Consider the following 117,886-nt stretch of genomic DNA (forward strand, 5'->3'; position numbering starts at 1 on the left):
AATGGGGTTGAGCATCTCTTTAATGCCTGCTTGCCATCCTGGCTTTTCCTTCTGTGAATTGCCTATTCTTAGACTTTTCTCATTTTTATATTGGCTTTTAAAAATATTTTATATTGACTTATTTTTGATTTGCAAAAATCTCCTCTTGCATTTCAGATATTAATCCCTAGTTGCTTTTGAACATATGACATGTCTTCTCCCAATTTGTCAGCCATCTCTTAACTTTTTCTATGGTATTCTTAACAGAACCCTTAATTATGATGCAGTCAAATCCTACAATTTTTTTGCTTCAAGGTTTGTGCTTTTGCAGTCTTGTTTGATGAAGTAAGTTCCTAACCCACATTCTAGAGACAATCTCCTGCATTTTCTTTTATATCATATGTAGGTCTTCCATTTACCTGGAATTCATCTTTGTATATGGTGGAACATGGGGCTCCCAACTTTATTTTTTCTTGATAAAGTAAAACCAGTTTCCCCAATGCTGTCTTCTAAATAATTTATATTTTTCTCATTGATCTGTAGTACCATCTTTGTGTAAATGGAAATCCTATTTATACACAGGTCTGCTCCCGGGTTCTTTCCATTCCCTATTTGCTCTATGTATTCCTACACCAGTTCCGTAATATTTTTATTACAATGTGGTAATGACATAATATTTGGCATGGCAGGTCTCCTCTGGTTTTTCCAAAATGGACTTAACTGTTTAAAATTTTGTTTCTCCTTATATAAGTTTCTTGAGTTTCCTAAAAGTTTAGTTTCTGCTGGAATTTTGCTTGTGATAACATTTATTTTGGAGACTAAATGGCTATTTTTACAATGTAAAGTATCCTATCCATGCTATACCTCTTTACTTATTCAATCTTTTTATGTCCTGAAGTAGAGTTTTGAAATTGTCTCCATAAAGTTCTTGCAAGTTGTTAGGTTAATTCCTGGATATTATGCTTTAGTTTGTTAAACTTTATTGTTACTGTGAATGGTTTCTTATCGTCTGTTGCGTTTCCCAGTTGTTTACTGCTGATGTAGACAAAACTATTGATTAACCGATCTTGTATTTGGCAACCTTGCCGAGCTAACATTACTTCTAATACTTTGTTGATTCTGTTGGGCTTTTGGTGCTAATGATCGTATCTGTAAACACTGCAGACAGGAAGATTTTAGGGGCTCTGCCCAGTGCTCTGATCTTCTACATTCAAGCACTTCTGCTAGTTGAACTCCAATCTGGTGCCCCAGTTCTGACAGTTGGGTGTCTCTCACAGTCCTAAGGGCCTCGGCCCCCTATATACTCACAATGTGGAATCCGATGATATTGTGCCCCATATCCAGTCCATGTAAAAGCAGTGACCTTGTCTTCTTTTGCTATTTCTTCTAACCCTTTTATCATGGTCAGGGGCCTGAGAGCTACTGACAGATCTTCCCGCTGCTGACTGTCTGAACTTCTGAATGCTGCTCTATGCAGGAACTCTGGGTCTTTAATACCCACAAAGACAGCCTGTGTAGGTTAGCAAAGTGGAGAATTAACATAGGCCTCAGATCAGACAGACTCAGGTTTGAATCTTATTTCTGCCCCAGGCTATACGGAGCAATTCAGGCAGCCTCCCAGAGTCTGTTTCTTCATTTGCAAAGTGAATGAATACAAGTAAGATCCCCACAGGTCCAGTGCCTTACAGTGGTCAGTGAGTAATGCCCCTTCTCCACACCGTGATGCTGACCACTAAAGCTCATCACCTCCTGACACTGTGGGTTATTGCTACACTTTTCAGGAACTTTGTGCCTCCAGATAGAATTGAATCTCAGCAGCTACAGTTGGTTCACATCCACATGTGCCTTCCCACCCCAATGAAGAGATCAAGTTCCAAGTTCTGGCTACATATCATTGTCCAGTCTCGCTCTTGTTAACTGGGCAATATCTGGGGCTAAAGCCTGTATGTCATGTGGTATCTAGGAAGTATGACTCTAATGAGTACTTGCATTCTGGATGATGGTGTAAAGGAGTAACATCACATTTTTGAAGAAAGGCAACTAAGTGAGTAGGAGACTTTGGTGGCTTGGTATCCTGGGAATTTGCCTATGTATCATACAGTGTTTGGGTGTAGCAGATAAAGTCAGTGGCCTGGCAGGTTCTAACAGAGATCTTTATTATAGCTAAGAACAACTCAGCTAGCCATGCCTTGTCACCTACTAATAGTGGTATTTCAGAGGGATAATTTAAATCAGCAATAAAAGTGAACTGTGCACTTTTGGAAACTTCACCAATAGCTCCTCTGTTACACACAGATCTTTATGACTTTCTGTGGTTCAGTGACAATCAGCCTCATTTTTAGGTGCTTGAAGCCAACCAAGGGCAGATTGCCTTCCTTCTTTTAACGAGCTAAAGAGATGGGTGGGTCAGACAAGAAGAGGGTGTGATGAAAGCAGGGAAAGGAAGATGGAATCGTCAGAGGGAGGAGGAAGTAAGTATCCCTGTTACATTATCTCTGAGAGCACAGGCAGATGCTGAGCCTGCAGAGACAGAGAATCTGGCAGCTGACCAGGGACGGGGAGGTCATGTATTTAAATATTGTGGGTTTTAGTCGACGGTGTGCTCCACCCAATTCAACAATGCGACGTGACTGCTACTAGGAACTATTTTGATGTGTTGAATTTTGTTAACACAAGTATAGGTCCTAAGAAGAGGTGGCAGTCTCTTTCCTCTCTGCCCTTGACAGGCCGCCCATTCATTCCTGATTATTACATTTAGGAGAGCTCTGGACAAGCGGGGACCCACCCAAGAGAATCCCCCAACATGCTGGTGAGTGGGATTGCGACCATGTCATATCAGGAGTAGCCTAAGGGACAGGTAACGTGTGTCTTGGATGAACTGGAGGCATACTTGAGTTCCTAGGGCAAAAACAAAATCCAATGAGGGGGAGATGCAAGGAGCTGGATTTTAGCTCCTAAGGTAGAAGGAAATTTTCCAAAAGGCTGATCAAAATTAAACGGCTGCCTTAAAAGGTAATGCGTTCCCTGTTACTGGAAGTGTTCAACCACTGCTTGGTGGGAAGACACTGTGAGGACGATTCAGGCAATTGGAAAGGGGGCTTTTCTCAGTTTCTGGATTCACTCATTCTCACAGGAAACGATGCTCTGGCGCGCGGTGAGCCAGACGTTCATTCACACCTGCTCCTGCCAGGCACTGTGGTGCGGAACACAGACGCCTCTGTGAAGCAGTCGCTGGAGGCCTCAGAGGCAGCTGACACGACGAATGACTGTTGACTCTATGTTTCAAACCTCGGTCCTGGTCTTACTGGGTCTCCTCATTAAGGGGACTCACTGTGTTCAGTAAGGCTTTCTTGCCACCAGATGACAGAGAGCCAGGCTGTCAGCGTTCAGGACTTTAGGTGCACAATTTCGCCCTGTGGGGTCCTTGGGAGACGGAGAAGTGGGCAGGAGGGAAGGTGGGTGAGGAGGCAGCAAAGCAGCAGGAGCCATCAACTAATTGCTGAAACGTGGGTGTAGTAAGGATCAGGCGTTTTACAGCAAGCCCTGCCAGCTGGTGGATCTACTCTTGGCCCGGCTCGGCCAGACTCTGGGGAGCCCAAGACGGGTAAGATGCGGTCCCTGGCTTGAGCAAGGTGGGAGCGCCGCGGGCTGGAGACGTGAGACGGCGAGGCAGAGGGCTGTAACAGCGGTGGGCTGCACGGCGTGGCGGGGCCGCCTGGCCTTGCGGCGGGGGAGGTAGCACCGTGACACCCCGCAGACCCTGCTAGCCCGGGTCGCGACCCTGCTAGCCCGGGTCGCGGCCCCGCGTGCGCCCGATCTTCCGCCTTTCTGGGGGTGCGCCAGATCTTCCGCGGGGCGCGGGCGTGATACCAGCCAGCGCAGGCGCGCGCTCCCTCCTCGGTCCCCCCGCCACCCCGAGTCCCCGGCGCGTGCGCGGGGCCGAGGCCGAGGCCTGCACTGCGCTCGCGCCCCCACCCCGCGTGGGGCCCGGCTCGAGCGCGCGCGGCGCAGAGGCTGCAGCGGGAGGGGCCCGGCTAGGTCCGGAGCGGCGCGGCGGGAGGCTCCGTGGGCGGCCACGGGAGACAGCGCCGGGGGGAGCGCGCCTCTCGGCCTTTCCTCCGCGCCCCCGCGAGCCCGCGTACCCAGCCGGCCGCTCCGAGAGGACCCGGAGGAGGCAGGTGGGCCGGGGGCGCGCGGGGCCCCCAGGGCCGCGGGCTGGCCGGCGGCTGGGTAGGGGCCGGGGTGGGCGGCTCTGGGGGGCCCGCGGGGGAGGTAGGCGGCCCCGGGAGGGCGGTGCAGAGGCGCTGGGGGCCTTGGAAGCCCCGCGGCCGCCTCCCGTGGGCGCCGGTGTCGCCGGCCGCGGGGAGGCCTTCTCGGGGCGGCGCGGCCCACCGGGCTGGGATGGGGGCTCCTCGTGGCGGTCGCCGACGGACGGCTCAACTTTAGGTTGAAGGGCGCGAGGTGTACGGAGCTGCGCTCTGGTCCACGACTGCCCCGGCCGCCCTGGGAGCCCCCGCACGCGCCGTGGCTTTCCAGCGCGGCCTCTTCCCATTTCTTACTTGTCCCCCCTTGCGCATTAAATTGTCGAGAAACCTTTGATCAGTGGGTATTCAGAGCTAAACCAAATGGCTGTCCTTGCAGTCCTTGGCCACCTGAGATCCCTTAATTCTGAACCATCCGCCCTGGGAGGGGAAGGTGGAAGGAGCGCTGGAGCTGAGCCCGCATCCTTACGGATTCCATTCACGGCTTATGACGGTAGCGCTTTGAATGAGCTGTCAGGCTGCTGTCGTCATCCAGACGCTGGTTTTCAGCTCTGTTCGGAGACAGTGTTTTGATATGTATCAGAGGATGTTGTTCCTAGGGGACAGTAACTTGCTGTATGTTCCGAGATCCTAGACTGTGTTCATATTGTAGCACCATCAACGTGTAAAACGGCGCCTTTGAAAGATATCAGTAAACACCTTCCTCCATAGGAACATCCGCCAGCACTTAAATCGTACTTCAGTTTCACTTTGACGTTTGTTGTTTGTGAATCTTTTGCACAATTTAAAGTGAGTCTTAACAGCAGAGGATCGGGTGGTGCGGAGCATGGAGCAACTAGGGAGGAAAGCAGAGCCTTGAACCGGCTAGAGTCTAGTTGGTCTGCGTTTTCATGTAGCAGAACCATCCTGCTTCCAGCTTATTTTGCTAACGTGCATATGATGCATTTTTTAAGGGCTTTCATTTGATACAGACTATCTGGACTGTAAGATTGAGTCTTGCCATGCATGGAAGGTGTTTACTTCTGCTTTGTAGAAGATTTACCCCATGGTATACTATTTGTAGGATTCATTTCAGACATCTTGTGTTGACCCGATACAGTCCCACCAGCAAGGCCTTTTAAAAAAGGGATCTGTGTTGTCTTTGATTGCTTATGACAACTCCAATTTTGACGCATGTGTTTGAAACGAGTGATCTTTAGATTATAAAATCAACTTCACTCTTCTCTGTTCAAATCTACAAACTGGTTACTTTTAGGCTTACTGCTCCATTGTTAATTATTTATAATGAGCTGTGGAGCTATAGGCTTGTTTTAGTGTGTTAACCTTTATTTGTGTCTTGTCTCAGGCGTCTGTATATGGTTTTCTCATCTGGAGAGTGAGCTGCACTGTTTTCCTTCAGTGCCGTTTAGTAGTTTTCCGAGACCAGGAACATGTTCTTTTGGATTCCCCAATAAGTTGGCACTAGCCACATACAGCTTTTGAGCACTCGAATGGGGCTAGAGCAGTAGAAGAACTGAAATTTTAATTTTTCTTTTCATTTTCCCTTTTTTTTTTTTTATTTGGAGTTTCGCTCTGTTGCCCAGGCTGGAATGCGGTGGCCTGATCTTGGCTCACTACAACCTGTGCCTCCCAGGTTCAAGTGATTCTCCTGCCTCAGCCTCCCGAGCAGCTGGGATTACAGGCACCTGCTACCACACCCTCTTAATTTTTGCAGTGCAGTTTCACTGTGTTGGCCGGGCTGGTCTCCAACTCCTGACCTGAAGTGATCTGCCCATCTCAGCCTCCTAAACTGTTGGGATTGCAGGTGTGAGCCACTGTACCCGGCCAGTTTTTAATTTAGTTTAAATAGTCACATGTGTCTAGCAGCTACCTGGTCAGACACCACAGCTTAAATTATTAGTCCCCAGGAAGCCTTCATTGGTCCTCTTGAATCCTTGCTCTAATAGGCCCCAGCTCTCTTCGGTTGTAACACTTATGACTTTCAGCTGGTAGGAGTCAACACCAGGCTGTAATCTACTTGAGGACAAGGGCATATCTGGTTTCTTTACCTTTGCACAGCTTAGAACTTAGTAAGAAAAACGGAATAAATATTTGTTGAATGCATAAATGAGCTTTTTCGGGGCAGGTATTTCAACTTTGAATTCTCTCTAGGGCCAACTAAGTGTCCAATACTGTAAATACCTGTTTAGTGATTGAACAGGTATATGATGTACAGATTTACCTACAGATGTAGGCAGCAAATGAAAGGATCATTGGAGTTATGCTTTAAATATATGGTAAGGTTGTTGGAATCTCAGGAAAATGATGACTCATAACAAAGTATTATAGGTAATTGAATGAAAAGGCCTCATCATTCCAGCTAATGTAGACACAGCTTGGGTCTCCTATTAGTTGAACAACTCAAGGATGCTCTTGAACCATATCTCAAATCTGAAGTCTCCTGGCCTCAGTGAGGCTCTTTTGTGGGGTCCAGACAGTCCAGAACCAGCCTGAAGGTGCTAGTGAACATCTCCATTGATCACTGCTCTGTGTTAAGGCATGGGCCAAGGAGTCTTGCAAAAAAAAATCGCAAGATATTTGAGCGATGTTATACAAGATGCTTTTGCTAAGAGCTAACTTGGAGTGATGAATAGGATGGAATTCCTATAGAAATCACAGTTTGGGGAATTTGATTCTAGCTATTGTTAAGTATTGGAGGCACCTGTTCTGTAGACAGTTATTAGGGCCAACATTTTTTTATTTTGTCTTGTTACAAAGTTTTGGTCTTTTTGCCCAGGCTGGAGAGCAGTGGTGCCATCTTGGCTCACTGCAACTTCTGCCTCTTGAGTTCAAGCGATTCTCCTGCCTCAGCCTTCTGAGTAACTGGGATTACAGGCACCTGCCACCATGCCCAGCTAATTTTTTGTATTTTTAGTAGAGACAGGGTTTGCCATGTTGGTCAGGCTGGTCTCAAACTCCTGACCTCAGTGATCCACCTACCTTGGTTTCCCAAAGTGCTGGGGTTACAGGTGTGAGCCACCTTGCCTGCAGGGCCAACTTTTTACCTTAGGCTTACTTTATAATTAGTTATCACCAGTTTACCCTAGTTGGAGTTGTAATGAAAGTACATACTCAATCCAAATCAGTGTAACTTAGACATTTGACCAAGGGTCCAGGTGTCATAGGTCTTCAGATCCAGGAATTGCTTTTAGGAAATGAATCTGAGACTATATGGAATTTTATAGGAGTATATAGTTTTCTTTGGTAGGACAAAAGGGGGAATGTTAGGTTTTTCATGAAGATAAGGAAATGTAGGGAAAAATGCAACGAAGACAAAATACAAAGAATGTTCACTGCATTGGTCAGGTAATACTGTAGCTTCTCTGGACTCGAAGTATTTAACATATAAAAGAATGAAACTGGTTACATCTGATTGCATAAATCCTTTTTCCACTTTGAATCTAAGCTTTGAATATTAAATATGTATAACACACTAGCTCCTGTGATAACCAATAGTTGTGTAAAATACAGTTCAAATCTTTGAGGATCTCAACAGTTTACAAGGAAATGAAAGGTGCTCTGGGGATCACTTAAATTTTTTTTTGAGTAAGAAACTCCACCCTTTGAAAGGGATGTCATTTGGTGACTCCTCTTAACTGACTCAGGCAGATATCCACTGAATCATTTTGCTGAATGATTAAGGGTATAAAAACATAGGTCTGAGTCCCAAACCCTGGTTATAGTCAGATCAATTTTCCTAAAACAGCTTTAATCATGCTACCCTTTTTCAAAAAATCAGTAGTTTCCCTGTGCTCATGAAAGTAAGTGGTTTGGTCTTTGATCAGGTATTTACTCCTCAAGATAGCCCTAAAAAGCCTTTACAGCCTCACCTCTGACTGTTTTCCTAGCCACATCCCAAGTTCCAGCCTAGTGTTTCTTTAGTGGGATCCCCTTTTACATTTATACCTATTCATCATTCAAGACTCTTCTCAGATGATACCTTCTTCACTGTTTATGATTCTTAGAAGCTCCCACTGTAAATGTTCCTGGTACTTATGTGATGGAACAGATTCCATTCTGCCTCATAATCTTAGTTATTAGTGGTACTTTATTCACGTTAATAGATTGTAAGCTACCTAACAAGCATGGACCATCTGTTAACTCATTTTTGTATTTGCTAAAACATCTAGAATAATGCCTTATATGTAGTGATTCCTTAATAAATACTACTGTTTGGAATTGGTAGTGTTTGAGGAAGATCACTGCCGTATAACAGTAATTCCGTGACCTTGTCATTTTCCTATTTATGTGGCAAGGTTAATGTCAAAATGATTCAAAGTATTTAGTGGTAAGTAATTTCAGCATCCAAGAAAATTTAAATACCTTAAAATAGTAACAACTGGATTAGGTTACCTAACATATAACATCTATGTCCATATAAGCATACGATTTTTGAGGAAAAAGAAAGCATCCTACTTTTTACCAATTCCTGCCTGTATTAAGAAAACATGACTCAAGTTGGGAAGACAACAGTGAGTTCAATGAAATGACTGTTTTCTTGCAGTGGGGCCTGATGGTAAGAAGAATTAAGTTAGATATAGGGTTGGTTAACTAAGTAGAACAGAGCACATGTTAGTAATATCTAGTATGTTACCTACTGTCAGATTAAGCTGTTACCTATTTTTATTCAGTGCTTTCTACTGAAATAAACTAAACTCAATTTAGTTTTATCATAATTTTTTGCTTACATTTAAAAACAGGGACTCATGATGCTTCAGATTGTAAAGATCTGTTACAAAAGAAACTGGGGAAGGCTTTTAGCTTCGCAAGTTTGGTTTCATTAGCAGTTTCTCTGCTTTCTACATTGTTTCTGAGATGTAGGCAAGGGTATAGCACAAAGCCGAATTTAGAGCAAATTTATTCTAAGCACTCATGTTTTCTGGGAAAAAGAGGTAATATAAACCACGTGCTTTAAAAGGCATGGCTTCCATCTTTGGCTAGGACAGAACTCACAGACCCTTGGACCTTGTTAAGTCAAACCATCTCAGTAAACTTTTAGATTTGTAGGAATGACATGATTAATTTTCAGTAAAGTTTTCTGGGATAGAAAATAATGGAAACATTTTAAGGTAGATTATTTTCATGTGATAAGCACATGAAATGAGCTATTGGATGACAAATGATGTAACTCGTGCCAGCATTATGGGAAATTAAAGATCCATCTACCAGGGTTAATATGCCCTTGTTTGTTACATGAGTAAGAGGCTGTCATCCATTTAGATTAGCTCAGCATTAAAAAAGTGTTTTCACCTATTATGGTTTATTCCTCTTGAGCTTTGTCTAGAAAGATTACTTGTGCTGCTGACTATATAAGAGGCAAGTGTGAAGCAATGTATGCCTTTTAACAACAGTTTGCCAACAGGAATTTTTTCCCTTTCCTAAAGATTCTTGAAGGTTGAAACTGAAAATGTCAGCAGACTTGATGTCAAAGACTTTTAGGCTTTTTGCAATTGAAGGCAGTCATTCTAAGTTGCATACAAATAAAGCAGAAACACCTTTTTTTGTCTTTCTTATTATAGGTGGCTTTCTAGAAGATGACCATAGAGGACCTTCCAGATTTTCCATTAGAAGGAAATCCTTTGTTTGGAAGATACCCATTTATATTTTCTGCTTCTGACACCCCAGTTATCTTTTCCATTTCTGCAGCACCAATGCCTTCAGACTGTGGTATGTGAAGTAGCTGTGCTTATTTCCTGTGAACTGGTAGCTTGACTACTCTGTTATGCCTTTTTTTGCACTCATAGTTTTTCTTAAAACCATTTTTATGGTTTTCATAAAATTGCTAAAGTCTTCCTTTTTCAAAAATACAATTGCTTATTGCTTTTTCTGCTTCTTAAGCTAAATGCTTTATTTCTGCTGTCAGCATTTATATTATGTTAAAATGTTCATTTTAAGCACCATGATGGATTTAGAGGGCTTTATTTTTAGAATGCAGTGGTGCTTAGGCATCTAGCATTCTTTTGCTATTGATGTACTTATTTTGGTTAAATATACTGACTTGCTAAAAAAGCCATGTACTTAGGCAAAGATGGTAAGAGACCCTTCCCTGGAATGTGGAATGAGATTGGTTAATGTTTAAATTGGTCCATTTGCATCTTCTCTGTAAAATGTTAATTTAGAAGCATTCCACTTTTCATCTATTTAGGCTTATTTCTCCAGAACCATAATAAAAGGGAACCAGGAGATACATTTGATAGAATTGTTAAATTTCCAATTTAGAGTTTTTCAAGTAAAATGTTGGTTCACCATTTCAAATTGTCATTGGAGGTAGAGATAATACAATTTTAAAATATTAGTAGACATAAAGTTATTGGATTGAGAATTTGTCTTTTTAGTCATATTCATTGTAGTGTAGTAATTCCTCATCTCTCTCTCTTTTTTTTTAATATTCAGATTCTATAGCAGCTTACCTAGACCAGTCATCAGAATTATTATAGAAAACGTATGCCTTGATCTTGGGAGTTATACCTAGACCAGTCATCAGAATTATTATAGAAAACTTGCGCCTTGATCTTGGGAGTTATTTCCAATTATTTGCAATAATTGACTGGGTTTATTTTCAGATATAGCACAATCAGTTATGCAGGGGAAACCTTGAACCTTGTACATTGTACCTTATGTTTGACACTTGTCTCACTCCGTCTTGACTTTTCATTATCTTATTTTCTTTCCTGTATTATAGCACTTTGGGATGGATAGCAGTCTTTTTTTTTTTTAATATCAAAAGGCTAATATAGTCATTTGTTACTAGTTGCTCAGTGTTTGTTGAATAAATACATTAAATGAAAGGTGATAATGGTTATTGACCTCTTGGTATAACTGAAATTAAACGTTGAAACCCCATCTCTACTAAAAATACAAAAATTAGCCAGGCATGATGGTACACACCTATAATTTCAGCTACTCAGGAGGCTGAGGCAGCAGAATCACTCGAACCAGGAGGCAGTGGTTGCAGTGAGCCGAGATCGCACCACTATACTCCAGCCTGAGCCAGAGAGTGAGACTTTGTCTCAAAAACAAACAAACCAGAAAAAAAAAACACATTGTAGTCTTAGAATTATAGGTTTGCAGGCTCCTAGGAACCTTTCCCTACTCACCTCCCAGTGTAGAAATCATATTTTCGGGATTTCTGTCAGATAACCATTTAACCTCTTGCATGTCTTCAATAGTGGGAAACTAACAAAATAGTCAGTTTTATTTTTAAAAACCTTAACTTGTAATAAAATTGTTTTTGTGTATTAACTCAAAGTTGTTCTCCCTGAAACTTTGGCCAACTGATTCTAGTTTGATACATGGCACTAATTCCTTTATAGGATAGCCTTCAAGTATTTGCGGTAGTTTGAACATTTTAACTTAGTCTAAACTTCCTTAAGCAACACACTTCTGGTCCCTTCACCAGTTTCTCATTGTCAGGATTTCTAGACTTTTTTCATCCTAGTTGCTTTCTTGGTACACTGTGGTCAATGTCCCCTTAAAATGTGGCACACACAATTGTGTTTACTGAGCCAGTATTTATTGAGTGCTAGGGACTGTCCTGGATGCTGGGGGTATCAGTGACCAAGACTGATCTGGTAGGGAAGACAGTAAACCAACAAATGAATAGACAAAACAAACATAGGTTATAATGAATTCTGTGGAAGAAAGAAACAGGGTGCTGTGATAGAGAAAGGGGGAAGGGCGGCTGCATTATATGGGGTGGTCATTCAGAGAATCAGAAAGGGCTGGCTGTGAGAAGAGCCTGGGAAGAAGTGTTCCAGGACGAAACACAGAAAACCAAAGGTACAGTGTTGGGGGAAGGCCTTGGCATTTCCTAAGGAGTAATTGAAGCTCTTTGTGGCTGAGAAGCAGTGATTGAGTGGCAGAGTGGGAGGAGATGGAATTGGAGAGTAAGGCACTGACCAGGTCATGGGGAGTGGGTCACGTAGGCCGACATAAGGAATTTGCATGTGATACCAACAAATGAGCTTAAAACCAAGAAACAAAGAAACCGGTCCACAGAAACCAGAGTTGAGGCGTGTGACTCAGTGTTAACTCAATGTGGTTACCCTGTAAAAGTATATACTGTTCTTGCATAACAATTTTTGAAATCTTTTGCTTTGAAATGCCTTCACAATCAGTTCATGCAGAACACATTGCATACATTATAAATACCACAATACCTTACTATATATTTTGCTTGAAAAGTGAGTTATCTGTTAAATAATAATTTAAAAAGTCTTTACTAGAAGTTACTCTTTCTAGTGCTCTTCATTCCTTTGTGTAGGTCCAGATTTCCATCTGATACCATTTCCTTCTGCCTGAAGCACTTCCTTTAATGTTTCTTACCATGCTGGTCTGCCAGTGATGAATCCTTTCAGCTATTTTATGTCTGAAAACATCTTAGTTTACTTTCTTTTTTAAAAAATGTGTTTGCTGGGTTTAGAATTATAGGTTGGTAGTTTTCTTTCAGTACATTAAAGATTTTGCTCTCCCATTTGCATTGTTTCTGCTGTCATTTTTGTTTCTCTAGATACAACGTGTCTTTATTGGCTGCTTTAAAGAGTTTCTCTTTATTTCGAGCAATTTTACTATTATGTGCTTAGGGATTATTTTCTGTATGTTCTTGTACTTGGGGCTGGTTGAACTGCTTGGATCTGTGGATTTCAGTTTTCATTAAGCTTGGGAAATCGTTATTTAAATTTTTTTTTTTTTTTCGGCTGGGTGCAGTGGCTCATGCCTGTAATCCGAGCACTTTGGGAGGCTGAGGCGGGTGGATCATGAGGTCAGGAGATTGAGACTATCCTGGCCAACATGGTGAAACCTTGTCTCTACTGAAAATACAAAAAACTTTAGCTGGACATGGTGGCATGTGCTGTAGTCCCAGCTATTCACGAGGCTGAGGCAGAAGAATCACTTGAACCTGGGAGGTGGAGGTTATAGTGAGCCCAGATTGTGCCACTGCACTCCTGCCTAGGTGACAAAGCGAGACTCTGTCTCAAAAATTTTTTTTTCTGCTTCTCCGCTTTTCAGATATTGTAATTGCATGCATATTGTAGACTGCTTGAAGTTGTCCCACAACTCACTGATTTTTTTATATATTTAAACGTTTTTTTATTTTGATTTTCGATAGTGTCTATTACTGCATTTTCAAGTTCATTAGTCTTTCCTTCTGCAGTGTCTAGTTAATTAGCTGTTGATTTTATCCAGTGTAGTTTTCATTTCAGATGGAGTTTTCATCTCTAAAGTTTGCTACGGCTTTTTTATGCCCAGATTGTACATTTGTAATAGAGTTTGAACATTTGTAATAGAGTTACAATGACTGTTTTAATGTTCTTCTCTATTTGTTATAGTATCCATGTCAACTCTCGGTCTGTTTTATTATTCCCCTGATTATGGGTCATATTATTTTTCTCTTTCTTTGCATGCCTGATAATCTTTAATTAGATGCCAGACATTGTGAATTTTACCTTGTTGGATGCTGGGTATTTTTGTATTCCTGTAAGTATTCTTGAACTTCGTTCCAGGATGCAGTTTAGTTACTTGGAAATAGTTGGATCCTTTGAGGTCTTGCTTTTCTGATTTGTTAGGTGGGTCTAGAGCCATGCTTGGCCTGTGGCTAGTTATTCCCTGCTACTGAGAATTCTACTCTGGGGTTTCCCAGCCCCCTGGCTACAGACTGGTACAAGTCTCCTTACCCTGGTCCCTGGTGCCACAAAGGTTGGGGACTGTTGTTGTATTCAATGCTGTGTGAATTATGAGGATTCTTTTTCAGTCTTCCTGGTGAGAACAGGCACTAATCTCTGTAATCCTTATGGATGCTTTTTTTCCCCTTACCTCACAAACATATGCCGAATAGTTGGGAGGACCCTCTGTAGGCGTCTGGTGTTCTCTTGCAGTGCATGCATCCATGTCTGCTGTATTCTACCCTGTGACTTCTGGGAGTCTCCTGGGCTTTCTCTTGGTCCCCTGGCCCCACCCCTGAACTATGCTCCTGGAGAGACTCTCAAGGCAGTTACCTGGGGCACGTGTAGGACTTTTCTTGTTTGTATTCCATTCCTCAGGGGTCACTGGCTTTCACTGTCTTAATGTCCAGTGTCTTGAAAACCATTGTTCCTTCTCTCTGGTGTTTTGGTTGTTTCAGATGGAAGGGCAAATTTGGCCCCCATTTTTCCATCTTGACTTAAAGCAGACATCACCTCCATTTTCTCCCCTCACCTGAGTTTCTTTTGATTAAAAACTGTTTTTTAGGCTGGCACAGTGGCTCACACCTGTAATCCTAGCGCTTTGGGAGGCGGAGGCAGATGGATCACCTGAGGTTAGGAGTTCAAGACCAGCCTGACCAACATGGTGAATCCCCATATCTACTAAAAATACAAAAATTAGCTTCATGTGGTGGTGCGTGCCTGTAATCCCAGCTACTTGGGAGGCTGAGACAGGAGACTGCTTGAACCTGAGAGGTGTATTTTGCAGTGAGCCGAGATCAATGAGACTGGCCACTGAATTCCAGCCTGGGTGACAGAGTGAGACTCTGTGCCCCCCAAAAAAATAAAAATAAAAACTTTTTTTAGCTCTCAAAAGCTTGTAACAATATAAAAAATGTTTTCCTGTATGAAGTTGAAAATGGAAATGTCGTTAGATATATTACTATATTGCATTGTATCTTAGAGGTCATTCTGGGCTATTCTGGCTTTAATCCTGACTCAGTAACTTTCCAGTTGTGTGATTTTGGACAAATTGCTTATTTTCTCTATCCCTTTGTTTCTTCTTCTATAAAATGAGAATAACAAAAGTGCCTACCTCATATGGTAGTTATGAGGATTAAATAAATTAATAATCACAAAGTTCATAGAATAGTCCCTGGTATCTACAAGGCACTTAATAAATCCAACTTGTTATTATTTAAATGAGCCATCTGGAGAGCAGCACATTCCGAAAATTTCCAGATTTGCTCTCAGAGCATCTTGAGATACTGAGATGAGGATGGCAGTTTCTAGCTGATGGACTTTCCTGGTTGCACTTTGAATGTCTTGGTTGATGTTATCAGATGTTTCTGTGAATTCTCTGAATGGCCCCCATAGAAACAGGCACAAAGGTTCCTTATGTGAGCCGTGGTGGTGATTTGTCTAAAGTTTACATAAAATCATCTAGTAGGGCTTGGGGGAAAAGGACAGTTTTTTTTTGAGATGGAATCTCGCTCTGTCACCCAGGCTGGAGTACAGTGGCGTGATCTCGGCTCACTGCAACTTCTGCCTCCTGGGTTCAAGCAATTCTTCTGCCTCAGCCTCCTGAGTAGCTGGGATTATAGGCATGCACCACCACATGAGGCTAATTTTTGTATTTTTAGTAGAAACGGGGTTTCACCGTATTGGCCAGGCTGATCTTGAACTCCTGACCTTGTGAACCACCTGCCTCCCAAAGTGCTGGGATTACAGCCGTGAGCCACCACACTCAGCCAAGGATAGTTTTAAGAAATTGGAATCATTAGTTTGGAGATATTGTAACCAGATATTGGAGGAAACAAGGAATTCAGGATCCACTCCAGTTTACAGGTGGATAACAACACCACAAAGACAATCAACAGGACTAGAATCCAATAATGGATATACTTAGAGTATATCCACAGTTTTTCTCTCTACAGTTCCCCATGTCTAGCAAAGATAATCACAGGCTGATTTGTTTGCAAAATAAGTTTAGTCTCATTAAGTTGACCTGATTATATACGTAAGTGAAACAAGAATAGTAAATATGTGCTCATTCTCAAGTATGCCATTCCAGTCAGGGGTTCGATAATATCTTAGGGAAACTGTTTTATTGGTTTTGTAAAGTTAACCTGAGTTCCTTAAAACTGTCTGGTAGGTAATAAGGAATCTGAAATTAGAGTTTTAAAAGCCTTTTCAGTTTAAGAAGCCAAGCAGAGGACTTGCCCAGTTGTGTCCTGTTACATGGAAAACAAATTCTTATTGAACTTATGTAAATACTTATATTGCCATGAAAATGAAGAACACTCAGTTTCTGAATTATGGAGGCGTTGGGATAGGGGAAAAAGTGTATGTGTTTCATTTTTGTTTACAAAAGTGTACTTCACCAAATTAAGTTGTAGGTCTTAGGGAAAAGAGAAAAGGAATTCTTTAAATCTGGAAAACAACCATTAAAGAACCTGCAATATTTCAAAGACATAAAAATTGTAATCACCTTCATCAGTTCATTCAGTCCCCTGTAATTCTTGATTTTGGGTTAACAGCCTCATGAATCCATTGGTTTTCCATTAGAGTTCTGGAAATTCTTACCCAGTCCAATGCTGTTATCTTAAAGTTATCAGAAGCCTGTACTTGTCAGAGTCTTTTCCATAAATCTTCCTGCAATTTTGTATCATAGATGCTTGCAAAAGCTTTCAGGAAAATATCAGAGTAAAAAATTACTGTTTGTAGATGACAAAAGATTTAAAATGCCCGTAGCTACAGATTTGATGAGAGTTTGTTATAATGAAATTGACAAGGAAATTTAGTTACTTATTTTATAACATATGAAGATAACTGGAATTATGACTGATAAAATTATATCAGAACATATCCAGTTTCTAGGAATTTCATACAGTTTCTAGAACACTTAATGATATATTAATACAAAAATAACATAAGGAAGGTTAAGCAGCACCTTTGACAATGCTTCTCATGCATTGTAACATTGAATAAGCCTAGTTTCACATTTATTTGACAATGCTTCCCATGCAAAGATGTGAAATTAGTTTAATGTCTTTTTTTTTTTTTTTTTTTTTTTGAGAAATAGAACAAGATTTTCTATTTCTATTCAAGGGCCTCTGAAGAATCACAGAGTTAGTCTAAGGTCAGAAAGACATCATTCAGAATGTGATTTTTGGGAAGTTTATATTAAAAAGCCCAAAAGATTCAAAACACTTGAATAAATAGGATTACATGTATTTAGTTATCCATTTAACCAGAGTGACAAGGATTTCAAAGGCAAATACAGAAAGCCATGTAGTTGTTTAAAAAAACAAACAAACAAACAAACAAACAAAAAAACCCAAAAACCCAAGTTGACTCTTTGAGAGAGAAGCTTAAATAATCAAGGACAACGTGAAGCACAGGAAATTATCCTTGCAAAACACAGAATCCTTGTTTTCTAGGCAGACCATTCAAAAGTGAAATGATTTTGAAAAACCTTTCACAAACTTCCGTCAAGAGCAGGCCTATACTCCAAGAAAGTTTAGTCATTTTAACAGGAGCTCAAATGCTAGTTATGCACTATTTTGATATGAATAATAATAGATTCATTCAATTTTAGCCAGCTTGATCTCACGAGATTCTCTCTCTCCCTCTTCTCAACTTCCTATAGCCATTTTGTTTTTTCCTTCATTTTCTTTTTCAACAAAAAACATATCTTCATACCTCATATCTTTTCTTGACTGTCACACTAGCATTCTGTAGATTGGGAAGTCTGTGAATACACCATAATTTCTAGAAGCACATGTTTCCTTATAATTTTTCAATGTAGCACAAGACGTGTTTACTAACAGACCCAAGTATCTTTAGTTTCTCTGTCCAAAAGTAGATAAACTTACATTCAGCAATTAATGTTTCAGTATTTATCTTACGTGGACTTACATTGATTTAATTCACTTGTTTTTAACGATTATGCTTGGATTACAAAAATGTCATGAGACATTAAATAGCTAAGCCTCATGTTTTCTTGCTGAGAAATTTTGTAACATAGAGATAGCAGAAGCTTATTTGTAATTCACTTGTTTTTACCATGAGCTTATTTGACTAGTTAACCTATGTAAAATGAAAGCTGAAGGTCTGCCTTATGTGTAACGCTTACAACTCTGAAAGCATATTGGCTTTTTAAACTAAACCAACAATGTTTTTGTTTATTGAAGATTACCCAAGTCACATGAACTTGAAAAGCATTTGGATTAGTTCCTATTCTGAGAGTTTTCAGGAATACTTAGTTTATATAAGCACTTGGTTTACTTATATCTATTGAATAGACGTAGCTATAAGATCTGTGTCTGTATGTTTATGTATACAGACAGACACAGAGATCTTATAACTTTCATTTCCCAATTTTAGCCACATGTCGATTAAAATAATACAAAGCTGACTGGTTTATAAAAGAAGCTGGATCCAAACTGGACAGATGGAACAAGTCAAGGTTAACTGCTCAGAAGGCTACAGCTTCTTACTGAAGATTTTTTAATTTGAATACTGTAGGGATTCTTTTAGAGAAGCTATTTTTGAGTTATTTTGTGTTCATAAGCTTCTGCATACAAATCAAAGAATGTATTCCATTGTCTCTGAAAGGTTTAGGATACTCTTTTTTCAAAGGCACTCACAAAGACAGACTGACTATCTTACCTAAATTAAAGGTTCTCCAAAGTGGTCACTGAAATTCCAAATTATTCTTTGTAAAGTTCACCCATTTTTCCAAAAAGGCACAAGATTCTGATCCACCTTTGTGTTTGGACCCCATCTTTACATTAGTGTCTCTGACAGGTCTTAACTATTAGAGATTTTTTTTTCAGCAACTGTTCCAGAACACAGGGAATTATGTTTCACCCTTCTCCCTTTTGAGCAGAATAGGGTGACGTCCTGAGAAATTTCAGCAAAGGTTGCTGAGCATAATTGGAGAGTTCAGATCCAAGAGAGACTTACTTTAGAACTCCATGGCTGGGTGAGAAAGCAATGAGTGCCGTGACCCTGGGTACCACTGCCTAGTTACTCAATGGCCTTGGGCTTGTTGGGGGTCTTCTGATCCTGCTTCTGACACCAAAAACTGTCGAAAGAAAATTCAGGATGCTTTTCTTAATATAAATATTAAGCGAGTAATAAACTGCGAACAGGGAGACTTCCAAACCAAAAATGCTAAGAAGCTTGTCTCACGAAGGTCATAGTAAGGCTTATAAAGCCTAGAAGAAGAAATTCATATAGCTTAATTCTCATTAGTTAGAATGAGTGGGTTAGTTTGGTCGTTACTGATTTGCTACAACGTGCTGAGTCATGCTGACCGAGAAATGAAACTCAAGCTTCAAGTACAGTTTAGGTATTTTGGAAAATAGGTCTTTAAGAGTTTTTCCTGAGCTGGGTGTGGGACATTGGCTCAGAGGCCAAGGCTTGTCTTGGCATCTATTTTGATTTTTGCCTAACAGGACCGTTTTGTTGTCTAAGAGTATCATTCCAGTTTTAGTCTTTCTGATTCTCTCCTGATGGACTGCTGCTCTGCTATGTACATGTCTTTAGATTGGTGCCTCTCCTTTCATCTTTTAGTTATCCTGACTCTAAAAGTAAGAACTATGCGTACGTAGTATAATTTTGGAAAAGATGTAAATGCAAAGAAGAAAGCAAAAACAAACCCCATGAGTCCCACTACTTACGCATGCTGTTACAATCTGAGCTCAGTGGTGAGTTACCTCAGCAAGTACAGTTATAGAGGAAAGAGGATAGACTTTCGAGACAGACCTGGCTTTCTACCCCAGATTTGCTGCTTGCCAGCTGTGTGACATCAAGCTGGTATTATTTGGTCCGAGCTTTGCTTTCCTCACGCGCAACATGAGAATAATACCTGCCAGGTAAGGTGTTGGTGAGAACTTTTAAAGTGTTTAGTAAGTGCTCAGCAAATGTGCGTTAATATTTTCCTCATTTAGATACTTCTTTTTTTTTTTTCTTAGCATCTAAAAATATTTGTATCATTTGAACCTTGGTCTGTTTATTATTTTCAGTATATTTATTTGAAACTTCTAGTAAGGTTAATTTATTATACCTTTTTAAATTTCAGAGTTTTCTTTCTTTGATCCTAATGATGCATCATGCCAGGAAATTCTTTTTGATCCCAAAACTTCAGTCTCAGAATTATTTGCCATTTTAAGACAGTGGGTTCCTCAGGTCCAACAAAACATTGACATTATTGGAAATGAGGTAAGGAATTCTTACATTTTAAGTTTTGCGTTGTTAGTATTTTAGTGGTATAGATTTTTTCCCCATCTGAAAGGAAGATGGTGATAAAGGAGAACCTTTAAAGGTTCTGATATTTATTTGTATTTCCAGGATTTTCATGAGGCAGTGAGTTAATACTATGTGTACATAGTATAACTGATTATTTCTTCATGCTCTGTACTTCTGACATTTATAGACTTGGTGGGTGCAGGGAGGGCCATTTTTCCTATTTCCTTCATTTAAAAATTAATTTTGCAAACCTTTATACATTTCATGAAGAGATTTGATTACCATCATGTTCTATGTACACTTTTGGGTGGTTTGGCAAAGATACAGGCTTGAATGTAGCCTTTAAAAATACTAGGTTTTTTGAGAGAGGGTTCCTTGACCAGCATGTTGCTATGTTGGAGGAGGAGAGTGCTTATACTTTTTTCAAGCATCATTACATTCATAGAAATAAAATTTTGCTCATTTTTGAGAGGAACATATTTGGGGTGCCAGATTACTCTTGGAATAATCTTCAAGAATTTCCTTCAGCCTGGTGACAAGTTCAGTTTTCATTATTGTTGAGTGCACATTTAAAATTTACTCTTAAGCAATGTCAATACTGTCTATACATTTTACTGAGAAGTAATTCAGATACGATAGACTAACTTGGTTCCTCAGCATTGGTTTGAAAGCAATAGGTACCTCAGTAGTTAAGCTGTAACCATATTTTCTTTGACTGCTTCAGATTCTTAAGAGAGGTTGCAATGTGAACGATAGAGATGGATTGACAGATATGACTCTTTTACATTATACCTGCAAATCTGGAGCTCATGGTATTGGTAAGTATATGGAAAATTTATTAATTGCTTATATCATCTACATTTGTGCTAATATAACCTATATTTATGCTCATATATTTGTGTCCATATATTGTCCCTGGGAAGGCACCCAGCTGATAATGATATTACTCGCAGAGTTGAGGACTCAGTTAGGTCCTTCCAAAAACTGTATTCCCTTTTCTCAAGGAGGTCTTTATACCCTCCTGATACCTCTCAGCTTTTCTGGAATGGGCCTCATGCCTGATTGCCTATTAGATGAGAGTAACTGCTAACACCCTACAATCTTTCCGAGGGTTTATAACAAGGTTTGACAGTCCAAGGTCAGTCTTTGCCTATGCATCCTTGATCTCAAGACCCCAGTCTTGAGACCTAAGGTCTATTCTTATGTATGTAACATGTGCATATTTTCCAAAATTGTTATTGTCTTGGGCTTTGTCATTTTATAAACCTTGTCTTACTTAGCTGTATGTTGTGATAGTCTCTGCTTGTTTCGATAGTCTGATGTGGTGGTGCTGAAACCACTTGTGGTGAAGGACTCCTTTTTTTCCCTCATGACCCGTCATGGGCTGATACTTTTACAAAATAAAATAAAAATGAATTTATAATACAAAATAAAAAAGCCATAAACTGTAAGCCCAAATATTTTTCAAAAGGCCTACAACTGGCCAGGCATTGATGATTTACACTCATAATCCCAACACCTTGGGAGGCCAAGGCAGGAGGATTTCTTGAGACCAAGAGTTTGAGACAAGCCTAGGCAACCTAGTGACACCTTGTTGGTACTGAAAGTCAAAAAATTAGCCAACCGTGTTGGTACGCTCCCAGAGTTTCAGCTACTTGCAAGGCTGAGGCGGGAGGACCGTGTAAGCCTGGTAGTTCACAGTTGGCATGAGCTGTGATTGCATCATTACATGCCAATCTGGGTGACAGAACAAGACTCTGTCTCTAAAAAAGAAGAAGGAAGAAAAGGCGTAAGACTACATTTGAGTTAACATAATGAGAAGAAATATTAGACGGGGAAAAGCTATAAAAAGTACACACAGATTGCGATTTGGGACTGCCAGTGGTCCACAGTCCCACTGAGTAATCAAATCCCTTGTTACGTTTTGAGTAGCACTGATCCACTGTGTTGCGGTTGATGGCTTCATAGTATTCTATGTGTGTCTCAATTTAACCAATTTCTTATTACACTTTTTGGATTTCTCAGAATTATATTAACAGTGCAGTGATGAGCATCTTTATAGCCAAGTGTTTATCCGCATCCCTGAGAATACATTTTTGAAAGTGAAATTTTTGAGGTGTGCCTATACAGTGTTGTTTTCTTTGGCTTTTTAAATGAGGTAATAGATAGCCATCCGTTGGAACTTAAAATTTGTACTAAAGGAAAATAATTTAGAAAATCTTCTTTAGGTGATGTGGAAACAGCTGTCAAATTTGCAACTCAACTTATTGACCTGGGAGCAGACATTAGTTTGCGGAGTCGCTGGACAAACATGAATGCTTTGCATTATGCTGCTTATTTTGATGTCCCAGAACTTATAGGAGTGATTTTGAAAACATCGAAACCAAAAGGCAAGTTTTGTAAGATCACCTTTAGATGTTACTAACTGAACACTTTAATGGTGGCATAAAAATTATAATTCAAGGAGATTTTTACTTTGAATCCATCTTGTTTCATATGCCTTTCTACTCCATTTTATTTCTGAGATAGTTTAAAATTTCTTTACTGAGTATTAACTACTATATTTTCTATGAAAGGATTAGTACAGAGCAATACAAAATGAAAGAGTGTTCTCTGGGTTTTTATATCTCTAAGTTCTCCAGTATAACACAGATGTTTTATATAATTGATTTTACATGCTTTATGATTCTTTTGCCTTGCTTGGGTAGCCAGAAATAGAACATTAAGGTCTTCAGAGATTGGCATTGGGATAATACATGTTATTTATTTTAGGTGGTATTTGGTCCTGAAATTACATAATTCAACTTAAGGGATATTTCAGTTTTTTTCCCCTGTCTTGATGGTGATATCCTGAAATCGAAGATCTAAATGTCTGAGTCACAGTCCTGGTATTTTGATTTTCTCTCTGGTTCTCCCCTTGGGGGCCAATTTTCTTTTCTTTGTTTTTTTAGAAAAATATGAGAGCAAGCAAATTGTATTAACTTCAAGTTAAAGAAAGTGTACAACATTTTCCCCATTGTAGGAACATGCTTTAGAGCTTCAACAGATGACTTTCCCAGAATGTTCATTTCTAACCTCTAATCTGTATAGTTGTCCATTTTCTCTTTAAAATTCTACCTTTTCACTTTCTGAATAATGTTGGGAATAAAGCCTCTGTCAACACTACTGTGTCTTTAATAATTCAAGAGAGTTTGTCCTTAGCATATCTGGGTTGTTTGCAGTTGTAGGAAGGGTGTGTGGGTGTGGTGTCATTTAGTTGAGGGTAGGATTTGCAGAACCAGAGGTATATTTAAACCCCTGTTATCAAAAATATTCAAGATGGGATTCCCAAACCTGGAGGATTTGCTGTATTTAAGTATAACATATGATACTATATTAGAAGTTATTAAAATGTCCTTAGAGTTGCAAAATTACTCATTATGAAAATCAAATTCATTTATTCAGTAGAGTTTTATGAATTTATGAATTTATCGATAAGCATTTCTGTGCTTAGACTTTGAAAATTCTGCTTTGTGTTACCTACCAGGTGTTGGCCATTTTTTTCTGTAAGGGGCCAGCTGGTAAATATTTTAAACTGGGACCACCCAGTCTCTGATGAAACTACTCAGTTTCATAATTGTGGCATGGAAGTAGCCACAGAGGATATGTAAATGAATGACAGTGCCTGTGTTCCAATAAAACTTTATAAAAACAGGTGGGTTGGATTTGCCTTGTGGGTCATAGGCTGCTGACCCCTGAACTAAACTCTGCTACTCTACCTCACTGTAGTCGTCATGGCTAATATACAACAGGCTTAATGGGAGATTGTGATAAGCTGTTACTTTTACAAATGCAGATTATTGCCATTAATTGTTTTAAAGTATGTTTTAGTTCATTCTAGTTTGAAAACCCAAGATATCACCCCATCTTATAATGAATTTTTTTTACTAAGAAAATAATCAACTGCTTATTTTAACTAGATTGTAATATAAAGACTTTGTTCTATTGTGAAATCGTGCTTCTAGTGGGTTGATTTAAGTCTCATAAATAATAAAAGCCCCTCCTCCAAAACCCTGTCCTCTTTTAAATTATAATAGCTAAGTTTAAAATTTTAGCTAATGCACTTGTGATGTTTAATTGCAGATGTGGATGCCACTTGCAGTGATTTTAATTTTGGAACAGCTTTGCATATTGCAGCGTACAACTTGTGTGCAGGTGCTGTGAAGTGCCTCTTGGAGCAAGGAGCAAATCCTGCATTTAGGGTAAGAGGTTAAATTAAAAGTGAAATATTTTAAAAGAATTAAGAAGTCTTATCCTGCTTTCTGGTAAAGTGTTGAATCTGAATGTTGTTATTAATAGAAGAACTCTTATATGAGCAAGTAATTTATATCTTTGTGCTACATGTTGAGAGTGATGATGATCTTTATTGTAAATAAATTTAAGGTATAATGATAAATTTTCTTTTATATTGGTAACTTCCATTCAGGAAACTAAAATCTTCCTTAAACTGTCATAATCTTTGAGTTTAAGTATCTTTCATTTAGGATTTTGATGTATTTGTGAAAAGTTAGCTGTACAAATACATATATTAAAGTTTTTCTGTTAAATCATATTTCAAATTTTTTGGAAAGGAAAAGTGTATTTTTTTAAATAGTGAAATTTCACCAATTTACAGAGTTACACAGGACTGAATTTCATCATCTTCAGATCCTTTTTTTTTTTTTTTTTTTTTTGAGAAAGTGGTTCTCAGTTTTCACATTCTTTATATTAATAACAATAACTTGCTCTGGCAGGTGTTCTTAATTATGTCATACTTTCCCTTGAAGGGGGTGGGTGTAGGCGGTGGATAGTGTGCAGTATTTGAAAACACTTGTCTTCTTTTCCCTTTCCTATTTTTCCCATTTTCCCTACTTCTTTGCCAGTTTTCTTTCATTTAACCCCCTTGATTACCCCCCAACTTTTAATTTCTTCTCTTCCTCCCTCCCTTCCTTGTGACTCTATTGTTTATTGGGCACTGGGAGAATACTACAATAATGTAGATAAAGCTCTTGCCCTCAAAAAGAATGTATTGCAGAGGGGAGGTGGGACAAGGAAGCAGTCAGTTTTACTGTAGTGTGCTAATTCAGTGTGACACAATGGGGTGGGGGTTGGCAGAGGGCCATAGAGTCATCTTCCCAAGGCTTCATCAGGGGTGACATTGAAAGCGAGTGCTTACATAGGGGAGTATTAACCAGGTACTGGAGGGAGGTGAGGAAAGCAGAGAGACTAGCATGCAAGAAGCCTAGGAGATGATCGTTCAGTCCAGCTGGAAGGCGAAAGGGATGTGTTTGCTTTTGCTGGTGCAGCTGCTGACAAAGCCCCATTAGTGGGGACAATTCAGTGTCATTAGTGTCAATCAGCCCCATTAGTGTTGTTTGAATTTATTAGGATGCCATGAGATCTGTTATTGAGCTAAATTACCAATTTAGGCCAGAAATAGATTAATAGGTTGCCATATTTTGAAAATAACTACTTTAAAAAAAAGCAATAACATGTGAGTCAGCAGTAGTCTTGAGACCATACTTTGATAAGCCGCCATCTTATTTTTTAATTTTAAATTTTAGATTCAGGGAGTATATGTACAGGTTTGTGAAACAGGTATATTGCCTGGTGCTGAGGTTTGAACTCCTGTTGATGCCTCACCCAGACAGTGAACCCAGTAGGTACTTTTTCAGCCCTTGGCCCAGCCCTTCTCCACCTCCTTCCCTCACACTCTTCCTCCCATCTTTTGGAGTCCCCAGTGCCTGTTGTTCCCATCTTTATGTCTGTGTGTACCCAATGTTCAGCCCCCACTTATTAGTGAGAACATGCAGTATTTGGTTTTCTGTTTCTGCATTAATGTGCTTAGGATAATGGCCTCTAGCTGCATCCATTCCATTGCAGAGGGCATGATTTCATTTTTTAAATGACTATGTAGTATGGTGTATATGTACCACATTTTCTTTATCCGGTCCACCATTGATGAACACCTAGGTTGATTCCATGTCTTTGCTATTATGCGTCATGCTGTGAAAAACATATGGGTGCAATGTCTTTTTGGTAAAATGATTTATTTTCCTTTGGGTGTGTACCTAGTAATGGGATTGCTAGGTCAAATGGTAATTCTGTTTTTACTTTTTTGAGAAACTTCCACATTGCTTTCCACAGGGGCTGAACCAATTTACATTCCTACTAACAGTGTATAAATGTTCCTTTTCTCCACAACTTCACCAACATGTTATTTTTTTAACTTTTTAATAATGGCCATTCTGACTGGTGTGAGATAGAATCTCATTGCGGTTTTGATTAGCATTTCTCTGATGATTAGTGATGTAGAACATTTTTTATATTTGTTGATTGCTTATATGTCCTCTTTTGAGAAATGTCTGTTCATGTTCTTTGCCACTTTATAATGGGGTTGTTTTTTTCTTGTTGGTTTGTTTACCTTTCTTATAGATTCTGGATATTAGTCCTTTGTTGGATACATAGTTTGTATTTTCACCCATTCTGTAGGTTGTCTCTTTACTCTGTTGGTAGTTTCTTTTGCTCTGCAGAAGCTCTTTAGTTTTAGGTCCCATTTGTCAATTTTTGTTTTTGTTGCCTTTGCTTTTGAGGACTTAGTCATATATTCTTTGCCTAGGCCAATGTCTAGAAGAGTATTTCCCAGATTTTCTTCTAGGATTTTTGTACTTTGAGGTCTCACATTTAAGTTTTAAATCTATCTTGAGTTAATTTTTGTATATAGTGAGTAGTGGGGGTCCAGTTTCATTGTTCTACATATGGTTAGCCAGTTTTACCAGCACCATTTATGAGTAGGGTGGCCTTTCCCTACAGTTTATTTTTGTCAGTCTTGTCAAATATCAGTTGGTAGTGTGTGGCTTTATTTCAGTGATCTCTAGTCTGTCTCATTGGCGTATATATCTAATTTGTAGCAATATCATTACTGTTTTGATTATTGTAGCCTTGTAGTATAATTTGAAGTCAGGTAATGGGATGCCTCTGGCTTTTGTTCTTTCTGCTTAGGATTGCTTTGGCTATTTGGGCTCTCTTTGTTTCGGCTCCATATGAATTTTAGAACAGTTTTTTCTAATCTTGTGAAAAACAATGTTGGAAGTTTGTTAGGAATTACTTTAGGCAATGTGGATACTTTAAGGCTATGATTCTTCCAGTCCGTGAACATGGAGTGTTTTCACATTTGCTTGTGTTGTCTCTGATTTCTCTCAGCAGTGTTTAATAGATATTATAGAGATCTTCCATCTCCTTGGTTAGATATATCCCTCTGTATTTTTATTATCATTTTGTGGCTATTGTAAATGGAATTGTGTTCTTGATTTTGCTCTCATCTTGAGTGTTACTGGTGTATAGAAATGCTACTGATTTTTGTGTATTGATTTTTTTTGTCCTGAAGCTTTACTGAAGTTGTTCATTGGGTCTAGGAGTTTTTTGGCAGAGCCTTCAGAATTTTTTACATATAGAATCATCTTGTTGGTGAAGAGAGATCATTTGACTTCCTCTTTACCTATTTGGACGCCTTTTATTTCTTTCTCTTGACTGATTGCTCTGGCTAGGACTTCCAGTACCATGTTGAATAGGCATAGTGAGAGTGGACGTTCTTGTCTTGTTCCGGTTCTTAGAAGGAATGTTTCCAACTTGCCCATTCAGTATGACGTTACCTGTGGGTTTGTCATAGATGGCTCTTACTATTTTGAGATATATTCCTTCAATGCCTTATTTGTTGAAGGTTTTTTTTTTTTTTATCATGAAGGGGTGTTGGAATTTATTGATTGTTTTTCTGTGTCTATTGTGATGATCAGACAGTTTTTAATTTTATGTGGTGAATCATGTTTATTGATTTGCATATGTTGAACCTCCTTGCACAACTTGTCATGGTGAATTATCTTTCTGTTATGCTGCTGAATTTGGTTTGCTAGTAACTTGAGGATTTCTGTGTCTGTGTTTATCGGGGCTATTGGCCTGTAGTATTCTTTCCTGTTGTGTCTCTGCCAGATTTTGGTATCAGGATGATACTGCTTTCATAGAATGAATTAGGGAGGTATCACTCCTCCTTGGTTTTTTTTGAATCATTTTGGTAGGATTGTTACCAGCTCCTCCTTGTACGTTTGGTAGAATTTGGCTGTGGATCCCTTTGGTACAGGGCTTTTTCTGGATAGTAGGTTTTTTATTACTGATTCAATTTTGTAACTCATTGTTGGTATGGTCAGGGTTTCACTCTCTTCCAGGTTCTTGGAAGGTTGTGTGTTTCTGGGAATTTATCCATTTCCTCTAGATTTTCTAGTTTGTGTGAATAGACGTATTCACAGTAGTCCCTGAGAATATTTTACATTTCTGTGGGATTGGTTGTAATGCCACATTTAATATTTCCGATCGTGCTTATTTGGATCTTCTCTTTCTTTTTCTTTGTTAATCTAGCTAGCAGTCTCTCAATCCTGTGGTTTCCAAGAACCACCTTTTCATTTTGCTTATCCTTTGAATGCTTTTCTTGGTTTCAGTTTCACTTAGTTGTACTCCAATTGTAGTTACTTCTGCAATTAGCTTTGAGTTTAGTTTTTATTTTTCTAGTTGCCTTAGGCGCAGTGTTACGTTGTTAATTTGAGATCTCTCTTGATACAGGCATTTTGATACTTTCCTCTTAACACTACTTTTGCTATCCCAGAGGTTTTGGTATACTTTGTCTCTGTTTTCATTTGTTTCAAAGGATTTTTTGAATTCTGCCTTAATTTCATTGTTTATCCAAAAGTCATTCTGGAGCAAGTTTTCTAGTTTGCATGTATTTGTTTAATTTTGAGAGTTCTTCTTCGTATTGATTTCTGTTTTCATTCCACTGTGGTTCAAGAGACGCTTGGTATGATTTTGATGTTTTTGAATTTGTTGAGACTTGCTTTATGACCTGGTCAGTCTTTGAGTATGTTCCATGTGCAAATGAGAACAGAATTTATATTCTGTGGCTGTTGGGTGGAGTATTCTTTAGATGCCTATTATGTCTAATTGATCAAGTGCTGTATTTAAGTCTAAAATTTCTTTGTTTTCTGCCTTGATGACCTGTCTAATGCTTTCAGTGGGGTGTTGAAGTCACCTGCTGTTATTATGTGACAGTCTTAAGTCTTTTTGCAAGTCTATTACTAATTGTTTTATAAATTTCGGTGCTCCATTGTTGGGTGTGTGTATATGTAGGTTAGTTAAGTCTTCTTGTAGAATTGAACCCTTTATCATTATGTAATTCCCTACTTTGTCCCTCTTGATTGTTACTGGCTTGATGTTTTATCTGATAAAAGAATAGTGACACCCTGCTCCTTTTTGTTTTCCATTTGCATGATAGATCTTTCTCCAGCCTTTTACTTTGAGCTTATGGGTGTCATTACATGTGCAATAGGTATCTTGAGGACAGCAGAAGGACAGGTCTTTTTTTTTTTTTTTTTTTTTTTTTAAATCCAATTTGCCACTTTGTGTCTTTTGAGTGGTGTGTTTAGGCTGTTTATGTTCAGGGTTAATAGTGATGTGTGAGGTTGTGTTCCTGTTGTTGTGTTTTTAGCTACTTTCTAGTCTTGATTTGTGGAGTCTATAGACTACATGCTTTTTGTGACAGCAAGTATTATTGTTTCCATGTTTAGAGTTCCCTTGATCATCTTTTATTAATCTTTTTAGGGTTAATATTGATATGTGAAGTTTTGTTCCTGTTGTTGTGTTGTTAGCTAGTTGCTTTGTAGTCTCAATTGTGTAGTTGCTTTATGGAGACCATAGACTGTGCTTATGTGCTTTTTTGACAGCAAGTAGTAGTATTTTATTTCCATGTGTAGAACTCCCTTAATCATCATTTGTATGGCCAGTCTGGTGGTATGCCACCACTTGAGAAGAAAATAGAATTCTGCAATAGATCATGAATTAACCTTCTTATGTTAGGAAGATACCGTTTTAATTTTATTCTCACTATTAAGATTTTAACAGAAGTTTTGATTGCTGAATTATATGGGAATTGTATGTAAGCATAACTTACAACTTATCAGCCTGAGTGTGTTTTTAGAGAGTATACATTAGTATAACACATATCTTTATTATATTTTGTATGTTTTCTTGGAATCTGGGATTAAAAGAGTCCATTACTATCCTAGAAATCTGATAACATATCTTCTTGCCATATTTTTACTAAGGACCAACCTGACTTGAATTTTAAAACAAAAAAAAAATGTGAAGCAATTGCAAACTAAGTGTATTCTAAGAGCCTCATTCATTTTTCCACATGGATCGTTTGAAGAAGATTATCATCAGTGAAGAAAAGGAAAAAAGTTTCTCAGTTAACGAAAGTATCTTCATTCTTTATATTAAAAGAAGATTACAATCTAGATTATTTCTCATGAAGTCTAAGGTTTGTGGTTAGGGAATGTAAGATGACAGATAATTTACGTGATAGGGCTTCGATGATACAGATACCATTGCAAATGACAGTGAGGTGGTCGCTGGCCATTTTATTTTGTCACAGGATAAATCCCAGGATACAGTCTTTCCGTTGTAGTGAAAACAGAGTTTTTTTTTTCTTGATTATAGCCCAGGTTTTAGAAGTATCAAAACCATAGTTTCTAGTTTTGAAATCTGAATTACCCCATGAGTAGCCAGGGGGCTGAGGTCGCAGAGCCAGGAGCACAGCAGCTCTGGAACCGTGGACTGGGGCTGGGAAGCCGGTCAGTCCTGTGGCTTCTGTTTCCAAGCTCGCCTTCTCATGCCTGTGCTGGCAGGGTGCTCTCCGCTTAGGACCTGAGCACTGCTCCTCCCCATGGATGCGGATGCAGTGGTTTTTCCTGCCAGAGAACCTGCTCGGCTCCTCCCTGGCCTGCTTTGGATCTCTGTGGAGATGCATTTCATCAGTGCGGCCTTCCTCACCACTTAGCCTAAAGAGTTTCCTCTACAAATTAACCTAAAGAGTTTCCCCTAGAACCATCTCTGTCTCTACATTTCCTATTCCCCTTGCCTGCTTTCTTTTATTTTTCCTCCTAGCCACTTATGACTGTTTATTTTCTCACATATAATTTACTTGTTTAATGTTGTGTGACGTGTCTCTCCTACCAGAATGTAACATTCCTTAAGGGCAGGGCTTGTGTTTTCTTCGCTGTGGGATCTTTATTTAGCACCTAGAATGGTGCCTGCATATTGTAGGTATTCAGGAAATATTTTTGAATAAAGAAATAATGAATGAATTTAATGTAAAATTCCTCCAACAGAAATTTTATATGACTTTCTAGTGATCTAAGTAAATAAGAGTTGAACATTTTCTCTCACCTTTATTTGTAGAATGACAAAGGACAGATCCCTGCTGATGTTGTTCCGGACCCAGTAGATATGCCGTTGGAGATGGCTGATGCTGCCGCCACTGCTAAGGAAATCAAGCAGATGCTCCTAGATGCGGTGCCTCTGTCGTGTAACATCTCAAAGGCCATGCTTCCAAATTATGATCACGTCACTGGCAAGGCAATGCTTACGTCACTTGGCCTGAAGTTGGGGGACCGTGTTGTTATTGCAGGACAGAAGGTACAGTAAGTAACTGCAGTCTCTAAAGCCAAGGTCACTGTGTCCATGACCTGTGTTCAAGGGTGCATACAGTATGGTCAGTGTTTTAAGTTTTTTAAAAAAGGTTCAACATGTAGGTAGAAAGATGCTTAATGGAAAATGTAAAACTTAGATACAAATTTACTCTTAAGTTATGCTTTAAGAATATAAACTACCAGAACTTAATAATGAAGACATGTTTATTTGAATAGAATGGAGTGGAGTAGAACTCTGGAGCGCATTTACAGGCAGGAGCTGAGGGATGGTCTAGGGTGGAGGATTTTCTTTGCAGTCCCCATCTTCCCCCAGTGCTGCTTCTCTGACTGCTGCTACTCCATAGAAATTGAACACAAGGCACCTTTGCTGTTTGTGGGTATTTGTCTTTGAGTTCTCCACAAATAGGGCAATCTGAGATACTATATAACCTGGTGAGAAGGATTTATGTGGAGAAGAGGATGAATCCTGCTCCCATCATCCACACCCCTTTTTCCTCCCAAGCTTTCGTTTCCATATTGCATCATTTATTGCCAGTTTCTTTTTAAAAATACCTCATATGGGAGGTTTTCTTGGTTTTTCTTAGTATAGAGGTTAATAGGGAGCTTGGTATGGAGAATGGAACAGGGACTTCCTGCCTGGATGTTGAATTTCCCAACATGGTTATGCCCCAATTTTTTTTTTTTTTTTTTTTTAAAGATGGAGTCTCACTCTGTAGCCCAGGCTGGAGTGCAGTGGCACAGTCATAGCTCACTGTTGTCCCGAACTCCTGGGCTCAAGCGACCCTCTTGCCTCAGTCCCTGGAGTAGCTGGAACTACTGGCGTGTGCTACTATCCAGCTAATTAGGATTCTTATGTCTTCTTGGAAATTGTCTCCTTTATTATTTAATGTTCCTTTTTATTTTTGGTAATGTTCCTTGCTCTGAAGTGAGCTCTCTGACCACTTAAGTGAGCTCTCACTTGAGAGCAAGGAATGTTACCAAGGATAATGTTGAGAGAGCAAATTCTTTAAATTCACTTTGAGAGAGTGAATTTTTAAACACTTTCATGGTGAAGTGAAGTTGCAAGAGTAGGACACTTGGAATTACTAATAATTCCCCAAAGTTATTCTGATTTATATTTTCTTTAGGTTGGTACATTAAGATTTTGTGGAACCACTGAATTTGCAAGTGGGCAGTGGGCTGGCATTGAATTGGATGAACCGGAAGGAAAAAATAATGGAAGTGTTGGAAAAGTGCAGTACTTTAAATGTGCCCCCAAATATGGTAAGGTTGACATTATTTAACTCAGTAAGAATTAATTAAAAATAATCAAGTTTTACTCTTTTACAGTTGTTAAGTCAAACTTTTCTCCTGATTACTTACGTGATAAATGAGGGGCATGTGGATGTAGGGACGGCCTTTTAGAGATGGGAGATAGGTTATGTGAGAGGGAGAAATGGACGTTGCAGGAGAGAAAGGGGGCAATTATAGGAGGAAAGTCCTGAAAAATTTGAAAGGGAAACAGAATTCAGTATAAGACCCTTGCATTAGATCAGGCACAGCTTTTCACTTTTTATTTATTTTGTTTTATTTCATTTATTTATTTTTTTTGAGATGGAGTCTCACTCTGTCACCCAGGCTGGAGTGCAGTACCTCGATCTTGGCTCACTGCAACCTCTGCCTCGCAGGTTCAAGTGATTCTCCTGCCTCAGCCTCCCAAGGAGCTGAGACTACAGGCACTTTTCACCATGCCTGGCTAATTGTTGCATTTTCAGTAGAGATGGGATTTTACCATGTTGACCAGGCTGCTCTCGACCTCCTGACCTCAGGTGATCTGCCCACCTTAGCCTCCCAAAGTGCTGGGATTTTAGGCATGAGCCACTGTGCCCAGCCAACCATGAGTTTCAGAGGCCATGATGGAAAGGTTTAGGAGGTTGTCTGGTAGTGATTGGTGAAAAAGGGGGCATCTGATGGGATTGCCTTGGTGATGTTTCTGAGAAAGTGTCTTTCTTGGGACTGGTCTCTTGGGTGGCTTTTAGAGGGGAGATAGTGATGAGAGCGGTGTTTTCATCAGTAGGCTGTGAGCTGTGGGACTGCCCTATATTCTTGCTGCCAGCAGCATAGTGATTGGGAGAGAACCTCTGACCAGGGGCATGCTCAACTCTGCAGACCTCCCTTAAATCCTGCTCCTGGTGGTGTCATGGCCGAGGGAGGGACTTGGTTATCAAGGAAGTACAGAGCTTTGGAGGACATGAAGAACTTGGAAAATTGGAAAAATCAAGCAAGGCCAACTTGATGACCGCACTCTTGAGGTTTCTTTGAAACCCTGCGAGGTTTCTTTATATTTATTTATTTATTTAATTTTTTTTTTGAGACAGAGTCTCCCTCTGTTGCCCAGGCTGGAGTGCAATGGCACCATCTTGGCTCACTGCAACTTCCGCCTCCTGGGTTCAAGCAATTCTCCTGCTTCAACCTCCTGAATAGCTGGGATTACGGGCATGTGCCATCACGCTTGGCTAAGTTTTGTATTTTTAGTAGACACAGGGGTTTCACTACGTTGGTCAGGCTGGTCTCGAACTCCTGACCTTGTGATCCACGTGCCTTGGCCTCCCAAAGTGCTGGGATTACAGGCATGAGCCACTGTGCCCATCCATGAGGTTTCTTTCTCTTTCTGACAAAGGCAAATGTTTAAGTAAATTCTGACAAATGTTTAAGTAAATTATTTCTGACATGTTTATGTAAATTCTTTCTCACACGCACCTATCCTGCCTATTGATTTCAATTTAATTTTGTAGTCACTTACTATGTTGTGAATTTTTTTCCTGGAAATGAAATATTCTTCTATAACATAATTTTCCATGATTGTGTAGTATTCATCTTGTGGCCTAACGGCGAGGTGGTGTGGTACGATGATGATGAAGGGTATGGACTTTGGAGTCTGACTGCCTGTGTGTGAATCGATTTCTCTACTTATCAGCTATGTGACTTTCTTTCTCTTCTTGTGCCTCAGTTTGTCTTCTGTGAAATAGGGATGACACTATCATGAGGACTTGTGCAAGGATTAAATATGTTGGTAAATGTATAAAGTGCCTAGAACAGTGCTTGATTCCTTGCAAGCACTCAGATGAGAGCTACCGGCTATTACGAATTTATCAAAATTACCAGTTTCCTTTCATCACATACTTAGGATGGAATTTTACTTTTCTGATCAATTAAAACTTTTTTGTTTGTTTGTAAAAATGCTCATTGTATAAGATTTGAAAAAAAAAAAAAACATTCTGCATTTTTTGATATCCTAGTATAGTATCCCCAAATCTTTACGTACTGTTTGAAAATGTGATTTTGAATAGCTGCATTTCCTTTCACTTTTCCAATTTGATGCATGAAAATTTTATATTTAAATTTGTATTTCTCTTATTGTGGTGAAATTAAAGATTTATTAAAGTGTTTTGTTGTAGTATAGATTTTTTTTTAAATTGTGTTTTAGGTTTTGGGGTACATGTGCAGAACATGCAGAATTGTTGCATAGGTACATACATGGCAATGTGGTTTGCTGCCTCCACCCCCATCACCTATATCTGCCATTTCTCCCCATGTTATCCCTCCCCAACTCCGTGCCCCCAGCTGTCCCTCCTTAGTTCCCCCTCCACAGACCTCAATGTGTGGTGCTCCCCTCCCTGTGTCCACATGTTCTCATTGTTCAACACTCACCTGTGACTGAGAACATGCAGTGTTTGATTTTCTGTTCTTGTGTCAGTTTGTTGAGAATGATGGTTTCCAGTTTCATCTATGTCCCTACAAAGGACACGAACTCATTGTTTTTTTATGGCTGCATAGTATTCCATGGTGTATATGTGCCACATTTTCCCTGTCCAGTCTATCATCGATGGGCTTCTGGGTTGGTTTCAAGTCTTTGCTGTTGTAAACAGTGCTGAAATGAACATTCGTGTGCACGTGTCCTTATAATAGAATGATTTATAATCCTATGGATATATACCCAGTAATGGGATTGCTGGGTCAAATGGAATTTCTATTTCTAGGTCCTTGAGGAATCGCCACACTGTCTTCCACAATGGTTGAACTAATTTACACTCCCACCAACAGTGTAAAAGTATTCCTATTCGCCACATCCTCTCCAGCATCTGTTGTCTCCAGATTTTTTAATGATCGCCATTCTAACTGGCGTGAGATGGTATCTCAATGTGGTTTTGATTTGCGTTTGTCTAATAACCAGTGATGATGAGCATTATTTCATATGTTTGTTGGCCTGATATATGTCTTCTTTTGTCAAATGTCTGTTCATATCCTTCACCCAGTTTTGAATGGGCTTGTTTTTTTCTTGTAAATCTGTTTTAGTTCTTTGTAGATTCTGGATATTGGCCCTTTGTCAGATGGGTAGATTGCAAAAATTTTTTCCCATTCTGTTGGTTGCCGATTCACTCTAATGATTGTTTCCTTTGCTGAGCAGAAGCTGTGAAGTTTGATTAGGTCCCATTTGTCTATTTTGGCTTTTGTGGCCAATGCTTTTGGTGTTTTGGTCATGAAGTCCTTGCCTACGCCTATGTCCTGAATGGTTTTGACTAGATTTTCTTCTAGGGTTTCTATGGTGTTAGGTCTTATGTTTAAGTCTTTAATACATCTGGAGTTAATTTTAGTGTAAGGTGTCGGAAAGGGGCCCAGTTTCTGCTTTCTGCACATGGCTAGCCAGTTTTCCCAATACCCTTTATTAAACAGGGGATGCTTTCCCCATTGCCTGTTTTTGTCAGGTTTGTCAAAGATCAGATGGTTGTAGATGTGTGGCGTTGCCTCCGAGGCCTCTGTTCTATTCCACTGGTCTATCTCTCTGTTTTGGTACCAGTACCATGCTGTTTTGATTACTGTAGCCTTGCAGTATAGATATTTTTTATGTTTCTTGGCAGTTGCCTGTTCGTATTATTTTCCCAGTAAAAATTAGGATATTAGAGTGTTTTTTAAAAGAGGGATTAGCTTTAAAAATACATACTTATGATATTAAGCTTTTATATTTATTATAATATTTCACTCAGTTTGTCATTTGTTTTTGAACCTCATTTGCAGTGTTTTGTGGACATGTAGTTTTATGGCTTAAAGACTTTGCTTTTATAATTTCTTATATTGTTTTATGCTTTGATAATTCTTCCTAATTTAAGGATTAATTCTACATTTTATATTTCTTTAAATATTTTAATTTTTTCCTTTAATTTTGACACATAATTGTACCTGTTTATGGGGTGCAGTGTGATATTTCTGTGTAATATAATGTGTAATGATCAAATCAGGGTAATTAGGATATCCATCACCTCAAACATTGATCATTTCTTTGTGCTGAGAACATTCAAAATCCTCTTTTAGCTTGTTGAACATATACAATAAATTGTTAATTATCTTCACCCTGCAGTGCTGTAGAACACTAGAACTTATTCCTCCTGTCTAGCTGTAATTTACATGTTTTAATTTTTTTATACTTAATTACGTAATCCATTTGGAATTTATTTGGTCAGTAGTGTGAAGTTAAGAATTTAATTTTAATTTTCCTCCGATGGATAACTTTGCCACCTGTCAAGCAGACCAAGGGCAAGATCAGAAGCCTTTAGCATGGGGCAGAGGTAAATCAGAATTACAGGAAACATTTAGACTGCCAGCAGATGGAGTGGGGACTCCCAACCTTTCATTGTCCCCAGGGGAGACACGCTTGATTAGCACAAAGCTGCATACCCCCAGGATGCTGCTTCAGTCCTCTTATATGTACCTGAAGGCAAGATGCGGGGCTGGGGTCTTGTGAAATTGTGTGAAAATGGGCGTAGCCCTTGACAACACTGGGAGCCCCAGGTCATTGCTAAACTACTTAAGGTGGAGCGGAGGGGAGTTGGGGAATCTCCTGGCTAATCAGAAACCAAAGAATTTCTCAGCAACCGTTTTCTGTCTTTCTAAATCTATCCTCTTTTTCCCTTTGACTTGTGCTGCTGCTTTTGTTATAGATTAAGTTCTTATTAATGCTATGATATGTTTCAGGATTGTTTTGTTCTATTGATCTGTTAATTCTGGCACATACTAGATTTTTTAACTGTAGAAAATGATGTTTGGTAATGTGTTGGTAAACGTATAAAGCACCTAGAACACTGCTTCATTCCTTGTAAGCACTGAAGAGATGAGAGCTACTGGCTATTATGAATTTATCAAATTACTAGTTTCCTTTCATCACACTCTTACGATGGAATTTCATTTTTTTGGGTCTATTAAAACTTTTTTAAATAGACCCCGAGATCTATATAATTCCACTGCTACCCCGAGACCTATGTAATTCCACCCAGCGCTGCCACGCCAATATCTGTGTAATTCCTCCCTGCACTGCCGCCCCTAGATCTACGTAACTCCACCCTGCACTGCCGCCCCCAGATCGATGTAACTCCTCCCTGCACTGCCGCCGCCAGATCTACGGAATTCCACCCAGCACTGCCGCCCCCAGATCTGTGTAATTCCACCCAGCACTGCCGCCCCCACAACTACGTAATTCCTCCCAGCACTGCTATCCCGAGATCTATGTAATTCCACCCAGCGTTTAATTTTACCCAGCAATTTTACCCAGCACTGCTGCCCCCAGATCTATGTTTTCTGGCTCCCTCCTCGACCCACTCCAATTAATTTAGCCCTCTACCCCATCCCACTTTGTTTGGGGGGAAGTTCACCAAATGATGAGGCTTGCTGAGAAGGGAAACATTTTATGGTCAGTGGAAGTTGAATAGAAAGTGGAAAGGTAGATAGGGCTGCCCTTCTCTTTCAATCCTCATAAGAGGGTTTACTAATACAGAAGAGTGGCCTTTCATGACTGATCCCTCATCTAGGCTTTGGCCCTTCAACTTGCTGCTGTTCAAAAAACCATGTGTTCCCTGAGATGAAGAAAAACATAATTTATTGAACATTATTATGACATTAATGACACAAATTAAATTAGAAAAATACTCCATAGCCTGACTTCTCTTATAAATGTTTTAGTTTTTCTCAAATCCTACTTGCTGTCAGTATTCATACAGTTTTTCGCAAATGTTATAAAGTAATCAAATATATGACTTAATTTTTTGACTTACTTTTTTTTTTTTTTTTTTTTGAGACAGTCTTGCTCTGTCACCTAGGCTGGTGTGCAGTGGCATTGTATTGGCCTCCCAGGTTTAAGCGATTCTCCTGCCTCAGCCTCCCTAGTGGGATTACAGGCATGTACCACTGCGCTTGGCTAACTTTTTATTTTTAGTAGAGATGGAGTTTTGCCATGCTGGCGGGCTGGTCTTGAACTCCTGATCTCAGGTGATCTACCTGCCTCAGCCTCCCAAAGTGCTGGTATTACAGGTGTGAGCCACAGTGCCTGGCCTGATTTGTTTTTCATATTTTTCTATATTACTACATAATCTTTATTGTCTTATAATATTATAATGATATGTGGTTTATATAGTTAGATTCATATTGGCAGACGATTATGTTTTCTGCTACTTATGAATAATATTACAGTGATGACATATTCAGATATACAACCTTTTCCTCCTGTTTAGATTATTTTCTACTGATTCATTTCCAGAAGTGTGATTGGGTCATTGCAGTAGACTAGAAACTATGCCAGCACTTGAAATGTATCTTTTTCTTATACAGATGAAACCTTGTAACCTTTGTCTGTACCATTAAATATAATATTTCTTTAAAATTAATTCTATAAAGTGGATTAGGTCAAGATTTTTGTTTTCTGAAAAGATCATATATTCCAAGAGTATAAAATAATTTATTTCATGAAACCCTTGCCAACACTGGGTGTAATCATCATCGTCATCACCAGGCTTGAGAGAGAGAAGAGAGTGTGAGTGAGTGTGTATGTGTGTGTGTGTTAGGGAAGGAAAATAATTTAGAGAAAGAATAGAAATTTGGGGAAAATCTCATAGGTAGGAGACAGAAGAGAGAACATTGTGAATAAGTTTAAAAAAAAAGGAAAATCAGGATAAAGTAGTATGGTCTCTGAGGTGGGAGAGAATTTTAAGATTAGCAGAAAAGTAGTGCAGTTGCTACTTTTTGGTTATTAACAAAGCACTCAGGTTTTGTAGAGTCTTGAGCATTTCTACCCTGCTTTAAAACAAGCTGTCTTTAATACGTTCCATTTTAGTTATAATGTATACTTGCTAGATTGTAAACACTCAATGAAAGAGTGTAATATACATATTGTGGCTTTATTTTCACTTTTTAAATATCTTAGCCAGATTATCTTGGTATTTAGAGTCTGTATTCACTATCTCTAATGTCGGTTCATACTTCTTAGGCTGGTTACTTTATTGTGTGGATAAACACCTTTTTGATGGAATTTTGTACTCCCAGCTGCTGCAGATGGGCAACTCCCCTGCCCCTGCTGCCACCACTCCCCAGCACACACTGTATTGTTTCTGATTGTCAGGACCTGAGGGCCAGGCCTTTTAGGAAGATTATATTTTATAGTCAGAAAGATTTATTATATCCCTGCTGTGTATAACACGCTGTAATTAGGTATGGTGGAGGAATGCAGACTTAGGTAACATTTGAATTTTGCCTTTAAAAGGTGTTCGTCTGGAAGAGAGATAAGACATGGATGTAAAATGCTATAATGTGGGATAAATTTAAGTTCCAAAAGAGATACAAGTTGGTATGGAAGAATAGGTTTTTATGCTGTTTAGCTCACTATCATTTGCCAATTGCTTAGAAATAATAGAAAGCTATTAATAATACCTTTACTCATTTCTCTTTCTCCTGAATTTCACTTAACACCTGAAATGTGGCTCTTAAATTATTGATGTGTTATTAGTCTTAAAAACTAGATTGTAAGCTCTTTGAGGGTAAGTACTGTGTCTTAGATTTTTTTCCGGCTCATGATAGGACATATGGTGAGCACTAAATGTTTATATTAAAGATTTATGTTACTAATTAATTGTACTTGTTCCTTTATTTGAAATGTTTTAATTGTTTGACACCAAAATTCTGCATTCTCCATTAGGTATTTTTGCACCTCTTTCAAAGATAAGTAAAGCAAAAGATCGAAGGAAGAATATGGCACACACTCCTTCTGCAAAAGCTGCCGTGCCTCTCATTAGGTCCCAGAAAATTGACGTAGCTCATGTAACGTCAAAAGTAAATACTGGTAGGTCCAACCAGAAAGTTAACCGTCTGCTTCAGTATTTTATTTGTAAAATTTCTAATATTTAGATTGCTTCACTTTTTTTTGTTAGCCAACTATGAAACCTGAATGTAATAAAACCTGCATCTTATGTGTTTTGAAACCTCAATTTTAGTGACTTCCGTTCCTAGCACATGTATTTCACATTTGTTCCTTCCTTTTTTCCCCTTACTGTTGCCATACGTTTATCACACGTAATCTATCCTCAAAGCTAGATTTCACACTTTCATGAATTTCTTATGGAACACAACTAGCTTTAGGTTCCTGACCTACTGAAGGATGTCTAGTGACTTCTTTTTTTTTTTTTACCAGGAAAAAGTCCTGACTCCTGAAACTAGCAGTCACAGCTCCCTCTCTTTATTGATAGAGCCTCACACAACTTCCGTAGTTGGACTATGGTTTCTCGTATCTCTTCCCTGTCTTTAACCTACAGTTTCTCACTCCTCCCTTCGTACTTTGTCTCATGCTGTTTATCTGGGTGCAGTAATTTGACTTCTGCCTTTTGAGGTCCTCACCATATTTTCAACTTCCTTATTCAGATCCTGTTTCTCCATGAACACTTTCTTGGTAACTCCAGTTCACTTTAATCTCCTCATTCCCTAACGTTGTGTGTGCTTTTATCCATACCACTCAACCGTTATTTGTTATCCTGGGTTTTGTCCTCTGACTGCTTTATTTGTGCAAAGGTCCTATTCTCTCAGCAAAAATTTAAACTTTAACAGAACCGTGACAGTATATTGTAGTGTTGTTTTCACTGTGGCAATGCACAAAATAGGTGCTCAATAAATACTTGCTAATTTGTAAATAATTGAGGTAAAAAGCTCTCTACCAGGATGAAAGGAATTTGTCCAAGTTTGGCTGGCCTTTATATTCTATTCCACTGGGCTGTTTGAATATTCTGTGTCAATACTGCACTCCATAATAAGTATAGTTTTAAAAAATAAATCTTGATGTCCAGTAGTGGAAAGCCTCTTATCTCATTCTTGATAATTGTCTTGCCTACTTTGGGCTTTTATAAATCATACTTCCATATATATTTTAGAATAAACTCCGAAGTTTCTTTTTAAAAATTCTGTTCAGGTTTTAACTGATGTTTTAGTTAAACCTTAAATCAATTTGGAAAGAACTGACATCTTTACGATAGTCTTTTGTGTTTAGACTATCTTTCTATTTATATTAGGCCCTTTGAAAATATGCCAACAAAGTTATGTCATTTTTTTTCTTTAGGGATTTTATGTATGTTTTGTTTAGTCTGTTGGTAGGTACGTCATACGTTTTGATGCTATTATAAGTGGCATCCTTTTAACTTGAAACCCAGAAGTGTACAGTGAATATAGACAGCTCCAAGAGACGCCCCCTCTGTTTCTGGTATGAGGAGCGGAAAAGGGGTCTCCTATTAGATAGAATGTGGAGGAAATCACCTGTTCTCTTTCTTGCTTGCCTTTTGCTTCCCTTGTTTCTCCCCATCCAGTCCCTAGGCTATCCTGCACAGTGTGGATGGGCAGGCACCCGAAACCCCAAGGAAGGGAAATCCATGTCTCTGACCAGAGAAACTTTGGTCCAAGGACATAGATGGAATCCCCGTTGGTTTTTCTTCTGTTTTCTCACTGCTTGGCCCCACAGGCAGAGTTAGTCTCAAGATTGTAGGACAGAGCAAGGAAACTAAAGCCTAGGCATTCTACTCAAAATACCAGGAAGGGATGCCCAGGAGCAGGAAGTGTCAGGGAAATCATGGAGAGGAGGGGGCTCAAGAAAGAGGCCTCAGAATTTTGCCTGTGAACCCCTAGGTCTTCTTACAAGTTGTGTATGCCTGGATCTGCCCAAAGCCTTCAGTCTCCTTGGTAGACAACTGCTTGGGTCCCAGACTGACTACTGGGCTGCATGCACACCATGTGAGACAAATTCAAACAGCCCCACAAAGGCTGTGGAAACTGAATGGAGATCGGAACCGCAGGCTGTCAGGAGAGTATTATATAGCTAGACTCCGTTCATGTCAGTGTTCCTTTTCAAAGCCCAGCAGAGGCTCCTTCTTTACAGAAGAGTTTCCAGTTCTTAGCTGGGCACTGTCACCTCCCTCTGAGGTGTTACTGTGACCTGTCTGTCTAATCTTGATTCTCCTACATTCCAAAAGTATTCTGTTCCAGCCAAGCTCCTCACCATTTTGTGTCTTTTAAGATTGTCTTTTTGTCCATCCGGAATGCCTGCCCTCAGCTCTTCCTGACCATATGGCCAGTATTCTCAGGAAGAAATCTGACCCGTCCCTCACAACCCATCTTGAATGTGATTTTCTTGATGGGCTTTAATTTATCTTTGTAGCCACTATTGTTGTGTGCTAAGCTGGTGCTTTTACCAAAACGTGTCGTCATACATCTGTGTAGTTATTATCCAACATGTTTTCAGAAGTAAGATTTCAATGAGGGATGCATGTACTTAAAAAAATACATTTTATGTTTAATGTTAAAATTCTTGCTGAAAGTATTTTATTTTTGTGTCCAAGGATTAATGACATCAAAAAAAAATAGTGCTTCTGAATCAACACTTTCATTGCCTCCCGGTGAAGAACTGAAAACTGTGACAGAGAAAGATGGTAATATAACTTTTAACCTCTGTTTCTCAAAATTTAACTTTTGATGGGACTTTAAAGTAATAGTAGGAAAGCAGTTTATATGGAGGCTAAGTTTTAAAATTGGTAAGGGAAAAATTATAGTAAAATTTAACCTTGGAAATCATGCAGCTCACAACAAGCTATATACATGATTTTTTTTGTGTGTATGTAAAATACTGTACTGTGATTCTTTTGTCTGACTTAAATTAGATAACTACTGGACTAGATATATTTTTAAAAACAGGAAATTCCATAATATAGATGGCTCTACACAAATTTTTCACTTGCTTTTAGCTATCAAATTGTTAGATGAATTGAGCATGAGTATTCCTGCTTGCCTTCAGGTTTAACTCAGAACATCTCAATATTAAACCTTTGTTGTCTTAAAACATCTTAATATCATGTTTAATTTTGTGTAAACAAGACGGGACTCTTCTGTGTCATCTAAGGTGAGAGGTGAGTGACGGTCATTAGATTAGGTAGTTTACATGGTTCATGTGGACACCTCTTACGTAAGATTGTGATCTGACAGTGCGAATCCTCAAAATACTATTGTTTGTGTTATAAAATCTTTTATATATAAACTACAGATGCTATTTGGATGAAATCGGGCATTGAATTTGACACTAGATAATCCATAATTGAAGAAGTTCAATGGAGAGTTTCAGAAAGATTTGCCTCGACTAGCTGCTTCTTGGTCCATGTCCTATTTTCCACAGCTTGACACGTTCTTTATCTGTTTTAGTTACCCTGCTTGGATCTGTCAGCAGCTGCTCCTCTACATCTTCTTTGGAACACAGACAGAGCTACCCCAAGAAACAGAATGCAAGCAGCAGTAACAAGAAGACAATGAGCAAAAGCCCTTCCGTTTCACCCAGAGCCAGTGCTGGTATCTATGGCTTTTTCAACCAGGCTTTCTTGGTGTTTTTTATCTTGGTTTGTTTGTAAGTAGATTTGCTCTTTTTAAATGTGTAGAAGGAACCCTTTACTTCAATCAGATTGAACTACTTGCACTCTTCCCGCCTCCCCCTGAGCCTTAAGCCTTCAGGTCTCTTGGTTTTGCTGTCAGATTTAAGACTTGGCATTTATTTTCATCTAATTCATTCTTCGTAGTTTCATCTAATCTGAATTTAGTTTCTTACATCTTGCATATTAGCTTCTTCACAGGACTTTGTGTCATCTTCGTATTTAAAAACATGCTTTCTCTGTTTTTATTCAAGTGATTGTTTTAAAACCGTGTTTGTTTAGAACCTAGGTGAAGGTCAGTGTCCCCTCCCAGGATGACAATACCAGCAGTTCTGATACGGCTTTTTAACTAGCTGTGAACCTGCATAATCTCACTCAGTCCACATTTCTTCAGTTATTTGTAAAGATACCTAAAACACTTTATCAGACTTCTTTTTGAACTGACATAGATTTTCTGTTGCAGTTCACTTATTTGCCTATATAGTGAACTTGTCCAGAAATGCAAAAGCCGTCTTGGCAAAACTTGTTCTTAATGAACCTCTTTATTACCAGATTCTTTTTAAATACTTGTATTAATGGTACTTGTACTGAACCAACATCTTTTTTTTTTTTTTTTTAGATGGAATTTCGCTCTTGTCCCCCAGGCTGGAGTACAATGGGGCAATCTTGGCTCACTGCAACCTCCGCCTCCTGGGTTAAAGTGATTCTCCTGCCTGAGTAGCTGGGATTACAGGCGCCCACCACGATGCCCAGCTAATGTTTGTATTTTTAGTGGAGACAGGGTTTCACCATGTTGGCCAGGCTAGTCTGGAACTCCTGACCTCAGGTGATCTGCCCACCTTGGCCTCCCAAAATGCTGGGATTACAGGTGTTAGCCACTGCACCTGGCCAGAATCAAAATTTTATTATGGAAAATGTTCACGACAGATTTTTTTTTCTTTTTAAAATTATTGAATGTGGGAAAAAAAACCTCCAAAACTCTCGACAATAATATTGACATAATAAAACTAAAAATTGGGACCCTAAAAGCAGAGAACCTGGAAGTTTTGCCTGGAATTGTTTACTTGGGATATTTATTCTCTGAATGACTTCCTCTCTCCGTACCCCAACCAGTTTTTCTTTATGTTGTGAGGAGCAGACGTGAGAAGGTCCCATGATGACGCAGCCGTCCTGTTTGTCCTCATTTCATTTACATCTTAAGGCCCCCTGAATTTGGCATTTGCACTTTGGACATTTACGTGATTTTACAATTTATATATGGGTATGGAATTACTTCAGAAAAAAAATATTTTAAAGTAGTCTAGCATGCCTATATATTTTCCTTTTTTAAAAAAAGAATTTACGGGTTATGTAGACTGAAACAATAGTGAAGATGAAGAGTTATCAGAGTGAGAAAGAGGACCTTTCACAGAGGGAAATGGGGCAGAGAACGGGAGATACAGGAAAGTCCGTGTTGGGAACCCCAGAGACATTTACCTAAAACATTTTTCTTGAGTGAGTAGATATTCTACTTCTTCCTATAGATTTGCATTTGAGGGAGATGTAGACTGCAGAGAATTAACAATAATGAAAGGTTAGGTTAGAGTGGAAATAAAGGATTTGGGGAGTGGGAAAGGTAGGGACCTCAGCCTCATATCCCATTGATTATATATATATAATATATATATGGTAATATAACTTTTAACCTCTGTTTCTCAATTTAATTTTTGATGGGACTTTAAAATAATAGTAGGAAAGCAGTTTATGAGAGAGAGAGATATATATATGAGATATATATATATATGAGATTTATATAGATATGAGATTTATATAGATATGAGATTTATATAGATATGAGATTTATATATATATATGAAATATATATATATATCATATATATATATATGATATATATATGTATGAGGGATAAGGTCTTGCTCTGTCACCCACGCTGGAGTGCAGTGTTGTAATCATAGCTACTGCGGCCTTCAACTCCTGGGCCCAAGTGCTGGGATTTACAGGCATGAGCCCATGCCCAGCCTGTGTCCCAATGTTGAACTTGCCATCTTTGGTTCATTGTCTACAGGCAACAAGGGGACAGGACTGAGGATTTCTTGCCACAGAGTCTTGGTTTTAATCTAGGTGTACCACTTACTGGCTGTTAACAGTGTGTCTTAGTTAATTCCTGAGTTTGTATCTTTTTTTTCAGTATAATTTTTATGAAAAGCACTTTGTAACTATGAAGTGCTGTAGAATATTTGTTACGGTGAGGGTCTAGGACTTTTTGGTGTAATCCAGACCTTCTCCATGGGCTTATGTTCCTTGGTTAGTTGCTTTGTTTTTGGTTTCTTCTTTTTTCACAATATGACTTATTCTCCATCCCATGCCCTCCTCCAGAGTTGTCTAGTTCCTCTCAGATGGCAGCTCTTCAAATCTCTGTTTCTGTACTGACAGGACCAGGCTCAAGCACCCACCTCTTCTCTTTCAGCTGTTATATTTGAACAGCTTTCTAGATCATATTTCTCTAGGACTTCTATGTTTAATAGTGGACATTGCAAAGTTTAATTTTGAGTGAATCAAATTGAATGAATTAAGTTGTTCTTAATAACAAAATCAGTTTAGGATAATTAGAGCCATATCGTAATTTAACCTGCAAATCACGTTGCTTTTGGCTGGTCACAGTGGCTTGTGCCTGTTTTTCTAGCACTGTGGGAAGCTGAGGTGGGAGGATGACTTGAGCCCAGGAATTTGAGACTAGCTTGGTAAACACAGTAAAAGACCCTGTTTCTTTAAATTAAAAAAAAAAAAAGTAAAATCACATTACTTTTTATATAATTTATACTGAGTCTGAGTGAACTATTTACAATTCTAGTGTTTAGTAGAATAGAAATTAGCAAACTATGGCCCATGGGACGCATCTGACCTAGCATTTGTTTTTGTAAATAAAGTTCTTTGGAATGCAGCCATGCACGTTAAAAAAATGTATTGTGTATATCTGCTTTATATCTGCTTTCATGCTGCAATGGCAGAGTTCAATAGTTGTGACAAAGATGGTATGGCTAGCAAATCCTAACATATTTACTGTCAGGCTCTTTGCAGAAACAGTTTACTGTGACTCCTCTTCTAGTAGAGATGCTGCAGGCAATCTGGGCAGAGTTGGTGCTTTACCAGGGATCAGGTTTTGTGAATTTTCCATGGCAATAATTTTCCCAGGAAACCCTTCACATTTCCTTTCAAGTAACTTGACCTCTCATGTGAGAAACACGACTGTAGATGACTTACGTGATGAAAAGCATCAGATTTCAAAACTAACTAGACTAGTTAGAATACCTGGTGTGATTTTTCTGGCTAATGTGCTTTTTGAGTCTTTCTCCTTTTTTTTTTTCTCCTCTTTTCCTGCCCTCCCCCACCCCGCCCCTCCCCTACTTAAACAGGTTTGAATTCCTCAGCAACATCTACAGCAAATAATAGCCGTTGTGAGGGGGACCTCCGCCTCGGGGAGAGAGTGCTAGTGGTAGGACAGAGACTGGGCACCATTAGGTTCTTTGGGACAACAAACTTTGCTCCAGGTAACTCATCTGCATGTTAGCTTAACTTGATCTTCGGAATACAAAAGGTTTAAAATGTTACATGTAAATAGAATTTAATTGTAGAGAAATCCTGATGAACAGTTTTTGTGGCTGGCACCGTAGCCCTGAAAATGTCAAACGATGATGAAAACTCAGACCGTTTTTGCAGGTGGATGGTTACCCATACATTTTTTTCTTGCCAATTGTATTTTAAATGGTCAGAGTTAAAAATTAGTGATCATTCTTCAGTTTTACTCCTACTGATTGCTGGGTGTGCTAAGTGACAGGCAAACATTTTAGGATTAGATTTTTGCTAAGGATAGCCTTTAACATAAGTAATAAATAATGAGTTAACTACCTTTTTATCAGAGTGGCTTGGAGAGGAAAGCACACAAAAGGGCCCAAAGGAATAAGAAAAAGCTTTTGCATCTCCCGGGCCCTAAAAAAATACATGTTTGTGTATTTATATATTCATTCCCATCTATACGTAACGTTGTGTTTCCAAAAGTAAAGGTTACTTTCTTTAGTATTGTCAGTGATTATAATTTTAAATAAAAGTTGGTTGATCGAAACCAAGTTTGTATGTTTTAAATAGCAATATGCTATTTTAACACATGGTGGCATTGCAGCATTTTAGGAAAAGGTTACCTAGAACATTGATTAAAAAAAAAAAAAGTTTGCAACATTTGGCCAAGAACTATGAGGGAAGGATCTGAGATTTTACCCTATTGACAAGCTCACAAATTCGCCTGCCACAGTTTCCTATATGTTGGTGGAAGATGTTGTGAGTCCTAGAGTGCTTTGTCTCCAGTGAGTCATCACAGGTTTGAGACAAAGCACTCTAGTACTCACAGTAATTGCAGTAGCCAGAGTGTCAGCATTTTCTTGAACTATTGCCTTAGTGCCAGTGCCCGCAGGGTGAGAGAGAGAGAGCACGCGCAAGAGAGAGCACACGAGTGTGAGCACCAGGTGTCACCTGCACGGTCAGTGTTTTGTTCCACGAAAGAAGCCCAGAGCTTAGGGAATCTGAATCTTTAAACTGAACTAATTGTACACATGCCTGCCATTTGCTCTGGTGGGAGATGCTATCTCTATCCTCCAAGGCTGTCTCCTATACAGACATTTACGAAAAGATAGTCTAGAACAAAGGTAGTCACTGCCCCTACCCATAAGACATGTGGAAACATGACAGGACCCTAGGCGACTGTCTCCCAATACATTCTTGTTCCACTAATAACACTTTTAATTAATTGCAAGCCAACTGCTTGACTTGAGTTAGGTGTTTCATAATTCATGACTTTCTTAGGTCTCCATGTAGTAACTGAGATTAGTTAAGATATACTTAATATAGGTATCAAATAAAAACTTAAGAATCCCACAGGTAGGTTATTTTTTATGATTACCATGTGTCTTTTGAGTTCCCTTTCTCTGATTATGTTAAACCAAGATAGAATGGTTTGATTCTTTGGAGACATATATCTATATATCTATCTTTGGTTCCACAAATGTATGTATGTATCTATCTATCTATATATAATATATATCTTTGGAGATACATATATATCTTTGGAGATATATAATTCTTCATTTAGGTTGATTTTAATTTTTAAATTCCTAATGAAAGCATTTAGAAATTTGGGAAGTAATAAGCAAATATAATAAAGTTGGAAACATTTTTGTTAAAAACGTTCTGTTCTGTAAGGAAATAGTAGCATCAAAAAATCAATCATTGCTGCAGAACAGTGGTAATATCTGAAGTGTTTGGGGGTTATGAGATCTAGAATTGAGAGAGGTTGTATTTAGTCTTGTCAGCATTTTTTATGTGCCACCTTGGAAAGAAAATTAACATTTAATTGGGAAGCTGTCCATACCACGACACTGCCAATGTGTAGTCTTTATTGTTAACACTTGCCATATGTATTTCTGCTGTTATGTTACACGCTTCCAAGAATTATATGTTAACATTAGCAATTATATGCTAAATTAAAATCGGAAAATGCAAAAATTATGTAGGAAAGCATAAAAGGCAGAAGCAAGTAAAACTTGAAAAATTGTAACACTGAGAAATAACAGTGGTGACCAGACTAACCTGGTTTAGGACATTGGGAAACGTGCTGACCTCTTTTCAGAGCATTAGTATGGCTTAACAATAGTTTTGTAGACATTACTTGTATGACATAGGAAATGGATTCAAGTATCGTCTTTTTAAACATAGAGGAAAAAAATTATGAAATTGTGAGTTGGTTTTTTAGAAGGCATATAATTCTTTGAACTAGTACTCTGAAAGAAACACTATGTTTGGATTTTGTAATTTGCAATAAGTTTCTTGATATCTATTTTTACTTGATACTAAGAGACCAAATACAATTACTACTATATCCTCCCTTTAAATCACAAAGAAATGGACTATGAGGTACTTTTAATTGGTCTTGAGGCACCCTCAATTTGAAAATCCTTATTTTAGGAGTACGTGTCCATTTACCTTATTCTGGGTAAAACCACAGTTAAAGCAACCTTGCTACTTTAATTTTAGGCTATCTAGAAAAGGAAATCCTGTTATTTCCTTCAGAGTAGGCCCTTTTAAGTACAAAAAGTCTTAAAAATAATTCTCCCTATTAGCCAACCTAAACCTTTTAATTTAGGTAAAAAAAAAAAAAAAGATTTTTCTTTTTTACCTTGGGGGGAAAAAAGAAAAGAAAAAGCACTCACCATGATGTCTAGTGGTATTTTGTATATTATTTTTGTCCTTCTTTAATTATTTGAGAACTGTGTGTGGTGTTCTAATGTTAGGTAAAGATTAGAACCTAATGATTAGGTAAAAATCATAAAATGAAAAGATTGCATGTTCATTTTATGATTTTAAAATCTCAATAGTATGTTTCACTTCTTTCACCGAAACACACTATATGACCGAGTCAAGAACAGTTTTTCATTGTAGCTTTTAGATCTATTTTGGTCATACACTGTTTGCGCAATAGCTAATTCTTGCCAAATTTGTGTTTGTGCATTTTATTTCCCTCCTTTAATGTACTGCTCTGCAATGATACTTGTAAAATGTTTTTCCTGTTTACTTTTCAAATTTTCAAATTTTATAATTTTATCATTTGAAATCTTAATGAGTATAATAACTTTCCCTCATTTTGGTCATTTACGGAAACGTTAAACCATCTAGACTTTGGTTCTGTATAGCAGCATAACAGTTTTGGATAAAGTACAGATGCTTTTAAAATGCAATATTCATGTTCTAGGATATTGGTATGGTATAGAGCTTGAAAAACCGCATGGCAAGAATGATGGTTCAGTTGGAGGTGTGCAGTATTTTAGTTGTTCTCCAAGATATGGAATATTTGCTCCCCCATCCAGGGTGCAAAGGTAAGAGAATGAAATTTATGTTTATTCACAGACACTTTTTATAGTTGGCAGTGGTTAATGGAGACACTAATTTTATATTAAAGACATGCCTTGAATGTAGCTCATGTCTTCTTTCAAGGGGTTAACCAACCACCTTCTTCAGAGAGAAGGCTCATGGAAAGCTAAATTTGCTTTGCTGGGGATTTGCAATTTCAAAAACCTCCTTTATTCCTCATTTGCAAATCCTGTGAGTATGTGTAGGCTATTAGAAGTGGCATTTGCAGCTAAGAACAGTGAGAGCAGCAAGCTTAATCTGTCATGCAAACAAAAGTAAAAATGCTCTCTGATTGCTTCAGTCACATCCTAACTACATTAAATTTCCTGCCAGCAGGCACCCCATTCATTCTCCTACAAACCTAATGGAACCAAAATGGCTTTTTCCTCTGATTTCTTTAGTTTTCAAAAATAGATAGGCAGTAGATCTTTGGGGGAAGTGAAGCCTCAAGGATTTTTATATAATATACCTCCTTGATGTTTCTTGTTAAGGTAGTATCTTTCATACCACCTCATCTGGTTTTAAAAAATAAGTTGAGCAGAAACAAAGTCCTCATAAAATTCCAGGTATTATTATGTGAAATGGCTTCTCTTATGGGCTGGAAGAAGTTGCTTGCTATGCCTTTCAGTGGATAGGAAATGGGATACTAATCTTTAAATGAGAGATAACATACATGGCGTAATTACATTCATGAGACTAGAACTACGATCGCAATCTGGGAGTCTTGTCTGGCTTTCCCTTGCAACTAGACTGTTGAGACTATCTCTCGGGGAATTGAAGATTTTACATCTATTTCTCCCTCAGTTTGTTTTCCTTAGTGAATCATTTCATATTTTTTGTATTAATTTCCTTCTATGATATACTTGATATAATTTTCTTCTTATTTATGGTAATATAGAATTTAACATACAATGCTTTGTAGTTCATAAAGTATCTTCACTTAAATGTTGTTTCATTTATCCTAATAAATATTGGTTAGGTAAGCTGGAAAATAATAACTTTAACAAACATGTATTGAGCATTTAGTAAGTGGGTAGGCTCTGCACAGTGTGTTTTAGATGTATACCTCATAAATCCCCCCAGATCTCGTGAGCTGTAAGTTATTAGGATTATTTCCATTTTGCAGATGAAGAAACAGGTTTCAAAGAGCTAAGTGATTTAGCTAAAGTCAAACGCTAATTAGCCGTGGGGCTGGACTCAGCCCAGGTGTGTTATTTTGTAATTGTCTTTTTGTAAGCCCTTGCTTTTAGATGGTTTGTTCTTTTTTATTATTATTATTTTTATTTTATAAATGAAGAAAAGGAGGTAGTAACTACGAATACTGTTTATATGTGCTGGGATCCGTTTGCAGGACTCTTCATGTATTAGCCTGTTTACTGCTCTCCTGTAGCTCTGTGGTGCAGGCACCATGTTCCATGGATGAGGAAAGTAAGGCACAAGGGGTGACGTGTGCTGTGCTCCAAAGTGGGGATCTGAACCCAGGTTGTCTAGTTTCAGCATGTGTGTCCTTAACCGTAGCACTATAGTGATTAGAAGAGCTTCAGGGACCTTCTTCGGGATGTACATCTTGTAAATGATTGGTTTGGGAGTAAAATCGATGCTGAGTCACCAGCCAGCCTTCTGTGTTCTCATGTTACTTTGGGCATATTTTCATCAACACATTGCAGCAGTCTCTTAGAAGTTGTGTTTGTCTCCTAGTCATGAGGACTGGGATTCTGCTTTTTCATGTTTGATTACCCAGAGTACATAATTTGGCATATTTTAGGCACATTAAATATTGATCCCATCTGATTCCTAGTTCAGTGCATTTTATGCTCTAACAGCTTTTTCCACCGCCTCTATGTCGTAAAGCCGCTTTTTCATGGTTTCATCTTTTCTTTCTTGCTTTGTTTCTGGAGCACACTTTTTTTTTTTACGTTGTTTGGTTTTTTTTTTTTTTTTTTTTGATTGCCTTCTATTTGGTTTTCTTTAAGGTGGTGTATTTAAAAGCAGCCCCCTCTTAAAAAAATAGGCCTGTTTCTAAATGAACTGCTATCTCAATCCAGCTGTCTTCCTGTCATCTTCTGATTGTCTCATTCATCATCATCAAATACTATTAAGTGTCTTTTAGCACTTGTGCTGCGCTAGGCATTCTATAAGCAAATAAAACAGACATGGTCCCTGATTTTGAGGAGTTTCTCATCTGAACCAGCTTTGGAGCTCTTGAAAGATACCACTGCTCTTCAAGATGGAAGAATTTTAAACTAGGGACTGTTTGAGGACAGTCCTAATAAGGTAGTGGCCAGTCACAGTCACATCTTGCATCTTCGTCCTCCCCAGGACTATAGCTGACCTTTACCCCCAAACCCCTTTCTGTTTGTAAAATGTGCTTCCTACCCCAGAATCTTTGCACATGTTATTTCTTTCTGCTTGGATGGCTTTCTACACCCACCTACTATTGCCCAGCATTCACTAAGTGAACACCTTTTCTTCTGTTAATATATTAATCAGTCAAAATTTCTTTAGAGATACTCTAAGAAAATTGACTAGGCTAAATCTAATCTCTCTCACACACACACACTTTGCTCAAATGATCTTCATTAGCATAATATTCACTTTCTTAGTTCTTGCTATTATTAGACACTTACTATTAATGAACTGATTACTTTCAGAATTCACTTTCTCTCAGCTGTTACTGCTTCATTCAAATATCCGTCCTCTTGATAAAATCACCTTCTTTGTGTCCATCAGTCTCTCATTGCGGTATGTTGTATATCATGTAAAAATGATGCATATGAATTGTTAGGTGACATGGCAAATATTGCAAGAGTTGCAGGATTTCTTGATGGCAATAAGATATGCTGGAGGAAACGATTGACAGATGAAGGCTTTCCAGATTTAGGTCATTAACAGTTGAAAGAAAATGAGGCTGTCAGGATTGACTTTTCAAAAATAAAGAATGATTTGAATATCAAAAAATGAAGGAAACTCCATCGGGAAAGTGACCTTTTATGATCGTGGCTTAGAGTCAAATATAAAGTAAAAGATGTTGAGCTGTATTAGCCTTATAGTTTTACCAGAAAAATCACTCACACAAACTCAGCCAATGCCTTTTCCTTTCAATTTAAGAATTCCTGCCTTTTTCACAATATTAATCTAACATTTGTTAAGTTTAATATCAAATAAACTTAATTTTCATAGTTTTTAGTTTCACCTTTGAAGATGACGTTTCAAAGAAATAAATTCAAGTTCATATTTTAGTGAATTCACTTTAATTTTTTTCTATACTAATTAGATAGTGAGAACCTCTTCTATTTTAATTATTGTTTTTCTTTCATGCCAGATCGAAGCTCCTGGCTTATAATGGATATTCAATAAATCTTTGTCTAATGAATGACTACATTTGGTATGAAAAACTTAGTTGATAACCATTCTTAAATCTGAAGACCAACTACTTCTAATGAGGTGTATTTTGCTTTATTCACAGAGTGACAGATTCCCTGGATACCCTTTCAGAAATTTCAAATAAACAGAAACATTCTTATCCTGGTAAGATTACACAGTTTTGTGTTCCTAATAATTATTTCTTTGCTTTCATTTCTTGAAAAATTTCTATTGTGAGATATATATGTATACAAAAGGGTCTATAAAATGTATTTATATAGTTTGTGTAATCACAGAGCAAACATCTGTTACCTATCCCCTGGCTGAAGAAGAGGATGAGCTGACCTGTAGAAACCCCTGAGTACCCCATCCCATCTCGTCTGCCTCCCTCTTTGTATACTCCATCCTTCATATACTCCATCCTCTCCATATACTCCTTAAGAGGCGTCTTGAATTGTACATTAATTATTCCCTTGATTCTCTTTATCACCCATATGTAGATATATCAATAATATGTGTTTAGTTTTGGTTGTTTGCTATTTCGTTATTTAGCATTCCATTGAAATATTCATTCCATAATTGATGGTTATTTGGGTAATCGCCTGTCTTTTCTATTACAAACTATGCTCTTGTGCACACTTGAGGAAGTTTCTCTAGGATCGCCAGGTGTGGGATACCTGTGTCCTCCACCTTCCTAGGTAATGCCTGTCTGTACTGCATACTCTATCTGTGGTGGATCAGAGCCTCTGCTTCTCCTTGCCTCACTAGTACTTCCCTTGTTTGATTTAGAAATCTTTGCCTATCTGAAGGGCTTAAATGGTATTCCATTACCGTTTAATTTGCGTTTTCTAGATTACAAATGAGGATGAACCTATTTTCATGCTTATGGGCTGTATGCATTTCCTCTATTGTGAAGCATCTGTTCAAGTTTCTTGCCCATTTTCAGGAGATGGTTTGTCTTTATCTTATTAATTTGTAGGCTGCTTTATATATTTTGGGTACAAACATTTTGTTAACTTCATGTGTTGCAAATGTCTTGCGCAGGTTGTTACTTGTCTTTTAATCTTTTTATTATTTTTGTTGTCTTTGGATGAGCAAAACTCCTTAATTTTTTTGTAGTCAAAATAGCAAAACATGTTATGGTTTGGATTTTTTGTTTTACAAAATCTTTTCTTAAAATAGAAATTATGAAGATATTTTCTCATATTGTTTTCTAAAAGGTTTATATTTTTATGTTTCCCATTTGTCAGTTTACCAAGAATTGATTTTGTGTATGGGAAGGATCTAATTTCTTTCTTTCTTTTTTTTTTTTTTTTTTTTTGCATGGATAACCATATATGAAAGAATGATTTGTATATCAATCCTTAAATAATTATTGAGATTAATTTTATGGCCCACTCTAATAGGTACGTTGTTTTAATTTGAAATTCCCTAGTGTTTCTTTTCTTTTTTCCTTTTTTTGAGACAAAGTCTCACTCTGTCACCCAGGCTGGAGTGTAGTGGCGCAATCTTGGCTCACTGCAACCTCCACCTCCCAGGTTCAAGCGATTCTCCTGCCTTAGCCTCCCAAGTAGCTGGGATTACAGGCACATGCTACCACACCCTGCTAATGTTTGTATTTTTTTTTTTTAGTAATTTTGAGATTTCACCATATTGGCCAGACTGGTCTCAAACTCCTGACCTCATGATCCACCCACCTCGGCCTCCCAAAGTGCTGGGATTATAGGTGTGAGCCACCATGCCAGGCCTCCCTAGTGTTTCAATCTGGTATTTTCTAAAGATGTTTGATGTTGTATTAATTGCTAGGGATGCTGTGACCAAGTACCACAGACTGGGTGGTTGAAACACAGACATTCATTTTCTCACAACTCAAGAGGCTCTAGACATCTGAGATCAAGGTGTTGGCAGGTTTGGTTTATTTGAAGGCCTTTCTCTATGTCTTGTAGATGACCTTCTATCTCTGGTGTCTTCATGTGGTCTTTTTCACTGTGTGTATGTGTCTGTCCCACTCTCCTCATAAAGACACTAGTCATGTTGGATTAGAGGCCACCCATATGACCCCATTTAACTTAATTACCTCCAATTACATATGACCTCATTTTACTGTAGTTATCTCCAAATGTAGTAACATTCTGGAATGCCGAGAGGTTAGGACTTCAGCGTATGAGTTTTGGGGGAACACAATTCAGCCTGTAACAGATGCTGACTATCTTGTCATATGCTTATTTGTCGTCTTTTTTTCTTTGTATTTTTTACTGCATATCATAGTTATACATGTTTTTGGGATACATGTGATAATTTGATGCACATATACAATGTGTAATCATCAAGTCAGGGTAATTGGGACATCCATCACATAAGACATTGATTTTTGTGTTGGGAATGTTATAATTCTCCTCTCCTAGCTGTTTTGAAATATACAGTAAGTTATTAACTATGATTTTCCCCCATACTATTGAATACTATAACTTATTCCTTCTATTTAACTGCATGTTTGTGCTCATTAGCCAATCTGTCTTCATCCTGCTTCCCACCCACTCACACACCCTTCCCAGCCTTTGGTGTTAATCATTCTACTCTTTACTGTCACAAGATTCCCCTTTTGTTAGCTCCCACACGTGAGTAAGAACATATGATAATTTGTCTTTCTGTGCCTAGCTTATTTCACTTACCCTCCAGTTCCATTGGTGTTGCTACAAATGACAGGATTTCATTCTTTTTATGGTGGAATAATATTCCACTGTGTATCTATACCATATTTTCTTTATCCATTCATCCATTGGTGGACACTTAGGTTGATTCCATATCTTGGCTGTTGTGAATTGTGCTGCAATAAACATGAGAGTGCAGCTATCTCTTCTATATACTGATTTCTTTTCTTTTGGAGATATATGTCTATATATCTATATCTGTATATATATCAACAGTGGAATTGCTGGATTATATGATAGTTCTATTTTTAGTTTTTTGAGGAACCTCCACACTATTTTTTCATGATGGCTGTACTCTGCATATTCTCAACAGTGTCCAAACAGCAGCGTGCTATATCTTCTTTGATGACGTGCCTGTTCACATCTTTCGCTCATTTTTAAATTCTGTTTGCTGTTTTCTTGTTGTTGAGTTCTTTGTATATTTTGAATACCAAACCTGTATCAGACATGTGTTTTGCGAATATTTTCCCTCCATCTGTGGCTTGTCTTTTCATTCTCTTAACAGTGTATTTCACAGAGCAGAGGTTTTTAATTTTAATGAAGTCTGAGTTATCAATTTTTTATTTCACAGATTGTGCTTTGGTGTTTTATCTAAAAAGTCATCACCAGACCCGATTACCCTGATTTTTGTCCAGTGTTATCTTCTAGGAGTTTTATAGTCTTGTGTTTTACACTTATATTTATGATCCATTTAGAGTTAATTTTGGGGTAAAATGTGAGGTCTGTATCTAGATTTTGTTTTTCACATGTGAATGTCCAGTTGTTTGAGTATTATGTGTTGAAAAGACAGTCCTTTTTTTTTTTTTTTCCCCCATTGAATTGCCTTTGCTCTGTTTTCAACGATCAGTTGACTAATTTATGTGGGCCTGTTTCTGGGCTCTCTGTTCTTTTTCATTCATCTATTTGTCTAATCTTTTGCCAGTACCACACTGTCTTGATTACTGTATTTTTAAAAATTTATTTATCATACTTTAGGTTCTAGGGAACATGTGCAGATTGTACTGGTTTGTTACATAGGTATACATGTGCCATCGTGGTGTTTTGCTGCATCCATTACCCCATCATCTACATTAGGTATTTCTCCTAATGCTATCCCTCCCCAGTTGCCCCACCCCCTGCTGTTTCTCCCCTAGCCCCCCACACCCCAGGCTGTGGTGTGTGATGTTCACCTCTATGTGTCCTATGTCCCTGTGTCCAGTTCTCATTTTTCAGTAACCACTTATGAGTGAGAACGTGGTGTTTGGTTTTCTGTTCTTGTGTCAGTTTGCTGAGAATGATGCTTTTCAGTTTCATCCATGTCTCTGCAAAGGACATGAACTCATTCTTTTTTGTGGCTGCATAGTTATTGCATGGTGTATATATGCCACATTTTCTTTATCCAGTCCACATTGATGGGCATTTGGGTTGGTTCCAAGTCTTTGCTATTGTGAACAGTGCTGCAATAAATGTACGTGCACATGTGTCTTTATAATAGAATGATTTATAATCCTTTGGATATATGCCCAGTAAAGGGATTGCTGAGTCAAATGGTATTTCTATTTCTAGATCCTTGAGGAATCACCACACTGTCTTCCACAATGGTTGAATTAATTTACACTCCCACCAACAGTGTAAAAACACTCCTATTTCTCCACATGTTCTCCAGCCTCTGTCTCCTGATTTTTTAATGATCACTGTTCTAACTGTCGTGAGGTGGTATCTCAATGTGGTTTTAATTTGCATGTCTCTAATGACCAGTGATGATGAGCTTTTAGTCGTATGTTTTTTGGCCGCAAATTGTCTTCTTTTGAAAAGTATCTGTTCATATCCTTTGCTTACTTTTTGAATGGTTTTTTTTTTCTTGTAAATTTGTTTAAGTTCTTTGAAGATTCTGTGTATTAGCCCTTTGTCAGATGGATAGATTGCAAAAAAATTTTTTTCCCATTCTGTTGGTTGCTGGTTCACCCTATTGATAGTTTCTTTTGCTGTGCAGAAGCTCTTAAGTTTAATTAGATCCCATTTGTCTACTCTGGCTTTTGTTGCCATTGCCTTTGGTGTTTTAGTCATGAAGTCCTTGCCCATGCCTATGTCCTCAATAGCATTGCCTAAGTTTTCTTCTAGAGTTTTTATGGTGTTAGGCCTCATGTTTAAATCTTTAATCACTGCTCAACCTGAAGAATTACTATAAAGATTACTATAGCTTTATAGTAATTCTTCAGGTTGAGTGGTGTCAGTCCTCTGGTTTTGATCTGCTTTTTCAATATTTGTGTTGGTTATTCTGGGCCTTTTGCCTGTGCATATAAACTTTATCATCAGTTTGTTAATATCCACAAAATAACTTGCTGGGATTTTAATTGGGATTGCATTGACTATATAGATCAAGTTGGAAAGAACTGACATCTTAATATTTAGTCTTTTTACCCATGAACATGGACTATCCATTTATTTATATCTTCTTTGATTTCTTCCATCAGTTTTATAGTTTTCCTTATATAGACTGTGCATATTTGTTAGATTTATACCTATGTATTTAATTATTTGGCCTTAATGTAAATGGTGCTGCTTTCATCATAATTTTTATAACCTTATACCAGCTTTCTTTTGCTTAAGTATTTGCCTAATATATCTTTTTATATACATTGACTTGTAACCTTTCTATGTTCTTATGTTTTTAGAATATTTCTAAATGAAATATAGTAATGTGTTACTTTTTTTTTTTTGGGACGGAGTTTCACTCTTGTTACCCAGGCTGGAGTGCAATGGCGCGATCTCGGCTCACCGCAACCTCTGCCTCCTGGGTTCAGGCAATTCTCCTGCCTCAGCCTCCTGAGTAGCTGGGATTACAGGCACGCACCACCATGCCCAGCTAATTTTTTGTATTTTTAGTAGAGACGGGGTTGTGTTACTTTTTTTAAAAAAAGTCTGACAATCTTTCTTTTAACTGAGAGTCTTACTCATTTGCATTTATTGTAATTGCTGATAAACATTGATGATATTTTTGCTATCTTATTTGTTTTCTATTCACTTTTTTATAATTAATAAATGATTTTTCTTGGCTTTATTCTGGCCATATTTCCAGCCCCCGGTTTTTTTTTTTTTTTTTTTTTTTTTGAGACGGAGATTCACTCTTGTTACCCAGGCTGGAGTGCAATGGCGCGATCTCGGCTCACCGCAACCTCCGCCTCCCGGGTTCAGGCAATTCTCCTGCCCCAGCCTCCTGAGTCGCTGGGATTACAGGCACACACCACCATGCCCAGCTAATTTTTTGTATTTTTAGTAGAGACGGGCTTTCACCATGTTGACCAGGATGGTCTCGATCTCTTGACCTCGTGATCCACCCGCCTCGGCAGTTTTTTTTTTTTTAATTCTATTTACCCCCTCTACTTGTGTAGAAGTTACACTCTATGAATATTCTTCTTAGTAATTACTGTACATAATTTAACATTCATTACTCATTAATTCTCAGAACTTCTACTTGAGATCATTTTTATTAATTTCATGTAGATTCTTTAAAGGTTCTTTTAGAAAGGGTCTGTTGGGTAGCAAACTCTTTGTTTTTGTCTTTTCCAATGATAATTTTACTGGTTGTAGAATATTAAGTTAAAAGATATTTCCCCCCGCCTCTTGACAGTATCATTGTGCTGTTTTTTTGGCTTCTGTCATTGTTGATGAGACAATATCTGTGAGTCTAATTAATTCATATTGTTGTTTCACTATGATATGTCTAGGTGGAGATTTTGTTTATCCTGTTTATTCTTTTTGTTTGGCATTACAGATTTTTCTGTATCTGGGAATTGATCAGTTATGTAAAGTTCTTACCTGTTATAATTAAAATAGTTTCTCCTTTTTTCTCATGCTTATCTCCTTCTGAAACACTCTTTAGTAGTATGTTGGACCTTCTCATTTTCCTTCCCATGCTTTCTCATATTTCTCACAACTTGTCACTCTAGACTGTATTCTGGATATCTCCAGATCCATCCTTCTGTTTCCTGATTATCTCTTGAGCTGTTTATTCTGCTGCTTAATTCAGCCATAAAGCTTTAAAACCATAAAAAAAATTTTTTTTTCAAATCTTGCTACTTATCATTGCTATTCTTTCCCCGTTTTTTCAAATTTTTCTTTTTTGTCTAAACATTTAAAATATTATCTTTTATTTTGTGTTAAATAATTAAGTATCTAAAACCTTTGTGAGTCTCATTCTGCCATCTGTTTGTGTTGAGACTAACTTATGGTTTTTCTTCTTTCCTTTTGAGTTTTGTAATTCATTCTTGTGAGATGCTTCTTTTACTCAGAATTGTATATATAAAAATTCTTTGAGGACTGGGTTGATGCCTCCAGAGAAGATCGTAGCTACCTGTGCCAAGTTGCCTAGAGGCACTGCCAACCTGGAACACTTTAATTTATAGTCTCTGCAACATTTTTGTATTACAAGACAACATGAATTTCATTCATGGTCACAGATTCTGAGGGGAGAAAATTTTGCCTCCTACTGAGCATTAAGGTTGACATAAGTGACTTTCCTTTGTCTTCATCTGAACGATGTTTCATTTCTCCTTTTGCCTTGCACTGAGTGAGCTGTTTGGGATCCTCACTTTAACCAAGAATCTTTTGTGAGGATCCCCATGTGGAGGCCTTAGACTTTATTTGCCTCCCTGTCTCCTGTGCAGCCAGTAAGGTGGAAGCCCAGGTTCTCTGGAATTCAGTGGAAAGCCTGCTGGTTTAAGATGGTCAATTACTTTGGTGTTTGGGGGCTTCTGATGGTTTCACTTTTTTGTTTTTAGCCTCTTTGAAATTGTGCCTTTTGTGTCATCTCAATAGTATTTTTTAAAAACTACAGTTTTAACTAAAATTGCATCAATCAAGAGATTCATTCAGCATATCTGGTCTGCCATAACTGGCTGGGCTAGAAATCTTGTTTCTTTTTAAAAACATCTTTTTAAAAATTTACCTCTTGTGAAGTGTTTTTGTTTTTGTTGTATTATTTGGAGAGGCCAACAATCAAAAGTTCTGAAGTTAACCGTTCAGTGTTTTATAAATGATTATGTCTTTAAACCATTTTATCTTTTTCTTTTTTATATGAATACCAAGATTATATTTGATAGTAAAAATAATCAGCTTTATAAATAAATAATTCAATGTTATTTGATTTCTGAGAAATCTTATAATAAAAATCTCCAAAAGTAATGTCATGCTCTTCACTTATTCATATATGTGTATAGTTTGATCATGAAGGTAAAGATGAAAATTTGTCAAGAAATCTAAGCTACGATTATATTCTGTATACTTACCTTCTCTGCTTTTTCTTCTTCTTTTTCTTCTTTTTATTAATGAGATAGGGTCTCACTATATTGCCCAGGCTGGTCTTGAACTCCTGAGTTCAAGCAGTCTTCCCACTCTGCCTCCCAAAGTGCTGGGATTAAGGGTGTGAGCCACTGTGTTGCCCTGCTTTCTATTTTGAAAGAAACATTTAATATAATAGAACATCTATAGAAGAAATGATAAAAGATCATTGTAAATAAGAGCTGAAAGCTTATCATCTATTTTTCCTCTTCTAACCCTAACTTTCATATTTAGGTTTTAGGAGAAGTTTTAGCACAACTTCCGCTTCTTCCCAAAAGGAGATTAACAGAAGAAATGCTTTTGCCAAGTGAGTATTAAGAAGATTTAAAAAAACACCTTTCAAGATGAACATGATGGGATTCTGTGAAGGAAGAAAAGTGGAGTGCTGTATCTTTTGCATTGCTTGGTAGAATTTTAACAAGTAGGAGAAAAGGTGTGATGAGCGTATTGAGAAGAGTTCTTTCCCCTTCCTTTGCAAGCGCAATTAAAAATGTCACCAGTGACTAAAACTAGTGCACTGCGTATATTTTTATCTTCATAGAAGTTAGAACTGTTAATAAAAGTTAGAGGAATTTACATTTTGTCTTTTCATTGAGTAGGGTGGATTGCTTTTAAACGCTCCTTAGGTAATCAGAGATTTGATTTAATACTGCCAGTGATACATGAAGGAAATCTAAGGTATAACCTTAGTTATTTTGAAAAGTGCTCTCACATTCTCTCAAGTGTATATTGCTTAAAAAGCCTTTTTGTTTCATCGTAGAAAAAATGCCCTTTTCTCTTGTTTTTATCTCCCCCAGACCCACTTCACTTCCTGCCAGTGGTTTTCTGAAGCTTTTTTACTTTTAGAGTACTATGAGGCTCTTCCAGACTGATTGGGTTAGAGGTTCTTTTTTAAATGATGCCATTTAATTTACGAATAATACCCTGGGGGAAAAGGCTTAGCTGCTTAAGGAAGTACACATGCTTGCTTAAGTAGTAGGTGGTAGGAGCCACCAGAAATTAGAGCCCAAAAGCTAGAACTTGAAGTCCCATGGGGGATAGGCAGGTCATTTGTTTACCCTCTGGTGTGAAGGTATTGACAAGCTTCACAGAGATCTGAAATTTCACGGGAGAACCCTGCCTGGTCCTAAGGACTGTTAGGTACTGTTGACAGGGTTGGGTGGGGCTGTTTTTCTCCCTTCCTTAAAATCATCACCAATTTTGAGAATTTTGAAATTGGTCTTCTTGCTTGAGTAGCTGAAAGGGTTTAAGGACAGTCAGTTTATGCTCCAGTTTATTGAAGATACTCAAGAATTCTTAGGCAGAATGGAAGAAGTTGCTATGAAGAAACAACCAGGAAATAAAGGACTCTGAAGGGGGAGAGGTATCCAAATCAGTGTCGAGATGTTGGTGAGTGGAAGAACATGATACAAAGAAACAAGGGAAGGAGAAAGCAATCTGAACATTGGGAATTACACAGCAGGTATGGTTAGATGCAAGACGCTCTGTGGACATGAGGTGGAAATATTAGTACTTATCTGTTTTCTATGAAATAAAAAAGCTTTAGTAATATTTATACAGGTTAACACTAGTACCTTAAGAATATACTTTTATTGGGGTTAGAGAATAAGCTTTTAAAATTATTTATCTGTTTTTACTCATAGAGTGTGCAACCAAAATGTTTGTTGTTCATTGTTCTCAGGAATAAAAGAGAGAGTGTCAGGTGCTGGCAGGCGCTTAGGACATTTGTCCCTGCTCCTAGGGGTGAGGGAGACAGGGCAGTGCTAAGATGGCCTTCTGCCAGGCAAGGGGCCAGAGTTGATTGCGTGTTGTGCTATCAGTTGTTAATCTGTCTGGAGGCATGGTGTGTTCTGAAGCATGCGTGTTGAGAAAGTGCGTGTCTTGAGATTCATCAAACTCTGCTCCATTTCCTTGCTTAGTTGTATGGAAAGAAATGATACTTTGAGAAGAAATATGGAAAATCCAGTCAGAGATGATGAAAATTCCTGGGTAGAAACTTGAAGGCCTTGGGGGCAAAGGACACGTTAGGCCCCCGTGAGTGAAAGCAAGCTGGGAAACAGGAAGGAACAGCCTCCCATGTCCTTTCTGTGAGAAAACAAGATTTTTCTAGATCATGTACAGAAATGGTAGTGAGGAATGTGTTTCATCCCGAGGAAGACATGGCAGAAAGCAGGAGGGAAGCAGCTCTGTCTTCAGAACACTGTATGTCCGGTGCCAAGAATGAGCTTGAGATTTTCCCACAGTCGTCACAGGGATCTAATAGGCATGAGGCATCCATCCTCCTTCACTCTTTGGATGTCTACATCCCGCCTGGGATCTGTCTCTTGTCCCGTCATTACCAGCTCACTTCAGCTCTTCTCCATGTTATCCCCAGGGCCTGCTCAAAAGTCCTCGCTGGGTCTTATCTGTGGAATCTGGCTCATTGGCATGGTTTGGTCAGCCCACATTTGATGGTCTTTAGGCAGTATTCATATGATCCAGTTTACCGCAGGTCTGTCCTCCCACATCATGTGCTTGCGTTGGTTTTGTGCCTCTCCCTTAAAGCTTTCAAATTCTCAAACACAGAATGAAGTCCAGATTCACTGGCCCAGCCTACAAAGGCCTACATGATTGGCTCCTGTGTTTCTCCTGACTTTTGTTTCATGGTGATATCCTCACAGGTGACTGCAGTTCTCTAAACTGCATGCTTTTCAGGAATAGTAAAAAGTAACACACATACTGCGGCTGGGCACAGTGGCTCATGCCTGTAATCCCAACACTTCGGGAGGCTGGGGCGGGAGGAGCACTTGAGGTCAGGAGTTTGGGACCAGCCTGGCCAACATGGTGAAACCCAGTCTCTACTAAAAATATAAAAATTAGCTGGGCATGGTGGCGGGTGTCTAATCCTAGCTACTTGGGATGCTGAGGCAGGAGAGTCACTTGAACCTGGGGGATGGAGGTTGCAGTGAGCCTAGATTTCGCCACTGCACTCCAGCCTGGGTGACAGAGCAAGACTCTGTCTCAAAAAAAAAAAAAAAACCTAATATATGTATATATGTGTGTGTGTGTGTGTGTGTGTGTATATATATATATGTATATATATATATGTGTGTGTATATATATATACATATATATATACACACACACACACATACACATATATATATATTTTGCTCAGATGACCATCTGCGCATTCCCTTTTCTGTGTGCTTATCTTTCAAGTTGGCAGAAATATCATTTCCCCACTAACATGTCTTTCCTGAGGCTTTAAGGGAAGAGAGACGTCTTCCTCTTCTGTGCTCGTTCTGCACTGTATAGGGTCTTTATTACAGTGTTTATAACATTTTACTGATTATTATGTGCAAATATCTAGAATGTAGCCCCATGCCTGCCATTTCATAGGTGGCAAATAAATGTTTTTCAATGAGTAAACAGAGCTCTCAAACATGCTGTAATTTTAAGTTTCTCAATTCTCTGGCTTTTCAGCTTTGACATAACTTTAATCAAATCATTCCTAACAGAATGTGAAGTGTTTACTCAAGTCACTACTTTTTGGTTTAGATGTTGAATCCATTAATTGTTTCTTTAAAAACTTTGATTATGAAAGTTGTACAATATTTGAAAAATTAAGAAAAATCGAATGTAAGTAAAAGTCATCTGTAATTTTGTTAACTAGATGAGATTATCACTGTTAGCATTTGGTATATACTTTCCCCATTGTTTTCCTAATGCATGTGTCTGAATTTTTTTTTTTTTTTTTGAGATGGAGTTTTGTTCTTGTTGCCCAAGCTGGAGTGCAATGGTGTGATCTCAGCTAACTGCAACCTCTGCCTCCTAGGTTCAAGCGATTCTCATGCCTCAGCCTCCCAAGTAGCTGGGAATATAGGTGCGTACCACCAAGACCAGCTATTTTTTTTTTTTTTGTATTTTTAGGAGAAACAGCGTTTCACCATGTTAGCCAGGCTGGTCTTGAACTCCTGACCTCAGGTGATCTGAAACACAGGAGAAATACCAAAGTGCTGGGGTTACAGGCATGAGCCACCACACCCAACCATGTGTCTGAATTTTTAAGCAGAGGGAGATGAGTCGTATTCTATATAACCTTTTCAAAGCTTTTCCTTGTATGTCCTGCTCATATTCTCACATTCTTTAATATCTTCTCTCAGCGTGACTTTGGCAATGTTTTTAAAGACCGTGCTGTGATATAAAAACATTTTTATGGCACAATAATAAATGAAAAAATAATCGTCAGATTCACCAGGGTTGAAATGAAGGAAAAAATGCTAAGGACAGCCAGAGAGAAAGGTCGGGTTACCCACAAAGGGAAGCCCATCAGACTCACAGCAGATCTCTCTGAAGAAACTCTACAAGCCAGAGGAGAGTGGGGGCCAATATCCAACATCCTTAAAGAACTTTCAACCTAGAATTTCATATCCAGCCAAACTAACCTTCATAAGCGAAGGAGAAATAAAATCCTTTAGGAACAAGCAATTGCTCAGAGATTTCATCACCACCAGGCCTGCCTTGTAAGAGCTCCTGAAAGAAGTACTAAACATAGAAGGAACAACCAGTACCAGCTACTCCAAAAATGAAGGTAAAGAGCATCGACACAATGAAGAAACTGTGTCAACAAATAGGCTAGCATCAAAATGGCAGGATCAAATTCACACATAACAATATTAACCTTAAGTGTAAATGGGCTGAATGTCCCAATCAAAAGACACAGACTGGCAGATTGGATAAAAAGTCAAAGCCCATCAGTGTGTTGTATCCAGGAAACCCATCTCATGTGCAAGGATACACATAGCTTCAAAATAAAGGGATGGAAGAAGATTTATCAAGCACCAAGCAAATGGAGAGCAAAAAAAAAAAAAAGGAGTTGCAGTCTTAGTCTCTGATAAAATAGACTTTAAACGAACAAAGATCAAAAGAGACAAAGAAGGGCATTACATAATGGTAAAAGGATCAATGCAACAAGAAGAGCTAACGATCCTAAATATATATGCACACAATACAGGAGCACCCAGATACATAAAGCAAGTTCTTAATGACCTACAAAGAGACTTAGACTCCCACACAATAATAATGGGAGACTTTAACACTCCACTGTCAAAATTAGACAGATCAACGAGACAGAAAATTAACAAGGATGTCCAGTACTTGAACCCAGATCTGGACCAAGCAAACCTATTAGACACTTACAGAACTCTCCACCCCAAATCTGTAGAATATACATTCTTCCCAGCACCACATAACACCTACTCTAAAATTGATCACATAATTGGAAGTAAATCACTCCTCAGCAGATACAAAAGCATGGAAATCATAACAGTCTCTCAGACCACAGTGCAATCAAATTAGAACTCAGGATTAAGAAACTAACATAGAACCGCACAACTTCACGGAAACTGAACAACTGGCTCTTGAATGTTGACTGGATAAACAATGAAATGAAGGCAGAAATAAAGATCTTCTTTGAAACCAATGAGAATGAAGACACAACATACCAGAATCTCTGGGACACATTTAAAGCAGTGTCTAGAGGAAAATATACAGCAATAAATGCCCACATGAGAAGCAAGGAAAGATCTAAAATCAACACCTTATCATCAAGATTGAAAGAGCTAGAGGAGCAAAAAAACTCAAAACCTAGCAGAAGACAAGAAATAACTAAGATCAGAGCAGAACTGAAGGAGACTGAGACACAAAAACCCTTCAAAAATTAATAAATCCAGGAGATGTTTTTTTCAAAAAGATCAACAAAATAGACCACCAGCCAGATTAATAAGACAAGAGAGAAGAATCAAATAGATGCAATAAAAAACGATAAAGGGGACATCATTACAGATTCCACAGAAATACAGACTACCATCAGAGATAACTGCAAACAACTCTATGCACATAAACCAGTAAACCTGGAAGAAATGGGTAAATTCCTGGATACTTTCATCCTCCCAAGCCTAAACCAGGAAGAAGTCGAAAGCCTGAATAGACCAATAACAAGGGCTGAAGTTGAGGCAGCAATTAATAGCCTACCAACTGAAAAAAAAGCCCAGGTCCAGATGGGTTCACAGGCTAATTCTACCAGACATACAAAGAGGAGCAGGTACCACTTCTTCTGAAACTATTCCAAACAATCCAAAAAGAGGAAATCCTTCCCAAATCATTTTATGAGACCAACATCATCCTGATACCAAAACCTGGCAGAGACTTGACAAGCAAAGAAAACTTCAGGCCAATATCCATGATGAACATAGATGGAAATATCTTCAGTAAAATACTGGCAAGGCGATTGCAACAGCAAATCAAAAAGCTTATCCATCACAATCAAGTAGGCTTCATCCCAGGGATGCAAGGCTGGTTGAACATAGGCAAGTCTATAAACGTAATTCACCACATAAACAGAACCAGAGACAAAAACCACATGATTATCTCAATAGATGCAGAGAAGGCCTTTGACAAAATTCAACAGCCCTTTATGCTAAAACCCTCAGTAAGCTAGGTATCAATGGAATGTATCTCAAACTAATAAAAGCTATTTACAACAAACCCACAGCCAATATCATACTGAATGGGCAAAAACTGGAAGCATTCTCTTTGAAATCTGGCACTAGACAAGGATGCCCTCTCTCACCACTCCTATTCAATATAGTTTTGGAAGTTCTAGCCAGAGCAATCAGGCAAGAAAAATAAAAGGTATTTAATTAGGAAAGGAAGAAGTCAAATTGTCTCTATTTGCAGATGACATGATTGTATATTTAGAAGACCCCATCGTCTCAGCCCCAAATCTCCTGAAACTGATAAGCATCTTCAAAGTCTCAGGATATAAAATCAATATGCAGAAATCACAAGCATTCCTGTACACCAATAACAGACTTAAAGAGAGCCAAATCAAGAACAAACTGCCATTTGCTACAAAGAGAATAAAATAGGAATACAACTAACAAAGGATGTAAAGGAACTCTTCAAGGAGAACTACAAACCACGGCTCAAGGAAGTAAGATAGGACACAAACAGATGGAAAAACATTCCATGCTCATGGTTAGGAAGAATCAATATTGTGAAAATGGCCATACTGCCCAAAGTAATTTATAGATTCAGTGCTATCCCCATCAAGCCACCTATGACCCTCTTTACAGAACTGGAAAAAACCACCTTAAACTTCATATGGAACCAAAAGAGAGCCCCCATAGCCAAGTCAATTCTTTTTTTTATTTTATTTTATTTATTTATTTATTTATTTATTTTTGAGACGGAGTTTCGCTTTTGTTACCCAGGCTGGAGTGCAATGGCGCGATCTCGGCTCACCGCAACCTCCGCCTCCTGGGTTCAGGCAATTCTCCTGCCTCAGCCTCCTGAGTGGCTGGGATTACAGGCACACGCCACCATGCCCAGCTGAATTTTTGTATTTGTAGTAGAGACGGGGTTTCACCATGTTGACCAGGATGGTCTTGATCTCTTGACCTCGTGATCCACCTGCCTCGGCCTCCCAAAGTGCTGGGATTACAGGCTTGAGCCACCGTGCCCGGCCAGCCAAGTCAATTCTAAGCAAAAAGAACAAAGCTGGAGGCATCACACTACCTGACTTCAAACTATACTACATGGCTACAGTAATCAAAACAGAAGGGTACTGGTACCAGAACAGAGATGTAGACCAATGGAACAGAACAGAGGCCTTGGAGCAACGCCACACATTTATAACATCTGATCTTTGACACACCTGACAAAAAGAAGCAATGGGGAAAGGATTCCCTGTTTAACAAATGGTGTTAGGAAAACTGGCTAGTCATGTGCAGAAAGCAGAAACTGGACCCCTTCCTGACACCTTACACTAAAATTCACTCCAGATGGATTAAAGACTTAAACATAAGACCTAACACCATAAAAACTCTAGAAGAAAACCTAGGCAATATCATTCAGGACATAGGCATAGGCAAAGACTTCATGACTAAAACACCAAAAGCATTGGCAACAAAAGCCAAAATAGATTGGATCTAATTAAACTCTAGTGCTTCTACACAGCAAAAGAAACAATGAGAGTGAACTGGCAACTAACAGAATGGGATTACGTTTTTGCAATCTACCCATCTGACAAAGGGCTAATATCCAGAATCTACAAAGAACTAAAACAGATTTACAAGAAAAAAACAAGCCCATTCAAAAGTGGGCAAAGGATATGAATAGACACTTTTCAAAAGAAGACATATATGAGGCCAACAAACATATGAAAAAAAGCTCATCATCACTGGTCATTAGAGAAACGCAAATCAAAACTACATTGGGACACCACACTACACCAGTTAGAATGGCGATCATTAAAAAATCTGGAGACAACAGATGCTGGAGAGGATGTGGAGAAATAGGAACACTTTTACACTGTTGGTGGGAATGTAAATTAGTTCAACCATTGTGGAAGACAGTGTGGTGATTCCTCAAGGACCTAGAAATAGAAATTCCATTTGACCCAGCAATCCCATTACTGGGTATATATCCAAAGGATTATAAATCGTTCTGTTATAAAGACACGTGCACATGTATGTTCATTGTGGCACTGTTTACAATAGCAAAGACCTGGAACCAACCCAAATGCCCACTGATGATAGACTGGACAGAGAAAACGTGGCACATATACACCGTGGAATACTATGCAGCTATAAAAAACGATGAGTTTGTGTCCTTTGTAGGGACATGGATGAATCTGGAAACCATCATTCTCAGCAAACTGACACAACAGAAAACCAAACACCGCATGTTCTCACTCATAGGTGGGTGTTGAACAGTGAGAACACATGGACACACAGGGGAGAATCACTCACTGGGGTCTGTTGTGAGGGGGGACTAGGGAAGGGGCAGTGAGTGGTAGGGAATTGGGGAGGGATAATATGGGAAGAAATGCCAGATAGAGGTGATGGGGATGGTGGCAGCAAACCACATTGCCATGTATGTACCTATGCAACAATCCTGCATGTTCTGCACATGTACCCCAGAACCTAAAGTGCAATAAAATATATATATATATTTATATATGTGTGTTTATATATATAAAATGTTTATATATATAACTATATAATACAATAAAATATATAAAATGTATATGCTAATGAACTTAATTTTTTAGGGAGAAAATAATACATCCTACAGAAATATTTTTTGTTTACATTCTCTAGGAGTCTAGGTAGCAGGACAGAGGTAGGACACAGTAAACAGAGATTTACAATGTGATGTAAATACCTGTTTACTATAGAGATTTACATACCTATAGAGATTTACAATACCTCTACTTAAGACTGTAGATGTATTGTTGTCATTTGGACTAATAAAAGGCAATTTTAAAATATGAAAAAAGATAAATGAAAAAAATCAGAATTTAATAATAGATGCCAGACTTCTAAAACATGTGTTGAACTCTCCCCTTCCTTACTCCCTCCCCCATACTTCCTCTTTCTCTACATAAATGTGTGTGAGTGTGTTTTTCAATATTTATTTATTTATTTCATAGAGTCTTTCTCTGTTGCCCAGGCTGGAGAGCAGTGGTGCTATCTCAGCTCACTGAAACCTCTACCTCCCGAGTTGAAGCGATTCTCATGCCTCAGCCTCTTGAATAGCTGGGATTACAGAAACCTGCCACCGTGCCCCTCTAATTTTTGTATTTTTTGTAGATCCAGGGTTTCACCATGTTGGTCAGGCTGGTCTCAAAGTCCTGGCCTCAAGTGATCTGCCTGCCTCAGCCTCCCAAAGTGCTGGGATTATAGGCATGAGCTACTGCACCCAGCCTCTATTTTCAGTTTATGCATTAAAGCTCTTTATTTGCAGTTTGTTTTAATATACAGGAGTGGTGAGAATCATATCCTTTTCTCTCAGCTAATTTTTACAACACTCCTAATTCAATGTTCATTCCTTTATCACTGATTTGAAGTTTTACTTTTTAATCACATGTAAAATAATTATGTGTATTTTTCATTTTTCTAAAATATGTTTTCTGTGTTGTTTAAAACTACAGTCTTATGCCAGAGCCACATTGTTTTAACTATTGTAACTTTATAATTTAACCTAATGGCAGTGTAAACCTTGCCTCATTATTATTCAACCTTTTCTTAGTTACCAGTACTCATTGTGTTTGTGAAGAGAGCCTGGCCTTTGTGCTTGTACAGCCATGGATCTGAGCCTCATCTTTGCCTTTTTCATCTCTCTGACCTTAGGCACATAGCTTAATTTTTCTGAGCCTCAGATTATTCTTCTGTTACAAGAAAATAATAATCCCGCCTTCACTGGTTTGGGTGAGATTGAAAGACATAACGTATGTGAAGTGGTTAGACACCTAGGAAGTGTTTAGGAAATGATATTGTCATTTATGTGAAAATTACAGTAATTTTGTCTGGTTCTAAAAAATACCCATTTGGGGAGAGTGAACATAAATACATTTCTATTTAGTAACAGCTCTTTTGTGTATGTTCTTCAGTAAAGATTTATGCTTTTTCTTACAGGTACTACATGTTTCTTTATTAAATTTATTGTATTTGTGCATTTGACATGTAAATAATTTAAGACCATTTTATAATTAGGATTCTGTCACTTACTGGCAGATGTGGCTTAGAATAAATCTTTGAGCCTCAGTTTCCTATCCATTAAAATTAGTCATCTTCCTTTCTTACAGGGTGGTTAATAGGAGCAAATGAGACATTGTATGTGATGGCATATTAAAAATAAAGAAAGTGAAATAAAAGGTGAAATAATTTGGACCCAGATTCTGTTCACAATAAGCTCCTGTGTAGTTTCAGTAACAGGTTCTGTTTTGAAGCTACTGTGGGGTAAGGGGAGGGGTTTCTTTTGGAAGAGAGGTGGCATGGGATTGAGGATGGAAAGCTCCAGATAGTTTTGGTGGTTTCTTTCTGGCCATTTTGGAAGGTCTCAGCTCAGGGGGCAACAAGACCCTTGTCATGTTTCTACTGTGGGTAAATGTCAGCTACTTCCAGTGGACAGTGGAGGCAGCTCTGGGGCAGTATGGGCCTGAGGCCTTGGCTGAGTGCACCGGGGAGTCCCGTGCTTTATTATCAGGTCATGGTGGTGGTGGGTGCTAGGAGACGTTTCCAGCACATTGGAAGGAATGTCATGTTGCAGGGAGAAGGAGAGGCAGCTGCTCAAGGCACCTCAGCCCCTCCTTAGTGTTAGTGGCCCGGCATGGAAGTGGGGGTTACTAAACCTTTAATTATAACTGGAGTTCATACATAGAACATGTATATAGGTATTTCCAAAGCTGTGGACTTACAGTTTAAAAATTTGTTCTCATATGAAAAATATTTTTAAAGTGAACAAACTAAATTTACTATAGTCAAAATACTAGATTCTTTTCTTTTTCCTTTGACAATACTGATGCAATTAAAACAGCCAAAATACTAGATTCTTTCTTCTTGCTTTATTTGATAATGCTGATAGAAATTAAATAGGTATAAGTATTTTTTTCTAATTGCTATTTTACTGAAAGCATGTATGTGTGTGTAAATATACGTATGTGTGTCTACACACATTTTATATATATGTGTGTGTGTGTGTGTGTGTATATATATATATATATATATATATATATATATATATAAATGGCAAATGAAATCTTAAATCCAGAATAGGGTAGTCTTAAAATAGAGCAAAGACAAAAACTTTTAAAATGTTAAAAGTCCAGTTGAATTTTGATTAATGAATGTGGGGGTTGGGCGTGCCATCGCATGCTCACTTGCACAGTTGAAAATCAGTGTGTATATTTTGACCCCCCCAAAACTTAACTACCGATAGCCTCCTGTTGACTGGAAGGCTTACTTATAAACAGCTAATTAATAGATATTTTGTATGTTACATGTAGTATATGCCGTATTTTTACAATAAAGTAAGTTAGAGAAAAGAATGTTAAAGTTATAAGGAAAATATATTTACTATTCCTTAAGTAGAAGCGGATCATCATAAAAGTCTTCATCTTCATTGCCCCCACTTTGTGCAGGCTGAGGAGGAGGAGGAAGAGAAGGGGATGGTCTTGCTGTCCCGGGTGGTGGAGGCGGAAGAAACTCTGGGTATAAGCGTACCCACGCACTTCAAACCTGTATAGTTCATGGGTCAACTGTATATTCTAAAACTGCTATTTAAAATTAAAAAACCAACTTGTGACCATAAAGTATTCTCTTTTGGGGACTGAATGAATGAATTCCGAATGTGGCAGTGGAAATGAATATGATGATTGCGTTATGTGGCTTTGGCACTAAAGCGTTTTTCCCGCCTTTCCTTTCTGCATAGATCAAAAGCTGCTTTGCGTCGCAGTTGGAGCAGCACCCCCACTGCAGGGAGCATTGAAGGGAGCGTGAAGCTGCACGAGGGGTCTCAGGTCCTGCTCACGAGCTCTAATGAGATGGGTACTGTTAGGTACGTGGGCCCCACTGACTTTGCTTCAGGTATCTGGCTTGGACTTGAGCTCCGAAGTGCCAAGGGGAAAAATGATGGGTCAGTGGGTGACAAGCGCTATTTCACCTGTAAGCCGAACCACGGAGTCTTAGTTCGACCGAGCAGAGTGACCTATCGGGGGATTAATGGGTCAAAACTTGTGGATGAGAATTGTTGAGTTAAGCTTCTAAAATATTAAATAAGCTTGAATATATATATTTGGTGTAAATAAAGAGTCCATGGTAAATGGTTTACTTTAGCCATATTTAAAATTTGAAAATAGAGTTATTATCTTAAAAATCATTATAACAATTCAGAGAGAGTTCTTTACAAAGCCATGAATATGAACTCTGGGGAATCATGATTCTTTTAAAGCAATTTTCAAAATAAGTATTATTTAAAGCTTTAGGTCCCAAGAAAATTCTGGGACTCAGGAAAAAAAGTGCCATCAGGTGACCAGCTGTTACATTTCTTTGCTTATTCTGTTTTAATTTTACACATCATATTGGATTTTTCTTAGCACCCTAATTGTGAAGGGTTTCTCTAGCTTTGTTACGTGTATTGTTCACATGACCTTTATTTGTCAAGCATTTTTGGAATTTTTCTTTCTTTCCGTGCTTTATTACTGATAAGTCCAATAAGAGAATAGTCGCTGGATTGCTAGTATATTTTTTATATATTTTGGTAAAATTATTTGCCTTTTCATAAATGCCTCATCTAAAGATACGTGATAACTTTGGTGTTGGAAGGGGCCTTAGAGGCTCTCCGGCTCTGCTTCTTGCCCATTGCCAAATACTGAAATGAAGCCTGGCTTACCTGGGGTCACTAACCAGTTGGTTAACTGAGTTAAGAATAGAATGTGGGTCTCCTCACTTGTGGCCCCGTATTCTTTCCTCTGTACAAAATATCCAATCTCAGATTTTTCTTCTGCTGCTTGACTGCTTCATCTGGATAAACTACAAAAAATCCATGATTAAGGTTTATGAATTCAAGTAATAATTAGAATTTTTTTGCACAAACTTAACTTCCTTATTGGATATGTTTGTAACACATAAACACGAAGCACTTTTAAAACATAACGCACTTTTCTCTTTGTGAAGAATTTACCATCCTTTCCTTCTGGGATATGAGAAACATTTTTAAAAAAAGTATTTAACAGAAGAGAGCAAGTTAAGATGTATTAGGAAAGGTGTATTAGTTATTTACTTAAATGTTTATAATATCTGGATTTTTTTTTTGTTTTATTACTCATAGAACTGGTGTTGTGTTTGCTGTTTTTATATCTCCAATTGTTGCAGAGCTCAGCCTGTTATAAAGCTACAGAACTGTATTTTCATTTTCTTTCTTGGGCACATGATAACAAACTAAGCTTCATAATAGTGTGATGTCATCATATAAAATGTTTGTATTGTGGTTAAGTATTGATGTTTATGTCCTGTCTGCGTAAAGATTTATCTTTTATTGTAAGCATTTAGACTTTACCACAGAAATATTGGAACAGTTTGCTTTATAAGATTAAAAAGTATCCTTCAGAATGGAGCTCGCCTTGTGCTTAGAAATAATATGTTGAACTATTTTGCAATATACTATTTTAAATCTGAATTCTGCCACTTTGCTGCCTTTTTAAAATAGTGTGTGGTGTTTCAAATACTGATAGAGCTATTTTCCTGAAATACATTTGCAAAATAAAGGCTGCTTTGTAATCAAGGAATATTTTTACTGATAGAAGGAAATGACTGTACTGCGGTTGAAAAGTAAAGTTATTTTATTATACAGATTATTTCTTAAAAATTCTATTTATACTTTAACTTGAAATCCATGACCACACCAAACTTGGTTATTCATAATTTTTCCTGTTAAATATAAAACACTGTAAGTTAAAAAACAGTAATGCCAACATTGAATTTATTTTTGAGGTCAAAGAACGGTTCTCTTTATATTTAGATGAGGATTAAGTCCATATAACATGTATGTTTACCTATACTATACATGCAAATTAGGTGTTTTCATTTGTGTTTTGCTTATGAAATGTCATTTAAAGTTCACTTCTTGAGCATCAATAAAAAGGGAAGCTGTGTGGTTTTGGAATGGTATCTTGTCATTTACCGTATTTGCAACTCTGCTTTTGTCAGTCACTCAGGGTACGTATGCTTTGAAAAAGCTTTTTTTCCCCTGGTGGTAATGCCTTGGATTTGTCCTGTCCCTATGAAGAGTATTAAAAAGTATCGTGCTTTCTACCCAACATCTTGTGTTCGTGGCCACCCTCCTATTAGTATTGTTTTGATGAATAGTGAGTAATTTAAGAATGTATTTCTACAGTTAGGATTTCATTCGTTTATTTAGGGTAGGATGGAACACTTTGAATTTAGATTAAAAAGTAGAAATAATTACCTACCTTTTACTAAAAAAAGAAACTTTGTTTTTATATTTAGGGTGATTTGGGGGGAATATTTCTAAATATGTAAGAGTGTTGAGATGCAGCTGTTTGCTGACTGTCAACTGCGGTGTTGTAATCTTGGTGTGAATCTGGCACTTCCTCCCAAGAGCTTCTGGCTCCCCTCTCATGTTTTATTTTTCTATTTAGCATTTGGTCATGCTTACTACTCATTACAGCTTCTTGCTTATTATTTCTTTCTTCCTTCACTAGATTGAGGAGTGGATTTTTGACTGTTTTGTTCCGTTCACCACTTTATCCCCAACACCTAGAATAATACTTGGCACCTCGTAGTTGCTCGGTTTTGTTGAGTGAACAAAGGCAGTCAAGATTGTTGGAAATACAGATACTATCTAGCTGACTTCAGACAAGCAGCCTTGCGAGACCAGGCCACGGAACAGGTATGTTTTCTTAGACAGGGAAGGAAGGAGGACAAGAGAAGTTTGAATCCAGGAGCCCAGCTTACCCCTGAAGAGTGCCGAATACGAGCCGAGCCCACAGACGTTGAGTGTCGCAGCGGTGGGGAATGGGGAGGACCACCTGGGGCAGCTCCCTTTCCGCTCTGCCTGGGGCAAACTTTGAATTCCTATTTTAATAGGCTAATTTAGAGAACATGGCAATATGTGTAGTCTCATATGGAGAGAATGAACTGGATCATTCCTAAGTGGGGATAACATTGATCTCCAGTATTAATTTTTTTTTTTTTTGAGGTAGAGTTTTGCTTTTGCTGCCCAGGCTGGAGTGCAATGGAGCTATCTCAGCTCACCACAACCTTGGCTCACTGCAACCTGCGCCTCCTGGGTTCAAGGGATTCTCCTGCCTCAGCCTCCCCGGTAGGTGAGATTACAGGTGCCCACCACCATACCTGGCTCATTTTTTTTGTATATTTAATAGAGACAGGGTTTCACTGTGTTGGCCAGGCTGGTCCCGAACTCCAGACCTTAGGTGATCCACTTGCCTTGACCTCCCAAAGTGCTGGGATTATAGGCATGAGCACCATGCCCAGCCGTATTTTTATTTCAGAGTTTTATTTTGAGGCTACCTATTTAGAATGTGTGATAATATTATTTAAACCACATCAACCAATGACTGGAATCCTATTGTGTTAAAATCATTCTTAATTGAGAAACAGTTCTACTAATTTTAACTACTCACCCGATGGATATTTGATATCTAAATAACAAATGACTAAATGACTCAGAGACATATAATATGCATTGCCACACTGCAAGCCAATAGAAGAATTAATTTTTTAAATTTGTATGCCCTTTGCTTCACTACACTTATTTATAATACAGATACAGTGGTTAATACAAAACTCACGTTATGTATATTTTTAGTAATTGTTTAATATCCCTTAGTACACAAGCCTTATTTACAAACAGTGTCACATACTCTGTTTGAATATAAAATAAACATTCCTAATGAAGTTCGTGCATAGGCTGAACAAGTTAAACTTGCAGGACATGTTAAGATTGTATTATGAGCAGAAGATGATGCCTTTGCATAGGCAAAAAGATTTTGTTCTATTAATCTCTTTTTTTTGCTAATGCTCCTTTTTTTTTTTTTTTTGAGACAAAATCTCTCACTCTTGTTGCCCAGGCTGGAGTGCAATGGCACGATCTCGGCTCACCACAAACTCCACCTCCCGGGTCCAAGCGATTCTCCTGCCTCAACCTCCCGAGTAGCTGGGATTACAGGCATGCATCCTCATGCCCAGCTATTTTTTAGCAGAGATGGGGTTTTACCATGTTAGCCAGGCTGGTCTCTAACTCCTGACCTCAGGTGATCCACCCCCTTCACCCTCCCAAAGCTCTGGGATTACAGGCATGAGCCACCATGCCTGGCCACTAATGCTCCTTTATATGAGAGAAAAAGAAGGATACTGGTGAATCGGAGTAGACGGGCACATATTACTGATGTTAATATCATTTCATTATGTGTGGTCGAAATGAAACTTTGTTTTATAGCTCTCCCTTGAGAACGGCATCAAGGTGTAGGGGAAGGTTTTTTCCCTTTATCTTTTTAGAATGTCTTCCAATGAATAGAATATTCATCATGATAAATCAGCAGCAAATTTCATCATTGACTCTACCTTTCAAATAGGGCAGGCGTAGTGGTCATGGTGGTGCTGAGAAGGGGCGGGGAGTTCTGAATTATTAAAGATATTTCAGGTGTTTAAATTGAGGCTGTTAGCTTAAAACATAATCTGTTCCCAAGGATCACTGGTGTCATTTTTAAAATGCTCATAGACCTGGTTTAAGTTCAGCTCTGAAATCCCAGACGAACCTAGATATGTGAGTTTGTTACTACCGTAGCTGTTTACACACACGCATACCTCAGTAGACTCCTGTGTCAGGAGGAATTGGAGGAAGTTGGTCTCAGGATTACTTGTCAGAGTTATTTCAACTGGCTAAATAAAATCAAATAGGGACCAGTTTAACTCAGCAATCTAACTATCCTATAGTGATTTTGAATTTTAGGCATTTCTAAAGCATTGAAGGTTAAACTCTGCAAGTCCTGTGTTCTTGGCCGGTATCTATCTGATGGGGATTAAGTTCTTTCAGTTCCAGCCCTTCATGGCTCTGTTCCAAGTAGACCGACCTTATTGAAGACTGAACTAATTTTTATTTTTCACATAACAGATCACATCAGACTGACATGGAGATGAATCATGTTAAGATTATATGCACAGCTTCAACCTATGCCTTCTGTTCTTTTCTCCAGTATGACTTCTGAGATTCGGCCTGAAACTCAGTCAACAGTGTTAATGACATTGGCTGCCCTGACGCTTCTTGTTGTGAAGGATGGGTGTTACTATCCAGTATCTTTGGGGGGAAAAAAACCTAAAATGGATTTTTAAATGAATTTTAATCGTCATAAAGTCATAAAAATTCTCATATTGTTGGCAAGGGGAAGTGGATTTTCCATTACGACAATATAGAGCATTACAGATCAGAAGAATAAGGTGAAAAATTATAGTTGCTTTATTGAACCTGCTAATACAAATGGATTTCTAATAAGAATTCTAATACATTATACCTATCAGTGAAAATATTGTAATTTTTTCAGATATTTTCTGTTTCTTGAAGGGGTTAGAGCTTAGGGAATTAAGAAATAGCATGAGATTCTTGAGGCCTCACTTTACACCCCCTGGTATGTGACAAAGGAAAATCCAATGTAATTTTCTGCTTTAGTTTCTTATCCTTTATAAAACATCACCTGCTTCCTGGCACATACTTGAGGAAAAAGAATTTTTATCTTGAAAATTACTTTATTTCTTCTGAGAGCTGTGAAATATTATATAAATATTAATTTGAGAATAATGCAAAAAGATTTAAATGGCTTCTTTTCTCAACTATTAGATGCAGTAAAATATAGAAAATTTGCCCACAGTCTTCACAGTCTTATCTTGGTGGGATGTTTGAATTGGCTATCTTTTGGATTCCATGTTTCTACAGATCCATTATAAAGCTATAGTGTTCACAACAGGTTTCCAAAAATTACCATCCATTGGTGGTGGATATCTTTATAAACCTGAAAAGAGTGGTTCTATCCAATCCTATGGTAACTCTGAGATTGGACTCCTGTTCTTAATGAATTCCCCATCATAATGGCACTGGGATGCACTTGTTGAGGAGTGTTGGAATCCACAGGCGCCTCCTGCTCTCAAACACCTGGCTTGCTGTGGGCTTTGCTACGTCCCTTTGGGAATGGGCATCAATATGCTTTGGCTGTGTCACCACCCAAATCTCATCTTAAATTGTAGCTACTGTAATCCCCATGTGTCATAGGAGGGACCTGGTGGAAGGTGATTGAATCATGGGGGTGGGTTTTTTTCCCTGCTATTCTCATGATAGTGAGTGAGTCTCACGAGATCTGATGGTTTTATAAAGGGCAGTCCCTCTGCGCAGGCTTCTATTGCCTGCCCTCATGTAAGACATGCCTTTGCTCCTCCTCTGCTTTCCACCATGATTGTGAGGCCTCCCCAGCCATGTGGAACCATGAGTCCATTAAACCTCTTTTTCTTTTTAGATTACCCAGTCTCAGGCAGGTCTTTATCAGCAGTGTGAGAACGGACTAATACAGGTACTGAGTGGTGCAAATTGTCAACTGACAAAAAGTGCATCAGATATACCGTCAAATTTTAGGTATGACAAAAGGTAAGTTTTATGGTTTTAGTTTGCTAATAAGGTTTCCATTGTAGCAAATGTAACGAAAGAGAAATAAGTGGTGTGGCACGGAAAGCATGAAAGTCATTAAATGGACATGACTCATAGTTCTGCCGGCTTTGCTGCTTTCTGGAAATCATCCCTGATTCATCTCATTTTGCTATAGTAAGGATTTGATGATTTGTTAAAGAGATCTTTGAATAGAAGGATATTTACACAGAGGACTGACACTAAACTCTCTGATCTATGTCTACGTAAAGATTACATATAATTTGTCTCACTGGGATAAGAGTCAAGTCAAGGACACATGCACACACCAGTCATGCTCAACTGATTATGGTTGGGTGGTCTTACAGAATCACAGACTTCACAGTTAGAAGGGGCCTTTGAGACCAACTCCTTTTTTTTTTTTTTTTTTTGAGATGGAGTCTTGCACTGTTGCCCAGGCTGGAGTGCAGTGTATGATCTCCGCTCACTGCAACCTCCACCTCCCGGGTTCAAGCAATTCTCCTGCCTGTCTTCCAAGTAGCTGGGATTAAGGCACCTGCCACCATGCTCAGCTGCAAATTTTTTGTATTTTTAGTAGAGATGGGGTTTCACTATGTTGGCCAGGTTGGTCTTGAACTCCTGACCTCATTTTTTAAATAAGGAGAGTTTCAGTAACTTGCTTGAGTCAGGGAGGTAGGTAATTGCAGTCTAGTAGTAGTAGGTCTCTTAACTCCTGCCTGGTCTGCTTGCTGTTTTCTCAAGTAATCGATGAGTGTTCAACTATCCAAGATGATATAATCATCGGAAATTTTTTCAATCTGGTATTCATCTATGTTAGCAAATAAGCTCTTCTAATAGGCAAATATTCTAGGGAGAATTACTACCCTAGCTGCTAAGGTTTTGATGTGAGTTAGCTTAATAAGACTGTCTTTCACCTAACACCAGCTGAAATGAACATTAAGTGATGGCAGGAAAAATAACTGGGTAAGTTCTCCCAAGGAGGCAAAAAGTCTTAGGAAACTGATGGGACGGGGAGAGAGCCTGAGGATGTCAAAAAGAGGGATATAAGAAATGGATATGTGAAGGCATTAAAGACTAATTTTGGTCCCTGCACTTTTTCTGAGGCTAGACTTGTAGTGCCATCTTTCCATGTGAAGGGCAACACACTTGTTTTATACTTACTGAATGCTGAAGAGAGGAAGGTGGTTGCTGTAGTTTTGTGGTCATAGTTCATGTAACTTCCTGTCCCCCCACCCTCCCATATAGTAGTCTGTTCATACAAAGTTTTTAGAATGTTTTAGAGTTGTTAGGCTACAGCTAAAAAATGTTTTGCAGTTGAGTAGTGCATCAAAAATTAAACGCCCCCACTCAGGACACCAAATAAAAGTAGAATCTTAAGAGAAGGCTTACTATTTGTTCTCAGTAATGATCTTTTATTTTAGAGCAGATCGTATAGGATTATGGGAATGCTGGTTTTCCTTTTCATGTTCACACAACGCAGGAGCCATCTGCTGCAATGAAATTAGCAAAGTCAAATTGTGTGTTCTTTAGGAGCTCATTTTAAAAGCTATTAAAGACAGGCTGACAACACACTTCGTACAATTACATGAATCTTGTCATGGGAAATTGTTATTTAGAGTCACCTGAATTCAGATGTATCTCATTGTAGGTCTGTAGAGCTCATACGGATTTTAATCCTATTACTAGTGAAAATCTCTTGGCTTGATTGTAAGAATTTCTTAGTGGTGTGCTCTGGGAATGTGGATATAAAGGCCCATGTTTTACAGATTAAAGTTAACTGTAGTTACTAATACCTTACAGCTATAGGGTTTACTAAGTACTATGTGGAGATGCCAAAATTTTTTTAAAGAATTACTGAAATTGTGGTAGAGACTTTACATTCTTTTGAGCTGAAGAGGAGTTGGGTTCTGACAGGGTTCTTGCTGCTGTCGTTAGTGTTAGATCGGAGGAATAAGTTCTGGTGGTCAGTTGCACAGTAGGGTGACTGGTTAACAATAATGTATATTTCAAAATAGCTAGAAGAGAGGATTTTGGATGTTCTTACCACAAAGAAATAATAACTGTATGAGATCATGGATATGCTAAATGCCCTGATTTGATTTTTATAATATATGCATGTATTGAAGCATCAGACGGTACCCTATAAATACGCATTATCTGTCAGTGAAAACAAAACCAAGTGACAGATGAAGAAAACATGGCACAAATGGGAGAGCCAAGAGGGCTGGATGTGAGTGGGGCCAATAACCGCCGCTGAGCGTGAGGGCAGGGAGGCATAGACATACCTGGCCCCCCACCCACCCCCACCTCTCCTGGGGGCTACCAAGGTGTAAGATGGGGTGCTTGTGCTTTCACACAGTTTCTGAGCTCCCTGAGTAGCTGCAAGGAAGAGAAGTGATAGTCCTTCTTTTATGTATGGAGACATTGAGGTACTAATGGGCCAGATAACCCAAGGGAAGTCAGAATTCAGACCCTAACTGGAAGAAGAGAATCCAGTCTCTTAGGAGGGCATACTCTTTTTAAAAAGTGTATTCCTGCTCATCGGAATTGCTGTAATCTTGAGGTACAACATATTAACTGGTCATTGCTCACAAATTGCCAGTTTCCCAATGGAACAGTTGTGAAGTTTCGATGGGCTTTTTTATAGACATAGGATATAAATAATTATGCTAGATTATGGTTTAATTAACATAGCTTCTGTAAACTTGTGTCCATTCATATTCTGGGTGGAACTTTCTATCATGGTTAGTAAGTTTATTAAAGCCCATAGCGCCTGTATGAATTGCAGCGACATGGCTGAAGCAATATTCGAGTGGACAATAGTCCAGATGAATATCTTGCTGATCCCCGTGGGTTACACCAAGTTAAATGAAACATCTTGAGGTCGTCGTGTCTCAGTGCGGAGCTGTTTATTTACTTATCCATGTACACGAGCTTTTAAGACTTATTTACATGAAAGTTGATACTAACAAGGACAATTAGATCAACAAATCAATCTCAGTGGTAGAAAGGCACAACCTGAAAATGTAATGGATTTGTAGTTTCTAAAAGTGGAAAGAAATATTTTCCCCATGAATAACAATAAAAAGATGGCTGTTTAACCAGATAGCTTATTCCCTGCTTAATTGGTTATGGATGTTACAAATATAAAACAGAAGTGTTTCTCTCAGTTATTGACAACTCCTCTGTCATTTTCCTGTAGGAAGAGTGTTTTCTCAAAGTGATATTCTTGAGCCCCTTCAGGTGGTCTGTGAGTTAAATAATGATTATATGATTAGGCTACTTTTGTGCCTGGCATGAACCAAAACTTTACTGATACGTTTATTTAGAGATGAATTCACTGATGTTTCATCTTCGTGTATCTCTGATGAAAGTATTTTGGCAGTTAGGCAGGTAAGGAAAGTAGCCCCTGGGGCATCAGTGCTTTTACAGATGCACACTCCCAACTCCAGGGCAAGGCAGCTGCCTTCGAAGAAAGGAACAGTTGTCTCGTATTGGCTTTTTACAGAATGGCTTTCACACGCTGAAAGTGATGCTTTTGATGCAGGTGAAACTGAGGTCAACAAAAGGCAGGTAGCTATCAAACACACACACACAGTCCTTTTGTTTGGTAATGTTTAGTAACTAGTAGTAAGAGAATGCTTTCCTCTTGAATGCTTTGGCGTAGCTACTGACAGGAAAGAAGCGGGCATGAGGCTAGAGAAGCAGAAAGAGAATGGAATGAGGACTGACTGATAAAGCATTCTTGCACAAGTATGTGTGTACCATCGAACAGATTCCCAATTGGTTTTCATGGAAGTAAAATTCATCTGTGAAAACCAAGTTCAGAACTCCCACTCACGTGTCAGTGTCAACCTCAACTCTCCAAGGGTTCCACTATTCCTTTCCTCATTGCCTCCTAGGGAAAAAATTGTTTTCATCTGCATTTGACAGCTATACAAATTATGCTATGTGTATTTCAGCACATTTATGTTCCCAGTGTACTAAGATCACATGATGAAGGAAGAGAAAACGCGGGTTAGCCATGGAAGGAAAGGAACTGCCTTAGCGCCTCTCCTCAGGACCACCAGCGGCCTGTTCCTCCTGGGGCCCTGTCCATCTCTACCGGTAGGAGCTTGGGTTTGGTAGTCATTCCATGACCGAAACAAAGAGAAGGTTTTGGCTTAAGATATTGACACTTATGCCCATGAGTGGATATGTTTCTATGCTTCCAGGTATCACTGCTGCTTAACATCTTTGCTTTTATACAATCAGTTTAATTAGAGGAAAATTTTTAAATAAGTAGTTTAAATCTTTAAATCCAGTAGGAAACCTCACACTCAGTTTTTCACTTTTAGTAGGAGGGTTTTCTTAAGGCATGAGGTATATATTAACAGGATGTTTGAATCTCTGTATTGGTGCTTTATCCCACTCACAGCACTCGGGATGGATGCACTTCACTTAGATGAGTATATACACATTTCTGCTATACTACTGGAACTACTCACGACATTTTACAACTGGTGATGAATCAGCACAATTAAAAGCATCTGTCACCGAAAGTGACATTTCAGTTGTCTATGATTTTTTCAAGTAAAGAATGTCTTTCCCCATGCTGAGTCATTACAAATAACTCCTTTATTTCTGTTCCCTCTCCCCTCAAATGGTTCATGTCCACATCAATAAGGTAAGGAAACATCTATGAGCCTGACTATGAAACATAGAAGCAGCTAATTCTGACTACAGTGAAGCAGAGCACACACAATTTAAAAGCAGCATAAGGAAGTATACAACAAACATGCATAAAAACCTTATGCAACCACATCTGGGCCTTGTATTTATCACCCATTTTTATGACATTTTCTTTTGAAAGCATAGGATGAACCATGCTCAAAACCTTCCTAAAGCATTTTGAAAATACGGCTTTTTTTTGGTGGCACTTCAAAATAACTTGGCACAAAACAAAAAGTGACATTTGGTCTCTGGTGTGTGAAGGAGCCATTACATCTCTCTCCCTCCCTGGGCTTAGGGATCCCAAGGAAGAGACATGAGTGTGTGACCGAGCTCAGGGCCCAGGCTGGTTCATGCTATTCTTGCTTTTCAGAATGGTGTCCTCATAGTGGCCAGCTCCAGGGGCAGTAGCGGCCTCCAAGGGCAAGCCCTGTTGCTGGTAGCCGTAATTGACATTCCCACAAGGGAAGTGACGTAGCCTGAACAGAGGTACCTCCTTCATATTGGCAGTCAGCGAAGAGGGCTCTAGGAGCAGAGAGGCCCCTGGAAGTCTCCCAGTTGCAACGTTAGGTGGGACAGTACAGCTTCCCTCGAGCCCCAGGTTACCTCTCTCGTGTGGCTCCTTCTTTGCTAGAGGATTGTTCTTTTTGGTGGGTTTCTCTGTAAACCAGGAGCCGTACGTTGGGTTCCATAAGCTGGTGGGCTTGTTTCTGGATCCCTGGACCTTGTGCAACTCCGAAGGGGGGTTGGACTGAGAGAATGCCATGTTAACGTGTCCCCCTTCCACGGCTGGCCCTCTGGGGACTTGAACAGAGACCTCTGCAGCTGTGGGTTTCTTTGTGGCCTTGCCAGAGGAGGTGGTAGGCAGCGGTGGTGGGGCAGCTGGGCCCCGCTCCTCCTCCCCCCGTTTAACTTGGTGGGAGACCAGGAGAGGAGGAACCCCCTCAGGGTCCTTGGGTCGCACGGGCACTTTCTCTTCCTCTTCCACGAGTGGACCGTATTCTATCGGCAAAGCGGTGTTGATTACATCTGGGTCCTACCGTAGGAGAAATGATTAAAAGTTTGAATCAGAGACAAAAACTGTTGGCTCTAGACGACACCTTAGAGGTGATGTAATCTAAACATATTCTACAGATGAGGAAACAAGTATTTATTGAGAAGGCACTGGGACATAAGAAATGAATGGGAAGTCATCCTTATCCTCGAAGACCTTAGAGGATACGTGCTATAATGGAAGTGTGTCCTGGTGCCTGGGACAGCGTACAGAGGAGGAGATCTTTGGCCAATTTTTAAAGATTAGTGGATTTTTTAAACAAGGTCTGACTGTGCTGTAAAGGCATGGTGACCCCTGTGAGCCGCACGTACACCTCTGGAGGGCCTTCTGGAATTAGAAAACCTGAAGTAGCTGGAAAACCATGAAAAAATGGAAGGACGATCAGTCAACCCCTGTAGTGCCTAACTAACCCAAGACATTCTATTGTTTCTCATTCCGGCCTCAACTGACAAGGCCATTGGACTTTGTAACTGAGCTTGACAAACCTCGTGACTCCACACCCTACAACCCTCCCCCCCACAGCTTGCAAAAAACCACCCTAAACTGTAACTTCTGTAACTTTCCACTGTTTTACCCCAAATCTATAAAATCAACTCCTATCCCATTGCCCTTTGCTGACTCTTTCGGACTCAGCCTGCCTGCACCCAGGTGAATAAACAAACGGCCATGTTGCTTACACAAAGTGTTTGGGAGGTCTCTTCTTTCAGACCATGCATTTTACACCATTCGGTGCTGAAAACCCAGGACAGGGTTACTCCTTTGGGGACCCCAGCCCCCGTCCCTGCTCCCTCTCTGGGAAGAGATCCACCTGAGACCTCAACACATCAGACCAGCCCGGCAGCTTGCGCTTAGTGTGCCAAACAGCTCTCTCGCCACCGCCACCGGTAAGCAGTCCCTCCCCTGCCCTCTCTCTTTTCCTTTAAATTTTTCTCCTAGTAGAGACAAAGAGACACTCTATCTGTGTAGAGCTGGAGGAGACAGGTCTCTCCCTCTTGCTCAAAAACTCCGATGTTGGTCACAGACTCGGGAAGACAGTCTTCTCTTGGTGTCTGGTCAATTGTGGGGACGCCTACCTTGATCACTCACCCACATTACAGCCCAGGAATCAATCAGGGACACCTACTGAAAACGCTGGTTGCTGCTTGCTCCTTTTCCTAGTCTCTACTCCTTTCCTTAAAACTTCTTACTTACCTCCTTCCCCATGGGCAATATTCTGCCCTCTATTCCTCAGTTAAAAACCTAAAACCTCTTCAACTGTCGCCCTGAACGTCTCATTTTCTTCTGTAACATGACCTGGCCTCAATACAAATTAGACTGTGGTTCCAATGGCCTCTTCCTCTGCCCACAGCCCCCTTCCCCACCTCACACCCGCCCGGCTTGCTTACAGGTTAGTCCCGCAGCTACCTCCTCCACCTTGCCCAACAATTCCCCGTTCGAGAGGTGGCTGGAGCCAAAGCCACAGTCGGGGCGCACGTTCCTTTCCCTTCATCCAACCTTTCCCAAATTGGCCAGCAGTTAGGCTTCTTTTCTTCAGATCCTCCAATACTTAACCCAGTCCTATAATCTCACTCGGAGTGACTTAAATGTCATCCTTCTACTCTCACCCCTGAAAAATGCTTAACATGCGTTTTATCACCCAATCAGCCCCTGACATTAAAAAAGCTACAGAAATTAAAATCTGGTCCTCACACCCCACAATAGGAACCAATCAACCTCGCCTTCAAGGTGTTCAATATAAGCGGCAGCACATCTCAGAACTACAGAACGACCCCAGCCACACCACCGGCTCACAAAGACGTCGACGCGCCCAGACTGCAGTGCCAGCTACCCCTCCCGGACCTTGCTGCAACGTCAGAACCTGGCCACTCCTATATGGACACACCTTTTTGCTTAGGCTTAACCTTATTCCAGGCACCAGTCTTCTTGGTAACTATATTCCCATTCCCCAACAGGCCAGACATGAAATCCACCAGGCTGCTAATTTCCTCTTACCCCTCCGGATACCTGGCCATATGAAAACACCCTAGCCGGAAGGTCAGTCCTAGTTAAAAGCCTAACCCCTTGGTCTCTGCAACCTCGGTGGACAGGACCCTTCCTGGTCGTCTGTAGCACCCCAACCACTGTCCATCATTCTAGGATAAAGCTGTGTCCACCAGACAATTGGCCTGACTCCTCCACCGCCTCCTGGAAGTTACAAGTATTCTCCCCCACTTCTTTTTTTTTTTTTTTTTTTTTTGAGATGGAGTTTCACTCATGTTACCCAGGCTGGAGTGCAATGGCGCAATCTCGGCTCACCGCAACCTCCGCCTCCTGGGTTCAGGCAATTCTCCTGCCTCAGCCTCCTGAGTAGCTGGGATTACCGGCACGCACCACCATGCCCAGCTAATTTTTTGTATTTTTTAGTAGAGACGGGGTTTCACCATGTTAACCAGGATGGTCTCGATCTCTTGACCTCGTGATCCACCCGCCTCGGCCTCCCAAAGTGCTGGGATTACAGGCTTGAGCCACCGCGCCTGGCCTCATCTCCCCCACTTCTAAACTTACCTATATCCCCAAAGTGGTAGAGTAAACGTAACATACCTTTTACTTTCACTAGGCATCTTTTTCCTAACACCACCGTGTAACGCAGTCACCCCTACTGCTTAAACCACACCTCAGAAAGTCTCTGTTCTAACTGTGCTCAAATTCACTGTACCCGTTGACTTTTTCACGCCCTGCTTTTGTTTAAGTTGCCGGTTTACACTTTTCCTCCAGGCAGTCATGGTTTTACCCTCGTCTGCCACCCTTGATTCTCTTAGAGTGGACAGATCACCTTTAGTGGCAGGCAGCTCTCCAATTCTTCCACCCCATCGAGCCCTCTTCCTTTTATACTCACTGCTAATCTCGCGCCCGTTCTCTGCTCATACCCAGTCTTGTTAATGAAAGTGAGTGGCTCCTTATATAGATACCACACACTTTCTCATACACCATGAAAACAGGAGCTGTCCCTCCACAGTCACCCTACCAAACCCCACTACAACCTTTAACAGCCGCAGCCCTTGCTGGTTCCCTTGGCATTTGGGTCCAAAGCCCCAGCCCCCTCAGAACACTTTCTCACCTTTTCAGTTTACACTTCCGGTTCTGTCTAAGCCAAGGACTTTTTATTCCTCTGGTTTTTCTTATATCTGCCTTCCTACCAACTGGACAGGCACTTGTACCCTAGTTTTCCTTACTCCCAAAATTCAGTTTGCCAACGGGGACGAAAGCCTCCCTGTTCCCCTTGAGATCCCCACATGACATGAGCGGGTCATTCCATTGATCCCCTTACCTGTGGTTGGGAATTACCACTGCACTGGGCACAGCCATAGCAGGCCTTACCACTTTGATCATCACCTTCGGTAGCCTCTCTAATGATTTCTCTCTAGCATTGCAGAATTAATCACTATCTCTTCTTCAAGCTCAAGTGAATTCCCTAGCTGCTGCTGTCCTCCAAAATTGCAGAGGTCTTGATTTACTGACTGCTGAAAAAGGAGGTCTTTACCTATTCCTAATGAAGAATGTTGTTTTTATGTAAACTAGTCCTGCCCCGTATATGATGCCATCAATAAATTAAAAGAGCCCAAAAGCTCGCTAATCAGGCAAATGGGTATTCTGGACCTGACTGGACACACTCTAACTGGGTGTTATGGCTTCTTCCAATCCTTAGTCCTCTGATATCTACCTTTCTCCTTCTCTTATTTGGACCCTGTGTTTTCCAATTAATCTCTCAGTTCCCACAAAATCGTATATAAGCGATAACAAATTAGTCAATACAACAAATGCTCCTTCTAACAACTCCACAATATCACTCCTTGCTCCAAGATCTCCCAGCAGTCTAAATTCTTTCCCATTTTTAGGTTTCCGCGCAGCCCCCGATCCCATTTGAAGAAGCCCTAGAAACATCACCCCGTCACTCCTCTGTGCCAGCCTTCCTAATATTCCACTGCCATCCACTCTTCATTTCATTTTCCTTTATATTATTAATATAAACAGACAGGAATGTGAGGTCTGACCGTGCGGTGGATGGCATGGCAACCCCCGTGACCCACACGTACACCTCTAGAGGACCTTCCGGAATTAGAAAACCTGAAGTAGCTGGAAAATCATGAAAAACGGAAGGACGATCAGCCCCTGCAGCACCTAACCTGAGACATTCTTCGATTGTTTCTCATTCTAACTGTGCTCAAATTCTGACAAGGCCACTGGACTTTGTAACTGACCTTGACAAACCTCGTGACTCCACACCCTACGACCCCTTCCCAGCTTGCAAAAAACTGCCCTAAACCTCTGTAACTTTCCACTGTTTAGCCCAAACCTATAAAACCAACTCCTATCCCATTGCCCTTTGCTGAATCTCTTTTTGGCCTCAGCCCGCCCGCACCCAGGGAAATAAACAGCCGTGTTGCTCACACAAAGCCTGTTTGGGGGTCTCTTCATTCAGAGTGTGCATTTTAACAAACATTAAAATTATATTATTTCAGTCTAGTTCCAGTAAAATCTTTCCAACTTAAAAAAAAAAAAAAAAAAAAAAGCCGGGCGCAGTGGCTCACACCTGTAATCCCAGCACTTTGGGAGGCCGAGGTGGGTGGATCACGAGGTCAAGAGATCGAGACCATCCTGGTCAACATGGTGAAACCCCGTCTCTACTAAAAATACAAAAAATTAGCTGGGCATGGTGGCGCATGCCTGTAATCCCAGCTACTCAGGAGGCTGAGGCAGGAGAATTGCCTGAACCCAGGAGGCGGAGGTTGCGGTGAGCCGAGATCGCGCCATTGCACTCCAGCCTGGGTAACAAGAGTGAAACTGTCCCCAAAAAAAAAAAAAAAGCCTATGTGTTTGACTTAAAAAGTGGTGGGAGGGGGAGGAGGAGAGGAGGCACGTGCCATGTTGGCTTACGGGGTTTATTTTTTGTTCTCTTCCTAGCTACCTTCCATTTCCATTTGGGTACTCTACACTTGATTATAACTTTTCCTGTGCCACATCATCACATGTACATCTACCATAATGCAGGATTTAAAAAATTTTGGGACAGTCTTGCTTGGTCACCCAGGCTGAAGTGCAGTGGTGCAATCTTGGCTCACTGCAACCTCTGCCTCCTGAGTTCAAGCCATTCTCCTGCCTCAGCCTCCCGAGTAGCTGGGATTACTGGACCCCACCCACTAATTTGTGTATTTTTGGTAGAGACTGGGTTTCACCATGTTGGCCAGGCTGGTGTTGAACTCCTGACCTCAGGTGTTGCACCTGCCTCGAACCTCCCAGGGTGCTGGGATTATAGGCATGAGCCACCACACGGAGCCTACAGGGATTCTTTAACTAGTTTAAATGTGAAGGATCCTTTGTGCAACCCAGGAAATGCTGAAGTGCTTTGAGGAAAACCATTTATAAAAACTTTGTGCTGGATCATTTTCACGGTAATAGATTGTAACATAGAAGAATAGAAGCAGTTGCCAGAAGTTTAAGGAAAGTTTGTGGAAATTAAATTTGGAGAAAGTCATTAATATTTTATGCAAATTGAGAAAAGACCCTCATTACCTGAGTAACAGAAAAACACATTAATGTTCATGATTAAAATAGTTTAAAAATAAAAAATAACTACCTTTGACTCATTAAAAAGTTCTTTAGTTCCTTGTTTTTTAGTAATTTATATAGTGAATAATTTAAAATATGCTTGTGTAAAACTGCCTCCTTTTAAGAAGGATATTATATACTCCTATACACTCAAAAATACTAAGAAGGTATGTAAGTTTAAGTGGGTGTATTCCATTCATATGACAACAAAATAACCTAATGTCATTAAATAAAGTTCTCTGAAAGAACCCCCCAAAACTTGACACAGGAAGTCTGTATAGATAAAAATGTCAGCTCACCCACCTGAGCTGGAAGGAATAAGAGGATGGAGTAGTGAGGCTGGAAAATGACTACGGTTTGAAAAATGTGTCTGTCTTTGGTCACAAAGAGGAGGAGGGGATTTCAAGAAATAGTGGGTAGGCCAGGCGCAGTGGCTCACACTTGGAATCCCAGCACTTTGGGAGGCCAAAGCGGGCAGATCACTTGAGGTCAGGCGTTTGAGAGCAGCCTGGCCAACATGGCAAAACCCTGTCTCTACTAAAAATACACAAAATTAGCTGGGTATGGTGACCCTTGCCTGTAATCCCGGTTATTCAGGAGGCTGAGGCAGGAGAATCACCTGAACCCAGGAGGTGGACGTCGCAGTAAGCCAAGATAGTGCCACTGCACTCCAATCTGGGTGACAGAGCAAGACTCCATCCCAAAAATAAAATAAATAGATATTGGTTTATCGACTCTTCTAAAAGATTCTCAGAATGAGATATCCTGGTAGAATGAGAGCTGAGAGAGGGAAAGAAAGCGGGTACAGGGAAGAGATGACTGTACAGAACAAAGGCCTGGTGATGCCGGCAGCCAGGCTGGCCTTGAAGGGGAGGTGAGCACGGGAAGGTAGGTGGGAAGAAATGGCTGCAGAGGCAGAGAAGTTTGTATGAGAGGCAGGGGGGAAACAAGGGCATTCTCATAATCTCTACCCTCTTGGTGAGGGAGGACACATAGCTGTCTACTGAAAATGTGGGAGAGAAAGAAGTCAAAATTTAGAGTCATTACTAAAGGAATGGGGGAGGGATCTGTATGGGAACCCACAGGATTGCTAGAAAAATGTCTGACTTGGACAACCTCTTCAAGCCTTAACTCCTCGTCGATAAGGTGGGGATATTTTGCATTCCTCAGTAAGGATAAAACAAAATACGCACAAAGTGAATTGTACAGTATGAATGATATGCAAGTATTATTGATGTTAAAATTTCTTCAGACTACTTTGAAATTCCATTCCCTTAATCCTCCTGACCTATATAGTTGGGGATATATATATAGGCAGTTAATTATTTCATATGTTGTTATTTCTCCAGCCAGGCTCTCAACTATTTGAGAGCAGATGTGTTCCACACTTCTGTGAAGCTTCAATTTTGACTAATAGAACTTTAGGCCCCCAGAAGGGACTTGGTAAATTCTTGTGGACTGGATTGATTCCCGAGTCTTACTGTGTGTCTGGCACTGTGTCGTGTGCTGGTGAAGTTACTAGTACTTATTTTACAAAATGGGCAAATGGAGACACCAATCATTTCATTTTAGAGAACATTAATATTCACTCTCATGGATATAAATCTACTCTGATTAGCTCGGCCTATTTCATATTTTGGTATTTGCCATCTTTAAGGCTTTTTCATATAGACTAAACGTTGGTCAAGAGGAGAAAATGTTTCTACCTGGGTGCAGTATTCAATCCTCTCCAAAATGATGGCGAAGTTGGGCCTGTCTTCAGGCTGATGTTGCCAGCACTGAGTCATTATCCGGTATCTGAAAGAATAATCACATGAATTAAAATCAGGAGAAGCACAAGGATGAAACATATATTTTCTCCCAGCCCTTTTCAAAATGAGACCACGGTTGCATGGATAATTTGAGGGTGGGAACTCATGTAGGCCCCATGTGCTTGGCATATGCTGCCCCCTGCTGATAGGTTAAGGAAGAGTGCGCAGGTGTACAGGTGTCCAACACAGACATGCTGGTGTTTATGTGAAATACAGCTGCTCTCATTCCATTCCTGAATTAAAGCCACTTTGGGACAGAAATTCCAATTATATTTCCCATCTGCCTTGCTTGTGGGAAGGAGGTGAGGGGTGCCAGGCAGGGCAGCAGACATTGCAGGGAATGGAAATCTTTGAAAGAGACTCAGACATATGGTGTAGGGAAACAGGGGTGAGGCCTGGGACACACATTCCCAGGAAGAGCTTGGGGAATGTAGATCTGGTGAGTCCACTGCCCATAGCCAGACAATGGATACTTTTTCTGGGATGGCATCATTGCTTTTAAGGGCCTGGGAGACCAACCCATTTCATTGAAGTCGCAGTCACATTCCCATCTTGGGGCATATTAAAGGAAGAAGCCATCTGCCCCTTCATCTTAAAGAAGCATATGTGGCTCTGGATATTTTTTGAAAAGAAAAACTGCTTAGTAACTAGTAGAAATGTTCCTAAAAGAGTCATACACAGGCCCAGGGCAGTTCTTAGGTGGGTCCATCCGGCCTCCACTGGTGACGAACTCCAGAACTTCCTGGTTGCTTTTGCTGGGGTATGGCATATATCCCAGAGAAAATATTTCCCACAGGAGCACTCCGAAGGACCTGAGCATGAGACAGAGGACATGGAGATGGATATAGACACACCCACCCACACTCACAGACATACAGACATACAATTTCAACCCTTTTTTTTCCATTATACACTTTTCCATAATAGAGAATTCTTAAAATGTAGAAACATTTAAAAAATGAGAAAATACATGTGATGCTCCCTTAAAAGACTACCACTATTAATTTTTAAGTCATTTCTTCGCTTAGACTTTTTTTTTTCACTTAGTTGCAGTTATATTCAATATGGAATTTTGAACCTCGATTTTTCTGCACATTTCATTATAGTATAAACATTTTCCATGCCAGTGCATTTTGTAAATAACATTTGGAGTGGCTAGTGGCTACAAAGCATTCCGTTGAGTAGTTGGTTTGCCTTATTTCCACATTGCTTTCAATTTTCAAAATATTTAAAATACTATGGACCTCTCTGGGCATTTTTTAAAAAGGAATATTTCCTTAGGACAAATTCTCTGAATTACTAGATTAGGATGTCCAGCCAACTGATTCCATAGTCTTTCAGTTCTCTGAGCTTCAGTTTCATATATCAGATGCCCACTCATGTGCTTCACTGGCCTATTTTAATAGGCAACTCAAATTTAGCATGCCCAAACGGAACTCTTTCTGTACCTACACTATCTCCTCCTTCATTCTTTTCCAGCTCAGCAGCACCTCTGGTTACGCATTTGTTCAAGCCCAAAACCCAGGAGTTGTCCTTGATTCCATTCTCCCACACCCCTCCACTTCCCATCCAACAGTCAGCAGTCCTGTTAACCCTGCTTTCAAGATAGAACTTGAATCCGGATAGGATAATCTAGTAATTCAGGATAATTACAGAATGAAAATGTAGGATAATTCTAGTAAAATAACTAGATCAAAATAATGTGAATATTGACAACTTCTTGGTACTTATTGTCTATCTGGTTTCTAAATGTGTTACTCTATTCATCTATCAGCATCATGTAAAAGCGTGGTAGACACCCTCGCAGCATTGGGTATTCTTAATAATGACAACTTTTGCAGATTTTAAGGCAAAAAATGGCAGAATATTTTAAATTATGTTTATTGACGTGATAATTAACATGGTTGAATGTTTTCCCAAGTGTTTATTAATTAAGTTCCCTTTGTTGTCCTGCAAATTGCCCACTTTTATCTGCTGGGACAAATTGGAATTTATCAGTTTTCTTTTTGATTTGTCAGCACTCCTTGTATGTCAGAGATGTTAACCTTTTATTAAAAAATTTAAATAATTGCTTTTCTTTTCTTTTTTTGAGACAGATTCTTACTCTGTTGCCCAGGCTGGAATGCAGTGGCGCCATCTTGGCTTACTGCAACCTCCACCTTCCAGGTTCAAGAGATTCTCCTGCCTCAGCCTCCCGAGCAGCTGGGATTACAGGCGCCCACCACAACACCTGGCTAGTCTTTGTATTTTTAGTAGAGACAGGGTTTCACCATGTTGGCCAGGCTGGTCTTGAACTCCTGACCTCAGGTGATCCACCCACTTCGGCCTCCCAAAGTACTGGGATAATAGGCATGAGCCACCACCCCTGGCCTTATTAGTTGCTTTCTAATGCTACTTTTTAGCATACCAAAGATTTTTATTTTTAGATAGTCAAACCTATTTTTTGAATGTCATGATTTCCTCTATTTATTTTATAGTTATACAATCTTCCCTTCACCAAAGATTAGATCAATATTTGCTATCTTCTTCTAGTTTGTGTTTGTTTTTCCTCTCTTCTTAAATCTGGTTGGAATTTAATTTGGTGTCTAGTGTGAGGTAAGGACCTAAATTGATTTGCTTTCCAAATAACTACTCTTCCAACACTATGCATGAGATAATTTCCTCCTTACCCATTGACTTGTGATTAAAAACAGGTCTGTTTCTGGCTATATTTCCACTTCATCTATTTGTCTGCTTCTTGCATTGATATCACTCTGTTTTACTTTTTGTGTATTTAATATCTGATAGGGCATTTTTCTCTATTTCTCTTTAAAAAATATTTGATTTCTATTTGGTGTTTTAAATAACCTTTATGAGATGAACTCTTCATGTTCTAACAGAATCACCTTTTGTATTTTGTAAAAAAAAAAACCTTAAACCACGACTCTAATGATCAGCTTTTTGACAAAGCCTATCTTTTAGTGTCTGGTTGTAGTTTTCTAAGGTTAGCAAATACTACCACAAAAATTGTAGAAAACTATAGTGTCTCCACCCTCTAAGAAGCATGACGTGCTTTTATTGTCATCTTTGTGAAATGTCAAACACTCTTGTGAGAAGGGTTGGGCAGATATTTTCCACATTTTTCAGGTAAGAAAGTTGAAGCAAAGGTTTTTATACAACTCATCTGGGACAGACTGGAATATATTACTAGACCTCTTGATTTTGCTACCTACAAATTGCCTGCCACGTATATTATTCCTTTCTGTTTGACGGTCTTCTCTTCAAGGCAAAACTAGGCAAAATCAAATGAGCAAGAAACTGGCAATAAGGCCTAAAGAATTATAGCTATATGTTTTCTGCTTTTCTAGAGAGATATAGGCTATAGTATCCTTTGAGAGCATAACAGAACTGCACATGGAGATTTATTTTCTTAGAGTTCAAGAGAGCAAGAAGTGGTACTGGTCATAGAATTTTGATAATTTCTGGCAAGGATTGTCATATTTGCAAATAACAATGCCAGACACCTAGTTAAATTTGAGTTCCAGATAAGCAACAAATAATTTTTTTAGTATATGTATGCTCCAATATTTATATTAAAAAACTGTTTACTGTGCATCTGAAATTCAATTTAACTGCCGCTTTGTAGTTTATCTAGAAACCCTACAGATAGGGCAAATCTGTATTTTGTATGCCACTTGGCTCTTTCATCACCTATAAGCCTGTCCTAAATAGGAGTGACAAAGCCCAAAGCTTTGTACTAGAGCATTTAAAAATCAAATAAAGAGAAATATATATATATATTAAAACTTCACTTCTTTTGATATTAAACTTGCTCTGCCTGAAATGATAGAAGTAGCATACATTATTGCTGATTAAACTGTTAAACATGTGAATCAATAAAGATAACAATCTGATAAAAAGATTTTAAAATAAGCTGCTCTGTATCAGCCTTTAAAAGCTACATTTTTTCTTTAATGATAACCTGAAAGGAGGTCATGATTAAAGACAACCATTGTGTAAGAGATAGTCTCCAGGTGGGATTGAGGGTGTGCTCTTAGGAAAACGGGAGCCAAAAGTTACTATCTTTAAATGTCCATCCAGCAGATTCCAAGATCTCATGCAGTTCTCTGAGCCTCAGTTTGATGTATCAGATGCCCACTCATCAGTTTCACTGGCCTATTTTAATAGGCAACTTATATTTAACATGCCCAAACAGAACTCTTTCTGAACACACACCATCTCCTCCTTCATTCTTTCCCAATTCAGAAGCACCTCTGGTTATACATTTGTTCAAGCCTCAAACCCACAGAAGTCATCCTTGATTCCGTTATCCCATACCCCTCCACTTCCCATCCAACAGTCAGCAGTCCTGTTAACTCTACATTCAAGATAGATCTGAGGCTGGACACTGTGGCTCACACTTGTAATCCCAGCACTTTGGGAGGCTGAGGCAGGCAGATCACTTGAGGTCAGGAGTTCAAGACCAGCCTGGCCAAGATGGTGAGACACCTGTCTCTAGTAAAAATACAAAAATTAGCTGAGTGTGGTAGCACATGCCTATTATCCCAGTTACTTGGGAGGCTGAGGTGAGAGGCGGAGGTTACAGCGAGGTGAGCTTGCACCACTGCACTCCAGCCTGGGTGACAGAGCAAGACCCCGTCTCAAAAAAAAAAAAAAAAAAAAAGACCTTGAATCTCACTACTTTGCACTACCTCCACTGCTACCACCAAGCCACGCCCCTCTCCTCTTTCAGCTAGCAATGTGCAGGATTTTCTTAACTGGTTTCCTTCTTCACATAACCACCTCTACTATAAATTCAATGGCAGAGGGACTTTTTTTTTTTTTATAGCAAAGATTGAATTAAACTTACTAGCTTCTGCACAGCAAAAGAAACTATCATTAGAGAGAACCGGCAACCAACAGAATGGGAAAAATTTTTTGCAATCTACCCATCTGACAAAGGGCTAATATCCAGAATCTGCAAAGAACTTAAACAAATATACAAGAAAACACCAAACAACCCCATCAAAAAGTGGGCAAAGTATATGAACAGACACTTCTTAAAAGACGACATGTATGCAGCCAACAAACATATGAAAAAAAGCTCATCACTGGTCATTAGAGAAATGCAAACCAAAACCACATTGAGATACCATCTCATGCCAGTTAGAATGGCAATCACTAAAAAAATCAGGAGTAACAGATGCTGGAGAGGATGTGGAGAAATAGGAACACTTTTATACACTGTTGGTGGGAGTGTAAATTAGTTCAACCATAGATAGTGTGGAAATTCCTCAAGGATCTAGCACTAGAAATACCGTTTGACCCAGCAATCCCATTACTGAGTATATACCCAAAGGATTATAAATCATTCTGTTATAAAGATACAAATGTAACATACCCAAATGGAGCTCTTTGTGACTGCATCTCATCTCCTCCTGTGTTCACTGCAGCACTGCTCACAATAGCAAAGACTTGGAACCAACCCAAATGCCCAGCAATAATAGACTGGATAAAGAAAATGTGGCACATATACACCATAGAATACTATGCAGCCATAAAAAAGGATGAGTTCATGTCCTTTGTAGGGACATGGATGCAGCTGGAAAGCACCATTGTCAGCAAACTGACACAAGAACAGAAAGCCAAACACCGCATGTTCTCACTCATAAGTGGGTGTTGAACAGTGAGAACACATGGACACAGGGAGAGTAACATCGCTCACTGGGGCCTGTAAGGGGGTGGGGGCTAAGGGAGGGATAGCAGGGAGTGGGGGTATAGGGGAGGGATAGTAGGGGGTGGGGGGATTGGGGAGAGATAACAGGAGAAAATACCTAATGTAGGTGACAGGTGGATAGATGCAGCAAACCACCATGGCACGTGTAAACCTATGTAACAAACTTGCACGTTCTGCACATGTACCCCAGAACTTAAAGTATAATAATAAAAAAAAAGCAAAGATCATATCACACTCCTGCTTACAACCCTTCAACCGGCATCCCATGGTGTTTAGAATAAAACCTGCATTCCCTCATCTGGGTTCTAAGGCTGTCTGTGTTCTGACCCGGCCAGCTGCTTCCATCTCTTCCACTCCTACTCGCCCTGGGCTCCCTTAGCTCCGATCACCAGGACTTGTTTTCATTCCTCAGCAAGCAAGCTAGGCTCCTTCCTACCTCTGGCTGTTCACACTGGCTTTTCCTGCAGCCTGGAAAGCCTTTCTTACAGATCTTTCCAAGGCCTGCCCTTTCTTTCAGGTATTGAAGTTACTTCCTGCAAGGAGCTTCTCCAACCCACCTTTGAAAAAAAAAAAAAAAAATCTGGCTCCTCCTTCTGCTTGATTGTCTTATAGCACTTCCCAATCCCTGCAGTTATGTCATTTAAGTACTTCAATTGTGAAACAATCTAACCTTTAAAAAGGAACAGAATATCTATGTATCTAGATGTTAATCTTTTGACTTATGTCAGTTCTCTCTTTATAAAGACTGAGACAGGGAGTCCCCACCTCCTTCTCTCCCCTCCCCTGAAGTTAGACTGTATCCTACCCTTGTATGTTTCACATTTTTAAACAATGTGTGAAAGCACAAACAATAAAGACTGTATTATAGACATTTTTATATAGTTATATATAAATGACATCCTATTCCTTTTTGTAATTTGCTTCTTCTCCACTGAACACTGTTTTCTATATTTCTCTATGTTGATATATGAAGGTTTAGCGTTTTCTTTTATACTGCTGAATAGTTTTCCATGATATAAGTAAACCGCAGTTAATTTTTCCACCTCCTAGTTGAGGGGTAGTTGGGTTGGATTTTGTTTTTGTTTTGCTTTTTCTCTGTTGCAAACAATGCTGCAAGTGAACATGTCTCCTCCCCCAAGTCTATTTGTGTCATCTTCTCTCTAATGTAGATACTTAAAAAAATAGGATTGTTGGGTCATAGGATGTGCATATGTTCAGGACAATTACTTCATTACTTGAGTTATTCTCTGTCTCTGGATTCCCCTGGTTGCTGGTGCTCTAACTTCACTGCATATCAGAATCATCTGTTAAAAGGCAGATTGTGGAGTCCCATCCCTAGAGTTTCTGTTGTAACGGGCCTGAGGATTTGCAGTGCCAACAAGTTCCCAGGTGGTGCTGATGGACCACACTTAGAGATCCACTGGGTTAGGTTAAAACCAGATCACACTGGTGTAAAAACAACAAAGGCTCTTGCTCTCATTATCTAACATGGTTAGAAAGGCAGCTTTGACCATCATGGCCGCATTATCTTATAGCATGATCTCAACACCAGGCTTTCAAAATGTGGAGGATCTTCATTCATTCACTGTCTTCTTAAGTTTTCTATGGTGCTGTTAACTGATTTGATGCCATTTGGATTTCTTATTTTTTTTCTCTTTCTTTTTTTTTTTTTTTTTTTTTTTTTACTATTAAATTGCTTCTTCGTGGAAGCTTGCAGGATCTTTATCACCATTGGCCTGAAATTTCATGAGGATGTGTCCTTTTTATCCATGGTGACTGGCACTTGGTGAATTCTTTCGTTCTGGAAATTTATGTCCTGTGCTAGGAAATCTTGAATTGTTTCTCTGATGTTTTCTCTTCACTCCTCTGTTCCTTCTCTCTGCGGCCCCTATTTTGTCAGCTAATTGGACTTTTTGGTCTACTCCCCTTGATTTTTAAAATAAAAATTTCTTATATTTTCCTATATTTTCCATCTCTTTATAGTTTTATTTTCTGGAAGGTTTATTTAGCTTCACACTCCATCCTTTTCATTACTTTTGCATTTCTGTCATCAAATTTTTAAATAATATGACTTTTTTTTTTTTTTTTTTTAGAACAGTTCAAACTTGGAAGAACCTGTGAATACAGAGAGTTCTCCTATACCTCACGCTCGGTTCCTACTGTTAGCATCACATTAGTGTGGTATACTTGTTACAATTACTGAGCCACAATTAAGGCATTACTGACCAAAACCTGTACTTTATTCACATTTCCTTAGTTTTCACTGACTCTCCTTTTTCTAGTCCAGAATTCCACAAGGATATCACATTACATTTAGTTGTTCTGTTTCTTTAGGCTTCTCTTGACTATGACAACATCTCCGACTTTCCTTGTTTATGACCTTGACAAGGTTGAGGATCTGGTCAGGGAGTGTGTAGAATATTCCTCAATAGGGATTTGTCTGTTTTTCTCAGGATTGGACTGTGGTTATGGGATGTGGGGAGGGAGAAGACCACAAAGGTAAAGGACCATTTCCATCACATCAGGGGTACATACTGGCAACATGACCTAGCACTGTTATATTTTGAGACGGAGTTTCGCTCTTGTTGCCCAGGCTGGAGTGCAGTTGTGCAATCTCAGTTCACTACAACCTCTACCTCCCAGGTTCAAGTGTTTCTCCTGCCTCACCTTCCTGAGTAGCTGGGATTATAGACATGTGCCACCACGCCCGGCTAATTTTTGTATTTTTAGTAGAGGTGGGATTTCACCATGTTGGCCAGGATGGTCTCGAACTTCTGACCTCAGATGATCTACCCACCTTGGCCTCCCAAAGCGCTGGGATTATAGGCATGAGCCACCATGCTTGGCCCTAGACTTATCACTGTTGAGAGTGACCTTGAGCACCTGGCTGAGGTGGTGTTTGTCAGGTCTCTCCACTCTGAAGTTTCTCTTTTCCCCTCTGCCCCAGCCTTGTACTCTTTGGAAGAAAGTGAGAACACGCAGCCCACACAGGCATCACGGTAGCCATGCCCATCTCCTTGAGGGCGCCTCTTATCACATTTGTATTTCCTTTTCCTCCTAAAAGTATTGTTTAGAATAACCTTTTGTCCTCCATTTATGGTTGCCATAGTTTTTTTGATCTTCTGGAGTTTTAAAAAAGTTTTCCTAAACTTTTTACATGTTTCTTCTTTCAAGTTCCACATTATATGTCTGTTTTCTTCAGATTAGAATCTTTTCTCAAATGTTTGTTAATTGTTGGCTGTCCGTTAATATTTTAAGACAGGACATTAGGAAGCCAATGGAAAGTTCTGTGTAAGACATTGGCTGGTGGGCAGCCCGATTGCTTGGCTAATTTTTAAATTTTTGGTAGAGATGGGGCCTTGCTATGCTACCCAGGCTGGTCTTGAACTCCTGGGCTCAAGCAGTCCTTCTGCTTCAGCCTCCCGAAGTATTGGGATTGCAGGTGTGTGCAACTGTGCCTGGCCTACACCCCTACTCTCAATTTCTGGGCCTTTCTGGGGCTCTCAGGCAGAGGGAGCCGGCTGTGCTCCCGGATCGGGACTGTTGGTTTAGATAGCCACGTTCTAGTCTTCTCAGTAAGGCACCACTTGTTCATGACTTCCCAGTTTCCCAAATTTTGTCATTGTTGTATATTTGCAGGGTTTAATGCAATTAAAACACTCCATTTGTTGGCGGGTGTGTGTTTGTCCTTTGTGAGGGGTACGGGTTCAATCCACCATTTAAAATTACCTGTGGCTGTTAATGTGTGGTCCTCCAGGCAGCAATGGCGGCATCACTCCAGGACTTGTTACAAACACAAATTCTCAGCTAGATTCCAGACCTTCTGAATCATAAACTCCCAGGGCAGGGTCCAATAATCTGAATTTTAACACGCCTTTATGAATTCTGATATATGCTCACATTTGAGAACCACTTTCTTGTTTTTTCCCTCCCTACTAATACAGGGGCTCCTGGCTTAAGAGTGTGGGATCGTTTGGCCCAGGAGCACCACCTTACGGCCTCAGGGAAACCTGGAGTGTGCTAGCAGAAAGACTTACCATGTGTCTGTTTTAGAAGTGAATATTCCTTCCATGAAGGCCTCTGGGGGCATCCACTTAACTGGCAGCATTGCACAGCCTCCCTTTCTGTAGTAGCTTGCCCTGTGGGGAAGAGGAGGAAAGCCAAAGTAGGATCTGGAGACGGCATTAAGCATCAGCTCTGCCGGCAAAGTTGAGAAAGTGGCAACAATAGAGTCTACCCATTAAAGGTCTGAAATTAACCAAGGGTCCTTGGCGGTTCAAGAGGAGAGCAGGGGGACACAGATCATTTAGTTAAGAACTTTGGTGTCGTTTAATAGAAGAGCAAACAGCCCACGAGAGGCACGAGGGGAATGATTGATGCAATGACTAAGATACCTGCTGGCAGATGTTTAGCTCTGCCTGTTGGGTTTTGTTTATTGTAACTCACAATGAGTAACATTACTCCAGCCTTAGAAGTATAATGTGTTCCTGATGATCTGCAGTAATGCAAGTTCCAAAATGGGAGAACTGAGAGCAGGGTTTGTGTCTTCATCATTTTGGACCCACTGATACTCACATAGTATTTAGTTTAGTATAGGAAATCAACCAATCATCTAGACAGCTGCCTGAATGCTGCTCCCATGACATACCCAGACAAAAGATCATAGGGCTAGGTGTGGAGTTAACTTACAAGGTAGATGAATTAATTTACTAGTTTTCATCAATAATGCCATTAATGCAACGCACTGATAAAAACCAATAAATTAACTCATCTGCCTTTTAAGCCAATTGCATGTCTAGCCTGGTGTTCTCCTGTCTATGTTACAGGAGGCAGCTTCCTGCCAGCTGTCTACATTAATTAATTACTTCAATAAACATATATTGAATATTTAGTATGTGTCAGGTACTCTGCCATGTGCTGAGGACATAATAAGTCACTCACTCTCCCAAGGATATTGTTTAGTGGAAGAAATGGATATCTATGCATTGCAATATAGAACAACACATACAATAATGCAGGTGTGTGCAAGGCTCAGTGACACAAATGAAGAATTGATTCATTCTACTCGAGGCAGGAGTCAGGGACAGGGGAAGCTTCACAGAAGGGCCCTGATGGAGCTGAATAGCAAAGATGCTCTCCCAGAAGACCATTCCTGACCTGTGCCATTGCACAACGCACAGAGTAGGTGGGCAGTGAAGGACTGTCAGTAACTTAGGGTGGTGGAAGCCTGGAGTTGGGAGCTGTCAGAACTGAGCCTGGGAAGGAAGAGTCAGATAACAGAGGGCTGAGAAGTCATGCTACAGCGTTTGTATTTGAAATAAGAGGCAGTCCCAGGGTATTCTGAGAAAGCAGAGGAGAGAACACTGAGCTTGCGGGTAGCATTAGAAGGTGAAGTGGAGCAGACCAGAGAAGTATGATGGAAAGCAGTGGTAGGCGCTCCAGAGATGTCCTTCCTAACCCCGTCTTCCACGTGCTGCTGCCCCTGGTAACGTGATAACCTCAGCACGCTCGCCCCTCTGGGGACTGTTACCGTGTTCAACTGAGGCCTTCAGGGTGGTGTCTGGATCAGTTCCACTCTAAAGAGTTAAAGCTCCACATAACCCTTGCTCCTTTCCCTACCCCTGTGAGTTAGGGAAGGGCTCAGCCCATGCAAGGAGGAACTTACTCAACTCACACAGCAAGTCAATGTTGTAAATAATCAGGAAAAAAAAAAAAAAAAGAACTAGGGGCAGAGAAGAGAAGAGTGAAGTAAAGCACAATTAAAGTATTAGCTTTTAAAATTGAAAAAAAAATTAATTTAAAAAATGTAGCCTTGAGAATGTGACAGGGAAAAAGAAATAAGTCTGCGCTAAGTACTGAGGGGCTTTGCACTACGCTCCATATCCCCTGCGGCGGCTAAAGCTGAGCGGTGAGCTGGGCCGCGTCCTGCCGGAGCTGCGGGGCAGGTGCCTGCGGTGATAGAAGCCACAGCCATTTAGGATTCCTGAGTATTGCTAAGAGGAGTTGAAGAAGTTAAATAAGTTCACTTTGAAGGTCTTTCCACTTCAAGTCTCCAAGTTATCCACATCTCAGAGCATGGCGGGATCAGAGAGTCGGAACCTGAACGACAGGATAGACAACCTAATTAAGAACTTGGTGTTAATTATTGCAGGAAGTGTGATCCCCGATTTAGGCCTTCAGGCGTGGTCACTGATTAAGGTTTCCCATTTCCTGAAAAGGGACTTAGTGAAATTTTAGGTGGAAAGTTGACAGGGTAACAGGAGATAATATAAGGAACAAGCGGCGACACCCCATTCGCTTGAGGGGACAAGGGGGAGGAGACAGACCTTGAGGGGTGATGCCATCTTTACTCACCGGTAGATGTCTCGGGCCATCCCAAAGTCCCCAATCTTGGCCACTCTTCCAGGGCCTGGACAGGTCAAGAGGCAGTTCCTGGCAGCAATGTCTCTGGGAAGAAAGAAAATGCATTTCCTAATTTTATCCCTAGGAAGATAAGTGTACAACCTCCATCGCTAAGATTTTGTCTCTAAGCTGAAGTTTAGATAGTTCCTTCTGTTTCCTATATTTCCTTTGGTATAGCATACTTCGGTATGAGAGAAGCAGCCTTACCAATTGTAGGCCTCACAACTAGCAGAGAAATGGAAAAGCATTAGGGAAAATGATTAAAAATGTTTAATGGGACAGTAACAATGAAATGAAGGAACTAGGATTTATTGGCCTTCTGCTGCGTGCTAAGTGGTGTAAGTTCTCACAACAACCCTTTAAGATACAAGGTGCTATTACTGTCCTCATTCTAGTTTTAAAAAAGTAAGTTAAAAGTAGATAACATAAGGCCATAAGGAATGCCGTTTGGCTTTAGGCAGATTTAGTACAAAGCACTGGCTGGTTTCTGCCAGTTGTTTGAAAAAGTGTTTTAAAACAGCATGGCTTCCCTGATACCAAATTCTAGTAGATTAAGACGTTTCCGGCTGAATGTGGTGGCTCATGCTGTAATCCCAGCACTTTGGGAGGCAAAGGCGGGCAGATCACGAGGTCAGAAGATTGACAGCATCCTGGCCAACATGGTGAGAACCCATCTCTACTAAAAATACAAAAATTAGCTGGGCATGGTGGCATGTGCCTTTATCCCAGCTGCTCGGGAGGCTGAGGCAGGAGGATTGCTTGAACCAGGGAACTGGAGGTTGCAGTGCGTGAAGAATATGCCATTGCACTCCAGCCTGGTGACAGAGTGAGACTTTGTCTCAGAAAAAAAAAAAATCCCAAATATTTTTATTTGTTTTTTGAGACAGTCTTGCTCTGCTGCCGAGGTTGGAATGCGGCGGCACAATCTCAGCTCACTGCAATCTCTGCCTCCCGGATTCAAACAATTTTCCTGCCTTAGCCTCCCAAGTAGCTGGGACTACAGGCGTGCACCACCAAACCCGGCTAATTTTTTATATTTTTAGTAGAGATGGGGTTTCACTAAGTTGGCCAGACTGGTCTCAAACTCCTGACATCAGATGATCCACCTGCTTAGGCCTCCGAAAGTTGTTGTTGTTGTTGTTTTTTTTTTAAATAAGCCATTATGGTTCTTTGGTCCATGATTTTATTCAAAGCCTCTGCTAAGCTACATGGCTGAAGCATCGCTTCTTTCAGGTAATAAAGTTGTCATCTCTGTTGTTGACTCCAGATGGCTTGCTTTCCTGTAGCCCGCCTCTGAGGCACGGTCAACTGCCCTCCAGGACTCCTCAGCTTCTACTCTCCGACTGCTCCCCATTCTGGACATGCATGTGGGAATGAAGGACACAGCCAGAAGAAGTCTGGAGTGGGTCTCTAATGTTAAGGTCCTATGCAGAAAAAAACAAGATGCACTTAGGGAGCACAGCTGCTGTTTTCTGATCCTAGGTTGAGAAAGGACTTAGAGAATCAACTGGCTGCTAGGATTGTATTTAAAAAATAGGATCTTGATTGGGGATCATGGCTGAGGGTGCCAGAGTCATGGGTTCAGGTGGAGATTCATGTTGTTAATGCTGCTGACCTGATCCGGAGGTTTAAGTTGAATTTTGAGGTGATGTATAAAATGCCCCTATAAAACCATAAAAGCATAACACATATGACATCAAAAAGGAAGAAAAATAGTTGGCTATATAGCCATTAATTCTCAAGAGAAATATAGCAAAATAGACCAGGAATAATATTTATGGCTCCAGAAAAGTCTTTACGCTGATGCGTATGGAATGGTTGTTTTAAAAAGTGATCTTGAATTTAATGGCAAGTAAGTAAATGCAATATACAGAACACACCAAGAGTTGGTAAAATGACACATCATTCATGAAATGGCAATAAACCATGTCCAAAGGGAAAGGATCTAATTTATTAAAAAAAAATGGAAGCATGTGGATCTGATGAGGAAGTTCCACTATGAATTCCAAAAGTGTAAAAGTACACATGTGTGGAAGTCCATGAATCTTAGGAGCAGGTAAATGGTGGAGGGAGAGAGAGAATTCGAGGCAACTCTGTTGTGGATATGTCCCATAGACCTCTTAGCTAGTTAGAATATGTCAAAGACTTTTTTCGTACAAATGACCAAATTACCCTGGAAGAAAAGCTTTGATTGAGATGGACAATTTCTGCCAGAAGTTTTCTTTTTTCTTTTTTTTTTTTTTTTTGAGACGGAGTTTCGCTCTTGTTACCCAGGCTGGAGTGCAATGGCGTGATCTTGGCTCACCGCAACCTCCGCCTCCTGGGTTCAGGCAATTCTCCTGCCTCAGCCTCCCGAGTAGCCGGGACTACAGGCACGCGACACCATGCCCAGCTAATTTTTTGTATTTTTAGTAGAGACGAGGTTTCACCATGTTGACCAGGATGGTCTCGATCTCTTGACCTCATGATCCACCCACCTCAGCCTCCCAAGTGCTGGGATTACAGGTGTGAGCCACCGCGCCCGGCCAGAAGTTTTCTTTTGCTTAAAACAGATTATCTGATACTGCTTTGATTTGGTGTTGGACAATTTCTTAAAAAGGAGGAAAGAGCAAAAAATGATTACTCTGGGATCTAATTCTAACCTTCAGTAACTATTTCTAGATGTGGAAGTGAGAGGAGTCTTGAGGGAATGTAATCCTGTTAACATTAAAACAACAGAGCATTGGACATCATCAAAATATCTTGTGGCTGTAGGAAAGCAGATGTCAAAAGGTCAAGGGAAAAATGGACATGATCACTCAGCCGAGAATCTGTATGCTAGGGTGACCAACGTGGGCAGAGATTAAAAAAATAAATCCCAATGCTAAGCAAAGGAAGACATTTGGTCACTGAAGGGACGCAGGTTGCTCTCAGGGGAGTCCAGACTTGAAGCACACGGACAAAAGATGGAAAGATGACTCTAGCAAAGGATGAGTTCAAAAGGAGCACAGCTCTGTCTTGACTGAGTCATAGAACCGCAAAGCCCAGAGTTGAGATTTATGGAAAATTTTGGGTACCACGCAAAGGACAAGAGCAGGACTGGGGAGTGGGGAAAGGGCTGAAAAACTACCTTAAAAAAACAGAACAGAACTGACACACTCTTAGAAGCAGCAGATGGTAGAGCTGGTCCCAGCTCCTTTTTTGCTTCCATTATTTCTGTGAAACAGCATGACCTGCACGGCGGAAAGGGTTAGAAGCGAGAGGAAGAACTGAAGGGCAAAATGATGAAGTGACAGGAACAGCATAAGCTCTTTTTGGAACTTAGGCAAGTGTACTTCCTGATCTCTCGTTTCCCCATGTTTATTAGGGAAAAAGCAAAGCTTGCTTTATATTTGCATAATTTTCTATTTCTAAGCTCATACAATATCTCTCCTTCCTACTTTGTACTTACATATTTTAATTATTATGAACATGCCTTAAACTCTTCAAAGACATGTGTTAACAAATGGTTCTGAGTTCACCAGGTTATTATTCACTAAATTAGTGGCAATTCATTAAGGAAGAGCTTTGCAAAGAGCCTGATGATCCATTTTACTTTTCTGATTTCAAGCTGTCAGCTGAGAAAGTTATCAGCTTTCACATGAAATATAATGTTCATAGCATGACGTCCCAGCCCATATAGCTTTTAAACACAAGAATCATAATAGAAATATAGAAGTAATGAAAATCATCATTATGCTTCATTTCAGAGTTTTTTGAGAAAAATTAGTGTGTCCAACAAACATTGTAACCCCACTATATGCCAAGTATACAAAGATGAATAAAACAGCGTCCTTGCTTACGAGCCACCCATTGTCAACGAGCCACCGTTCCTTAACTTCCCCATAAGGAGCCCAGTTTTCTATATGGGGGGATCTTTAAAGTGATATAGGACTTGAACATTCAAGATACAGGCAGGGGTCCTCACAGGAGGTTACGAATAACTTACAGGTCTCTAGCCCTGGCAAGGGTATTTTAGGACACCTGTTTGTTTTACATAAGGGGCAAGTGAAACCTGAATAAGTTACCATCTCAAAGACAAAGCTGAAGGGAACAGGAGCCATCACTCCTGCCTAAAATTCTAGCACTTCAGGAGGCTGAGGCGGGAGGCTCACTAGAGCCCAGGAGTTTGAGACCAGCCTGGGCAACAAAGTGAGACCCATCTCTATGAACAACAACAAAACAAAGCTGAATCATCCTACATCCAAACAACTCTGGAGGGAAACCTAATATTCTGCTCTGAAGGGGGAAGTGTGAGCCCTTGAGATGTTAGGGAAGCACACAGACAGAGTGACAGGATGACAGGAAAAGCCCGGTCACTTTGACTTACCGGTGGATGAAGTGGTTTTCCTCCAAATACTGGCAGCCACAGGCGATGTCCCGAGCCACATGCAGAAGGTCCAGCATGGCCAGGGAGGAGGGCTGGCTCTGTGGGGAGACAGAAGCGGGCCACTGAGGAGTTTGTCAGTGACGGAAATCCAAAACCCTGGCTTCCAATGCTCACAAGGAGGCAGACCGTGAACACGCAGCTCCACCAGGGGCCTTGCCCTGGCTGCACATTAGAAATCACTTGGAGGTTGAGGCAGGAGGATCCCAAGTTCAGGAGTTCAAGACCAGCCTGGCCAACATGGTGAAACCCTGTCTCTACTAAAAATACAAAAACAAAAATTAGGTGTGTGTGGTGGCAGGCACCTGTAGTCCCAGCTATTCGGGGGGCCAAGGCAGGAGAATTGCTTGAACCTGGGAGGTGGAGGTTGCAGTGAGCCGAGATCACACCATTGCACTCCAGCCTGGCTGACAGAGTTAGACTCCATCTCAAAAAACAAATAAACAAAAAACCAAAGAAATCACCGGGAGGCATGTGAAAGAATTCAGATGCCTGGGCCCCAACCCAGACCAAGGCATCCACCTCTCTGCGTGGGCACAGCGTTTGTACATTCGAACTCTTCCCAGGTAATGTTATGCTAGCGTGCAGTGAAGGCTCAGAACACCCGGACTCCGGGAAGGCAGGTTGGAGCAGGTGTTCTTTCCCTTTCAATTTATTCTGCACATTCTCTCACCCCACTCTTCGTAAGCATTTGAATACCCCCAATTTATAAACAAATTTGTGAGGGAACCACGAGGGAATAGGGGTGTTTTAAAAATCCTCGATTTAAATGTCTTAACATATTTCTTAAAACTAATTTTCTTCAAGCAGATCCAGCACTAAAGTGGATTGAAAAAGAAAAGCTTTTGGAAAATGTTGGGCAATCAAGAGCTATCTTACACTTTTCTGCCTGGGGTCTCTTTCATACAAAAGGAGATGTCACCTTCCTACCCCCTGGGGGACCTCTTGTCTTGGCCTCCTGGACAGTCTTGCTGAGCACCATGAAGCCTTTTCAGAAGGCGACATCCCTTCCTGGCCTCTAATTCCTAAAGCCCTGATGTGCGCGGCAGCTCAGCCTCATGCAGTGACCAAGTCACTGTGTTGTTCCATGTTGATTTCACCATTTCCCCGGGTCGTGTTGTTGAAGTTCTAGAGACAGGGATCTCACCCTCCCACAGCACCCAGCACAATGCTGGATACACTCTGGGGGTTCAGTGAGTGTTGGGTGTCTGGTTGATTATAGCCCCAGGCCAGGATTTACCTGGAGGAGTATGATCCAAATATCTACCCAAGAAAGCGCATGCAGGTAGGGTGTCAAATCCACTCCCTTTTAGGGCTTCCCCAAGAAAGGTGTTTAAGCTGGTGACTCTTGAGCACCTGGGCAAACTCCCTGCAGGAAATTCAGGCTTGTAGTGTTCCTATTTTGCTTTTCTTTCAAAGAGGGGGCTGAGGACTGGGCTTAGTTCTGAGGTACCCACAGGGAAATCACCGGTGTCTGAGTGCAGACTTAGCCTGCTGGGGGTTTTCTCTGGGATAAATCAGTGCCTCCCCAGGACTCCTTGGAGCAACAGCATGGGTCTGGAGGAGGCAGAACAGAGTTTTGCTTCTCTAGGCCATGCTTCAGTTCTGCGGGAGACACCTGAGAGTGGGGAGTACCCCTACCGGTGCCTTACCTTCCCCAGAGTGCACACAGGATCTGCTGTGTGGTAGGTAGGGAAGAGAAGGTCATCTCCATACTAAAGATGAGAAGGCTGAGGGCTCAGAGAGGCTAAGCGACTCAATCCAGATCATACAGCTAACAAGTCTGGAGCCAAAGCTGCCTGGAAATGGGCTTTAAGGATCTGGGTTGGGAGAGGCAGGATCCAAGGAGTTAAAATAGAGCGTCTTAGGAGAAAGTGCCTGAGGAGGGATGGAGTGTGAATAGTGCCCCACGTGTGTGTAGTGTGCATGTTATGTGCATGTGTGGCATGTGTTTTTATATGTGTGTATGGTATGTGTGGGGTGTGTGGTGTGTGTCTGGTGTGAATGTCTGTGTGGTGTATCTGTGCATGGTGTATTGCGTGTGTTGTGCATATATGTCTGGTGTGTGTGATGTGTTGTGTATACGTGTGCGGTGTGTATGCGTGTTTTGTGTGTGTGTGGTGTGTCTGGGAGGGGCTGTATGCATGGGTGGGGTGGGGTGGGGTGGGAGGAGCTGTGGACACCGGCAAACCCCATGCTGATCTAGACTCGCAGGACATCGCTAGCCAGTGCAGCCCTGTGCATCCCTCCTGGGGCAAAGAGTTGCACACCGAACTCGAATACAGCACCCACAAATGGCAAACAGCAGCCTTCAGTTGCCAGTCGAGCTGAGCCGGGCTCCACCCTGCTGGCCCCTTTGTGGCTGTGTGGCTTGGGGCTGGATGCTCAGCCTCTGGGAGCCACCGTTTCATCTGTGACAGGGACGTGGGACTGTCAGTCTCCCTGCGTTGTCAAGAGCACCCACGCCAGCAGCCCCACGCATTGCCTCATCAGGGAACCCAGGGATTGAGGGGTTGCCACACGCGAGGCCAGGGGGACTCAGAGAATGGTTTCTTGTGTTCTCTGGAGACCTCGTTAGGGGCAGAGGTACCAGGCACCATGTGAGACACAGTCCCATCTCCTGGGAAAGGTGACATATTTCTGAGAGAAACATTCATCAGTTTTGCTGTGGTGCTAGAAACACATTTTCCCTCTTCAGGAGCATGCCCTCTGTCCCTGCCAGAGGAGGCCACAGTCCTAGCTGCGCTAGAGCCTTGAGGAAGATTCTCCTCCTGGCAGTCTCTGTATCCTAGCACCCATCACCAGGGTACAAGGGCCATAGATGTCTCGGAAGCCCCAGGAGCCTGGAGTGCTGCAGGGACCAAGTCTCTCCAGGCACTGACCATGGGCCAGGCTGATCCGGTTCCCCGTCCTTGGCTGCTCAGAGCAGATGAACTGCTCCACTCATCAGCTGCACAGGGCAGACGGTCAGCAAGCTGTGGGGTGTGGGGTGTGCGTGTGTGTGGTGTGTCTGCATGTGTTGTGTATGTGTGTGTGTGGTATGTGTGGGTGGGTGTGGTATGTATGTGTGTTTTGTGTATGTGTTGTGTGTGTGTGTGTAGTATGTGTATGTGTGGGTGTGTGTGTTGTGTATGTGTTGTGTAGGGGTGTGTGGTGTGTCTGCGTGTTGTGTATGTGTGTGTGGTACGTGTGTGGGTGGTGGGTCTGCGTGTTTTGTGTATGTGTTATGTGTGTGTGTGTGTGGGGTGTGTGGTGTGTATGCGTGTTTTATGTGTTGTGTGTGGGTGTGTGGTGTGTATGCGTGTTTTCTGTATGTGTTGTGTGTGGGGTATGTGTGGGGGTGTGTGGTGTGTATGCATGTTTTGTGTATGTGTGTGTGTGGTACGTGTGCGTGTGTGGTGTGTGCGTGTTTTGTGTATGTGCTGTGTGTGGGGGTGCGTGTGGTGTGTATGCGTGTTTTGTGTATGTGTTGTGTGTGGGGGTGTGTGTGGTGTGTATGCGTGTTTTGTGTATGTGTGTGTGGTACGTGTGGGTGTGGTGTGTCTGCATGTTTTGTGTATGTGTTGTGTGTGGGGGTGTGTGGTATGTATGCGTGTTTTGTGTGTGTGGTATGTGTGGGTGTGGTGTGTATGCGTGTTTTGTGTATGTGTTGTGTATGTGTGTGGGGGTGTGTGTAGTGTGTCTGTGTATATGGTATATGTGTCTGTGGTGTGTCTGTGCATGGTGTATGTGTGTGGTGTGTACATGTGTGGAATGCATGGTGTACGCTCCCTTCAGGGCTGCCCTTTAGGCCAGCATCCTACTTTTACTGGTGAGGAAACAGGAATGATTTGTTTGGTGTCACAGCTTCTGAGGGGCTATTCCCAAAGGATGATACATTCTAAACATAAAACAGAACAACATTGAGATTGCTCCTTTTCTAAAGTATTAACAGCTTCTCACTAGCTATTCAGAGATGAACCATCAGGAAAAGGGGTAGGAACCCTTTTGCCAAGTGAAAAACAGAATAGGATTTTTGTTTTGAGACAGAGTCTCTCTGTCACCCAGGATGGAATGCAATGGCATGGCCTTGGCTCACTGCAACCTTTGCCTCTCAGGTTCAAGTGATTCTCTCACCTCAGCCTCCTGAGTGGCTGGAATTAGAGGCAACTGCCACCAGGCCTGGCTAACTTTTATATCTTTTTAGTAGAGATGGGGCCTTACCATGTTGGCCAGACTGGTCTTGAACTCCTGATCTCAGGCAATCTTCCCGTCTCAGCTTCCCAAAGGGCTGGGTTTACGCGTGTGAGACCACCATGGCCAGCAGATATTTTAAAATGGATGCATATAAAGATGAGAGGGAAGGATGAAAAAGAGGCAAAGAATGCAGATGGGAACACAACACAAAAAATGCAGCAGAAGCCCACTTTGAAAAGTAGTGAGGAACGGCCAGGTGCGGTGGTTCATGTCTGTAATCCCAGCACTCTGGGAGGCCGAGGCGGGCAGATCACTTGAAGTCAGGTGTTTGAGACCTGCCTGGCCAACATAGTGAAACCCTGTCTTTACTGAAAATACAAAAATTAGCCAGGCATGGTGGCGGATGCCTGTAATCCCAGGTACTCGGGAGGCTGAGACTCCCTTCTACCTGGGAGGTGGAAGTTGCAGTGAGTCAAAACTGAGCCACAGCCTTGGCAACAGAGCCAGACTCCATCTCAAAAAAAAAAAAAAAAAAAAAAAAAAAAATAAAAAAAAAAAGATAAAGAGTGCAGCAAGAAGTCCTCACTTTTCCGTGTCGCTGGATGCCCCTTATGTGCTTGGAGCCGGCATTGTCATCGCTGGTCCACATCAGAGACTCGCCTGTGGACTATGGACCTCTAGGACCCAAGAAGCCACCTGCATTCTGAACGTTTTCCATACAGCCACTGCCCACAGGCACTATCAGGTCCCAGGTAGTCATGACACTGTTGTGATCAGTGACCCACACCATTATAAAGGGGTTACTGGCTTCTGAATGGCTTTTGTCATTATTAACTGAATTCATAAAGTACGGCTCTTCCCTATCCCTAGCTCTTACCTATAGGAAGCCCTGCAGAAATTTTACTGAATAAATATTGGGTCTGTAGAATTTTTTGTTTTTGACATTAAAAAGGGATCTTCATTCTTGAAGAGGTGGAGTCCTGCGACCAAGGGATGTTTTCACCTGTATCCACGCATTTCATTTCCATGACAGGCGTGGCTGACCTGGGCACCCACTCTGTCCACCACGTCTGCACAGATGTTGTCTGAGGCCAGAGCCTTTTATCCCATCTCAAAGGGCCTTTGATTCTGATCTAAGATCTATGGAGTCGCTGAGCTCCAGAGCGGGCAGGAAGTGAGGACAGAGACCTTATCCGATTCTGTGCCCCAAGCCTGGTGCCTGCACACAGTAGGTCATCAGGGAATTCCTGGGAGTATCAGGATGATTCAAACAAGCAAATCAAGTGGAATTCAGGCCTCTGAAGTCCAAGTTTCAGACCCTGGAGGCACAGCTCCATCTACTCTCTCTTTACGGCACACGTCTCTTCATCCCTCATGTCCCTTGGCCAATTCACCCTCCTTCATCCTGTGTAGGATTTACTGATGTCAGTCCCCTCTGTCCGCTGGAAATCATGCTCCTTTCTCCCAGTCCACTGAATCCTCCATCTTATGAAGCTGGATTTTGTGGCCCTGAGAATCCATGCAGGAAGACCAGCACATCCTCTAAGCCCCAGGGAAGCTGCTGCCACAAACACATCCACATAGGTGGCTCTGGAGGGCCACAACTGGACATGTGAAATCAGCTCTCATGTGCCAGGATCTCAGGAAGGACAGCTTGCCTGGGCCGGGCAGGTGTATGGGAGGCGGGAGGACCATGACTGGGGTGCTGCCTGGGTATGCCTGGTTGGCAATGAGAGCCACTCAGAGGAAAAGCAGGGCCGGGGGTTGAAAGAGCAGATTGAGTGAGGGTGGGACCCTGGCCCTGAGACGTGGCCTTTCCAAGGGCAGGCCACCTCCCCATTGTGGGCATCTGTCACATGATACCTGCTGTTAGAGGTCAGAAATTGGGGGAAGTCTCCTGTTCTGACTCTCTGAAGGTGGCACTCTGGGGTTGGGGGTGAGAGAGAGAATGACCTGCCTTTCCTTGTTGGACTTTGTTCTTTGTAATATATTGCAATCATCAAAAAAGAGATGATGACAAAGGCTTTGTCTTTGAGAGAGGGAGAGAGGGGAGAAGGGGAGAGAGAAGGGGAGAGAGAAGGGGAGAGAGAAGGGGAGAGAGAAGGGGAGAGAGAAGGGGAGAGAGAAGGGGAGAGAGAAGGGGAGAGAG

General features: G+C 40.1%; 2 protein-coding genes across 6 annotated transcripts in view; one reads left to right on the plus strand and one right to left on the minus strand.

Moving 5' to 3' along the window:
- The first annotated feature begins 2,465 nt into the window (after positions 1–2,465).
- On the plus strand, positions 2,466–77,350 carry CLIP4 (CAP-Gly domain containing linker protein family member 4). Of its 5 annotated transcripts, none has more exons than XM_032239198.1 (16): positions 2,466–2,788; positions 9,800–9,947; positions 20,052–20,191; positions 20,943–21,036; positions 22,447–22,608; positions 24,341–24,459; positions 31,517–31,753; positions 32,895–33,030; positions 40,763–40,906; positions 43,440–43,529; positions 44,293–44,436; positions 47,927–48,061; positions 51,310–51,433; positions 54,934–54,995; positions 63,095–63,167; positions 75,119–77,350. In XM_032239198.1, exons 2-16 carry the CDS (start codon positions 9,815–9,817, stop codon positions 75,438–75,440), a joined length of 2,115 nt encoding a protein of 704 aa, XP_032095089.1. In that variant the 5' UTR covers positions 2,466–2,788; positions 9,800–9,814; the 3' UTR covers positions 75,441–77,350. The 5 variants fall into 5 exon arrangements, with proteins under 5 accessions (XP_032095089.1, XP_032095087.1, XP_032095090.1 ...); XM_032239196.1 differs by lacking the exon at positions 2,466–2,788 and adding an exon at positions 3,323–3,583; XM_032239199.1 differs by lacking the exon at positions 2,466–2,788 and adding an exon at positions 3,671–3,714.
- A 7,419-nt stretch (positions 77,351–84,769) lies between these two features.
- Positions 84,770–117,886, minus strand: part of ALK (ALK receptor tyrosine kinase) — a 756,557-nt gene continuing 723,440 nt past the window's right edge. Inside the window, exons 24-29 of the mRNA XM_032239194.1 lie at positions 111,505–111,602; positions 107,109–107,201; positions 104,792–104,893; positions 95,716–95,850; positions 94,934–95,024; positions 84,770–87,623 (exon numbers count right to left, since the gene is read on the minus strand). Coding sequence (XP_032095085.1) covers positions 86,922–87,623; positions 94,934–95,024; positions 95,716–95,850; positions 104,792–104,893; positions 107,109–107,201; positions 111,505–111,602 — 1,221 coding nt within the window. The 3' untranslated portion in view covers positions 84,770–86,921. The remainder of the gene's footprint in view (positions 87,624–94,933; positions 95,025–95,715; positions 95,851–104,791; positions 104,894–107,108; positions 107,202–111,504; positions 111,603–117,886) is intronic.

The sequence above is a fragment of the Sapajus apella genome, unplaced genomic scaffold (genome assembly GCF_009761245.1).
Source record: "Sapajus apella isolate SASKATOON/1434 unplaced genomic scaffold, GSC_monkey_1.0 scaffold44, whole genome shotgun sequence".
Taxonomy (NCBI): Eukaryota; Metazoa; Chordata; class Mammalia; order Primates; family Cebidae; genus Sapajus; species Sapajus apella.

Bases quoted from the DNA above. Each gene is read 5' to 3' on its own strand.
- CLIP4 (XM_032239198.1), top strand. From the start codon at position 9,815: ATGACCATAGAGGACCTTCCAGATTTTCCATTAGAAGGAAATCCTTTG. The intron at 22,609-24,340 runs GCAAGTTTTGTA...GTTTAATTGCAG, and splicing joins GAAAACATCGAAACCAAAAG to ATGTGGATGCCACTTGCAGT. The intron at 31,754-32,894 runs GTACAGTAAGTA...TATTTTCTTTAG, and splicing joins TTGTTATTGCAGGACAGAAG to GTTGGTACATTAAGATTTTG.